Here is a 144179-nt window from a genome sequence, read left to right as displayed (position 1 = left end):
TCCTGATCCAATTTCGAGTTCTCTAGTTTTCCGCCTTAGTTTCTTTTCTATCTCGAGGCCAAGGAGTCTTAGGTTTAAGCGAGCATTCTCTAACGAAATGTCCTTTCTTACCACAGTAGAGGCATAGACCATTCTTCCGCCGGTTTTCTTTTTCTTCGAAAGTCAAGGGCTTCCTCAAACTTCCTATTTCCATTGGTTCTGCAGATTCTTGGGCACTGGGAAGGGCCCTATCCTTAGCTCTAGAAAAGATTCTGACTTCTGTTCTTTTTTTATCTCCTTTGCGGTCAGCAACTCGGTGGTCAAGACGTAGACTGAGCGCAATCAGATCTGCACATGTTCGAGGTTGGGGATCGATTGGTGCTATAAGGTCTTTCAGCTCATCTCGTAACCCTTGATAATAAAGAGCTGCCCTCTTGGCCTCTGGCCAGTCAGTCTCTGCAATTAGACGATTAAATTGAGTTAGATAGTGTACTAGTTCCTTGTTTCCCTGTCTTAATTCTAGTAGTTCTCTATCGGCTGATCCAGTAATGGTTCGTCTATCAAAAATTCTCTCGAACTCTCGTTTAAACTGCAGCCAGTTAGACAAAATTGGGTCATCTGATTGGACCAGGGGAACCGCCCACATGGCTGCGTCACCACTCAAGAAAGAAATCAGAAAGGCAACTCGCGACTGAGAGTTCGGGAAAGAAGCTGGTTTAACCATGAAATGCAACTGCACCTGCGTTAGGAAAGTTTGGAATTTACTCGGTTCCCCACTAAATCTCTCAGGCTGGGCCAGTGGAACAGTAGAAGGAACAGTAACTGAAACAGTGGGCGATGAACCTGACACATTTGTTTGATGTAGACCTGCAGACGAAGTGGAGTCCAAACGTGATTGCAAATGAACAACCTTATTAGCTAAGGTTGCTGTTTCAGTTCTGCTAACAGTCAATTCAGTTTGTAAGCTCCCAATCATTGCACACAGATCTTCCATGGAGACATCCATTTGGTTTGGCTCGGGAGAAACAGAATTCGTGGGCGGATTATTCTGTCAGGGCCTCGATTGCTTAGCCCCCCCCTTTCCTGAGTTTCTCAGGAGCCTTACCCTAAAGCCTGCTAAACTCTGAATACTGGGATTCCCAGTTTACCTTGACCAAGGAATAAAACAAACCATAGAAGAACAAAAAACAAGAGTTGCTTTCCACCATGTATTCTTTATATTCAGGGTAATGAAATGGGATAAGTTGACCCAGGCAGAAAGCAATTACATTCATAACACATTACTCTCTAAGATTCATTAAAGGTTTCAACATCAGAATCAAGGTTACAGTTCTCAGCATAATACGTATTTATATTCTCAAGAACACTGTTCAATTCACAGCAATAATAGGATACTAGACATTTCTTATACTAGAGAACAAATAGGAAATCCCAAGGTAATTTGAGACTCAGCCTTCCTCTGAGAAATGCGTTTCTAAGCTTAAGACGGAACCAGAAACTAAAGCCAGTTAGCCAATATCACTACGAAGACCTTAGTCCCATAAATCAGAGTTCAGTAAAGAAATGTCCAAAGAATGACAGAGGAAACGCCCTTCGCGTTCCCCCTCTACGAGCCTCTTGAAACTGTCACCAGCCGGTAAACAGAAGTTGGATAAATCCTACCTGCGTTTTCAGCAAGCGGATTTTCGCGGTAGACTACTACCATTCAAGCAGGAAGCTGGATAGCTGGAAGCCTCTTCGAAGTCCTCCGTTGACTGGAATGAAGAGCAGACCGAAGCAGGAAACCTCCGATCTCCGGAACCAGGAAGGAATAATCCGCGCGGTGTTTTGGGGCGTGGCCGCTTTATAGTCCAGGCCTGACACGTACGGAGGCTGCGGAGGAAGAAAAGACCTCGGCAGCAAACTCGAAATGGGAACCCAAAGACAGGGCGTGAACAAGCATTGGCAAAACGTTACCATACGAGGCAAAGGCGAAGAGCCGCAGCAACAGGCATTGGCACAGTAACTAGAAGCAGTAACACAGGAGCATTATAGGCACAACGAGCATTAACGCATCAGCATTAACAGGCAAAGATAATCGGCACAATGAGCATAGAAATCGGCACAATGAGCATTTAACAAGCATAGGCACTTCACATAATAATGAGCATAATGGCACAAAGAGCATTGAAACGGCACATGCGCAAACCAAGGCGCCAGAACAACGTTCAGAGAGCAAGGATCCTGACACATATGCAATCAAAGATTTATCGATTTAGGGAAGATAAAGAAAAGGACACATAGAAATATAATAACAATACCCACACAGATTTATATTTACCTAGAATGGTGTGAAGACCAACCCTGGCCACGGGTCAGTTAAGGACAGAAACCCCAAAAGTTGCAGTTGCCAGTAGGCCAGCAGGTGCAGATCAGAATCACATGTAGGTGCTTTGCACATTACATTGTTAAGGGGTTGTACAGGTCACCCCTTTTCCTGGTAGCACCACTCCAATACAAGTATTATTCAGACCATACCAAATACCCGGTGGTGCGCATAGTTCCCCTTTAGCTAAGTACCTGGACCACTGTTTGGAGCAGATCAGAATCAGGACAGGATAAACCAGATTTGGATCAGGACCGGACCACCAAAGGTTAAGACCAGCACCCACAGTTCAATTGCAACGCCTGCGCTACTCCCTCTCTGCGAATAACAGTCAGAACCCCGATTGGGTTATCAATTTCACCGACAAAGTGCTTCGCCAGCACCTCAGTTTCCCGGACCCCGATTGGGTCAGCGAATCTTCTGACAGAGTGCTCCGCAGCACTTCTGCTCTTGATCACCTATTGAATGTGTTGGGTCAGTGACAGGTCAGCTATTTGGACAAGTCGGACAATTCCTCTAGCTAAACCTACGCTAGTTATAGTATTTTCCACGTCAGTGTACCACCCCCCAATGTTGCAAGGTTAAGGATCCCCAATTTTGATTGGACAAAAGAGGAGGAGAGGTCGTCACACCACACCACACCAAATTTGAGACTTTTACCATCTCTTATTCAAATTTACGTTCCCGCCTATCAAATTCAGGTTCTCATGATGTCTTCATTCCACCTAACAATGGATGTTCTATTGGCGAATACATTGTTTTTAACATTGTATAAATTTGGGTTCAAAAGTCCATGTTCTCATGAACATCTTCTAGTCAGTCAGTTCCTTGGCCGTAGTCCAAAGGTCACTGTTCCAGAAACTTGAGATTTTCGCGCAGTCGCAGTTTCAACAAATATGGAGTACAGCGTTACGGAATTGCCAGTTTTCAAAGTACGACATGAAATGGAAAAGAAGCAGTTTTAGAACACAATAAATGAATACACTGTATACCATGCATTTCTACCCATTATCTTAATTTTAACTATAGCATTAGGATTAGGCAAAAAAAACAGCTTGGCGAAAGCAGCAGGGCAAGCTTCTCGCATGTGAGAACATAGAGCAGCCATATTAACACTAGTGCGCAGAAGCGGCAGCTTCCCTCCAAAATAACGAATACGTCATGTCACGTGAGTATGACAGACACATGCGCAATAGAAACCCTCGCGTAGCAGCAGTCATATTAGATGCAAGTGTATTAGAATTAGTAAACACATAAGCAAGCTTCACTCGGACACCCCATGTTGATGTAAAATAAGCAAAATTAGTAAAAACAAACATGTTGGTTACTTTATTAACTTTATTCGAGGTTCATGAATACGAGCAAGTCGCTTTACGTGCGAATCCTTGCTCCATCAATCCCCTCTTTGATGATATTTTATATCATCACTAATTAATTAAACAGATGCCAACTTTTCACATTTCACCCAACTCAATCTCTTCAAACTTTCTATTTTGCTTCTTTTTATTATTACCATGAGAATTTTTCATTTTCTTGTATATTTTATTATTCATCTCTTCTAATTCAAGTTCATCAATATTTCTTTTTGCTCCTCGCCTATTTACGAAGTATTTCTTTTTATATTTTCGACATTTGCAAAAAATTATGATACCTAGAACTAGTAGGCCTAGTCCCACCATTGGCATCAGTATTCTACCTACAATACTCTTTCCTACATTAGACAGCCATCTACCTACAGAGGAGCGACCATCAGTGAGACTCTTCCATGCACTATCAACCTCCAGTGGTTTAAGCTCTTTTTTCAAATGGGTAATATTTCCCACATACCTCTTAATTTCAACACTTTTGTCTGGTATGTAAGTGCAACAATGTTGCGCCTTCAACATTCTACAGACTCCGCCCTCTTTTGCCAATAATGTATCAAGAGCAAGTCTATTTTGTAAAACCATTGATCTGATCGCAACCAATTCGGTATTGACCATTAAGAAACCTCCAGCAGTGTCAGTTGACAAACGATCAACTACTGTTGACAATTTGCAGATTCTGTGTGTATTCAGAGCCACTCCCACTGTAGGTATCAATGCATTAAATATATCACCTACAATTTCACCAAAACTAGCTCTTTTACTACGTACTAATCCATTAGTTTCTTCATTGTTTCCAGTGATTTTATCCACATGATATATCTTTGGGAAGACTATTCCGAAATAACAACTCCCATATCAGTGATCTGGCAATTTGTAATAAGCCTTGTTTCCACATATATAATAAATTCCAGGAAACAAAGGTTCAGTTCCATCTTTGAAACCCCAACCCCCAATTACCTTATAATTGTGTTCACACTCACTGGAACCAATGAATATATTGTTATAATAACTAGTTTTTTCTCTGTGGAGACCGAGTTTCCCCTTCTTTTCAAAATCCAGCAACATAGCAGCATTAGCCCCACCATTTGAGGTGTTCCCTATACTTTCAGCCCATTTAGGAATTTTATGATTCTTATCATTTGCTTTTCTTTGGAAACTCTCTCTTCTTTTCTCTACCATATTCAAAAATATTTTCTCTTTTTCTTGTAATAAACATGTTAGATTATTCTTGTGTGCGTCAGCTATATCTATTGTACCTATAGTTAGAAAATATTCACTCATGTAGCATGCTACATTTCTAGTAGTATGTACAAGGGTTAGGTTTCTACGTATAGGAAGTTCAGAAAATATCACGTCTAAATTAGAATAATAATACTGTAAAGGTCCTTTCTTATAGAATAAACTAGCTAAAACACTACAGGAAAATCCATATGTTAGTGGCAAATGGTGATAGGTTACACCTTCAGCTACTGAAGTAGGCAGTTTCATACAAACCTAGCAATCTTCTATTTCCATAGCTTCTACATAGTGTACTAATAAGTTTGCAAATACATTCAAATGTGTCTTATTTTTGATTCTCGTGTAATGCAGTCCTTCCTCATCTGGTGTTTCTAAGTCTTCCTTCTGTTGTCTAATACTAAGTGCTCTTTCTTGTGTATCTACTCTTTTCGGTGTATCTTTTGTTTGTAACTCTTCTGTATCTAGTGGCAGTTGTTCATTAGTGTTAACTTTTGTCTCTTTACTCATCATGTAAGGAATAGCTAGTGTTAGTCCTATCCAAACTATAAGTACTATTGCTATACTACATAAACATATTTTACAGCATGTCTTTAAACAATTTCTTTTCGGTCTTCCATTAACAGTATAATCGGCCATTTCTGACTAAAGGAGATTCAACCCCTCTTTGTAACTTTTACACAGTTTCTTTACCCTGTGTGAATTTCAGGTTGGTCTCACTTCTTCGTCAGTTTGATCAGTAATCAATTCTTCATCACTTTCGTCACTTATTTCCAAGTTTTCAAAATCTTCCAAAACAATGTAGGTCCACTCAGGGCCTTTGTATTTATTATTCAGTCTTTTTATTCGTGGACTTCTGCTTCTTGGTTGTATTACAGGTTGATCAGCTTGACTTGAGATTTCATTAACTTGTTCAGGTTCTTCATCAATTGTTTTTAACTGCAGTCTCAGTCTTTTGACAAATTTAGGCCACTTGTCTCCTTTTCTGAGTTTTTTAGCTGGCACTGTGCTTTGGCCCTCTTCGAATGTTCTTTTATTTTCATTCAGTTGTGGCACATCTATTTCAATGCTGTCTTCTGTTTCCTTCACTGACTGGCTAAGTCCAGGTCTTATTTCTGTTTCTTCTGCCTGGTCACTAAGCTGCCCTCGTTCAGGTATTTGCTGAATTAGGCTTTTGTTTGTTTCATCTTCTTGAACACAATTTTCTACTCCTGTCTGGTCCTGCTCAAGCTCTTCGAACCCTTGATTTTCTTCTGCTTGAGCCTCCGCCCTAATTTCTATCTGTCCCGGGGCGCTAGAGGGCGCACGGCAAGATGGCCGCACTCATGTGAGGCTCCGCCAGACTGAGCCTATATCCGATATATATCCGCCACATCCAGCGTCTACCTGTTGTAATTTTGATGGTCATCGCTGCTCAACGACCTGAGGAGCTCATTCCAGCCACTCCTGCGAGGTGAAGCCCACTAACAGCGTGTCTGGGAGTTCTGCCGCTGCCACTGTATCTCTAGCCGCGTGGCGTCCGGGATCGCCCTGGGTCTGCTGCAGCCTGATCGGCGCCTGGTGCAGGTTAAACGGCTCGCTCTCTGATGGTGCTGCGCCCGGGCGGTGAGGAGCTTGCTGGCCCACTGTGGAGGAGACGGACGGAGTCACGATCAGCGGGCGGAGGCTTAAAGATCCGAACTGTTCCGACTGGCTGAGCTGGGCCTACGCTCCTGCCTGAGCTACTAGCGGTGAGTGGGGCTGGGATCTACGGGAGGCCGGGGCTGCGGAGGCGGCGTGCGGCCGACCTGGGCCTGGCTGTGCAAGCTGCGTGTGGCGGGGCGGAGCGGGGGCCGGAGAGATCTGCCTGTAGCTGCCGAATAGCAGTGGGGGCTCGTAGAGGGGCGGGCCCTCCGTGCCCCACTGCCCCGGAGAGGACTATTGGCTGCAAGGGCCTACCTGGCTCATCGATACTGCTGGGGGCCTGCCTGCTCCTGAGATTGGTTAAGGCTAGGGAATTGATTGCATGGTGTACGACCTGGGTTCCCCAAATTGCACGGAAACGCTGCTATATCTGGATAGTGGTAGCTGGCCCTGGCACGCGGTAACTGCGTCTTTCAACAGCGTTCAGCTCCGGAGGGACGGGCTCTTTGGCCAGGACATTGTGATTGATTCTTGTAACCTCCTCTGGTGGTGACATGGGTAGGCCGGAGCGAAATCAACCCAAACTTAATTTTGACGCGCGCAAAACCGCGCCATCATCGACTCAGGTCCCCACTGAGACTATAGGAGCGTCGGGTGGGCCGCCGACATTGGAGGCCACACTAGTGGCAATGCAACGGACACTGCAATCGATAGAAGGAACCATGGAAGCGGTGAATCACAGGCTTGACCATATGTCCACGCAATTGGACAGACAAAATGTGAGAATGGGTAAGGTGGAGCAGAGAGTATCAGCTGCAGAAGATGGACTTACAACAGTCACGGATAAGGTATTCAGCATTGAGAGGGTGCTTGCAGTGATCCAAGAACGAGGAATTAGAAGGGCGGTACCGGCGCAATAATATCCGCGTCACGGGGCTGCCGGAATCCACGAATGTGGGCAAGATGGAGGACTTTATGGAGCGTATGTTCGTGGATATCTTTGGCTCTGACCAACTTTCCCGCATGTTTATAGTGGAACGTGCGCACCGCTCGCTGGCCAAGAGACCGGTGGCAGGGGCACCACCGCGCCCAATCATTGCTCGCATTCTCAACTATAGGGATAGAGACGTGTTGCTGCGGTTGGCGCGGGAAAAAGGTACTATTGAGTATCAGGGAAGCAAGCTGGAGTTCTTCCCTGATTTTACTTTGGCTGTCCAAAGTCTCTGCGACCTGTTTCGGCCTCCTAAGGATGGTTAAAAAAATCCTCCCACTTCTTCCCTTTGAGGCCAGACAGATAGTCATACAAGGCTTAATTCAATCTCGCCTTGATTTTAACAATGCTCTGTACCTTGGGGCGCCGGAGTACACTATACAAAAACTGCAGCGCACCCAAAATTGTGCAGCTCGCACATTGCACCTTACCGCTCCATCTTAGAGCAGACTCTAACCTGCTGAGCTTTCGCAAGCAGCTTAAAACATTCCTTTTTAATCAATAGGATCCCCCCTTCTCCTGTCTTCTCAGAGTACTGATGGTAGTTTTAGCGCCTGGACGCCTCAGGGCAGCTGTTGGCGCTTAATAAAAACGATTTTCATTTCAAACGGCGCGGAAGGAATTTAATGGTGTGAAACAGCTCCTTCGTACAGAGGACATTCCGTATGCCATGTTATACCCTGCTGGGCTGCGGATAGGTGCGCCGTCGGACCATAAAATCTTTACTTCACCGAAGGCTGCCATGGAATACGCCAGAAAATAGAAGAAGCGAAAGCGCGCTTCTGCAGCAGCACAGGACGAGGATGGCGATGAGACTGCTGAAAGCTAAAAACACTACAAAGTCCAGTGTGTTGAATATGGTTGTTTCCCGAGGTTCATGGACCGATTGTCATGCTGTGATTGCCCTCCTGGTCAGAAATGGTATCTATATTTTTCTGGGACGATGTCCAATGAATGTACGCTTAAAAAACATGCCATTGGGGATGCATAATGCGAGCTAATGATATACTGCAGGAAATGTTTTGATATACACGGGGCGTTAGGCCCCATCCACTATGAGGCATGGGTATTGCTGGAAATCTGGGCTGCGGCCCTTTGGAAGTAGACGTTGGATGCTCAACATTGGGGCTTAGTCACTTCCCGTTTTTACACACTCGGGAATTTTGTGCCTCTACGCCCCCACTGATGGGAGTACCCCAAACCTTTTTTATGGATGAGGAGGGGGGGGGGAGTTTAAGGGGTGGGCTACGGCTTTGGCAGGTTGGGGGAGCTGAAGTGGGTGGGAGATCAGAAGGGGTGGATTATGGGGTTTCAGCTTATTGGTTGATATGTTTTTTGGTTTACAAGGGGATCCATGGGTGTGACTACTGGATATGTAATTGGGAGTATGGCTGTAGGGTATGGAGGGCGACTGATATGCTTATTTGTCGCCAGCCGGGCAGTGGGCGGTTAACTGGATTTTTTCATATTAGAATAGACCGAATGCATAAGGGAGGTAAGGTTTCTTGGATATCCTGGAATGTGCGGGGACTAAACAAACCACAAAAGACAAGACAGGTGCTAGCATATTTAAATCGACATGATGTGCATATAGCCTTCTTGCAGGAGACACATCTCATGGGGCGGGCGGCGGAAACGGTGGCGAGACAATGGGTGGGAACTAGACTAGCAACTGCATATTCCTTGTATGCTCGGGGAGTCATGATATTGATTAAAAAGAACATACCGTTCGTGAGTTACCTTGAGGATGTTGATAAAGAGGGTCGCTATATTATTCTACATGGTAAATTGTGTGGGACACTTATCACACTGGTCAATGTATATGGACCGAATATTGACGATCCCGAGTTTTATGTCACTCTCTGAAATAAGGTGCTTGCCCTACCCCCCTCTGCTCTTGTCTGTGGTGGTGATCTGAATGTGACATTGGATGGTAATTTAGATAGGCAGGGGGATCGGCACAGCTCGACTAAAAAGGCAGTCGGAGCGGTTAGGGACATAATGAGTGAGCTTGGCGGATGTGTGGCGCCTTGGCCATCCGGGAGCGAAAAAGGGTACATGTTATACGTCTGCGCATGATACGTGGTCACGATTGGATTATTGGCTTGTGACTAAATATGTTAGCGGTTGGGTGACGAGGGCCGAACATCTGCCTCGCACACTGTCGGACCACGCCCCTGTCCTTATGGAGACGTGGCTACCGTCACATGCGGCAGCGCCATTTTCGTGGTGATTCCCACCTGGCGCTCTGTCAGATCTGATGTTTAAAGAGAGCTTGAGAGAGGTTATTGAGGATTTCTTTGTTAGAAATGTTGGTTCAGTGGATAGCATGTGTATTGTCTGGGAGGCATTTAAGGTGACGGTGAGGGGTGCGTGTATTAGCCTCCATGCTGGGGTGCTCCGGTCGCTGAGGGACTCCATGGCTAGACTGGAACGTGAGTTGCTGGGACTTGAACGGCAATATGAGATAGCGCCGTCGGCCGCCCTTCTGGCTGATATATGGTCGAAGGTCACTGAGTATAATGAACTGGCGGACCAGGAGGTCACTTATTTATCTAAACGCACCAGGGCACGGTATTATGGAGAGGGTGGTTGTCCAGGCCGTGGGCTAGCAGATAGAATTAAAGAACCGTGGGCAAGCACTGTGGAGTACAAGAAATTAAAGATGGGGATAAGATGGGGATAACACAGTTACGGATGTGGATGGCATACTGAATTGCTTTACGCGATATTACGCGGGGATGTATGAGCATAGGGAAACAGCTAGCGAGGACGAGATAGCGCAATATTTGGAGGATGTAGCATTGGCTTGGCTGTCGAAGGGTCAGCAGGATTTTTTAATGCACCACATAATGGAGAGAGAACTGAGGGATGCGATTGCGGAACCTGCCCAACGGCAAGGCTGCTGGCACTGACGGCCTACCGTCTGAGTTTTATAAAGAATATGTCGACCTGCTTCTGCCCCACTTGGCAGAAGTCCTGGAGGAAGCGCTTGAACAGGGGCAGTTACCAGTAATGATGAGAGAGGCCCTTCTTGTGGCTCTTCCGAAGCCGGGTAAGCCACAGGACCAGTGTGACTCCTACCGTCCCCTCTCCCTGATAAATACCGATGTAAAGATACTTGCCAAGGTACTGGCGACTCGTCTACGTATGTTGTTGCCTGTTATGATATTGCCGGACCAATCTGGCTTTGTTCCCCTGCGCTCTACGTCTCACAACTTGAGAACTTTATTTGCGGTCCTTCATCTGCTTAAACCGGATCTTGCGGCGGTGGCGGTCCTATTGGACGCTGCCAAAGCTACCTCGTTTTTTGTATTTTTTTGTTAATATTCTCTTGGTACTGACCTTTCACTTTTTTGCTATGCTCCAATCGTTATTAATCACCTTAGCCTGGGGTGGTAAGAAACCCCGGGTGAAATGGGATATCCTGATCAAGCCGTATGAACTGGGAGGGTTTGCTGTACCGGATATACGTTTGTACTATCTGTGTGCTCGGGCACATTTTGCCTCATATTGGATTTCGGCTCCGCCATACACTCCCCATGTGGCGATTGAGGCGGACGCAGTATATCCCTTGCCCTTACAGGCGATGGTAGTGAATCCACATTCGGTATATGAGAAGGGGGAGGTAGACACGGTGCAAAGTACTGCCAGCGCTTGGAGGGAATTAGGGAAACGATCAAATCGACTGCCACTACATGCGCCGGCCATGCCTTTATTGCATCATGCTAACATCTCAGTGTCATGTGAGGTGGGAGCCCTCCAGTTGTTATGAGGTGCTGGGATCCAGACCATGAGTGATGTCTTTCCGGCGGGTCGTTTTCTACCACTACAGAGCTTCTTGGAGCATGAGATTAACAGTACCATGGCTACCTTTACTTATGTTAGGTTGCGTGCAGCGGTACGTGATTTGTATCCATCTTTCCCTGCGGAACCACCGGTGCTGGGCGCATTACAGATGTTCTACACTGTGAATACTCGTGTGAAGTTGGTTTCAAGGCTGTATAAAGCATCACAGGAGGATGAAGGAGAAACGAATGTGGCTGCTAAGACTAAATGGGATGCTTGTTTGCCGGAACCCCTGACGGATGATGACTGGTTGGAATGCTGTGCTATGACTGGCAATTTTGCAGCTAATGGTAACTTCAGGCTTATACACTATAAATTTTTACAGCAATGGTATTACACACCTGCCCAGCTAGCTAGTTATGGATTACGAGACTCAGCTGTATGCGTGCGTCGTGGGATGGATGGGGCTGATTTTATGCACTTAGCTTGGGTGTGCCCCCGGGTGTCTGCGTTTTGGACGGATGTGATGGCGACACTGTCCGAAATGATGGCGGTGACGATTGTTCCAGATCCGCGTGTCTGTTTGCTTGGCATTGTGTCTACTATACCAGCTGGTGTGCGGCGATTGGTGGTTCTAGCATTACAGCTGGCCAAGCGCAGAGTGGCGGCCTGCTGGGGGGGGACGTGCGCCTGATGTGAAAACTTGGCTGCAGGAGCTGACGTATTGTCGTGACCAGCTGACGTGCTACTATGAGGAACTACCTACTGCCTCTCATCCAAAAGATATCTGGGGCCCGTACACGACATATATGCTGTCCAAGCTTTCCGATGACTGAGTTGCTTAGGGTTTCCTGCCACGCACCACTGCAATGATACTCTTACGATTATGGCCCAGTGTATTGATGGTAGCCCTGTTAAGGTGGTGGTCCTGCACAGATATGTATTAGCAGGCGCTCTGGCACCGTTCGTTGGCGCACCATGTCTTATACCTCCGAGACTTTAGATGTCTAGCGTTGAGCCCGACCTTATCTGGTCAATGGTGCTTCTCTTGGGAAGCAGTTCATATAACGAGGGAAATGCGCAAGGTACAGATACTGCCCGGATATGCAGATAGTATGCTCCGACTCCATTATACACTCTACTCTGCTTGACAGAAGGTTAACACTCTATTGAGACCCAAGGATGGTTGGGGGGGAGGGGAGGGGTTGTATTACAGTTATGTTTGTTCCCTGTCTAAATAAAAAGACTGATGATTGTTCTGCCTTTAAATTGATTATTTTGAGCGCTACAAATTTTACATTGTTCCGCCGCCGGACCTATGGTTGTCGGCTGATGGGCTGTGTCACTTCCATTGCCACTAGTGCATATTTGTAAACTGCGACCGGCCCTCTTAGGGTTGTGGGTCAAATGCTGTGTATTTGCATAATTGAACAATAAAGGTCTTTTCATATAAAAAAAAATAATTCTATCTGTCCCTTTTCAGGCTCAGGAGTTCTTGGTGGAGTATCGATTATCTGGTCTTTCCCTATCTGGTCCTCCTCAGAATCACTTTTGACTTGGATTTCTATGATCTGAGTACCTTCTTCTACACCTGTCTCGTCCTCACTATCACTCTGTTTATCTAGATATGTTTGGCTTCTTGTCCTCACATATTCTGCAGGTATGTTGATTACTGGATTCCAATCATCTTGACTGGTGCTCGGTTGTTCCTCTTCAGCTACTTCAGGATCGATATATTGAGACTCCTCAGCTGCACAACCTTCAGCCTCAGTTTCATCAGGTTCAGTCACCTTTTTCGTATGACTGGCATGAATCCAGTGTGGAACCCCTGCACACTTTACAGCTGTGGTGGTAACCAAAATTACTTGACGTGGTTTTCTCCACCTCGGTGCAAGACAACATTTTCGAGTATGTTTCTTTAACACTACCCAATCCCCTGGGTTCAGGTCATGTGCTGGAGTTGCTGGTCTGGCAACAGCGTCTTCCCCAACCTGGTGAGAGATAGAATGCACTTGGTCAGCCAGTTCTTTGCAGTACTCCAGTACTAAATCATCAGATATGCTTAGCAGTTTGTGTCCTGGCACCCATGCTTGCCGCATTGCTCTTCCCATCAGTATTTCATGGGGACTCAAGCCTGTGTTCCGATCTGGAATACTTCTAAGTCCCATCAGAACAAGTGGCAAAGCATCTGGCCACTCCAATCGAGTTGACTCATACATCTTTCCCAATCTTGACTTGATAGTGCTATTCAATTGTTCTACCACTCCAGAAGCCTCTGGGCGATATGCACAGTGCAGTTTTTGCTTAATTTTGAATGCTTCACAAATTAGACCAATTATTTAATTATTAAAATGGCAGCCTCTGTCTGATTCAATTGTTACTGGAAAGCTGAAACGTGGTATAAGCTCTCTAAGTAAAAGCTTAGCTACAGTGATGCTATCGTTCCTGCGTGTGGGGTAAGCTTCCACCCATTTTGAAAACAGGCAGACAATGACAAGTATGTATTTTAGTCCTCGACAAGGGGGTAACTGAATGAAATCAATCTGTAATCGAATAAAAGGACCTTCTGCATTCCCAATTTTACATGGTAATACTACTGTTTTCTTCCCTGGGTTCATTTGTTGGCAAATCAAACACCTCTGTTCCTGAATTTCGCATTAAACCATGACTGTCGGAACAGACGTATCATAGCATCTCTTCCCAAATGGGAATCTCCATGAATCAACCTAGCCATAGGAGCAAGCAAACAGTCGGGTAACACTGCTGTTTCATCAAGATAAACAATGACACCATCCTCAGCCCTTTTCTGACAACCTATTTTCCTCCATTGTTCCTTTTCTTTTGGTTCTGCTGCATTCTGCAAATCTCTTCATTGTCAAAGTCACCAGCTTTTGCAAGAGGGGTTACCTGGGTTTTTGGCCCCGTGCTAGACGGCCATCGAGGGAAACCTACCAAACTCACACATTTCTGAAAAGTAGACACCTGGGGGCTTCCAAGGAGGTATGGCTTGCGTGGATCCTTCAACGTTCCTTTACCCAGAATCCCTTGCAAACCTCAATTTTAGCTGAAAAAATAAGTTTTTACAAACTTTTTTGTGTGGGAAAGCGTGGCATTACTGGGCTCACACAAATGACCTCCCACCCAGCGTTCCTCCCAGGTCTCCCGATAAAAATGGTACCTCCCTTGCGTGGGTAGGCATAGTGGCTGCAACAGGAAAAGGCCCAATTCATACGGTGGAGACTTAAAAATTACCTTTAGTAAAACTATCTTATTTTTTGGGGGGGTCACCTGAGCTTTTGGCCCGGGGCTTGACGGGCATCTTTGGAAACTACCAAACCCAAACAGTTCTGAAAAACTAGACACCCGGGAGAGTCCAGGGAGGTATGGCATGCGTGGGTCCCCCAATGTTTTCCTACCCAGAAATCCCTGCAAACCTTAAATTTAGGTTAAAAAACCCACTTTTCCATACATTTTTGGGTGGGATCTCCCTGCCGGCACAAATGTCCTACCACCCAGCGTTCCCATTGTTCTCCCGAGTAAAATGATACCTCACTTGTGTGGGTGGGCCAAAGGCCTGTGACTAAGGTGGGGTGCTTAATTTGTCAAACCTAAATACTACATTTTTTTTAAATTCATGTTTAGCCTGTTCTGCTTTGGGGCACCCACACAAGTGAGGTATCATTTTACTCGGGAGAACAAGGGGAACGCTGGGTGGTAGGACATTTTTGCCAGCACGGAGATCCCACGCAAAAAAGTTTGGAAAAGTGATATTTTTACCTAATTTTAAGGTTTGCAACGAATTCTGGGTAGGAAAACATTGGGGGACCCACGCATGCCATACCTCCCTGGACTCCCCCGGGTGTCTACTTTTCAGAAATGTGTGGGTTTGGTAGGTTTCCCTAGATGGCCGCCTAGCACGGGGCCAAAAACCCAGGTAACCCCTCTTGCAAAAGCTGGTGGTTTTGACATTGTCACCATTGTCAAAATCACCAGCTTTTGCAAGAGGGGTTACCTGGGTTTTTGGCCCCGTGCTAGACGGCCATCTAGGGAAACATACCAAACCCACACATTTCTGAAAAGTAGACACCCGGGGGCTTCCAAGGAGGTATGGCTTGCGTGGATCCTCCAACGTTCCTTTACCCAGTATCCCTTGCAAACCTCAATTTTAGCTGAAACAATCAGTTTTTTCACACTTTTTTGTGTGGGAAAGCGTGGCATCACTGGGCTCACACAAATTACCTCCCACCCAGCGTTCCCCCAGGTCTCCCGATACAAATGGTACCTCCCTTGCGTGGGTAGGCATAGTGGCTGCAACAGGAAAAGGCCCAATTCGTACAGTGGAGACTTAAAAATTACCTTTAGTAAAACTATCTTATTTTTTGAGGGGGTCACCTGAGCTTTTGGCCCGGGGCTTGGCGGGCATCTTTGGAAACTACCAAACCCAAACAGTTCTGAAAAACTAGACACCCGGGGGAGTCCAGGGAGGTATGGCATGCGTGGGTCCCCCAATGTTTTCCTACCCAGAAATCCCTGCAAACCTTAAATTTAGGTTAAAAAAACCCACTTTTCCATACATTTTTGGGTGGGATCTCCCTGACGGCACAAATGTCCTACCACCCAGCGTTCCCCTTGTTCTCTCGAGTAAAATGATACCTCACTTATGTGGGTGGGCCAAAGGCCTGTGACTAAGGTGGGGTGCTTAATTTGTCAAACCTAAATACTACATTTTTTTTAAATTCATGTTTAGCCTGTTCTGCTTTGGGGCACCCACACAAGTGAGGTATCATTTTACTCGGGAGAACAAGGGGAACGCTGGGTGGTAGGACATTTTTGCCAGCATGGAGATCCCACGCAAAAAAGTTTGGAAAAGTGATATTTTTACCTAATTTTAAGGTTTGCAAGGAATTCTGGGTAGGAAAACATTGGGGGACCCACGCATGCCATACCTCCCTGGACTCACTCGGGTGTCTAGTTTTCAGAACTGTTTGGGTTTGGTAGTTTCCAAAGATGGCCGCCGAGCCCCGGGCCAAAAACTCAGGTGCCCCCCCAAAAAAATCAAGGTAGTTTTGCTATAGGGTATTTTAAATTCACCACCGTACGATTTGGACCTTTTCCTGTTGCAGCCACTATGCCTACCCACGCAAGTGAGGTACCATTTTTTTCAGGAGACCTGGGGGAACGTTGGGTGGGTACAAATTTGTTGATCCACGCAGATTCCAGAACTTTCCACCACAGAAACGTGAGGAAAATGCATTTGTTTCACACTTTTTTAGCTTTGCAGGGGATTCTGGGTAACAGAACCTGGTGGTAGGCAGTCGAGTCACCCCATCCTGAATTCCCCTGGGTGTCTAGTTTTCAAAAATGTATAGGTTTGCTAGGTTTCCCTAGGTGCCGGCAGACCTAGGGTTAAAAAACAAAAGGTAGTCTCTTTGCCCAAAAAGGGGACGATTTCACTGCGAAATTGAGGTGCGACCACGTTGCGTTTTGCGCTGTTTCCTGTCGCAGCCACTAGGCAGACCCAGGCAAGTGAGGTACCATTTTTTTCGGGAGACCCGGGGGAACGCTGGGTGGGTGGAAACTTGTTGATCCACGCAGATTCCGGAACTTTCCACCACGAAAATGTGAGGAAAATGTTTTTTTTTGTCAATTTCTTAGCTTTGCAAGGGATTCTGGGTAACAGAACCTTGTGGTAGGCAGTCGAGTCACCCCATCCTGAATTCCCCTGGGTGTATAGTTTTTAAAAATGTATAGGTTTGCTATGTTTCCCTAGATGCCGGCAGAGCTAGGGTTCAAAAACAAAAGGTAGTCTCTTTGCCCAAAAAGGGCACGATTTCACTGTGAAATTGAGGTCCGACCACGTTGGGATTTGCGCTGTTTCCTGTCGCAGGCACTAGGCAGACCCAGGCCAGTGAGGTACCATTATTTTTGGGAGACCCGGGGGAACGCTGGGTGGGTGGAAATTTGTTGATCCACGCAGATTCCAGAACTTCCCACCACAGAAATGTGAGGAAAATGCTTTTGTTTTGTCAATTTCTTAGCTTTGCAAGGGATTCTGGGTAACAGAACTGGGTGGTAGGCAGTCGAGTCACCCCATCCTGACTTCCCCTGGGTGTCTAGTTTTTAAAAATGTATAGGTTTGCTAGGTTTCCCTAGGTGCCGGCAGAGCTAGGGTACAAAACCTACAGCTAGGCACTTTGCAATAAAAGGGTCAATTTTTAACTGCAAAATTGAGGTGTGACCACGTTGCATTTTGCGCCGTTTCCTGTACCAGGCACAAGGCCGACCCACACAAGTGAGGTACTGTTTTTATAGGCAGACTTAGGGTAATTCAGATTTGTAAATCAACTGTTATTACCAATTGAGTTGTCCTGCTTTTCTCCCTTCCCAATGAAAGACATTGTGTAAAAAACAAATCTTTTTCAAAAATGACCAATAATTCTCATGCTAGTATGAGTATTCCCAATTTTGAAAATGTGCAATTACATACTGTTTCTAAACTCTATAATGTGTACCCAATTCAGAAATACATAGGTGTCTTTCATACAGATTTTTCCATGCATACATTTTACAAGAAAAAGTGCTCTATATCCAGTAAATAAAAAAATACCATTGCAAGTTGCTGCTCAGTTTTTGGATCTGGGTTCGTTGGGTTCTTGGTGAAACTACAAGTCCTATATATTCCCACAACCAGTAAGTTCTAACGGATGTAACGGTATATTGCTTTCCAAGAGCTGTCAAAATTACACGAAGTTAAAGGTGAAAACGTTGAGACAAAAGGCTGTTTTTTTCAACAAATTTTCAATTATTCCAATATTTAACTATTAGTTTCTATAAAGAAACCTACATGGATTTAGACAAATGACCCCTTTCTGAATTCAGAATTGTCTACTTTTCGAAAATGTATAGCTTTCCAGGATCCATTATTGCTTTCAAACTCATTTCTACCATTAACTGGAAGGAGGTGGAAAGCTCTAAAAATAGCAAAAATAGGCTCTGTCCCAGAAAAATGCCAAAACTGTGTGAAAAATGTTGGTTCTCTGACAAAAGACTGTCATTCCCTAAAAGCTGAGAAAATTGAGATTTCAGCCCCACAAACCCTATTTTGATAACATTTGCAGGGAAAACCCAGAGTCTTTCATTTGCAGCCCGTTTTTCCCATTTTTCTAAAAAAAAAAACATTTCACTATATTTTGGTTAATATCTGGGACCCCTCCAAGGGAATCCACAAACCCTGGGCACCTTTAGAATCCACATGATGTTGGAAGAAAAGGACGCAAATTTGGCATGGATACCTTATGTGGTCAAAAAGTTACAGGGGCCTAAGCGCGCACTACCCCAAATCGCCAAAAAAAGGCTTAGCACAGGAGGGGAAAAGGCCTAGCAGCGAAGGGGTTAATGGCTCTTCTCTTTTGCCTGGTCGTGGTTTTGTACTGTACTCAGTCAGATCAATACAGTCATGTTCAACTTCTCCCTTCACTTCTGCAGTATGTGAATTAGGTAGCAGTGTTGCTGGGTTCAAAATTTTACACCTAGCAATGGTTACATTTCCTGCACCTACAAGTATTCTCTCGTACTTAGTCAGCCAACTAGGTGTGAGATACTGGGTCTTAGTTCTTGTTAGCAAAATTACAACTGCATGTGGAACATACACAGTTACAGGATGTCCCATAATAATGGATTCACTCTGCTCAAGGCTCATGCAAGTTGCAGCTACTGCTTTTAGACATCCAGGTAATGCAGCTGCCACTGGGTCCAATGTGGAAGAAAAATATGCCACAGGACGTATCACTAAGCCATGAATTTGAGTCAAAACTGAAAGTGCACAATTATCTCGGGTGTCACAGAAAAGTGCAAAATCTTTTGAATAGTCAGGCATCCCTAATGCTGGAGCTGTACACAGACATTCCCATAATTTTACAAAAGCAGACATGTTTTCGTCATCTTACTCTACTGGGTCCTTAGCTCCTTTCTTTGTCATTTGTATCAATGGCTTGGCTAGTACTGCAAATCCCACAATCCATTGCCTGCAGTATCCTACAACTCCAAGAAACATCCTGATCTCTTTCTGGGTATTTGGCAAGTCCATGTTTTTAATTATTCTAATTCTTTCTGGGGTAACTCTTCTGACACCCTTTTCTATCTGGTGCCCCAGATATTTCACTGACGTGGTGCAGAATTGCAATTTGTCTGGTGACACTTTATGTCCTCCTTCACCTAAATGATTCAGTAAGGCGATAGTATCAACAACACAGTCATTCCGGGTTCTAGACGCCACCAATAGGTCGTCTATATACTGGACCAAGACTGACTGTCCAGGCAGCACTAATGACTCAAGGCACTTTTTCAAAATCTGATTAAAAATTGAGGGACATTCTGTGTACCCCTGAGGGACACGATTCCAAACATAAACATGACTGTCGAATTCAAATGAGAAAAGAAACTTGCTGTCTGGGTGTAATGGAATCGAGAAAAATGCGTGACACAGGTCAATGAAAGTAAACCATCCAGCCTCCCACGGTATCTGATACAGAATCACTGCAGGATTTGGCACGACTGGACAGCATGGGACAACAATCTTATTATTCTTTCTCAGGTCCTGTACGATATTGTACTTTCCACTCGTTTCTTTATACCAATTATGGGAGAGTTACAGGGACTGCTCATTATCTATACTACTATTATAAAGGAAGAACTTTGAGGCTTTGAGGCGGGTAAACTCAGGAACCACAGCGCCAATCCACACACCCGATACATCGTTTTAATCCTCAGGGTGTGCAGATGGACATAGGCTATATAAATTCAAAATAAATACGTAATTTAAAAAATATAAGTTTAAAAAAAAGTAGTCCCTTCAAAGTAGCGCCGGCTGCGACGTGCGTGATGACATCAGGAGCGGCGTACACAAGCGCGAAGAGCGGCGGAGATCAGCGCGGGGAGGAGCAGTGACGAGCGGAGGAGCAGCGGACATGAGCAGGGAACAGGCGGTGAGGATCGGCGGGCAGGCAGTGAGGAGCGGCAGCAGGGAGGAGCGGTGAGCGGCAGATGAGGTAGGGCGCCAAGCAGTGAGCAAAGCAAACGTGAGGGAGGAGCGGTGACCGGCGCTGAAATGACTATCGTGAGAGGTGCGTTACAAAAGTGACAATCGTCAGCCAGAGGTAGTAGACGGGGCATTACAGGAGACGTGTGCAGGTTACAAAAGCGTACAATATAGAAAAGCAAACGTGAGCGTCACAAGTGAGCAAAATACCAAAGCAAACGTGAGGGAGGAACGGCGGCGGGGAGGAGCGGTGACATTACAGGAGTAAAAAGCTTACAAAGTAACTGCAATATAGAGAAAAGCCAACGTGAGCGCCACAAGTGAGCAAAATACCAAAGCAAACGTGAGGGAGGAGCGGCGGCGGGGAGGAGCGGTGACCGGCGCTAAAATGACAATCGTGAGAGGTGCGTTAAAAAGCTAAAATAACAATCGTGAGAGGTGCATAAAGCTAAAATGACAATCGTGAGAGGTGCGTTACAAAAGTCACAATCGTCAGCCAGAGGTAGCAGACGGGGCATTACAGGAGGAAAAAGTGATGTGTGCAGGTTAAAAAAGCGTACAAAGTAACTGCAATATATGGAGGAAGGCTCCGGGGGACCGACAGACAACGTCAGGGCGGGCGGGGGCCCTAAAGCATAATTGCTCCCGGACAACGTCGGGACGGGCTGCTAATTTCTTTTCTTTCTTTTTTTTTTCTTTTTTTTTTTTATCCTCATTTGCGTGCATGGCTCCAATCTATCACAACTGAGAACTGCCACAGAGCAAAAGATTAGGTAGTGTTTGTGTGCTGTCTCAGCGTATAACTGGCAGGAAATTCATTAGAGGGGGGGGAGACCAGTTCCCAGCAGCACATTCACACAGGCCATGCGAGATCTTGCTTAGGGCTGTTAGTTGGTAGATAGTGCCCGAGATACCGAGGCCCCTATGGCGCCATGGCGATTTGTCATGGATACAAGGGTAGGCAATGCCCGCATTAATCATAGGACCTGGGGGAAAAAAAAAAAAACCCCAGGCTCATCACTACTACCCTAGCATGGACCAAAAAACTCTCCTACTAGGATTCCCTCCCCTGGCCAGGTCGAGTTTGGAAATCTGAAGAAGCGATGACCGCCATTCATGCATGGTGGGCGGTTGAGCATCTTTCCAGTGCCTGCATATCTCCCTACGTGCCGCCAGGATGGAATAAAATAGCAAATTAGAAGCAGCATTACGGGCTTTGCTTCTCAGGCCGAAGATGACAAGAACAAGGTCTATGGAGATGTGTTCGCCCAAGGACAGGGATAATTTGTTACCAATAGAGTCCCAGAAAGTAGATATGATTGGACATTCGTAAAACATATGGATGTCAGATGCTGCGGCGAACCCGCACCTTGGGCATAAGACCGGGCCCGTTAGAGAAAACTTTGTCAGCCTCTGTGGGGAATAGTATGCCCTATGTATTGTAAAAAGATGGTTCCTGCGGAGCCACGCAGGTTTAACTAGGTCCCAAAGTACTACACAAGAGGCTGACCAGAGCTCCTCCACGTCTATACCTGGCATTGAGTCAGCCCATAATGATGTCGGTAGGCAAAAGTTACTATCCATTTCCTCGATGATCTTATTGTACCAGAGTGATATTTCTTTGTTTGCCGTGGGGCTATCCGACAGGCACGTCACTAATTCACTATTACCGCCTATAGGTAAACTACTAATCCGGGTTGGCTGCTCATTATATTTCTGTGACCAGCTTGAGATTTGGATGTATTTGAATCTCGACAGGCTTGGCCCGACATTGTTGGTTAAGTAATCCCATGGAAGCAGAGATCCGTCCATAAACAGGTCTTCCCAAGTGCTGATTCCGGCCTCTCTTAGTGGATGTGTAAGTGCATCTGCTGTCCATGCAGGGGGGACGGGTAGGTCCCATATAGGAGCCTTCCCTGAGTAATACCCCACTTTGATCGCTTGCCTCACTCTATACCACGTGGATGCAATCCCCTGTAAAACCTTCAATTTTATTTTTTGAAAGAATTTAGGGTCTCCAAATTTAAACAAAAAACCGACCTGTCCTACTCCTTCACAGTCCAGTAAGGTAGAGAACATGCGGCCCACCCCTGTCGCTACTGGTGTTTTTAGTAGCATGCGTGTATGCGAGAGCTGGAACGCCCATTCGTAGACCTGAAGATCAGGTCCAGCTAGTCCTCCCTTCTCTCTGCGGCGTCTTATTTTTTTCCAAGAAATTCTTGGGCTCTTATTATTCCAAATAAAACTAGTAATCGTGCTCTGTAGCTTTGAAATTAACTTAGGATAAAAAAAAAAGTGGAATTGAGTTGAACAAAAAAGAGATCTTTGGCAAAATACACATCTTAACCAAGTTAACCTTGCCTAGAATAGTAAGCGGTAGGTGTGACCAGTCTCTCATAAGTTTTCGGCACTCTGCTGCTGTTTTGGCAAAATTTAATGAAGCAATCGAGTTAATGTCTTTAACTATATTTATCCCCAGATAACGTAGTTGAGGTTTTGATGTTTCATTATTAACAATTGAATTGATGTTCCAGGACATTGACTCTGTCTTAGAGGCATTTACCTCGTAGCCTGAGATTTTTCCAAATTTGAAAGCCAGGTCAATGACCTCTGGATATGCTTTGTCAAAGTTTGTCGTGAAAATCATAATATCATCAGCATAAAGTGCCACCTTTTTATCCCAGCCACCAAAAGCAAAGGATTTGTAGTATGCTGTCTCTTAAAGTTTGGGCGAAGGGTTCAATGTATACATCGAAAAGAAGGGGAGATAGGGGACAACCCTGCCTGGTTCCTCTCGTTACCCTAAATGGCTCCGTTAGGCCCCCATTTATCAGGATTGAAGCAGAAGGACTTCGATATAGCAGGTTTATCGCTCTTTGAAATCTATCCCCAACATTAAACTTTCTCGAGGCCTCCGACAGGTACAGCCAATTCACCCTGTCGAAGGCCTTGGTAGCATCCAACGTGAGGACAGACAGAGGCAAAACCTCTTTTATAGCCATATCTATGGAACCTATTAGTTCATAAGTAAGCTCACATAGCTGTCTCCCTTTTATAAAGCCTTTTTGATTGGAATATATTATATCAGGCGCTACATGGCCAAGCCGTTTGGCCAGTATTGTGGCAAAAATTTTATAATCGGCATTTAAGATGGAAATAGGCCGATATCAGCCACAATCCGAGGGAGGTTTTCCTGGCTTCAAAATAAGGGTTATAGAGGCATTGTCCCAGGATGCAGGTGGCAATACTCCATCCCTCAAGATTTGGTTAAATAAGGTTGCTAAAATTGGGGACACCTCTGATATCAATTTTTTATATATTTCGCTCGGTAGACCATCAGTGCCTGCCGCCTTACCCCCTTTTGCTCCCCTTATAGCCTTCTCTACTTCAGCAATGCTTATTTCCTCTTCCAGGAAGCGACTCTGTTCTAGTGATAAAGATGGTAGGGAGATATCCTCTAACCAACTCATGATGTCATTATGCGTGACATTTAGGTCTTCATGATATATAGATTGAAAGAATGTTTTAAAGGTTTCTCTGATTTCTACATCACTAGAAAAGGTGCCCCTCTCTGATGTGACGGAGGCTATGTTGTTTCGGACCCGATCTGATTTAATTTTCCAGGCCAGTAATTTTCCTGCCCCTTCTCCATACTGGAAATGAGAGAGTTTGCTTGCCTCCCATTTCTGTAAGACACGCTTCTCTAGGATTGATGATAGGCTGTTCTTTAATCTATGAGTAATCAACAAAGACCACCAAGCTGGGCGAAGGGTACAGAGGGTCCAATCAACCCCCACACCTCAGTGCTTCCTCCTTCGTCAGTGGCTTCCGTGATTATCACGGAAGCCACTGACGAAGGAGGAAGCACTGAGGTGTGGGGGTTGATTGGACCCTCTGTACCCTTCGCCCAGCTTGGCTCATGGGGCATTGCCTCCCCATTTCAAAAGCTTATATCATCAGTATTTCTGACCTAGCTTTTTCACGTGTATTTATTAAGTCTATCTATACACATTGATAATACATAACACTCTCCATCTGTGGGAGCACATTAGTGAGTGACAGGGGGATCTATATACCCGGTCCTGACGAAGGGGCATGTCGCCCCGAAACATGTTGACCCACACAGGAGAGCAAGACTAGTAACCCGCTCTTGCCCTCCGCCTCACCCCCTTTTAACGATACCAGCCAGTGCCTATTAAACAGTTTTTTCTAACACCAGGCCAGGTATCTTTTAAACTCACCTATATCACTCCTGACCCCACTGACACTCACCTCATTATCACTCACATAGCACTCACATCTAAAAGGTGCTCCGGCGTAGCCGCTTGTCGCAGCACTGCCCCGTCCCGCAGCGGGGGCGGGAAGACCCCGATGATGAAGCATGACACCAAGGGCCCTTTTGGTGTGTGAGGGGTATTTTAACACACTGAGTGTATTCCAACAACATCGGAATATCTACTGATTTATTTTCAGGTGGTCTTTGTTGATTACTCATACTTTCATAAGACGAGGATTAGCCCACCGCGGTGCCGAGTTGCACCACCTCTTCACTCCCTTTTTTGATATCCCTTTGTTCTTTAATCTATCCATCTCTGCAAGTTTTAGAGATAAGTCATGGTTATCTACTAATGTATCCTTATCGATGTCAGTCTGAACAGCTGAGATGCTATTCTCAATAGCAGATACTTCATCCATATACTGCCTTCTTCTATAGGCCACCCTGTTCTTCACGATGCCTCTTAATGTGCACTTAAATGCGTCCCATACAGTGCCTGCTGGGGCTGTGCCCATATTAGTAATGAAGAAATCACGTGCTTCTGATTGAAGAAATTCTATATCCTCAGTTGATGTGAGTAGTGATCTATCAAAGGACCACAATCTAGTGGGAGGCATGTCGCCCAATTTTAATTCAAGCTTCATTGCGGAATGATCAGAAAGGTGTGACGGGATATAGTTTACTGAGATGATATCATCAACCAGAACTCTACTGGTAAGGATAAAATCTATTCTAGATCTATGTCTATACTTGAAATTTCTAAATGAGAAGTCCTGCCTCAGGCCCTCTCTAAGTCTCCAAATATCGACATACCCATATTGGTTCATTAAACCTATAAGGCAATTTCTAGATTTAGAGGGAATTTTCTGTCTACTATTAGGAGATTTATCCAATAGTGGGTTCAGAGTAATGTTAAAATCCCCAGCTTTAATCACTGGGTCTGGGAATCTCAACAGATGTTGAAATAGGGATTCTAATGCTGAAGGATCATCAACATTAGGTCCGTAGTAGCCTACTAATGTTATTTTCATTCCTCCTATCTCTATTGCTACAATAGCCCATCTTCCTCCAGAGTCTACTTTCTGCTGTATTATTTTCAGACTGATGGATTTCTTAAAGAGAATAGAAACCCCCGCGTATTTAATGTTTGAGATGTTGAGATCGAGGAATCTATCCACCTATTCCTTTTAACTATCTCGAGCATTTCGCTTTCGATTAAATGCGTCTCCTGGAGGATAATGATCCCGGCATCGGCGTCTCGGAGGTATTGCATGATTTTATTAGCACGAGGCCTGGTGCGGAAACCATTAACATTCCAGGATAACATCTTGAGCCTACTCATAGTGCTGAGAGTATGAATTACTTTGTGAGACTGTCAATTTATGTGGATTCATGTTTTTTTGCCGGCAGTGAATGAAAACACTTAAAGTCAAGAACTTACAAAAGTGAAACGATTGGAGCTCATTCAGGAGTATATATTTTTTCCTATTTTTATTGTGCCCCTCCACCCCCCCCGTGTCCTCCAAAACCCCCCCCCCTCCCCTGGGAAACCCTTGTACTCACTAACCGGAAGTTTCCGGAAGTAAGTGCCCCTAGCTCTTCCCCGACCCCCCCTCATGTGCCTCTTGACCTTACGCAATAGCTCGCCTTTCAAATATTATTGCATGATGTGTAGGTGTATTTTATGTAAGTCTATTTATGTGTACATATATATATATATATTTTTTTCCCGGTTTCCTTGTCTCTCATTTTATGTTCCCTCATTAATAGATTCTCATTTGTTATTTCCTCCTCTTATCTTCACTTGGCAAAAAGAAAAAAAAAGAAAACTTTTTATTATTAATTTATTTATGTTTTGCCCCTTATTGTGAGTGTTTTAGTTATGTGTATGTATTTTGTTGTGATTTTAATTAGTTTTTTCTCCTTATGTATATAATTTTTTTTTCCTTCTCTTCCCCCCTTCCCCCTTGTCTAAGCCTAAGCCTATAACAGTAGCCTATAACAGTAGGAGATTACAACTAGAAAGAGGTTTTGATAGGTTGAAGAGTAAGTATATTTTACAACTTCTCTACTCAGCTTGCCCCCCTCTCTTTCCTACTGCCGAAAGACAATAAAAGTTCATCTGCGGCCTGCACTGATCTAATGTTGTACATTTTATTGTCCAGCATTATCTTGAGGGATGCGGGGAAACCCATCTGGACCGTTGCACCCATTTTGCGAAAGGCATCCATTCTTCGGCCTAGCTCCCACTGTTTATCTAGGGTAAATCTGGACAGATCTGAGCGAATTTGGAAGTTAAGGCCTTTGCATGTTAATGAATTTTGCTTTAACGCTAACTTTAGGATATACTCCTTCAAGGAGTAAGTGTGAAAATTTACGAGAATTTTTCTGGGTTTAGCCCGCTGTGGGTTACGCCTGAATGGATCTCTGTGGATACGTTGAATATCAGTCGCTAACTCTTCATTGGAATGCTTGAGATTTAGAGATTCTTTTAGTAAGGCGATAATGAAACTCTTGATGTCAGTGCCTTCACTGCCTTCGGGAACATTCAAAATGCGTATATTACTACGCCTTGCATTGTTTTCTAAAACCTCCATTCTCTCCGATAAGGCCTGCTCTTCCTTTTTTAATTTCAAGATGTCATCCTGGGTGCCCTCGGCCCGCATAGAGATTTGACCCACCGTTTCCTCCAAGGCTTGGGTTCTCTCCGACAGGCTACCTATTCTTTCATCAAGAGACTCGCAAAAGCTCCTTATTTCTCTCTGATTAGAGGCTGACTCAGCAAAACCTTGCTTTATCTCCGCCGATAGTGCTGCAAACATCTGTTGTAGCGAGGCTACTGAGATAGGTGCTGAGTTAGGACCTAAGATGCCATTTACTTCCAGGCCGGGGACAAGGTTATCGCCCACAAAGTTAGAGGCAGGTTTGGCGATCAAAAGGGGTTCAGAAAATATTCCAGCTTCAAAGTTGTCTTCTATATTGTCCGTAATGGTTATACTGAGAGGATCATTGCAGCTGACTTCTGAAACTGAGGGGAGAATTGCTTCCTCTACTCTCAGCGCGGTGTCTTCTATGACTGGACCTGCTAGATTTTTGGAAGGATCTCCACCCCCCTCCAAACGCTGGTTTTCTACAGGCTGCGGTGTGTGAGTGGAGCCAAGAACTGCCTGTTGAACCTGGGTGTCTAAAGGGTTAACCGGTGCTGTAGCTGAGGCCGAGCCTTGATCGAGTGTAGTCATATCTCCAGACCCTGGATTAAGCTCAATGATGGAGCTACCCCTCTGCTGATGTTCTTTACCAATTTTACCAATTTTCAGGACTTGAGGAATAACCTTGAAGTATGAGCGCAGAGACGGGGTAATCTTAGGGATAGAGGTAGGAAGAGGTTTCGCCTTTCCGCGCTTTCTCCCCCTTTTTGCTTTAACTTCAGTGGAGAGGTAAGATGAAGTTTCCTGATCTGAATATGACTTTACAGAGTTTTGGGGGCTCTCTTTAGGCTCAGATACCTCCTTTCCAACTTTCTCCTCTGTGGTTTGCAGCGCGCCTTTACCCCTCCTTTTGCGTGATGTATTGACTCCCACCAAGCCCTTAGCTGCGCTCTTACCTTTTTGTTTCCTATCAGGTTCTACAGCGTTCATGTGAGCCGGGGGTAGGTTAGTGATTGCAGGCTCTCGATCGCCACTGCTGACCTTCACCTTTTTGGCGCAGCTATCACCACCGCTGGCTGCTTCCTCGTCCTCGAATAAGGCTCCTGCGGGCTGCCAGGGGGGGAAAACGACTGAAGAAATTGACGGTAGTGCGCTAAAAGCAAACACTTCTTTATCGCCGTGGCTTGCACTGCCCAAGTGGGAGTCCCCGCGGAGGCTCCGAATCCGCCTGCTCCTGCGGAGCTCCAGGGCGGCTTGTTTCCAGCGTAGCAGCTCAGGTGTGGGCTTCTTGCAGAAAGGGCGTTCACCGCTGTTGTTACTGATCTCGGTCTTGCTGTTCGCCTCCCCGGCTCCGTGGTATACGCCCTCCTGGGCTCCGCGGTGCACGTCCTTCTCAATGCACATTGGGCTGCGGCTTCGGCTGTGCGGTCTTAAACCCTCGGTTCACAATTTTATGGTAAGTGTCCGGAATTCACTCGTAAGCACATTTAAATGCGCATAATATCCTTAGACAAACACGCTCATACTAGCGAGCTGCACACGGATGATTTTTGGCACTCGAGAGCAGGAGACGGAGCGGAGCACTGCAGCAGTCAGCCGACTGCCGCCATGTTTCCCCCAATGACTACTGTCCTCCGGGCTGCTAGTTTCTTATAAAATGCCTGCTTCAACCAAACGTTTTATTTCCACTGCAACACCTGCTTTTATTTCTGCACTCATTTTATACTGTCGAGTATTTGGGTAGACTGCATCTTCTCATATTGTCACTTTTATTGGGTCAACATTTGCCATTAATCCTACATCTTTTCCAGTAAAATCCCATACATCTGGTTGTACCGTCTGTTGCAGTTCTTCTGGTAAGTCTTTTATTGTCAGTCTTTTAATTTCTGTCTGTTGTTTCGCTAACATTAATTTGTAAATTCCATCTTCGTCTGGGGTTTGAATTTCAACACCACTTGGGGTACAGAAAATGATGCAATTCATTTTGCACAACAAGTCTCGTCCTAATAAATTTACAGGACTTGAATCACAGACAACAAATCTATGCATTTCTTTAAAGTTGCCTATTCTAACTTCCATAGGTTCTGTAACTGGGGTACTAATTTGTTTATTAGAAACGCCCACTACTTGGATCTCTTCTCCCGAGAGGGGTAGGTTTGGAACGTCTGCTGTTCTTACAGTAGAACGGGTAGCACCAGTGTCCAACAGAAAGGTGACATCATTTCCTTTAACCTTTCCTTCAATGTATGGCCCTGACTGGTCTACCGGCAAGGAGGCGCCAAGCACGCACTCCTCATCCTCCCCCCCCCTCAGGCACCATCAGTAAGATCCTTCACTGAAAAATGTATCACTCAGAAGAAATTGTGAGGTTGCTGTATCTCTTCTTTCACTTCCCTCCCAATTTGTGGTATCTTCTCTCTGTTGTGCTTTGCTCCTGTAATTAGGCATAGGTGCAGGGGGTAACTGATTCTGTATTACTTGCGGCTGTGTCTTCCGTAGCACCTCATTCTGCGTCTGTGGATTCAAATCATTATTTTGCACATTACCACTCTGTACAGCCTTACACTCGTTCTTCCAGTGCCCCAACTTGCCACACCCATGCCAAGGGAATTTCCGTTTGGCTTCCTCTCTATTGAATTTTCCCCTTGGCCTTCCTCTATTTCCATCACCCTGATTCTGGTTACTAGCTATCTGGTTCAGCTGATGTTCTTGTTGCTCTGCTAGTTTTACTTGTGCCCACATAACCTTTTCCTTTAACTCTTTTCGTTTATTGTCTAGCTCATCTTCACAATATTTGGCATATTTAAGGATCTCGTCGATTGGCTTGGCCTGCCAACAAATTTTATGATCTTTAATCCATTGTGAAATTTCTGGTCTTAATCCTGACACAAACCGGTAAATGAAATGCATCATATCCTTCATGTCTATGTTATCTAGTCTGCTGTATTGTTTGAATACCTGCAATAGACGTTCATAATATGCATGCACAGATTCATCTTTATTCAGAGTGGTTCTATCTATTCTAGTCCAATCTGTCTCTTTTGCAGGCACCTTCCCTTTGAGGTAAAGTATTACCTGGTTGTATTTTTTCATAACATCTTCAGAAGGTGCCCCTGTCTTTGGGTCTCTAGGGTACTCCTCACTAGGCCAATCAACTGCAATTTTACATTCTGTCCATAAATCTACTGGAACTAAAATGTCAAATAATCCATCTAAATCTTTCAAAAGACACTTCGAAACTTTTACAAACCTCTCGACTTGTCTGTACCATTCTACAGGTTTTTCGCGAAGTTTTGGGAAATCATTTGTAAATGACAAAATATCCTGTCGGGACCATGGAACATGCACATAACCTCCACCTGGTACTTCTCGCATAGGACATAATCTTTTCACTTTTTCTGTTTCTTTTAAAACATATTCTGAAGTCATTTGTTTTGATCGAACCTCTTCCTTTTTCTTTGCCCACCTGGCTTTCCATTTTTCTAATTCTCCCCATTTTTGTAACAATGCTAGTAGCTCTCTTATCTGTACTTTTCTTCCGGACACATTAATATTTTCTAAATCCTTGTCAGAAAATTCTGCTCAATATGGTTTCTGTAATACTTTAGATTTACCAATGTCAATTCCCATGCTAGCCGCGGTGTCCATTAATTTCTCATGAAACACCCTTGTATTTCTAGTAATACTTTTACAAATAAATAATAGTTCATCTTCACTAAGAGTATTTAGTCTGTCCAATCCCGCGTTTCCAGCCATCAGTTCCTCCAATTCAATTCTCAATTTGTATATATCCAATGGTTTCTGCTGTGTCTTTGGTTTCACTATTTCTCGTGTCCATCTATCTATTTCTTCAGGAGTTACTACAATTGCACTTCTGTTACCTGAGGATGTCTCCATCTGTACTTCTCTTAAATTTAAAGGAGTGGTTTTTCTAATCAAACTACTCTCTGGTTCTCTTATTGGTAAATCCATTAAGGAAATTACTGACTCGCATTCACTTGCCTGAACATCTACTATCAAGGTTTTTTTTCTTGGCTGTACTACCGATGTAGTTATAACTGGAGCTTTTGGACTAGCTTGTTTATCTCCCTACAAAGGAACAATTGGGCCAATAGTTACTGGAATTGTCAGAGCTTCGGGACTTGTATTTAATTGAGAGATTTTCTGAATCAATTCACTTCTCTGTTTATTTAATGCTTCTCTTTCTCTTTCTTGTAATACCCTCTCGATTGAGTTCTCATGTGCCACTTGCGGAATTAAAAGTGATTTTAAAAAAGGGGCGTTTGGATTACTGCACTCGGTTCCTCATTGTAAGGTGGTGGATTTTTCATTAACAAATCCTCCATATAATCATCGTCTGAATCCCCACTAGTCATTAAATGTTTTGTTTTCTCCGTTCTTTTACTTCCAGTGGGCTCTTCTAAAGTTAATACAGGATATAATCCCTCCACTACCATGTTCTGTCTCCATTGTTTCATTTGTTTATCTCTGGTTTCTCGTGGGAATTTTGGGTAGAACTTACTCAATCCTCTGTCAGTTCTGGGTCTGTCTCGCTCGAAAGCCTCGATTTCCCATTCTTCTAGTGCCTCATATTGCGTTAGTCTAGGTCTAGGATGTAAATCATTCATTCGTGTCCTTAAATTGAACAAAATTCTGCCATTAAACGTGCCATCTAAGGGAAATGCCAAAATTCCGCCATCTTTAGTGTATTCCACCCAATTCTCTAACCATACACAAGTGTGGTAACCCCTGTCAAACATCATAAAGGATGCGGGAGTATTTGGCGAGACAGCACATGCATGCTACTAATGCCAGGCGAGACCTAAAAAAGTATGTAGGACCGAAACCTAAGGTGTTTAAAATGCTATGGCAGCTTATCTTAGATCATGGATTGATAGATGTGTGACCAACTCTAAATGGTGTGGATCCGGGGTATACTTTTTATTCGCACCTGCATCATAAGTTAGTAGGACTTGACTATGTTTTTATGTCAAGACGCTATATGGCGTGGGCAAAAATGCAGATATGGCCCAGGATTACGGCGTATCACGGCCCAATGTTATTAGATGTCAATTTAGGTGTTAAAAGGAGGGTGGGCAGACCCTTTATGTTTAATAGGAAGCTATTGCTGGATAGGCTTTTTATTGACCTTATGAAAGCTTGGTGCTCACAATTTTTAGAAATTAATAGAGGATCAGCCTCAATAGCTGTGATATGGGATGCAATGAAAGCTGGACTACGAGGAGAGACATTTATTTATGTATGGGGGAAGAGGAAGCTACAGCAGGATATGATGCAGGGACTTTTGGATGATTTAAGAAGGGCAGAACAGGAACTTATCCAGGAATTAAGGAAGGGGGCTGAGGATAAGGGAATACAAACAAAGATTGACTGCTGTAAGGCTAAAATTATTCAGGCTTGGAGTAAGGATATTGCTTCCAAATATAAGACAATAAAGAAGAAAGATATGAATTTTGTGAAGCCACAGGGCGATGCCTGGTGCAGAGACTACGGGTTAAACACTCTTCAAAGAAAATCAAATCATTGGAGGACTTAGCTGGGAATCTGGTAGAGATTATGGAGGGCACATTGGGAATTGTTCATGTGTTCTATAAAGAGTTATATTCTCATGAGGAAAGGAATGAGCAAGCAATACAGGACTTCCTGCAGAAAAAAGACTTATTAAAATTAGGAAAAGAGGAGCAGAAAATACTTGACACCATGATAACAATGGAAGAGTTCGAGGAGGCAGTGGGATCGCTGGCCTGATGGATTTAGGCCCAGATGTCTGTACTGGGGTGAATGTATGACATTGTTCTGTGTGACCCTTTCTAGGTGATATCACACTAAAAGTTTTGCTAGCGAACTCTTTGCTATCATTTATTCATACATTCATACAGAAAAATCCCTAAATAGTGCTTCCGGTTTTACCTAACAATGCACTAACTTCCTGAGAGTAAGTGACCTCACTGCGATGTGGCTTCCATTTACCACCTGCGATTCTGCCCCCGGGGATTCCAAACAAAACATATAACAGGTACGAACGATTTTGGTTAATACATAAAATTCATACAGCATCAACAGAATCAATAAAACGTTAAAACATTTAAAATAATATCACATTTGATTGATCAATCAAAATAATGTTCTCATAACCAACTAACTAGTCACCTACCTATCTTAACTAAACCCTAACCTTTCCTCTGCTACCAAAGAAATATACTGCTAGAGCGCGCAGGTCACCCGACTAGGAATTTACCAAATTTACCATACTCACTTGGGCCCATAATCATTTACACATTTCTTATATCAGGTAACCTATGCTCTAACTACCAGATATTTTACCTACTAGGTCCTATACCATTGACTTACCAATCCTTGTCCCTGGTACCTGTAACCTATTGGATCAGAGAGTTAGAATAATAGGATAGTAACTTTTGCACTCATATAATAACTACAGACTCGGGAAAGTTTTAAACTCTTTATCTAAATATCATCATAAGTCATGATCCAAAGATTAAAAGCAATAAGACTATCAATAACCAAAATTAGAAATAGTGTATAACCATGCAAAAGATATATTATGCCAATCATTTAGAAATTTAAAGGGAAGGTAAGAACAAGGAACATGCTATTGAATGTTGACACAGACTTGCAAAATTTGTCTAAGGGTAGGTAAAGAGAAGGAACATGCTAAATAACACAACTTTAAGCAATTATCAAAGGGTGGGTAAGAAGAGGGAACATAATATGCAATCACGAAATAATAGGAGCATATAACTATAGGGAAGGTAAAAAAATGGAACACACTATTAAATCAAATGACAAATTTGATCATTGCAAAGGAAAGGGTAAAAAAGGAACATATGCAATCAAAGCTTTATCGATTTAGGGAAGATAAAGAAAAGGACACATTGAAATATAATAACGATACCCACACAGATTTATATTTACCTAGAATGGTGTGAAGACCAACCCTGGCCACGGTTCAGTTAAGGACAGAAACCCCAAAAGTTGCAGTTGGCCAGCAGGAGCAGATCAGAATCAGGACAGGATAAACCAGATTTGGATCAGGACCGGACCGCCAAAGGTTAAGACCAGCACCCGCAGTTCAGTTGCAACGCCTGCGATACTCCCTCTCTGCGACTAACAGTCAGAACCCCGATTGGGTTATCGATTTCACCGACAAAGTGCTTCGCCAGCACCTCAGCTTCCCGGACAGCGATTGGGTCAGCGAATCTTCTGACAGAGTGCTCCGCAGCACCTCTGCTCTCGATCACCTATTGAGTGCGTTGGGTCAGTGACAGGTCAGCTATTCGGACAAGTCGGACAATTTCTCTTGCTAAACCTATGCTAGTTATACTATTTTCCAGGTCAGTGTACCACCCCCCAATGTTGCAAGTGTAAGGATCCCCAATTTCGAGGAGGAGAGGTCGTCACAGCACACCAAATTTGAGACTTTTACCATCTCCTATTTAAATTTACGTTCCCGCCCATCAAATTCAGGCTCTCATGATGTCTTCATTCCACCTAACAATGGATGTTCTATTGGCGAATACATTGTTTTTAACATTGTATAAATTTGGGTTCAAAAGTCCATGTTCTCATGAACATCTTCTAGTCAGTCAGTTGCTTGGCAATAGTCCAAAGGTCACTGTTCCAGAGACTTGAGATTTTCGCGCAGGCGCAGTTTCAACAAATATGGAGTACAGCGTTACAAGACAGTCCAGTTTCCAAAGTACGACATGAAATGGAAAAGAAACAGTTTTAGAACACAGAATAAATGAATACACTGTATACCATGTATTTCTACTCTATACCCATTATCTTACTTTTAACTATAGGATTAGGCAAAACAAACAGCTTGGCGAAATCAGCAGGGCAAGCTTCTCGCATGTGAGAACATAGAGCAGCCATATTAACACTAGTGCGCAGAAGCTGCAGCTTCCCTCCAAAATAACGAATACGTCATGTCACGTGAGTATGACAGATGCATGCGCAATAGAAACCCTTGCGTAGCAGCAGCCATATTAGATGCAAGCGTATTAGGATTAGTAAACACATAAGCAAGCTTCACTCAGACACCCCATGTTGATGTAAAATAAGCAAAATTAGTAAAACGAACATGTTGGTTACTTTATTAACGTTATTCGAGGTTCATGAATACGAGCAAGTCGCTTTACGTGTGAATCCTTGCTCCATCACCACTAATTCAAAATGGCAGCCTGAGACCTTTGCAAGAGGAGGAATTCGGGCAATGGTCACAAATTCAAGGTTTGTTTGACAGCGTCATTCAGATTACTCCAACCATGATAAATTCCTTGCAATGGTAAATACAGAGCACAAGCTTATCCAAAATGTTAGTATTCCTACCTCAGATCCCCAAATTTTTAATCCCAACAAACCCGTCCCTGGAGGGATGGGGCGCTCATCTCCAGGATTTAAACATCAGTGGAAAAAGGAACTACTTCCGGAAGAAAATGCACATAAATGTGAGCCATGCCATTGGATCCTTTCTCATTTCTTCACAGAATAGCAAGGTCATCGGTGCTAATTCGCACATATAACACCACCAGCATGCATTATATTAACAAACAGGAGGGTACAAGAATAGAAGCCCTATCACAGAAACCACAGGAAATTTGGAAATGGGCTATGGAACATCTAATAGCACTCAAGGCAGGAAATGTCCCGGGATCAACTGATGTCCTAACAGACTCACTGAGCAGAACAAACGCTCACGAATGGGAGCTCAACCAACAGTTCTGGATGACATTCTCGATTGTTGGGGCACACCAAACCTAGCCTGTTTGCGACAAGGGAGAATTGGAAATGCCAGTTCTATGCAACCTGGCACCCATGTCATTGGGGGTATGTGCTTCTGATCAGATTGTCCGAGAACTCTGCATACGCTTTCCCCCTAATCCCATTAATCTCGAAGTTTCAAAAAACTGGGGAAGAGGGATCCTTGTAGGGTAATCCTGATTGCTCCCAGGTGACCCAGACAATTCTGGTTCACCAAGCCCCTGCTACTTTCAGAATGGACCTACATTCACTTGAGCCGATACCAATGTTACTGACCAGAACCTACGGCCAGGTGCTTCATCTGAATTGGACATCGTTACACTTGTCAGTCTGGCCCCTGAATTCAATAAGATTGCAACTTTGAATATTCCTAAAGATTGTAGAGAGATTCTTGCAAAGGCCAGAGCTGATGTTACTAATAAAACGTAAACTGAAGTGTTTCTGTTGGTGGTGTCAGGGCTCAAATGTTCATCCTATTTCCTCACTACGGGAGCAACTTCTCCTATATCTGCTCCAGTCAGTGGTCAAAGTGTGTGGGGGGGAGGAGGAGAGGAGGGGAACTGTGTGTGGCGCATCAGTGGACGGGAATAACCTGAGGATTGGGTCAGTGGGTGAAGTCAGAGGTGTGGCCAGAATGAGCAAAGCACCCCTATTTATGGTATTTGGTTGGCATTTCGCTGACCAGTTACAGCTTATTACATTTAATTCAACCAATGGATACACATTTTTATTTAAGGTTTAATATGAGTTATTGACCTTAAAATACATTCACAAAGTGGGATATGTTTCCAATCACAGAATGTCCCAAATACGCTTTAAAGTGGAATCCCAAGCATGCAGTCTGTCATCGGAACTTCTCCCTTTTTCCACAAGAGCAGTTCAAACAGGTATGGCAAAATATACTAGTTTGCAAATGTTTTCCACATAATTATGGCTCAGTCGTATTTGCCACATAATATATCATCTGCTGCATAAGCTGATGATTGTAGCAAAAAAAATGTTTGTAGCTCAAACGGATCAAAAGTAACTAATAAATGTAATCTTTATTGCTGCAAAGTGGAGGGCCCTTTGCAGAGGTTGACTGGTCACCTTTCTCACTGCTGCACTTGCATAATACACTGGTACTAATGAGGTATAATCTTTGCAGAGACTGTTGGTATGTGTAAAAGTCTCAAAATAATAAAGTATCAGAAAATCTACAGCATTACGCTGCAGCCTTTTTTTGTGGCATAATTTAGTCAACACTGTAATATAATTTTGCCCTCCCTTACTGCAGAATTCCAGTGGCCACATAGCAGGCAGCACATATTAAATGTTTTTGTGAATGAAGCAGAGAGACCTTCAAATTTGCTAACTTAGTTTGGTGTGTGGGGAAATCCGGCATTGCCAAACCCTGGTGAGTTGCACTACTACTGCTGAAACCAGCCCAATGGAGGTACCAATGGGGGAGGTGGACTGGCCTCAAGGGTCCTGTGACCTCAGTGACAGTCACTGTCGCTCCTGGTTGTACTGCTTCGTAGGCCTGCCCACAAGAGGTGAACCTACAAAATCCGAAATCTCAGATAAAGAACATAGCAGGAGAAAATGACTGTCCCTCAATTGTAGGCGAAAAAAATTGTGCTGCTAAGAAGGAAAAAAATGTCCTTTCTTGAGTCCCTTAACTCACCAGGGTTTCCCCACGGTGACGTGCTACATCATAGGGGCCATCTCAACCCGCTGCTGGTTGAGGTGTGCTACGACTTGCGGAAATACGTAGGAGCACTTTTTTTGTGGAACTATGTGTGGTGCAGTGGTGTGTATGGAGTGGAGTGAGTTAAAAATATCTAACTAGTGGGCGTGATAACTTTATTCTTGCTCCTAGTCGATATGTTAAAAATGGGGTGGGTCTCTAGGGGGCCTGGTTTTAATGAGTCAGGTGTCCCTAGTAAACGTCAACATGTTTCGAGCTTTCCCAAAGCTCTTCTTCAGGACAGACACAGGGTCCAGCCCTGTGTCTACCACTCCTCAAGTTACCTAAATTAAGGAAAAATGGATCATGCTGCAAATAATAGGCATGCACAGGTTAATGCATACGATTTACTAACGTAGTATTGGTTATAAAGCACTAATGTGCTTCATGGTCTTGAAGGGGCTGGGAGGTTCTCGAGCGTTATGGGAGAAATCTTTTCTGGCATGTTCACCTGATATGTCCCTCGAGACCGCATATTACAAGAGGTGAACTTCAGTATTGATTGTTGTAGGAAAGTAGGATCTGCTTTTATAGTTACCCCTACTTTTTGCCTGGTGCTAAGCGGTTATTGACTAGTCTCACTGGGATCCAGCTTATCAGGACCCCCGTCTATCTGCTGTTCAGTACTTAGGAACATCCCAGATTGGATACTGGGGTACCCTTATCGGTCCCTAGTTTATGGTCCTAAGATACCCAGGGCATAGGTACCCCAGAGGCCCCCCATGGGCTGAAGCATGCATTATGCCACCCATGGGAAACCATTCAAAATGGAACTACCGACCGGCCGTGCAGGGGCAAAATGGCATCCACTGTATGGACGTGTGAGTGAGGAGCTCCGGATTGCTCCCCCCTCCCCAGGAATATTTTGCGGCCGATAGATCGAGAAAACTGTACAAAGGGTGGAGATTTTCAGAAAAAGTACTAATATAAGGCATGAATATAACATTTGAAAGGACAAACTACTGGATAAGCATGGAAAAGCTGTGAGAACAACTCAGCAGGAGAGCCTAGTGAATGCTTTCTCGGTAAGACACGCTCTCCTTCTGCGCACACCTGTGGAGCTGGAGTGTCCGGCAGTTGGAGCAGCATCGGCAGGGTGGCCGGAGTGTGTTACAGGCAGCGAGGAACTGGAAAGCAGAAAGGCTGGTGGCTCGAAAAGCCTTTGCTGTAAGGACAGCTGGGCGGGGGCTGTTGAAGCGGCAGCGAGGAGACGGTAAGCGCCGCATACGCCTGCAGTCTGTGGACTGCGGACCTGGAGGAAGAAATTGAAAACCGGTGTTGTTACTGGCAGTGAGAGAGGAATAACGGCAGTGGTGTTTAAAAGCGGGGACATTTTTGGCTTTAACAAAAAGAATAACTAAGGGATTTCTACGTCTGGGGCCAGTGTCAACAGCTATTGAAGCGCTGCTGCGAGTTAGCATGCCTCCCAAATGGCCTGCGGGGGAACTCAAAGCTGTGACTGAAGCTGTGAGCAGGGCGGAACTTGCTGGGCGTTCTGTTAAGGGAGCGCTAGAGGGAGCGGAAGGGCTCATGGAGAACCCACTGCAAGGTGGTGAACAAGGGGCAGTGAGCAAAAAAGTACCACAAATATTCCTAGCAGGAAATGGGAAAAAACTGCCAAACCCGCATGTACCTAAGGTTGTAACAGAGGAAGAGAAAGATTGAGGAATTGGCAATATCGACAATGGTATTGAACAGGGAAAACGGCTGGAAAAGGAGGCTCTAGAGCAACAAGGGGTCGTAGATACTGGCCTAGACTTGGGAGAATCTATAGCAGTGACTGAATTAAGTATGATGACAAGGGGACTTCAAGATGAGAGCAGGCCATCAGAAGGTGAGATTGGGCTAAATGCTGAAGCTACTAGCAGGGAGAGCGATTCAGGGGAGAAGTTTTTTTCTTTGTCAGATCCTTCGGACGTAGGTCTCAAATCCGGTTCTCTGGAGGGATCTGTAATGAGCATTGGTAGTGATTTGAATAGTACGAATCTGGAAGATGAAAATTTGGAGATAACTTTGGTGCGTAAACATATGTCAAACAAGGAGAAGGGGGATTGTCCAGACACAAATAATAATTTGGAGTGGGATCTCTCCTCCTCAGCTGAAATGACCCCTGAAGTTGCTAAAGATGCTAAAGTTGATGACCTATCTGAGGCAGAAAAACTAGACTATGAGATTTCCCTGGAGTCTATTTATAGATGTATATCGGTTCATAGATGGGAGTCTCGCATGGAGAATGCAAAAACCCACACAGCATGTTGCAAACCTCAGACCACAGTCAGAAGGATTGCTAAAACGTGCAATGAATTTACAGAGAGGATGAATGAGGCTGAGGCAAGAATCTCTACACTAGAGGATGAAATGGTGGCACAGAAGGCAATCACAGAAGATTTAAGTCTACATAGAGATAATATACAAACTAAGCTTGTGGACTTGGAGAATAGACTGCAGAGGAATAATCATAGAATTTTAGGGGTGCCCGAGGAGATTGAGGGACAGGATGTCCGTACGTTTGTGGTGGAGTTATTTGCAGAGGCTTTTCCAGAGTTGATCAGGTGGAACTGGGCTAATGAAGTACAAAGGGTGCACAGGTTCCCATTTAAACAGCAGGCCGTGAAAGCTGGTCAATCTGATCTAAGACAACGGGCGATTTTGATTTGTTTGAACCATTTTTTGGTGTGCCAAGCCATATATGATCTTGCACGCCCTGATAGGAAGAGGTATAATGAGAGTGGGTAACCCAATAAACCCTTGCGAGCTTGGGCTGAGATATAGTATAGGCAAAATTGCTTACAAGGGAATTTTTTTTATCAGAAAAGTTTTTGGGGAAATTTTTAGTGAAACAGGAGGTTGATCAATCTTCACTGAACGAAACTTAGGACCAACATAAACCAATTAAAACCTGTTTCTCAAACAGTTCAACATTTGATTAGTCAATAAAGTGGTGATAACTCACTATGGAAAAATGCTACACGGGAAGTAGTTTTTATGAAAGAAAGTTTTTATGTATCAAAATTTCATGGGGTACAATTTCTTAAAAGAACAGTGAAAAAAATCAACATTAAACAAGTGGATAAGACATAGATTTGTTGTTCTTTGGAGTCCACTTGCGTTATAGTCCACTCTTTCAGGTAGTATCACAACGAAACTTGTTCAATGTCACCAAAAATAACGTTGTGCAAAATTAATCTGACGAACAAGAAGAGATGTGGACTGATGTGTCGACGTTTCGGCCTTATTATTGACAAATCCTCAAGGCCATCCTCAGGACTGCCAATCTTTTTACATAATACGACCCCCTGAGTCTCCAATTGACCGCTTCAAATATATGTTTAATACGGGACCTTTGGGTCAACCGTCCCTTAGTTGTTGAAGCTTGTATTAGATAATGGTTTTGTGGCGTCTTTTATCCGCTTCCGTAGTACAGGTTTCTACTTTCTGCAGAACTTCATACGGCGTGGCTCAGTCTCACGGGAAACTGAGCCACGCCGTATGAAGTTCTGCAGAAAGTAATACAACCTAAAAGAGTGAACTATAACGCAAGTGGACTCCAAAGAACAACTAATCTATGTCTTATCCACTTGTTTAATGTTGATTTTTTTCACTGTTCTTTTAAGAAATTGTACCCCATGAAATTTTGATACATAAAAACTTTGTTTCATAAAAACTACTTCCCGTGTAGCATTTTTCCATAGTGAGTTATCACCACTTTATTGACTAATCAAATGTTGAACTGTTTGAGAAACAGGTTTTAATTGGTTTAGGTTGGTCCTAAGTTTCTTTCAGTGAAGATTGATCAACCTCCTGTTTCACTAAAAAGTTCCCCAAAAACTTTTCTGATAAAAAAATTCCCTTGTAAGCAATTTTGCCTAGACTGATAGGAATAGGGCAGGGAAGTGCACGCAATTTTTCGTAAGACCCGATTATTGTCATCAAACGGTGGAGAAAAGGTGGCAGCTGCGCCAGTTAATTGCTCCTTTTCAAGGAAAGGGGACACAAGCTTTTCTGTTAACCCCTGCCACACTTAAAGTAATATCTAATGGTCAAACGCGCGTCTTCATTTCAGAGGTACAGACTAAAGAATATTTGTTGTCTATTTAAGTGGGCCTCCGGCTGTGTAATGAGCTCTTTTATTATTTTCTTTCTGGCTTTGAAGAAATGGTACAGGGGGCCATAGGTAGATGTATAAGAATGTAGTATTATAGGGTAAGCAATCTATGTCTCCATGTGATGTAGCAAATGTTTGACTTGGATTATAATCAAAGCCATGAACGAGTTGGGAGGATGGGGGAAGACAGGGTCGCAAACTCACTTTCCATCAAAAGGGCCATTAGCCCTATTGCCTATGTATTGGGGAGAGGGTGGAGTGGGGGAGGGCTAAGTTGGGGTAAGTGGGTGATACTGAGTGATGGGTGTGGGCTGGGGCATGGGGAACGGGGTGGGGAAAGGGGGGTAGAAATTCAATCCATGATGAGAAAAAGATGACATTTTCTAGCTATTTGTTTGATATCCAGATTATGATGTATATATTGGTAGGCTACTGTGTGAGACATGGCAGATAAAATAAGGGATTATGGGCTACATGTCTGTTTGTTTAATGTTTGTGGCCTGAATAATATTAGTAAAAGAAAGAGGGTTTCAGCTGATTTGCGGTTAATGAAACCTGAAATAGTATGTATACAGGAAACACACACACGCTGGGGTAGACGAATAGTGATGAAAGAATTGGCATTTAGTCTAGTAGTGGCATCCCAGCAATCTGTTATGAATAGGGGTGTGGCTATATATGGATTAGGTGTGACTGGGAAGATCAAGGCAGATATGTTTGGGAGATGGGCTATTGCAGAATGTGTAATAAATTAAATGAAGATTGTTATATGTACAGTATATGGGTCAAACCTTGATGAAGCAGAAATATTAGCAGGATTGAATGTTGAGTAAGCGATGTGGGACACTCTGTTGATTCTATGCGGAGACTTTAATAAACATGTGGAAGGGCAAGAATGGGATTCTAATGAGACAAGCATTGGCATAGCCAATAGGTCTCGCCTTTGGGACCTTATAAGTATTAAAGTGTTTAATTATCCAGCACAATATCCTTGGTGCAACAATATCAACTGTTGCATGGCTAAACACTTATAAGGTCCCAAAGGCGAGACCTATTGGCTATGCCAATGCTTGTTAAGTGTACGTTGTGTTTCCAACTGAAGTGCCTCAAAGGGTTGGATTTTAATTGTGGAGGCAAACAAACCAATAATGCTCATTTACAAGGACTCTCATAAAACATGAAATCCTTGGCACAATAAAAGTCAAATGAGCTCCCCAAGTTCAATCAAGGAATGCACCAGCAAAAGTTGCACAAGTTCTCTCTTGTTGGGCCAGCAAACAAAACTTGCAAAAGAATTTGCCATCAAAACCACGCGATTCATAGTTCTGACAACGTGTTTCTGCTTTCAATGAGTGATTTTCACTGTTTGTAGAATAACTTCCGTACAAGCATCTTTGTCTTTGCTCACTGTGAGAAGTGGGAAATATGTGAAGTTATCACCCTGCACTACCCAGAAACGCTGCAAGTTAATGCCCCTCTCTGCTGTCTGGGAAGAGTTTTTTTAATTATCTTGGGTTAGATGTGTGCTGGAAATATTCAAACCCTACACGCCATCGAGGAGTGCATTATTGCAATATTTTGGCCCAAAAACACATGGCGCATCTAAGTAGCAGGAACTGTCAGTAAGTCTGCACACAAAAAAACCTTCCACATGCAAGGAGCATGGCCTATCAGACTGGTGGCATAAAAACACATGTCACTTGTAAGTAGCGTTGTGTATATGGTGGTAGCTCAGAGACACATAGCGCGTGTATCACTGCCTGTCAATAAGGCACCCACATTACACATGTAAGCAGCACAGTACAGCTTGTGAGTATGGAGGCCCAAAAACACATGGGCATGTAAGCGGCATGGTCTGTCAATACGGCGGCCCAGAAACACAATACAAATGTAAATAGCATGGCCTGCCCAACTATGTGAAACAAGAGCCCTCTCCCAGAGGACGTCCCAGGACCAACTACATCAGGTAAAAACTCAAAGACCATGAAACGTCCAGCACCAGACAAGGAGGGTAGGGCACATTGTTTACTATTGACAAGGCAGGCACCAGAGAAGAGGAACTCAGTAAGCAACCAACTGTGGCCAAGAGCTGAGGACATCGATGCGAGAGGGGCACTCAACTGCCTCTGGCGCCTCTGGAACCAGCTTGAGTGGCCCAATCTGGTAGATTTGGAAGGATGTCCTGACCTCATGGCAGCTGGGAGACTTGGCCATGCCCACTCAGGGCAACAGCACCACCAGAAGAAGAGGTGTTCCTGACCCTAAAAGCAGTGTCAGCGGTCAACGAGGTCGGGGGGCACCCTCCTTGGAACTCTAACCACAGCACCCATCAGCTGGCCTTGCGGCGGGCCCCGATGCCTGGGTACCATCTTCAATTGAGGGAGGGGTAATTATGGAATGGAGGGGAGAGCGAGCAGGTGCAGGGGGTAAAGTTCGAACAGGGTTTAAGTAAGACAGTGACACCTAGAGCAGGGGTGCGGGATGGAAGTACACTTGAGACGGGAAAGAGTAGGCAAGATCTTGACCCCCGGGTATGGGAGGAAACAGGGGGGTACTCTAGGTGCGGAAAGGTCAGATATAAAAAGTCTCAGAGAAATAGGGAGGGGCAGGGAGTACCCCAGATGAGGTATCCCTGGGTCTAGGAGAGCTGGGCAGGGCTAGTATTGGGGTCATAGGACAGGGGCAGGGGACTCATCTGAGGCTATGAAGGTAACGGGGACTCCTGGGAGGGGTGGGGAGCGCATGATGCAGGTTGTATCCTGGTAAAAGAGGTCAGAAGCTGGGAGAAGGGGTATTTCTTAGGACGGGGGCGAGGGAGTCAGGACAGGGAGGGGAGGGAGGGAGAAAATCGCCAGAGGACCAGGGGTGAAGAAACGTGAGATCTCCAGGACATAAAATAACAAGCGCGGCTGCGCAAAAGTGAAAGTGATCGCTCTAAGGCCACGCTAATTTAAAGCACGCCGCCATGCACGCGCATGTGCGTCGGGAAGACCCGAGAAGCGTGGCGACGTGGTGTCCCTTAGGATGAGGGCGAGGGAGTCATGACAGGGAGGGAAGAGAGGGAGGAAATCACCAGAAGACCAGGGGTGAGGAAACATGAGATCTCCGGGACAGAAAATAACAAGCGCGGCCGCGCGAAAGTGAAAGCGATTGCGCTAAGGCCACGCTAATGAAAAGCACGCTGCTATGGGCACGCGTGTGCGACGGGAAGACCCAAGCTGCTTAGAACAGCAGCTGACATAACAAGCGCGCAAAACAAGATGGCATCGAACTGTCCACTGTCCATACATAGGCATGTATGTTTTGCTTGGTCTCAATGGCGAGAGCAGCCATGTTTGTCCATCCGCACGCATGCATGTTCAGCTTTGGCTGAATCGATCGCAAAAGGCCCTCGCATGGCGAGACAGCACATGCATGCTACTAATGCCAGGCGAGACCTAAAAAAGTATGTAGGACCGAAACCTAAGGTGTTTAAAATGCTATGGCAGCTTATCTTAGATCATGGATTGATAGATGTGTGACCAACTCTAAATGGTGTGGATCCGGGGTATACTTTTTATTCGCACCTGCATCATAAGTTAGTAGGACTTGACTATGTTTTTATGTCAAGACGCTATATGGCGTGGGCAAAAATGCAGATATGGCCCAGGATTACGGCGTATCACGGCCTATTGTTATTAGATGTCAATTTAGGTGTTAAAAGGAGGGTGGGCAGACCCTTTATGTTTAATAGGAAGCTATTGCTGGATAGGCTTTTTATTGACCTTATGAAAGCTTGGTGCTCACAATTTTTAGAAATTAATAGAGGATCAGCCTCAATAGCTGTGATATGGGATGCAATGAAAGCTTGACTACGAGGAGAGACATTTATTTATGTATGGGGGAAGAGGAAGCTACAGCAGGATATGATGCAGGGACATTTGGATGATTTAAGAAGGGCAGAACAGGAACTTATCCAGGAATTAAGGAAGGGGGCTGAGGATAAGGGAATACAAACAAAGATTGACTGCTGTAAGGCTAAAATTATTCAGGCTTGGAGTAAGGATATTGCTTCCAAATATAAGACAATAAAGAAGAAAGATATGAATTTTGTGAAGCCACAGGGCGATGCCTGGCGCAGAGACTACGGGTTAAACACTCTTCAAAGAAAATCAAATCATTGGAGGACTTAGCTGGGAATCTGGTAGAGATTATGGAGGGCACATTGGGAATTGTTCATGTGTTCTATAAAGAGTTATATTCTCATGAGGAAAGGAATGAGCAAGCAATACAGGACTTCCTGCAGAAAAAAGACTTATTAAAATTAGGAAAAGAGGAGCAGAAAATACTTGACACCATGATAACAATGGAAGAGTTCGAGGAGGCAGTGGGATCGCTGGCCTGATGGATTTAGGCCCAGATGTCTGTACTAGGGTGAATGTATGACATTGTTCTGCATTCTGTCCATCAACTGTTGTTTTTGCATTTGTCACCCGAGTTGGACGGGTATGCTCAGACAGGAGTCCCGTGCTCTCCATGCCACTGGAATCAAGCTATCCTGGCTGATGAGGGCTGAAAGCCCGAAAAAGGACCTAGGATGCTTGTTTCCAGTCCAGGGAGGACCTGGCTTGGAAGTTTGGGCTGGACTGTTCCCATGGGGCACTGGGTCAAGACTGATTTGCATATGGCTGGATTCAAACTGGAATGGCATGGTGAGCAAAAAAACGATGGATTTAGGCCCAGATCTCTGTACTGGGGTGAATGTATGACATTGTTCTGCATTCTGTCCATCAACTGTTGTTTTTGCATTTGTCACCCGAATGGGATGGGTATGCTCAGACGTGAGTCCCGTGCTCTCCATGCCACTGAAATCAAGCTATCCTGGCTGATGACGGCTGAAAGCCCAAAACCGGTCCTAGGATGCTTGTTTCCAGTCCAGAGAGGACCTGGCTTGGCAGTTCGGGCTGGACTGTTCCCATGGGGCACAGGGTCAAGACTGATTTGCATATGGCTGGGTTCAAACTGGACTGACATGGTGAGCAAAAAACGATGAATTTAGGCCCAGATCTCTGTACTGGGGTGAATGTATGACATTGTTCTGCATTCTGTCCATCAACTGTTGTTTTTGCACTTGTCACCCCGAGTGGGACGGGTATGCTCAGACGTGAGTCCTGTGCTCTCCATGCCACTGGAATCAAGCTATCCTGGCTGATGACGGCTGAAAGCCCGAAAACGGTCCTAGGATGCTTGTTTACAGTCCAGGGAGGACCTGGCGTGGCAGTTCGGGCTGGACTGTTCCCATGGGGCACAGGGTCAAGACTGATTTGCATATGGCTGGGTTCAAACTGGAATGGCATGGTGAGCAAAAAAACGATGGATTTAGGTCCAGATCTCTGCACTGGGATGAATGTATGACATTGTTCTGCATTCTGTCCATCAACTGTTGTTTTTGCATTTGTCACCCGAGGGAAAGCAGCAGGGCCAGCTACATTACCATTTGAGCTATATCAAATGTTATTTCAAGAATTAAAGAAGGATATGTTGGCTGTCATGCAAGAAGCACAGGCTGGGAAATCACCGCCCTCATGGGATGAGACCAACATAGTCGTATTTATAAAAAAAAGATAAACCACTAGAATTACCAGGGTCTTATAGGCCCATATTCCTGTTAAACTCGGATGGTAAAATACATGCTAAAATTTTAGCAACGAGGTTGGTGAGGGTGATTACCCCTTTGGTTTCCATACATCAGCATGGGTTTATACCTGCCAGGAGCACTGTCAACCATATAAATAGAGTAGTTGCATTGATGGACTATGCAAATGTATATCAAGCTAAGCTGGGATTGATATTTCTTGATGCGGAGAAGGCGTTTGACTGTGTCGCGGCCTTTTTTGTGGGCAGTTTTATATAAGATGGGGTTTGGCCCACAATATATTTGAGCTATTCAAACCATGTATACGTCACTGAAAGCGAGAATATGGGTAATGGGTAAGGATTCGGAGCCGGTGTTTATAACAAGGGGAACAAGGCAGGGATGTCCTTGCTCCACGCTGTTATTTGCATTATATGTTAACCCGTTGTTATGTATGCTTGAAAGTAGTAACAGGATTAGGCCTATGACCTGTGGACAATACTCAGTTCGAGTATTAGCTTACACAGATGATATCGCAATAGCAACATCGGATCCTCTGCATACGGTTGAGGAGATAGAAAGACTTGCGCAAGGTTTTGGGAAAGTGTCCGGATATAAACAAAATCTGGCAAAAACTCAAATTGTGTCTACAGAGGGGGGATGTCCTGGGGACCCTCGGGCAGTAGTAGAGGCTACATAACTAGGTATTAAAATTAGAATGAATCTGCAGCAGTTAATAGATGTGAATTGGAGAAATATAGTTGTTAACAGGGAAGGAAGTGGAAACATTGGCAGAAGCACCATCAATTTTACAGTTGTTGCTGGGGTCAGAGGTGAGATACTGCTTATTTAAATTTTTGGCGTTAAGCTATTATAAAAGAACGCGATTCAAGGTGGTAATTGCGGCATTCAAAGTTTGGAAGCTGCTTAGAAAGAGAATTGGAGTAACAGGGATTTGTTATTTTACCCCCATAAATACCACCTTAATGCTGCCACCTATATGTTGGGACTTCAGAATAGAGAAATGGAGAGCAAACAGGATTAGGCAACTAGGGGACTTTTTTGAGAAGGATGAATTTGTTTTATTTCAAACGTTATCAGACAGATTTGGGTTGCATAAGAATGAGTTTTTTAAATATTTGCAAATACAAGATTATTTATTGAAGCAGAAGGCGATGAAAACGTGCCCTCTTGTGGAGGCAGTTAGGCGGGGAGCTAAAATAGATGTATTGTATCAAATATTGATGGACACACAGCAAGATGACTTGGAGATGCAAGACAGGTACTGGTGCACCCGGCTACATCAAGATGGATTACATGTGCAGGACTCAATAGATGTTGGGGGGAAAATATTGCTTTCAGCTAATTTGAAAGACCAAAATTTTAAATCATTATTTAACTTATATCACACACCTTTGAAGATGATGAAATGGGGAGGTACAAATGATGGGAGATGTTTTCGGTGCACGATGGAGAAGGCGGATATCACTCATATCTTTTTGGGGTGTGTGCAGTAAATCTATGGAAGATACATATCAAGGGCTTTTTATTATAAATTACGGGGGTCAATGTACAGATAGCGATGGACATATTGCTACAGGAATAGGGGAATCCCTCAAACCAGGGAAAGTGTGAAATCCATTTAGATATTTGATATTCATAGCAGTGGCGGTAGCTAGGTTATGTGTGGCGTCACTGTGGCTGCAACAGGAAGCTGCATCTTTTGAAATGTGGCGGGCCAAATTGTATAATATCTTTAATTTGGAATATAGTTTATATTCTTTGAAATCAAGGAAAAAACAAAAGGTGGTTATTCAGATATGGGAGTCGATGATAGAGCATATAACATAGGCAAGTTCTATAAGGGACATATCATGTACTTCTATGCTTGGTTTGCTTATTTATTGTCGTATGGATGTGTATACACGGTATAGAGCTTATGTATTTATGAAATTGACTTTGATTATTTCTCATGGATTGAATAAAAATGAATAAGTAAAAATAAAAAATAAATAAAAAAGGAACTACAGGCCTGCCATTGCAGCCTGTGTAAGCTGGTGCTAGCACCACTTACTAAAGACATAGGTTTCCTATATCTAGGGTCACTGCACTTGAAACCTATGTCACCCCTATACCAGGCCTTATCAATCCTGAATTGCAAAAAACACAGTTGATGGACAGAATGTAGAACAATGTCATACATTCACCCCAGTACAAGGATTGGGCCTAAATCCATCGTTTTTTTGCACTCCACACCACCCTGGGTTAGACACTGTCTACATGCAAATCAGCTCTGACCCTGTGCCTCATGGGAACAGTCCAGTCTGAATTACCAAGCCATGTCTTTCCCAGACCGGAATCAAGCATCCAAGGACCGGTTTCTGGCTATCAGCCTTCATTCAGCCTGGATAGCTTGACTCCAGTGGTGTGGAGAGCCTGGGACTCACGTCTGAGCATACCCAGCCCACTCGGGGTGAAAATTGCAAAAAACACAGTTGATGGACAGAATGTAGAACAATGTCATACATTCACCCCAGTACAAGGATCTGGGCCTAAATCCATCGTTTTTTTGCACTCCACACCACCCTGGGTTAGACACTGGCTACATGCAAATCAGCTCTGACCCTGTGCCTCATGGGAACAGTCCAGTCCGAATTACCAAGCCATGTCTTTCCCAGACCGGAATCAAGCATCCAAGGACCGGTTTCTGGCTATCAGCCTTCATTCAGCCTGGATAGCTTGACTCCAGTGGTGTGGAGAGCCTGGGACTCACGTCTGAGCATACCCAGCCCACTCGGGGTAAAAATTGCAAAAAACACAGTTGATGGACAGAATGTAGAACAATGTCATACATTCACCCCAGTACAAGGATCTGGGCCTAAATCCATCGTTTTTTTGCACGAGGCACAGGGTCAGACTGATTTGCATATAGCCATGTCTGAGCTGGGGTGGCAGAGTGGGCTAAAGAACGGTGATGGATTAAACCCAGATCTTTTGACTGGGTGTGAGTGTTTGATTGGTTCAGATGCTCCGTCCATCACCACCCCCTTTTGTACCGCTTTGGCCGACATAAGTGTGGCAGGGTATGCTCAGACGTGAGTCCCTTGCTCACTTTGCCACTGGATTCAAGCAAGCCGGGCTGAAGAAGGCTGTAATGCCAGAAATCGGTCCTCGGAAGCTTGTTTCCAGTCCAGGGAAGACATGGCTTGGCAGTTCGGGCTGGACTGTTCCCATGAGGCACAGGGTCGGACTGATTTGCATATAGCCATGTCTGAACTGGGGTGGCAGAGTGGGCTAAAGAACGGTGATGGATTAAACCCAGATCTTTTGACTGGGTGTGAGTGTTTGATTGATTCAGATGCTCCGTCCATCACCACCCCCTTTTGTACCGCTTTGGCCGCCATAAGTGTGGCAGGGTATGCTCAGACGTGAGTCCCTTGCTCACTTTGCCACTGGATTCAAGCAAGCCGGGCTGAAGAAGGCTGTAATGCCAGAAACCGGTCCTCGGAAGCTTGTTTCCGGTCCAGGGAAGACATGGCTTGGCAGTTCGGGCTGGACTGTTCCCATGAGGCACAGGGTCGGACTGATTTGCATATAGCCATGTCTGAACTGGGGTGGCAGAGTGGACTAAAGAACGGTGATGGATTAAACCCAGATTTTTTGACTGGGTGTGAGTGTTTGATTGGTTCAGATGCTCCGTCCATCACCACCCCCTTTTGTACTTATCAATCCTGAAGGCAGGGTGCTTGGTTCTAAATGTGAGGGTGCCCCTGCATGAGCAGGACACCCCTACAGCCTACGGAGTCTATTCTCCCGAGTTGTAATATACTATATAGAGGGTTACCGCATAATTACTCGATGACCATCTTGAAACTGGCTGCAACGAATCCTATCATGTTTGGTATCAAACATGTTGCATTCATACCCCCACACTGTAAACTGTGTAGGAGTACCAGTCTTCTAGACCCAGACAGCACAAAATGGTTGCTGCTGACCAGAGACCCGATTCTGCCCTCCTGATGCTGAGCCAAGCTTGAGTAGGGGAAGGCTGAACAATAGGCATCCTGTGACAGAGAGGTGTGACTACCTCCCAGACAGGATTTTAGTGTAGTGGGGCCGGGTGGGTGCGCTTCCCAGGACCACTCAGTCTGCATGAGGGGCACATGCATAGTCCCATTCAAACCAGCTCTGGGAGCTGTTGGCTCCCACTCTGGCGTGAAACTGGACAAAGGACATGGGAGTAACCTGCCCCTGTCCAGATCCTCCCCTGGGAGGGTCTCCTGAATAATCCCAACCCTTTCCTTGGGGTACTTAAGGGCTTGCCTGTGGGGGGTCCCTAGATTTGTGGTGAGACAAGGTTCAGATTAGACACCACTTTTTTTTCTACTGTCTGTGCACTCTGGACTCTGGAAGGGAGACGAAGTCGAGCCCAAAGGGTCTGCTGCACCCTCTGTGAATGTGCACCATACAGGAACCTTCCAAGGCCTGTGTGCATCAAAGACACCTGAAGAAATCTCCCTTAGAGTGAAGGAGTGACTTCTCTGCGTTTGCAGGCACCGGACTGAAGTAAGCCGGCTGCTGATCCTGAGCTCCTCCTGGCTCCGAAATGTTCTGCAACACAAGTGGTGGTTCTTCACAGCTCTTGAGGCCTGCCCTGCCCTCTTACTAAGTATGAGGCCAGAATCCCTCATGGGGGCTGCAATAACTATACCCATGTGCACCACGTCAACTTGCAGTTGCAAAGGCTTGTTGGCTTCCTTCTGAGAAGATCTTTGGGCTCCAAATAACCCCAACCTCGAGCATCTCCAGTGACCAGAATCTTCGGCCACACCACATTGTTTTGCATCGTGGCCTGCATATTTTGGTGAGCTGCTTGAGGTCCTCTCGCAACTCCAGTGCCTCGAGCCTGTGGGTCCATGTGAGGGTCACCTTTGTTGCTTTTGGGCTCCCCTGATTGCTCTGGCCTGCTTGTATTCCCCTGCTTGTGGTGAGGCCCCTGGACCTTACTGGTCCCGACATTGCATTTGAAGATTGCATTGCATTAGATTTGAAGATAAGCATTGTAGCATCGTAGTGCTGGCTCGAACCTGTTGTTATTGTAAGAGACCTAGTGGTAGCATTTCTTACTGTGCTTTTCCAGAAACTGTAATCCTTTTCATTTCACGCCGAACCTTTGGGCTTTTAACTTTGAAGTAACTGCACTTGTGACATTGTACCTGACATTGCGCCAGCATTTCATTGTGGTAAAGCTTTCGTTTAAATAGAACTCTGTACAACTTTGACATTGCATAATTTGACACTTACCTAGACTGTGGGGTTAAGCATTATCCCGACAGGAGTGTAACAGCACCTCGGCATCCTGGAGTCTCCCCGGTCCACCGCCAGTCATTAGCGGACTGTTTGTTGTGGAGGGAGCCCCGGGAAATAGCACATACCTCGAGGTGACTCACTTCCTGCCAGGGCCACTCAGAACTGCCATTTTGGTGAGATTAGCGGTCTAGCTTTTCCGCTGTCAACCAGGTCGGGCACTATAAGGGGAGGAAATGGCACGAGCGCGCAGCGGACGCATGCAGTGGGCGCGCCAAAGGCAAGCTCGTCTGCACCCGTCTGTGCCCGTCCACGCCCCGGCCGGGCCCAGAGCCTGTCCCCCTGGCCCCCTAATATCTACAATAGGTAAAAACTTAGTATCCTACACAAGCTCCCCCCTTATGGACTTTAATAATATGACTACCACTCATCACTGCCCCAAATCCAGCATGGTCGCTCTAACCAATAAACCATCACCCAGTTGTCTCAATTGTGCGTTCAAGCTAGTTACACCTAGCCTGTCCCTACCCCCCAGTGCTCACCCCTCTCATGCCAAACCTGAATTCATCTATTCTGCCCTCATAAACGCACGTTCCCTTTCCAAGCATAAATTTGAAATTCACGAATTATTAACCAATCATAATATAGACCTGTTATTCATAACTGAAACGTGGGGCGATTCCTCTTCTGGACCCGATTTTTGAGCATCCACCCCGATGTATACTGCGTTCTCAGACAGGACAGACCTTTAAAGAAGGGTGGGGGTTTGGCGATTATTTACTGAGACAAATATTTAATTAAAACAGATACAATTGACTCAACTGTCTGTGAAGCAATGACCTTCTCCATCACGCTTTCAAATACCCAGTCGTTTAGAGGAACCCTTCTTTACCGTCCACCAGACTCTCGAGCTGACTTTTTCACAGCTTTAGATAGCTTGATAGAGCCAATGGCAGGAGCTCCCGACTATACCATCCTGGGAGATTTTAATTTTCACTTAGACTCCCCAGATGATAAGGACTCCTCTGCCCTTATAACTGATCTCCTATCAGCGGGTCTACAACAGCTGATTACAAAACCCACTCATAGGACGGGCCACACGCTTGATGGTCTCTTCTCTAATAATCGCAACATTTCCCTATCTTTTTTCATACCCCTGACCTGGACTGACCACTCTGCAGTAATCTTTACCACTCAGATTAGAAAGACTAGCAATAGGTCCACGGGCCCCGGCGCTCCTAAACAACTCCGAGCATGGAGGAACATTGATACCCATCTTCTACAAACAACTCTGTCTTCTACCGAGCATGACCGTACAGCAGACCCCGAGCTAGTGTCTAACAATTACTCACATTGGCTACACAATACCTTTAGTACCTTAGTCCCACTAAGAATTTTTCCACTAATCGAACTGCCCCTTCCGCCCCTTGGTTCTCCAAGGTGTTTAGACTTGAGAAACAACGCTGCAGAAACCTAGAAAGACGTTGGTGTATACATTATGATAACAATGATAAAATATTATATAAGGACGCATTGACCAAATATAAACATCTCATCGTCTCAGAGAAGAGCAAATATTACCTTATACGAATAGAGTTGGCTCAAAACTCCACCAAACAGTTATTCCAGGTGGTAACCAAACTATCTAGCCCACCTCCTAGCTTAGCCATAGATCCCTCTCCGGTCCTTTGTAACTCTCTCGCCAATTTCTTTGAAGATAAGGTCAATCAGATTTACTCTAACTTCTCAGTTCAAGTCAACCCAGGCCTCCCCAAGTCATTCACTTCAACCAATGTCCCAGCCACGGAGTTCCCAGAATTCAGTCAGGTCCTACCTGAGCAGATAAGAGAGCTCATTCTCTTCACCAAATCAGGATCCCCTCTTGATCCTTGCCCCCCTTCAATTTTAAAACTCATTCCTGACCTCATAGCTCCCATCCTCACCAATATTTGCAACTCAATGTTCCACACAGGCTCCTATCCTTCTTTTTGGAAAAAGGCCATCATCAAGCCCTTACTCAAAAAATCGAAACTTGATCCTTCTGAACCGAAAAATTATAGACCCATTGCATGCCTCCCCTTTCCATAAAAATTTTTGAAAAAGTAATGAACACCGAATTAGCTCAATTCATCGACCATACCAATCCTCTGGATGACACCCAATTTGGATTTAGGAAGGGCCACAAAACAGAGACAGCCCTCATTAAGGCATCTGATGAGATCAGGATGATCCTAGACAAAGGCGGTGCGGCAGTCCTGATCCTATTGGATCTATCCGCGGCCTTTGACACGGTCGATCATTCCATCTTGATCGACCGTGTCTCCTCCATCGGCATCCAGCACAAGGCCAGAGCCCTTTTAACCTCATTCCTTGTCAACCGTACCCAGTCAGTCAAACTCAGCGATTTCTACTCCCCTGTATTTACCCTTCCATGTGGTGTGCCCCAAGGATCCTCCCTAAGTCCGACCTTATTTAACATCTATGTGTCGGACTTGGCCAGGGTCATTAAAGCTCATGGGATGAGGTTAACATCTTACGCCGACGACACCCAACTGGTGCTGCCAGTACACAATAATGGAGTAGAAGTGGCTGCTAGCTTCCAGGAGGGAATGTTAGCTATTAGCTCCTGGATGACGCTCAACTGCCTAAAGTTAAACTCCGAAAAAACTGAGGAAATGATTTTCGGCAGCCTATCACCTAGTTGGTCCCCCACGTGGTGGCCAACCGATCTGGGACCTCCTCCACGACCTGTGACTAAGGTCAGGAACTTCGGCGTGGTGTTCGATGACAAGCTCCAGTTCATCTACCACACGAACTCTGTAGTTTCATCCTCCTTCTACGCCCTTAAAATGATAAGGAAACTTCTTCCCTTTCTGCCCCCCAGTGCTGGTAAAACTCTGATGTGCACATTGGTTTCGTCAAAGATCGACTATTGCAACGGACTCCTCCTAAAGGCTCAGGAGAAAGTTATGAATAAAGTACAATTAGTTCAAAATTCAGTAGCCAGAGTACTGTCTGGAACCCCTAAGTTTAAATCTATCTCCCCAGTCATACGTCAACTTCACTGGCTGCCTATCAGAAGCCGAACTAAATTTAAGGCTCTCTGCATCGCATACAAAGCAATTAATAATTGTGGACCCGACTTCCTAAAAAAAGTACTTTGCCCGTACACCCTATCAGATCCTTGCGTTCATCTTCTGCTCACCTTCTCACCATTCCACGCACAAAGAAATCCTCATGGGGTGATCGACGCTTTGCAGTGGCTACTGCAAAACTATGGAACACCCTCCCTCTTCGCTTCAAGGCCAGCCCCACCCTCTTAATGTTTAGGAAGCTAGTAAAGACATGGCTCTTCAACCAGTAACTACTCATCTCTGATGCTTTTCTATCATTCACAGCGCCGAGACACCCCAGGGTATTTGTGGGATATATAAAATTCATAAATATAAAATAAATTGCATCTTCTTTGACTTCTGTATTGGTTGCATTTGCCAAGGCTTGTTGATGTTCTCGCTGGAAACTGACCCCTCAGCACTCGACATGGGACAGCTTGTGCATAGCTCCTGGTCTTCCTCAGCATCGCCTGGTCCTCACAGCTGGAGAGGCAATGTCCTTGTCAACTCTCCCTACAACTCCCGACATTGGTGGGCATTTGTTTTCCAGATCTCCTGCTCACTCCTGAGTGACATAGACTCTGTCCCCTCTGCTTGTAGGAACCTCTCAACTAGAATCCACCTTTGGATTCCACTGGGCACTTTCTCCTTCTTTAGCAGCAGCACTTTCCTGAAGTCCTCCATTGGGTTCGAAGGCGGTTTCCGACACCACTTCACAACTATGCACCTGCCTTATCTGTTGTAGATAACATTGGTATTAGCGTATCCATGGGTGGGGTGGCTCTGCAACCTTCTGTCTTCCACTGGGTTTCTTCAGGGTCCACTGGGAAGGCTCCTTAATTTTTAAATATCCAACCGCGACTTACACGTTGAGTTGTAAGGAGAATGCAGGCGTGTTCCCACACTGCACACGCTCTCCGTGGGATCCCTATCTACTAACCTTGGGTGGTTCCTTGGGTCCCCAACACTTCTACGTCCTCTCAACCTTGTCTTGACTGAGTCGTGGTTCTAATTCCACTTTCTTAATATATGGTTGGACCGCACACGAGAGTTTCAGGTGGACGACCAACTCTTCATGGGGTATGTTGGTGCAAAGAAGGATAGGCGGTACAGAAACTAACCATTTCATGCTGGATCGTTCTCTGTATGAAAATCTGATATGCACTGGCCTAGAAGCCCCTGAGGTCCCTAAGGGCTCATTCCATCAGAGTTAAAGCTGTGACCACTACATTAGCACGAGGAGACCTAGTCCTGGACATCTGCCAGGCAGCAACGAGGGCGTCCCTGTACATGTTCACTAAATATTACTGCCCGACAGTCAGATCAGCAGGGATAGGCATTTTGCCTGTTCATTCCTGCAGGACTTTCTAGCTTAGAATTTGTCCACACCTCACCACCGGGGACGGTATTTCTTGCGTACCTATTCAAAGGTAAGGAATCTGAGGATAGATGCCTCTGTCAGATGAATAAGTTGCTTACCTTTGATAACACATTATCTGGTAGAGACAATATCTAGACGTAGATTCCTTACCAACCCACCCATCCTCCCCACTCTGCAGACCGATTTCTAGGGTTAGGGATAATCTCTTTCAGGGCCATATATTGGACACACCAGCATTCTGCACTTCTGGCATGGAAAGTCATGAAAAGTAACTAACATCAGTGGACCGAGGTGGTGCCTATATGGGTGACGCGGATGTCACTTCTGGCGCAGATGATGCTGCGAGAAGTCGACTGACGCCTACTGGTGCACAGGTTACTGCCCACGCAAAAATCTACTGGATCCAGTCTGATGCCTGGGAATTCAAAGGTAAGGAATCTGCGGCTAGATATTGACCCTATCAATGCGTTACTGAAGGTTAGTAACTTGTTCTTTAGAAAAATACTCTTTCCGTGTCAGAAGCTGCTGAAAGCTAATTTGCATTAGGCTGCCAACGCATGCTTGACTTTGAGGTGTGAAAACTGCTCTCAGAGCAGGGCAATTGCTTAGGGGTGAAGACCGTATGAACTCGTTGTGGGTCATTGATCACTATAAAGCCAGAAAGGGCAGTTGTGGTGGACATAGGAACCTGAAAACGTCAGAGATGAGGCCTGCCCGTTTATAGTTTGTTAGGAGAGACTTTATCCTCAAGGGCAAGGCCCATGCTAGCCAGGGTGGCTGTGAACCCAGTGGGAGGGAAGCTACCTCCATAAATGGTTTGGAGTGAACACAGTACAGGAGACTTTTCATTTCCCTGGCTACACCTCTGGGTGGAAACCAGAGCTTTGCACAAAGGAGCAAGGTTTCCACCATCCTCTGTTTTAGAGTCAGGGTCACTGTGCGATTGCAAAAAGGCAAAAAGGATGTGCTGCAAAGCAAACAGGTAGTAACTGTGTGCTAATTGAAATAAAAGATGCCTTTTCCTTGTGACAAACATCCCGTGAACAAGCCTTTTGTGAAGACGAAATGTGTTGGGCATGGCGAGACCTTGATAATAAAGCCGCTTTAATTCTTGTCTACAAGTGAGTGCGTCTCACATTTTTTGCCTCGAGGCAGAATACAGCTTTTTTTGCCCGCGTGGCCCTGCCGGTTGAAACGCACTGCCTCATCAAAGAGCGCCGGCGTCTAAACGCCTTGGGCTACACTCTGGCAAGATTTTTCAAAGATTCGAGGAAGAACATTTCCAAACACGTGGAAAGAACGGAGAAGGCAAAACGGAACTAACAACGCTACAGATGAGCGGGATTGTGAAATCCGAAACCCGTAACAGTGCTACACTGCGGAGACCTCAACCGGAGGGGAGAGAACTTCGCCTGAAGCCGTCAGCGGGTAAGAAGTAACCGCCGAGTCTGAATGTTAGTCCGTGTAACCTTTCAGAAAACCGCGTGTGGGAGTAAATAGAAAGAGTCATTAGCCCCTGAACGATTTACATAATATCAGAAATTCCTCTCTCCGCTGATAAAGGAAACAGACCGTCAAAGCATGAATCAATCACTACATTGCACTGAATAGAAGTGTATTACAAAGGATATAGACATTAGACATGTCTAGAAATGGTGCAATCGAGTATTTCAGGACAGCAATATATCAAGGGGAGGGGGACTTGTAGTAAACAAAGCGGCTTTATTTAAGAGTCAAAAGTCAGAATTTCGCCATGGAAAAACAAGAGGCAAAACGCAATGCAGAAATGTCTGACTTATTTGTAACTGCAGCCACACAACGAGTGGAGAGAGGACAAATAACAACAATGAGCAATACTAAAGACAAACTAAGGTACTGGGAGAGACTTTCCAAAAAGGAAATGAACAAGTGGTGGGAACTGATAACATTGCAGAAATATGTGGAAGTAAAAAGAATTCCAAGGGGCCTACGCCTAATGCTTATGCCAAGCCACCAAGACACAAGTGGGGGAACTACTACAGGAATGAGGAGAACATTTACTGGAATCATCCATGGGCCTAATTCTAATCTTAATAAAGCATCTAGAAATAACCCTAAAAGAAATACGAAGGGAATTAAAAGATCAAGAAGAAGAAATAGATAAAATGAAACTATCAGAAGAGATGGAAAAACTCAAATCTAACATTCTAAAAAACTTAGAAAAACATGAAGATAGAGTGAAAAAACGTAAACAACATAAAATCCAACGAGACAAAAAAGGTTTTTAAGAGGGCAGGATTTTTACCTTTGGAAGACAGTATGAAGCACGCAAAGGTAAAGCCCAATTGGAAACAACAAATAAAGAATTCTCAAGTTATGATTCACTCACCAGCACAGATGCCAGTGAAAATGAAGGCACCCCACAAGTGGCATTGGAAATCAGAAAAAATACCAACTTTTTAACCCAGATGAGGATGGCATTAGAACAACAGAGCAAAAACAATCCTACACAAAGAGGTGGTGGCAGAGGCCGTGGAAGAGGAACAAGAGGAAGACAAGAAGAGGGCAGAGAGGCAAGAGAAGAACCGCAACTGGATACATGGACCAAAGATCGCCTGAGACAACCCAGGAAACAGAAATAGAAGATCCAAATACTCAAGAATTGAACGTCCTCAATCTTTCAGGCAAAATTCTAACTGATATCGAAAATGAAGTCCTCAAAAAAAGGTTTGCATTTCTGCCCAACCTCCCATATAGACATTGCCCAAACCAGAATCGACTTGTATAAATATACAAGAAGGCTCAAACTAGCGAAAATATACGCAGAAAAAACATCTATAAAACAAACTGCAAGAACAATACCATCAAATAGTACTCTTTTAGCTGAAGATGTACAAGGTTTGAAAACTTTATTAACAATGGGGGCAGTAACGTCATCACAAGAAAAAGCTGCACTGACAGAACTACATGAGGTACTACCATTAAGTAGGGCAGGGGAAGAGTTGTCTTAAACCCAAATCAAAATACAACCCAATTTTATCATCAGGGAATAAGGTAGATCTGTTTCATGAAGCTATAATAGAAGAACTCTACAATATCAGAAATAGAAACTTGAAAGATAATCTATCGAAACAGCAAAGAGAAGCCTTAAACAAATTACAAGACCAGTCAATTGAAATAAAACCCGCGGACAAGGGTGGCAACATCATCATTCTTGGCAAAAGAGATTATTTTGCTGAAGCAAGGAGACAGTTGACAGATTTGGAATGTTATAATGAACTACAAACGAACCCCACCAAGAAACTCAAGAACATCTAGCCCTGAAACTACAAAATTGGCTTGAAAAAGGATTGATAGACGAGGAAGAACAAAGTCCAGTCATCCAACTTTAGCAACATTTTATTGCTTGCCCAAGATTCATAAAAGTAAAGAACATCCCCGTGAAGACCAATCGTGCCTGCAAACAATTCCTTACTAGAACCAATTTCCAACTACATTGATCACTTCCTAGCACCGCTTGTTAAGGATCTCAGCTCTTATCTCAGAGATACCACAGATCTCTTACAAAAATTGGAGGGAATAACATGGCAGCCTACCTTTAAACTCATTACCATGGATGTGATTTCGTTATACACGAATATTGAACACTCCATTGGGACAAAGGCATGTAAATATTTTCTAGGGAAAAGGAATAGCAAGTACCAACAACATAACAGCATGCTAAATGAAATGATTTCCCTATGCCTCAAAAACAACATCTTTTTATTCAATAAACAACTATACAAACAAATAAAAGGATGTGCAATGGGCGTTTCATTCTCCCCCAATTATGCAAATCTGACTATGGGATGGTTTGAACAAAAATTGGCATGGGCACTAGAAAATGAAGAGTTCCTAGAAAAGATCGTTCTATGGCTGCGTTTCATAGATGACCTCCTGGTCATCTGGAATGGCACAGAACAAGAATTTGAAAGCTACTTTGTCAAATTAAACAACAATGTGTCAAAACTACAATTCATGTATGAAATCAGTAGGACACAGGTGACATTCCTGGATACAAACATCTATGTTCAAAACAATTCCCTACATACAACATTGCATCGCAAAAAAACAGTCACAAATGCGATACTGCATGGAGAAAGCTTCCATAATCAATCGTTAAAATGGAGCATCCCATATGGGGAATTTTTAAGATTACGAAGGAATTGCTTGGCTGAAACAGAGTTCGCCAAACATAGTAAGGAAACAAGCAAGAGATTCCAGAAACGTAAATACCCCAAGAAAGTAATAGAAAAAAGTTTACAAAGAGCTTCAAACCAACAAAGAGGAGAATTACTCGAGAACAAAGAAAAACCAAAAGAATTAGAAGAATAAACAACAATAAGACTGATAACAACATACAGAGCAGAAAATAGAGGTCTGATAAGAATCATAAAAAAAATTGGGGCATTTTACAATTGGATCTAACCTTGATAGAAATAATTGGTGACCATCGAAATATAACATATCGTCGAGCAAGAAATATAGGAGACAAAATTGTCCATAGCTGTTTCTAACAAACACCCGCAATTACATGGCTACAAAGCGAAGTCTTCTGGCCGTGCAAACATTGCAAGGTGTGCAAAATCGCAAAACACAAACGAGGGATTGATATCAGAGAGGGCACCAAATGAAAAATTAAGCAACATCTTACCTGCAAAAGTATATTTGTAATTGACATGATAGAGTGCCCTTGCAAATTGCGATATATAGGAAGCACGATCTTCGAAGTAAAGAACAGAATTCTCGAACACATCAGGGCCACAAATCATAAGGATCGCACAAATGCCATAGCAAAACACATGGAAACACTCCATGATGGCAAATGGGAATCTTTAAAATACTGGGCCTTAGAACAAATCCCATTGACGGAGAGAGGTGGAGACCGTAAGAGAATCCTGAGACAAAGAGAATCAAAACACATGCTCTCATTCAGAACCTTAGACCTGAGGGGTCTTAATCAAAATGAAGAACTTTACGTACACCTCTAAGACATCACTCATGAATAGTAGCAGTATTTTTTTTTCCCAAAGAAACATTCACCAGAGAGAAAAAATAATTCGGAGAGAAAATGCGGAAAGAAGAGCTGCAATACAAACCATTACTAGGAATGGTGAACAAGCATTGAAAATGCAATAGGTCTCGCAATAGAAGAGTTTAACTTTTTTCGTTTTGCAAATGGATGAGTGGCGTTGCGTGGATGAGTGGCGTTGCGTGGATGAGTGGCGTTGCGTGGATGAGTGGCGTTGCGTGGATGAGTGGCGTGTGAGAGTGGCGTTGCGTGTGTGAGTGGCGTTGCGTGTGTGAGTGGCGTTGCGTGTGTGAGTGGCGTTGCGTGTGTGAGTGGCGTTGCGTGGGTGAGTGGGGTTGGAATGCAATAGGTTTCGCATTAGAAAAGTTGTAGTTATTGGTCTTGTAAATGACATAATTTATTTATTTTTTCGTTGTTAAAATTGCTAAATTGATGGCTTTGTCATTTACAATGCCAATAGTTATAACTTTTGCGAATGTGACACCTATAGCATTTGGAATGCAACATGTTTTGTATTTACGTGACTTATATGGCAGCTCTGGTCGTTATGCTACATCTCTAGATAGTTTTATCTTTCGCAAATGTGACACCTATTGTAACACAATATGTGTTGTGAGGGTGAGTGAGGGTGAGGGGTTGAGGGTGAGGGGTTGAGGGTGAGGGGTTGAGGGTGAGTGAGGGTGAGGGGTTGAGGGTGAGTGAGGGTGAGGTGTTGAGGGTGAGTGAGGGGTTGAGTGAGGGTGAGGGGTTGAGGGTGAGTGAGGGTGAGGGGTTGAGGGTGAGTGAGGGTGAGGGGTTGAGGGTGAGGGGTTGAGGGTGAGTGAGGGTGAGGGTGGGTGAGGGTGGGTGAGGGTGAGTGAGGGTGAGTGAGGGTGAGGGTGAGTGAGGGTGAGGGTGAGTGAGGGTGAGGGGTTGAGGGTGAGTGAGGGTGGGTGAGGGTGAGGGGTTGATGGTGAGTGAGGGTGAGGGTGAGTGAGGGTGAGTGAGGGTGAGTGAGGGTGAGGGTGAGTGAGGGTGAGGGTGAGTGAGTGTGAGGGGTTGAGGGTGAGTGAGGGTGAGGGGTTGAGGGTGAGTGAGGGTGAGGCTCAGGGGTTGAGGGTGAGTGAGGGTGAGTGAGAGTGAGGGTGAGTGGTGGGTTGAGGGTGAAGGGTTGAGGGTGGGTGAGGGTGAGGGGTTGAGGGTGAGTGAGGGTGAGGGGTTGAGGGTGAGTGAGGGTGAGGCGTTGAGGGTGAGTGAGGGTGAGGGTGAGTGTGGGTGAGGGTGAGTGAGGGTGAGGGTGAGTGAGGGTGAGTGAGGGTGAGGGTGAGTGAGGGTGAGGGTGAGTGAGGGTGAGTGAGGAAAGCATGTTAATAAAAATAAAATAAAATACGGGTGGTAGTGAGTGGGAAGCGGTATACAAACGAGGGAGCAAGAAAGCAAATGGTCTCCGACGAAGTGCTGAGAAAAAATTGATATAGAGTAAACACTTGTATAAAATTCAAAATAAGCTATATATAGATTTGTCACAACTACACAAAAACTATAGTTCATCAAAATGTGCTCCAAGTCGCAGCACAGTGCAAGTGAACAAGTATTAGGTGCATGGAGAAAGTTAATTAAAAAGAGAAACAACGTCTCTTTTTTGGCTTCTACAATAAATTATTTGCAAGGGCACAGACTTCACCCAATGTGAAGGCTGCAATGCATAGAATTATTTGCAAACGGTATCAGTGGAAGCATAAGCGTTTTGACCCCTTGCAACACCTTTTCATGTGTCTTCATCAAGACAAACTAAATGTAGCATACTACAATATAAAAAGGTATAGTTATGGGCCCTACCAATGGCAGCTAGAAGACTATGAACTGCTGAGGTAGCTACACATCTTACCTCTACTACAGCAGTCCAACAGTATCCAGAAGATTAAATAAGAAATATGTTTCATAATACACACAAAATGCAAGTGTTAATGATTAAGTGCCAACGGTCACACCAGTAGACTCCTGCTGAAATTAAGCCCCCAGCCCAAGAACGCGCTCATTCTGGGCGCTGCCTACAAAGGTTCTAAGTAGAAGCAGCGCTTACAAACATTATTGTATCTATTAGTTTGAACAGTTCCACCTGTGCCCGTTAAAGGTTTGTTTAGATAAATGAAAACAACTTTTAAATTCAGAAACGTGAAAACAGAAAATGAATTTACATCCTTCACATTTACAGGTAACCCGCAATCCACCAGGTGCCAATGTTAATTATTTACAGAGGCAAAAAAAAAGAAGGCCAGAGAGACGTGGAAGTGTGCCTTTGTCACAGTGTGTATCGCAGTTTGTCAAAAGGGAAGTAGTTATAACAACGTGCTCAGCTCACTGTGATACATGTTGGAGTGTTGGATATTTCTATTGCCACCCAATTATTAAAGTAAGTCAGTTATTGCGACCTGCACAGTGAGGGGTACCGAATGTGCTTTATGAATTACACTTTATTATGCGTGAATGTGAGGAGCACAGATAGGCATGAAATTCACCAGTAAAAGAAGCGCGGACACAAAAGTGAAAGCGACCTCGACTGCACTGTGTTAATTAGTGGTAAAATCTTCAACAACAGGGGAGGAATGCAGCTGTGTGCCACTGCTCTCTCCCGAGATCCAAACGCCATGGGAAGGAATGTTTAGAGAGGAGTGAAGGGGGCGGGTGAGGAGCCAGTGAACGGAGATAGATTGCAGTGATAAGAAGCAGTACACAGACTGTTTACTGTAGAGCTGTTTGTTAGAAGTATGGGAGAGGTGCTGGGTCTGCCTCCTATTACAGTGAGGGGGCTGGTGTGCTTCCTGTGTGGGCAGCACAAGAGCACAAATGTTGCCGTGACCCAGACACCTAGGATGAATAACATAATAAGCAGAACACAGATAACTTACACTTTTGGGTGTTAAAAAACGGAAACAGCATATTCCTTAAGTAATATGTATTACAACATGCCCAGAGTAAGCGCCAGGAATTAAACGCCAATGTGCGCACCGGTAAACCCCGGCTGAAATTAAGCCCTAGCACAAGAACACGCTCAGTATAGGCCCTGTCTACAAAGGTTCGAACTAGAAGCAGCGCTTGCAAACATGATTGTATCCACAGTGAGAACAGTTACAACTGTGCCAGTAAAAGGTTTGTTCAGATAAATGAAACCAAACTTTTAAATTCAGAAACGTCAAATCAGAAACTAAAATTAGATCGCTTCACATTTACAGGTAACCCGCAATACCTCAGATGCTAAATTTTCATTATTTACAGAGACAAATTAAGACGAGGCCAGAGAAAGGTGGGAGCGCGCAATGTACCTTGGACTAGCACTACCCTTCCCTAAGAAATATAATCATAATACGCCCACAATGCAAAAGTAAATGACAAGCTGCGAACAAAGCATCCGAAAGCAGCCTAAAGGGGAGAAAGGAGGGGTGAGTGTAAGCCGAGGTGACAATAAGGGCCGCTGTGGAGGGGGAGGGGCGAGCCAGCAATGCGGAGGAAGATATAACAAACAAGGAAGAGAAAATAAACAAGAGATGTTACCACTGTTGCTGACTGTGTTTATACAGCACGCACTGCCCGTGCAATGGAGGGCGGGGAGGGGGTGCGTGCTGTGAGCGCACGACAACCCCGAAGCCTCAAAACGTGCTTGAAAAGGGAAACGCTGCAGGCTCTCATCTATAGTTCATTTGTTTGTATTTTGGAGGATCAAAATATGAATGGGGAAATGCAATTGCCCTTTCCATTTCTTCCTCACATTTAAACAACGTGCTTCTCTGTAAAAGGGAAGAGAAGTCTGACTACACATGAGGCCAAATGACGGGGAAGAAGCGCAAACAAGGTTGTGCTGGGAGAGAGAGAGTGGGGAGGAGAGTAGGTGGAGGAGGGGGGAGGAGAGTAGGAGGAGGAGGAGGAGGGGGAGGAGAGTAGGGGAGGCACGGCGAAGTGAAGAGACAAGACGGAGGGAAGGCAGAGAAGGGGAGGGGGGAGGAGAAATGCGACACGGCGGGCAGGGGAGGGGGCGGAGCGGGGAGGGGGTGTGAAAACAGCAGGGGCCTGGAGTGCGGCTGAGGGAACTGATGTGCACGCGCTTTTAAGCTCAATGCACATGCGCATTGAGCTTAAAAGTCACGGGCACTGCAAGGAATCGCCACGATTCCTTGCTTCTTAGTTAAACGTTGTTTAAGCCGCAATAGGCTCGCAAGCTCGATGCGCATGCGCATCGACAGGCGAGACCTAAAAATGACGAAGAACTGTAAGAAAGCTCACCAGAGAGCATTAAAATAATGAGGACATTTAGGACAAAAAGCATATATTGCCTCTTAAAGGATATACTAAAAAATGTTTTTAAATCACAGAGAAACGAACACATTGTAATCACTAAGCAACTTGGAGTTACAAGTTATGTGGGAAGAATTACCTACACTGACCACAATGCACTGCAAAGCAAACAGGAAGTAACTGTGTGCTAATTGAAATAAAAGATGCCTTTTCTTTGTGACAAACATCCCGTGAACAAGCCTTATGTGAAGGCGAAACGCGTTGGGCATTGCGAGACCTTGATAATAAAGCCGCTTTAATTCCTGTCTACAAGTGATTGCATTTCAAATTTTTAAATACAGCCTTTGATATATATATATATATATATATATATATATATATATATATATATATATATACATATATATACATATATATACATATATATATATATATACATATATATATATATATATTCACTGAAAAAACCATAGGTTTCACACCAGTTATAGTTAGGAATTAGCATTTAAAAAACCTATTAAATTCACTGAAAAAACCATAGGTTTCACACCAATTATAGTTAGCTGGAAATTTTACTCGCATAAAACCATTGAAATTCCCACGTTATAGTTAGTTGGACTCACTATAACTTGCGCGTGCAATGCACTGCTGATGACGTCACATATTACATCACTCATGACATGGTCAGTGACATCACTCATGACATCACTGATGACACCATCCAGTGAATGTGTGTCTTTCTGAAAAATAAATATGTGTTATATATGTATATGTAAAAGTTGATGGAAGAATAAATGTTTAAATAAGTGTTTACATGGATGTTTAAAAAAAAAAATTGATTGGTTAACTGGTTTATTAAGTGTATCTTAGTGAATACATATATTAGAGAGTAATGTTTAAATATTTAAATATATGTATTAGTGTTTCACTTTGTGTATAAGTGGCTGCATGGGTTGGTGAGTAGCTACATGTATATGTATATGGGTTATTAGATGCTTTTCTTAGTATCAGTATGAGTGTTTGTATGGTTTGGTGGGGGTATTACTTAGCACATACATGCATGAATGACTGACTCTCTCTTTGTATGTGTTTTGAAGACAGCATATGTGCAGGACTGTATGGTTGGATGAGTGTGTATATGTGTGTGTTAGTGAGTGAATGACTGTCTCACTAGTGTCTTTATCAGTAACTACATATGTTTTAATCTAGTATATGTGAATATTGATGTATATAAGTGAGTATATGTGAGAGTGAGGGATTGTAAGAGTTCCTGTTTAAATTAGTATGTGTTTCTATTAGTGATTGTGTAAAAGAGTAAGTATGTGTAAGTTTCCTTAGAAGTAAAGGGGTAGGGTGTGTATAGCTGTAAATGCAAATAAATGGATGTTCAATAGTTTATTTACATGTGTGAGTATGTGTGAGAGTATCTTTTGGATGACTGTCGGTGTGTAAGAGGATGTTTAGGTGTATCACTACATATGATGAGTGAGTATATGTATGAGTGACTATATAGAACTGTTGGTGAATGAGTGGATGTGTATATAGATGGTGGAATTATTGAATTGGTTGTTGTAACTGGTATGGGTATCTCCATTTTTTTGAACATTTTAGTTTCTATTTTTGAATATGTGTTTCAAGGGTTACATTACAGTGAAAGGAGGTCTGTCACTCTGTCACAAGGATGGTGTCATCAGTGATGTCATGAGTGATGTCACTGACCATGTCATGAGTGATGCAATATGTGACCTCATCAGCAGTGCATTGCACGCGCAAGTTATAGTGAGTCCAACTAACTATAACGTGGGAATTTCAATGGTTTTATGTGAGTAAAATTTCCAGCTAACTATAACTGGTGTGAAACCTATGGTTTTTTCAGTGAATTTAATAGGTTTTTTAAATGCTAATTCCTAACTATAACTGGTGTGAAACCTATGGTTTTTTCAGTGAATTTCATAGGTTTTTTAAATGCTAATTCCTAACTATATATTGGGCCTCAAACCTATGTTTTTTTCAGTGAATTTTTAAGTTTTTTTAAGAGCAAATCTCTATAGCTATGAAATATAATACTTTTTAATAATGAATTTTATATTGTATATTTATGTAATACTATTTTTTATGTATATTTTTCCCTTTTTTTGTTTTTTTTGTTTTTGCACTGGAGCGCTCCCGGTGCGCTTACCGGTGAGCGCACGGGTAAGCGCAGTGTTACGGGGCGTTCCCGGTGCACGTACCGGTGAGCGTCCCGTTAGCGCTATTGCCGCGAACAAAAACAATATCGTGACGTATCGCGTAGCCGCGACGCAGTGCGTCATAAGACGTATCGCGTAGCCGCGAGATGCGTCTTATGACGCACGGCATAAGCGCACCCGGAAGCGCCCGAGCGCATACGATCGCGCAACGTAAGCGCCCCGACGCGCTTACGCTATGCGCCCCGGGACGCGCCCCCGGGCGCATAGCGTAAGCGCGTCAAGCCATGTGACTTTAAAATAACACTTTTCATTGGTTCAGAACATTTATTTTTCCAAATATTGAGAAACCCACCCATTTCTCTCACTATTGCTTTGTACTTGGAAAGAGCAAGAGGTGTTCTGTGCATTATCTGCTTCTCAAAGTTTCCTGATCTACAGCAATGGCTGCAAGGGAGTCATCCAGCAGTGATTCTGATGGTTTTTTGCCTGAGGACCCTCCTCACCACAAAACAAAGGACCATTTCATTTGAAAAATTTCTGACATCCCTGAAGGAAAAAAAAAGGTTAATGCTGCTAAGGTAACCTGCAAGATATGTGGCAGTATTTTATCCAGAGGCAATCCTAATAGGAAATATAGCTTTGGAAACGCCACTTTAATTAGGCATGTCCAGAGAAAACACCCAAATAACTATGCCAGGGAGAGTGTCAGGGACCTGGCACGGAATTTACCAAGAGATGGCGGCAGCACCTCCACTGGTGGAGCAACACCTTCAAGAACACCACGTGGAAGAATGGTCCCTAACGTGCAGTCTATGCGTGGACTGTGATGAACTGCTCTGTTACGGGGAGCAGAGCGTTATACTCATTGCTATAAAGAGACAGGAACACCGCTGCCCTCCCCGTCCCTAATATTTCACAATTTTTTGCTCCTGTTGAGCAGTTTTGGAATCCCTGTTTTTGTTTTTCCCCTGAAAAAAATCCCCAAAAAAATAAAATCATTCTAAAAAAGTATAAAAAAATATAAAACAACAAAAAGAATAAAAAAAAAGTTCTTTTCAGAACTACCTCCAATTTATAAAAAAATGCTACATTTTTTAAAAACTGTCATTCTTCTTTCTCCATGGTACGCTCCCCGGTACGCTCCCCGGTGCGCGTACCGGGCGCTCCCCCCGCGAAAATCGAAAAAAAAAAAATCTTTTTGCCCCGCGGGGCCCTTTTATGGCCCCCACATCGAACCTAGGGGGTCAGGGGTGGTCTACCCTGCCCCCTTTTGGTCATTTCCCCCTTTGTTTTTGCCACCTCTTGTGTCCCGATCCTACCGAGACACAAGATGGCGGCCGCTCCGGACTGTTTGGAATGTTAACAGACACCCGAGAGCCAATCAGCTTTCTGCTCGCGTACTCGCGTAGCGCGCTGGTACGCGCCCCGGTGCGCGTACCGGGGCGCGCATATAGATATATATATTTTTTTGAAACTAAATTACTCAAAATCCTCTGGAGCACATATCTTGAGACATAGCAAAGGCACATCGGGCTACTAGTCCCTACAATTTTGCCAAGTTTGGTGGGAATCCATTCAGCCGTTCGGGCTAAAACTGAGTCCAACCGCCCCATGGAAATTAACATGGAGAAAACACGTTTTGGGACCCCCCCTTTTATCTCGGCCCCCGCATGACGAATCCCCCCCAAACTTTCAGGGAAGGAGCGGAGCGGAGCTGGCCACCTAATTTGAGAAATTCGCGAAAATTCATCCACCGGCGCCAAAGTTATTCCCAATAGAATGTTGCAGATTTCCTATGGAAACTAGGTCCTAACTATAACTACCTACTGGCGACCGCCAGTAGGTAATATATATATATATATATATATATATATATCCAAAACCAGTCCAAACTCTCATTCAAAAGAAGGCGCTGACTCCATGAATAAGCTTCAAAGTAAGATTCCTTTATTCCGATACACCGATCTAGACGCGTTTTGACGGTATTCACCGCCTTGCTCACTACATCTGGTCTCACAATGCTGTCAACTATATACTTTCAAGGTTGACAAGTTGAAACTGGCTGGTTGTCATGGCAACCATGTTACACCACATCAAACAACATAGAAGAGTTATCTCTTTGAGTCACATCCTGTCAATTCTCCCAACATAATGCATTGGATCAAAAGAGCAGAGACAAAAGACATGAGCACCCAAGCATTGGTAATCGTTACTCCACAATTACACAATACCCAGCAAAATTGTTATATGACTTAGTGTGACTTAACGTGTTTCTAAATTTGAAAACTTGCGGGTGATATCACCAAACAAATGGGAAATAAATCTGTGTGCTTGTGTGTTACCCATGTCATCTTACAATCAAATCAATAAGGCAGAGGTTTAGATCGCGTTACATTGACCCAAATGTTCCTTGTTAATGTGAAACGTGCATGCACATAGGAATGCCAGCAGTTTAAATTGCTTCTCCCTGTGTGGTTTATCGATGTGCCTCGCAAGTTTTAGTAAACATCCCTGACTCACGTCAGTACTTACTTAGCTAGTGCTGTGCTGGACCCTATAGAAGAATATTTACCAAATTATACTTCAGTGGTTGTCTTCGCTGTTTATTGAACCAGAAGGCTGCTCAATCAAACCCAAGTGGGTTGGCGGCTAACTAAGGTATAAGTGCCCCAGGCTTGCAATTTTGGTTGTAGGCGCGCACTTGTATGATTTGATCGTAGTGACCAAGTGTGAAATATTTGTACAGTGAGTTAAAAGTGTTACATGTGTTGTTTGAAAAGAAATTATGAGAACGCTGTCAATAACAATTCTTATAAAATTAGAGTAGGTGAGATCTAGATGTTACGGAGGGGTTAAAGTTTCGCAGGCCAAGCGGCTGAGGACTAGAGGTGCACATTTAGAGGCTCATCCACGTTCAACCAGTTGGGGATTTTTGAGTCTAGAAGGATTATATATCTTGACTCAAGTCTTCTGAGTGCCAGTTGTCGATTGCCACTGCTGATGTTTTTGGGTATGCTATCAATTACAAAAAAGGTCAGGTCTTGTGCGTTACCTGTGTGATGCATGTTGATGTGTCTCACCACAGGGTATGCCTGGGCGTCATTTGCAATTGCCCTTAGGTGGTGTAGTACTCTCACATGTGCCTGGTGAATGGTGCTGCCTACGTATCTCTTGCCACATGTGCATTCGAGTACTTAGACAGCAAAGTCTATCTTACATGTGTAAATCCTACTGATGCTATATTCGGTGTGTCTAAATAGAAGCCTGACTGAGGTAGTGTTAATTCCATGTCTGCAGGCATTACACTTAAAACACCTCCTCAATCCCTTTTGGGCTTGAAGCCACGTGGAGCTTTTAACGTTTGTAGGGGAATTGCACACTAGTTCATTTCTCATAGATTTTGCTTTCCTAAATGTGACTGATGGATATTTATCACATGAAGGGCCCAAACCCGGGTCATTCTGTACCAACGGCCAGTGCCTGTTAAGAATCTTCCGGAGGTTGGCGTGATACGTATTGTAGCCTGTAATAAGTCTAGGGGTGTTGTTTGAGACTTTCTCATTGGTGTGTACGGAATTGTCCTTTACTGGAAATAGGAGATCCTTCCTGTTCCTCCTGGCACTCTTCTTCTCTGCATTAGCTAGTGTTTGGTTGTTGTATCCCTTGTTTCTAAGTCTCATAAAGAGTTCCTCTCTTGAATTCTTGAGATCCCCCTCCCTGCTGCAGTTGCGTGTCATCCTAAGGCATTCTGCATAAGGTATGGATTCTTTGTGTTTAGTCGGGTGGAAGCTATGGGCGTGCAATATTGCGTTACTAGCTGTGGGCTTTCTGTCTGTGCGGGTTTGTATTCTGTTGTTAGCCACAAAGAGTTCTAGGTCTAAGAAATGGATAGATGTTGTGCTTGTTGTACAGGTGAATGAGAGGTTTAAACTGTTGTTATTTATTTCAGATGCAAATCTCGTAGCACTTTCACTTGAGCCTCGCCATTGAATAAATATATCATCTATGAATCTTTTGTATATCACCACATTTTCTGTCATTGCCTGCTGTTGTGTTACCCCGAGTACTTGTTCCTTCCACCAGCCCATATGCAAATTTGCTTAGCTGGGGGAGAAGAAAGTTCCCCACTTTTGGTCTAAGGTTAGATCAAAAGTCTAACTTTACTACTACTAAAGTTAGACTTTTGGTCTAGGTTAGACTTTTGGTCTAAACTTAAACCAAAAGTCTAACTTTAGTAGTAGTAAAGTTAGACATTAGGTCTAATTTGACCTATGTGAATTAGGCCCTGCATTATTTTGGGCCTCCATCAACACCAGTCAAGCAAGAGTGGGTCCTTTGGAGGAGAGACTGTAATCAATGTGTTGATCTCTCAGGAAAGCTTCCCACCCCACAGTGAGGACAGTGTCATCTCTCCTTGGCTTGATGGCTTCATGTATCTTTCTAACTCCGAATGCCCATCTCCACATGCGTCCTCTTCAGGAATGTCTTGACGCTCAGTGGGACCAACTCACAGGCAATTGAGAGGACAGTGTCACACTCCCCTCCACTCCCCTGCTCGTTACCATGCAACAAAGCTTCTGGATGATGGTGCTTGCTGACAAATCTGCTTCAAGGGATGCCATTTTATCAAGATGTCCCTCCATAGTAACAGATGCTTCGACACAGGGATGGGGAGCACACATGGATCATCTCCCAATACATGGAGTATGGTCTCCGAGAGAGACGACCTACCACGTCAATCTCCTCGAGCTCCACACCGTTCATCTGTCATTGAAAGCTTTCCTCCGGTCCTTCAAGGCTCACTCTCTGCTTGTTCAGACAGACAAAATAACAACCAGGTACTACCTCAACAAGCTAGGACAAACAAGGTCCAGACCTTTGCGCCAGAAGGTCCTGACAATTTGGAAGTGGCTGACAGCCAGTGACCTGCAGATCACTGCAACTCTTCTCCCAGGTGTTCAAAATGTTCAAGCAGACTCCCTAAGCAAAGTTCTGCAGGAAAACCATGAATAGGTCCTTCACAACGACAGTATGCAAAACATTTTCAGACTGTGGGGCACTCCATACATTGACTTGATCACCACCACAGAAAAGAGAAAATGCCCAGGCTTTGCCTCAAGGTTCTTCCAACCAGAAACGCTGGGGAATGTCCTATGGATTGACTTGTCTGGCAAATTTTTCTACACCTTTTTTCTAATCTCTCTGATCCCATTGGTCCTCATGAAACTATCTTCCTCGAGAGCCAGAATGATCTTGATTACTCCGCAGTGGCCACGTCAATGGTGGCTTACAGACATTCTTCACCTACCAGAGCATCTACATCTCAAGCTGCCGTGCAGACCAGATCTTCTCACGAAGTTCAGAGGTCAGATGGTTCACCCTAATTGCCCCAACTTAAATTTGGCAGCATGGATCCTGAGATACTTCAATATGGACACCTAAACCTTCCGGAACAATACATGAACATTCTCAAGGAGGCTAAACGACCATCAACTTGTTTAGCCTGCTCATTCAAATAGAAGAGATTTTGTATTTGGTGTTCTAACAAGAATGTGGACCCAACAACCTGCCAAGAAGATGCCATTCTTCTATACTTACTTAATTTGGCAAAATCTGGCTTACAATTGTCTTCCATAAAAGTTAATTTGGCAGCTCTTACTGTCTATGTGTTATGTTATGGATTCTTGTATAGCGCATGACTCACCCGGGGGCATCTCAGCGCTTACCAAGGGGATACCAGGAGGGGAGCAGAGACATTGATTCTGCAAAAAACAGATTTAGAACAAAAAAGTTTTTAATTGTTTCCTGTAAGACATATAGGAGGTGGATTTTCGCAGGGCCGCTGGAAGCGAATTCCAGTATTTGGGGGCAATATAAGAGAAAGCTCTGCCACCTGTGCGAGTTAACCGGATACGTGGGACCTTCAAGAGAGCTAAAACATTTGATCTAAGATTGCATTCAGATTTTTGTTTGAAAAGTTTGTTTTGGAGGTAGCGTGGTCCCCAGCCTTTAAGTGCTTTAAAGGAGAGACAGCAGACCTTACAGAATGATCTTTTTTTCACTGGTAGCCAGTGCAGTTGTCTGAGTAAAGGGAGGGATGGGGATCCTGGGATCTTCTTGCGGCAGTATTCTGTATTACCTGAAGTTTTGCTAAGGTGGTAACACCTCCTTCAGCCAACAGGGCGTTACCGTATTCGATCCGACTAATGATCATTGCCTGGACTACAGTTCTGCAATGTTCAAGTGGAAGATAGGGAAGTATTCTACGTAGTAGGCGCAGGCTATAATAGCAAGACCCTGAGATGTTCTTAACGTTGTCTTACATGGTGCGTTTTGAGTCCAACTGGATTCCCAGACTCTTCACTGAGGAAGACGAAGTTGGGGCTTCACCCAGTTGGGGAGGCCACCAGTCAGATGTCCAAGAGGGGGCATCTTTGCCTAAGATCATAAGCTCTGTTTTTCCCAGATAGAGCTGGAGGCAGCGCTCCCTCATCCAGTCCGCAATAGCTAACATTCCACCAGAGAAACGTAGTTTCTCATCAGTGGTATTTAAGCCTATTGGGAACAGCAGCTGTGTATCATTGGCATACGATATTATCTCGAAGCCTATCTTCGCCAGGGGGGCCAAGTACATGTTAAAGAGGGTGGCACTTAGGCATGAACCCTGAGGCACCCCTTTGTCCAACAAGAACTTTTTATGGGAGACAAACTGGCCTAGTGTGGTGGTTTGCCATCTGTCTGTTAGAAAATTTCTCAGCCACTGTAAGGCTGTACCCCCGATACCACACTCAAGCAATCTCTCCGCTAGTGGTTGATGAGATATAGTGTCAAATGCCGCGGAGAGATCTAGGAGGATCAAGGTCGTGGATCCTCCGGCATCGAGGGTAAGTCTCAGCGAGTCAGTTACTGCCAAAATGGCCGTTTCTGTGCTAAAGCCTGGGTGAAAGCCCGACTGGGATGGATCAAGAATATCATTGGATTCCAGATACTGACTAAGTTGTGTATTTATTGCGGATTCCAACATTTTTCCTAGTAGGGGTAACAGAGATATTGGTCTGTAATTGCTGAGCCCATGGGGATCCGCTGATGGCTTTTTTAGGATGGGACGGATATAGGCCTCTTTCCAAGTGCTCGGGATAAGGCCGGTAAGAATGGAAGCATTGAGAATTTTTTTAATTATAGGGGCGCAGGTTGGAGAGAGAAGGGCCAAAATGCTAGGCGGGCATAAGTCAGCTGGTGAGCCTGATTTTGCTGCTAGCAGTAGATTATTTGTATCGGCAAGTGAAATAGTCTCAAACTGATTAAGAGTACATATGGTAGCTGTGGGGGAATTTTCTAGATTTGCTTTTATTCTGGGGTTATTAATACAGGTGGCCGGGAAATTGGCATAGATTTTGGAAATTTTTTCATGGAAAAAATTTGCTATAGAGTTGCATAGTATTTGGGATTCAAGCGGTGCTTGTTTGCATGCTGGGGGGGAGGAGAATTCCTTGACAATGTCAAATAAGGCTTTAGAGGAGTTTCTGGATTGTTCGATTTGGTTATGAAGGTATGAGCATCTGGCGACTTTTATTGATTGATGGTAGTGGGCTAATGACGCTTTATAGGCTATCTTATCTTCAGATAGTTTTGTCCTTCTCCATCTGCTCTCAAGAACTTTACACGTGGATTTAATGTTTTTCAATTCGCCAGAATACCAGGGGGCAGAAGGCCGCCTCGAAGAGGGTTTGATGGTTTTTAGAGGAATGACCACGTCAAATGTTTTATTTAAGGCAGAAATAAAGCTGGATAACATGGCTGTAGGATCTTGGCCACTTTGCTCAGAATCAGTGAAGAATTGAGTAAATGTCTCATTGAAGGTATCCAGTGTTAATTTATGCCATGGCCTTTTTTTGTTACTTTTTTTGCATACAATGAGTCCTGTGTGTTGGCCCCAATTGGAGCCTAAGGGAGAATTGGATCATGCAGTGGTCTGACCAGATGAGGGGGAGCGGCTGGAATACTTTTAGCTGTTCTGAGTTAGTGAAAATAAGATCCAGGGGATGGCCTGCCTTGTGAGTAGGACCTTTCACCTTCTGTGATAGTCCGATGTCGCTCAAGTTGGAAATGAGCGTCATTACTTCTGGGTTTATCACATCTTCTCCATGGAAGTTAAAATCTCCCAGAAGGATGAAATTGCTAGAAGCCAGAACCTGCATGGCAATGAATTCTGTCAGGGCAGTAGAGAAGTTGGTTTTGGGACTGGGTGGTCGGTAGAGCAATGCCCCGTCCCAGGACACTGACAGGGACACAGACACTTTAAAATGCCTAGTTCCATTAAGTTATTGCAGGTGGAAGAGATCCATTGCACTTTGAGATGACTTTTAAAGGCAGTTCGTATACCACCCCCTAATTTCCCAGTTCTATCTAGATGAATGAATTTATAGTCCGCTGGTATTGCATAAAATGTCCTTCACAAACCTCTTTTTTCAAAATTCCTGTTATTAAGGATTTTGTAGATGGGTTAAAAAAAGATCTTCGCTCCCATTAGGCATCCTTATCTGCCGTGGGAGCTGAATATCGTTCTCTCATGCAGGACAATTTTGAACCCAGTCACAAATCGTCCTTGGTACATCTCTCATGGAAAACTGCTTTCCTTGAAGCAATCACATCAGCACATATGGTTTGTGAAATCCATGCTTTGTGTTCTCATGAACCATACATCGTTTTTCACTTCAACAAGGTAGTGATGAGGACTCCCCCAAAATTCCTTCTTAAGTCATTTCGAATTCTCACGTCAATCAGATGACTTCCTTACCAACTGTATTTCAGCATCCTTCCACACCTGCTGAAAGAACTCTCCATCATTCCTTAGACGTTAGGCAAGTCTTAAAGTTTTATTTGGACAAAACAAGAGACATACATAAATCGGATCAATTGTTTGTAAACTTTGATCTGGTCCATAAAGGTATAGTCACTTTCAAAAAATCCATCTCCCAATAGATAGTATCTTGCATCCTATTATGCTACCAAAAAGCTAATACAAATTTGCCCACTGCACTTAAATCTCATTCTACTAGGGAGAAAGTGGCTACTGCCGCTTTGATGAGAAATGCCCCTAAAGCTGAAATTTGCAAAGTAGCTACATGGAGTTTTGTTCACACGTTTACCAAACATTATTGTTTGGACTTGGATGCTGAACAGGTGCTCAAGTAGGACAGGCCTCCCTTAGAAATGTTTTTGCTTAAGTTGGTTGATTGATTTGTCCTCTGTCTTTTCCAACACTCTTGGTGGGGAAGGGATGGAAGAGGGGGGATTAAGATTATTCTTAAAAACAGGTAAAGAAAGCCATATGTATATATATTTAAAGCCAAATGCTTTTTTACAAGTAGAGAGATGAAGGATAGAAGAACAGTGTAGCCTTATAGGTTGCCATTATGTGAGTGTAAAAATAGCATCTGTGCCTTTAAGGACCCAGAGACCACCAGTATCCCATCATGTTCAAGAGGTGGCAGTTGCTTCAGTTCCTTTTTTTTTTACAAAATCTGGCAGTGATCGATAGGACCAATAATCACCTCTGTCCACTCCACTGGAGGGCCCAGAGGGTTGTTTATGACTTCAGTGGAGATTCCCCTGAGAGAGAACTGGAATTACAGGTAAGAAGCCATTCCTTTTCTCTCAGGGCTGCGCCCCTTTTACAACCCCACTACTTTTTTAGTTACGCGTAAAGTCCTGGCCATGTTGATCCAATTTACGGATGAATTTCTGGAGCGGCTTATTTCTGAGAGAACTCTCGATTCCAGGCTCCATGAAGCCACCAATGAACATGTTTGCGCTATGTTTGCTGCCCCTCGTCAGGGGTACTAAGTGCTATATATATTCAAAGGTTTGTGCTAACAGGATAGATGTGCCACATATAGAAGGTGGGACAAAATCTCCAGAGATGAATTTTAGAAAGCTCTTGATTACTCTCTAGTAAAAGAATGTAGCGGTCAGGTACAGACAGCAGAAGATTTTCCCAGATGGTTGAGTTCAGTGATTGATGAGGTAGTCCCCATTATTACCAAAATCAAGGGTAGAAGATTGGCCCCCTGGGTTTTCAGAAAGTTTGAAAGAACTCCAACGGCAATGCCGCAAGCAAGAATACAAGTGGAGATTGTTGCATAGTCCAGAAGAAAAGGACAAACACAAAGAGACAATTCTAAAATAAGAAGGCCAAGAGGCAAAATCTGCATATTGTACTCAAAATAAGATCTGCAATTGGTATATCTAAGGAACTGTTTAAGGTGGTTCGAGATCCTACATCGCTGCCAGCTCAAGAGGAGCTGGAAAATTCTTTAGATTTTACCTATAGGGTGGCCTGGTTTTTTAAGGATAAGATTTTGAAGATACTTTCTGAATTTCAGGCTTCTGGAGGATGGCCTAGTGCCCACATCTATGAAAGATGACCTCTCAGGACGGTTCGGTATTAAGGGTGAATTGTCTTCCTTCTCCAGTCTGCAGCAGCAAATATTTAAATTATTCTAGGACAAATTACGGGAAACATCCTTTACAACAAAACTTTTACAACGCACTACCATTACGACGCAACTTTTACAACGCAAACTATTACAACGCATAGCGCTTGGGGGAGCTCTAGGATAGGGAATAGGTTAATTTACTATCCAATAACCTTCCCTAGTGTCCACGGGGACTGGAGTTGGAATAGTAAATTAGACTATTCACTAGCCAGCGCCCAAAAGCATTATGCGTTGTAATGGTATGCGTTGTAAAACTTGCGATGTAAAGGTAGGCGTTGTAAAAGTATGCGTTGTAACGTCAGACATCCACAAATTACATCAGGTCCCCCTGATGATCCTTGCCCACGTATGGTGATGCAACTCGCGCCAGATCTAATTGCTACTTTTCTGGTGAAGGTGAATGCCCAGGTTTTAGAATCTGGAGTGTATCCCCGGTACTGGAAAGAAGCAATTGCCATTCTTCTAAAAAAGAAAAAGTAATGGGGAACCAGGAGTTCTGAGAAATGTTCATCCTGTTTCCCTGTTACCCTTACCAGCCAAAATCCTTCAGAGCACATAAATCAGAACGCAGTTTTTTTTTTACAGACTCTGAGTTTTCTAGAGCCCGGCTTTATTAGGAACCAAAGCACAGAACCTGCACTTATCACAGCAGCAGACTCTGTTCACCGCAAGGTAGATCAGGGAGGCATGGCTATTCTAGTCATTCTAGATTTATCCTCAGCTTTTGATACCAGCTCTTCCATGTGACTGGTGCAAATACTGCGCCAGGGTGGACTGAGAGGTACTGCCTCAATCTTCTAGAATCTTTTGTGACAAATAGGACCCAAAAAGTGAGCTCCAGTGACTTTAGAGCTAAAGCATTCCAGCTCCCTTGTGGTGTCCCCCGTGGGGCCTCCCTCAGTACCACATTGTTTAACTTCTATGTGGCCCTTCTGGCTAAACTGGTTTGTTCCTTCGGCTTTTAGGTGTTGTCCTATGCGGAGGATACACAAATCGTTCTTTCAATACCAGGTGACTGGGAATGTGTAGCTGATACGTAAAGGCTGTGCATGAGGCAAGTCAACACCTGGATGCAAGAAAACTGGCTCAAGTTGAATGCGGATAAGACTGAGATCATGATCTTCTGGGCAGAGAACTCTGTTTGCTCTCAACGCTGGTAGATCGAGACCTGTGGCTCACTACCAGTTCCTAGAACCTCTGCTAAAAATATGGCAGTGCTTTTCGATAACACTCTGAAATTTGACCTCCAGGTTAAGAGGACCTTGAGCTCTTGTTTTAGGATCATCAAGTGTTTGAAAAACGATCTTTCCCTTCCTCCCCGAAGAGCTAAGAGTGTCAGTGGTCAGTGCGCTAATATTATCTCACCTTGATTAATGTAACACTCTGTATTTGAACGCTAAACCAGTATTACCTTAATGGAATTCAGGTTATTCATAATGCGGCAGCGCTACTGGATTTGGTCGTTCCTAAATGGTGAGGAAAGGGCTGAGGGCTCTTCATTGACTTCCAGTGTCTGGTTTTCAAGGCCTTTAACCAGCAGGGCTCTTATTATCTAAAAACCGTCTTTAACTGGTATCATCCCAGTAGACAGTTGAGATCTTCTGGCCTGAAGAAAGTGATGGTCCCCTGCTTTAGGAAGGCAAGATGGGGTGAGCGTGCATTGTCAGTAGCAGCTGCTAGGTTATGGAACACTCTCCCAATGCATATTGCTAGTATTTCTTCACATTCTACATTTCACAAGAATGTGAAAACTTGGCTTTTTTCACAGATATAATTGCCTTGTTTGTCTCCCTTGTATGCTACTGCTGGTTACAGCGCTTTGATGCCTATGATTTAATGCTGGTTTACAAATCTACATTTACATTGTTTGAATGACAATGAACAGTTTGGTATATACAGGGATAAAAGTTCGCCGGATCCGTTCGAGTCTCAGACCCAGTAGTAATGAAATATAGACTCTGAAATGGGTGCCTATTGGGCCCTATGATAATGTCTTAACCTTACCACCAGAAACGCTGCTCGGATTCTAAACAATGAATGTAAAAACATGTTAAGGTAATCCATGTAAACCAATTCTTTTCTGATTATATTTAATGTGTTTAACTCTTTTAGGGAATGCAAGATTATGTACGCTTGTAAGAGGCTGGCTCAGTATATGATTTACACTTATGTAAGTGGACACCTTGCACTGATACTGACAACCCTTATGGTGATTTTAGTGGTCTTAGACAACCTTAGAAAGCTCTCTAAGTGGTAGCTGTGGAGAGCTTTAAGGCTTCGTCCAGAAGTAGTGCAAAGCAGCTTGTTTTACCAGAACATAATCTTATATGTATAGATTAAGTTTAAAAGAACCACACCGTGTAGTTATAAAAATATGTATGTTGGAAAAATATGTATTTATTATAAGACACTCACTAACACATACAGATATCTTCTAGCCAGAGATACACACAATACTTTGCTACAGAAACAGGTAAGTAGCATAAAAATACATATTGGTCACCAGGGGAAGACCAAACCATATACTAAAATAGTGGTATGCAAACCACGAGACTTGAGTCAAGACAATACTCAGAGGACGTAGAAGTGCCGGCACCCAAGGAAGCACCCAAGGTAAGTATCTAGGAGCCCCACGTAGGTCGTTTGCAGTGTAGGAACACAACCGCGTTCTCCGTACAAATCAATGTGTAAGTCGCAGTTACAATTTTAAAGAAGGAGGGCCCTTCCCAGTGGACCCTGAAGAACTCCAGTGGAAAACAAAAGGTTGGAGAGCCACCCCACCTATGGATAGCGTTGGAACAAGGTTACCTTCACCAGAGAACCCGGGTGCATACAGTGTTTAATTTGTCAAATATTAAGTGCCAGAGCTCTGACCAGGAGGCTACTGCAGCTTGCACCACCCATCGCCCTTTTCATCGCTGCTAAAACAACTACTAACCATTTCTTTCCCATGTAAATGCGACCGTTCAGATTATTCCAGGTCCCCAAAGCTAAAGGAATGGCTGGGGAGGCAGGTATTAGCAATTTTAATTTAAACTGTATTCCTAAACTCCTGTTGTTCTGCTCCTCTCTAAATAACATGAGCAGTGCCACCATGTGGAGGACGGTTAGGTGCCAGTGCTTAGCACCGGAAAGTCCCGGCTCAAATTAAGCACTGGGTGCATAGGTGTGATGTGGCGTCGGAAGCCGCCGTAGAACTCCATGGGAGGCTTCAGGACGATGCCGCTGCTGGAGAAGGTGAAAGTGTCCAGTGGAACCCAAAGGTGGATTCAAGATGTGAAGAACCTGCAAGCAGAGGGGACAGAGTCTATGCCACTCAGGAGGGACCAGGAGGCACGGAAGACAAATGCCCACCGATGTCTGGTGTTGCTGGAGAGCTGACCTTGGAACTGCAGCTGTGTGGACCAGGTGATGCTGTGGAAGACCAGAAGCGTACACGAGCTGTTTCATGTTCGATGTCGAGAGTTGAGGGGTCGGTGTCTGGCGGGAGCACCAACAAGCCTTGGCAACTGCAACCAATGTGGCAGTTGAAAAAGATGCAATGTCAGGACCAACAAGGTCCAGGAGAATCCCCAGAAGCAGGGGAGTCAGGGCAGGCCTCGAGCAATCAGGGAAGCCCAAAGAATTAAAATGTGATCCCGGCCAGGACCCAGGTGCGGGAGGCAAGAGGACCGCGAGCAGCTTACAAAGAAGCAATATGGTGTGGTCGAAGATTCTGGGCAATGGTTATGCTTGAGGTTGGGGCTACTTGGAGCCCGAAGATATGGACGGAAGGAAGCCAACAAGCCTTTGCAACGACAAGTTGATGCGGTGCACAGGGGTTCGGTTCCTGCGTTTCCGATGAGGGATACTGGTCTCAAACTTGGTTAGAGGACAGGGCTGGCCTCGAGGGATGTGAAGAACTACCTCCTGTGTTGCTGAGCCTTTTGTAGTCCATGGGAGCCTAGGATCAGCGGACCGGTCAGCTTAGTTTTGGTGTCTGCAGATGCAAGGAAGTGACTCTTTCACTTCAAGGGTGATTCCTTCAGGTGTCTTGGATGCTCACATGCCTTAGAAGATTTCCTGTATGGGGCACAGGCACAGACATTGCAGCACACAAGCAAGGCGAAGAGATCAGGAGCAGCTGTAGTCTGTCCGGTTGCATCCTTGATACCCAGAGTGAAGTCCAGAGTGCCCAGACGGTTAAAGTTGAGGTGGTGTTTTAACTGGATAGAGTCCCACAACGAATCTAGGGACCCACCCTCAGGTAAGCCCTAAAGTACTCTAAGGAATGAGTTGGGATGATTCAGGGTTCCCGCCCAGGGGAGGGGTTGGACAGTGGGGCGGATACTCCCATGTCCCAGTTTCGCACCAGAGCGGGAGCCAATAGCTCCCTGAGCTGGTTTGAACTGGACTATGGAAGGAGGGCACCAAATGTGCCCCTCAAGCAGACTGAGTGGTGCTGGCAAGCACTCCTACCCGGCCCCAATAAACTAAGTCCTGTCTAAGATTTATTGTTCTGACCTTCCCCAGCTCCAGCTTGGCTCAGCAGCAGGAGGGCAGAATCGTGTCTCTGGTCAGCAGCAGCCATGTTGTGCTGTCCGGGTCTAGAAGACTGGTACTGGGTGTACTGAGGACCTAACGGAGGACCTTTGCAGTGCTTGGAATTATACCTCCCACACTTTTTACGGTGTGGGAGGTATGATTCCAACATGTTTGATACCAAACACGATAGGGTTTGTTACAGCCAGTTTCTACATGGTCATTGTGTAATGACGCGGTGTCCCTCTATATGTCATATGGCTGTCTCACAACCCGGGAGAATGGACTCCGAAGGCTGTAGGGGTGTCCTGCTCATGCAGGGGCACCCTCACACTTAGAAGCGAGCACCCTGCCTTCAAGATTGGAAAGGCCTACTGTAGGGGTGACTTATCGGTTTTAAGTGCAGTGACCCTAAATATAGGGAAACCTATATCTTTCATAAGTGGTGCAAGCACCTGCTTACGCAGGCAGCAATGGCAGGCCTGTTGTGATAGTTTGAATAGTCTCCCATAGGTGGCATAATACATGCTTCAGCCTATGGGGGACCTCTGGGGTACCTATGCCCTGGGTACCTTAGTACCATATACTAGGGACTTACAGGGGTAACCCGTATCCAATCTGGGATGTACCTAAGTACTTACCATAACAATTTAGGGGAGAAGGCAGAGAGACTGGGGTCCTGATTAGCAGAATCCCATTCAGACTAGTCAGAAACAGCATAGCACCAGTCAAAAGTGGGGGTAAGCATTCCAGGATGTTGTGTTTCTACTATTGTATAGTAAATGCTTTGAACTAGTTCACCTTCAGGTGTTTATAATGGGCCACAATTGCCCTGGAGTTGAGGCTTTAGAGAATGGTCAGTTTCTTTATCACAGTGCCTGTCAGTGGTTCAGAAAAAGCTGTTCCATATACTTGGTCATGCGGTCTTTGGCTTTTCTGCAGATCTCACAGAGCAGTAATCACTTATTCCAGTTGCTATTGTCATTCTGTGCACATGTCTGTGAAGAAGGTTCATAGTTGTTGAAACATTGAGAAGGTGAAAGTAAAAGCAAGTGCAGTACTTACAAGTGAGTGGGTGCAGTGTGTGTTTGAGGGAGTGAAGTGAAGGAGATCGGTGGAACTGCATTCAGGTGAGAGCAAGTAGAGGGTGCTGAAGAGGACAGAGATGAAGAGTAAGATATGCAGATGGGAGAGATGAGGAGAGTACATGTCTAACAGAATGACCATAACAGGAGTTAATGAGACACTCTGAAGTCCACTATCCCCTCCTCAGGCCACAGTAATGTTTATAGAGATAACTTTACTGACAAGATGGCCGCCTGGTAGGAGCTCCTGTGAAGAGCTCCCAGTGCTTGGGATCCCGCTTCTGGCTTTATCTCGGTTAGCACCCACCAGAAGCAGAAAAAAGTAACTGGAATAGTCAACAAGTAACTGGATTACTACAAGTAACTGGATTGCTGACCTGATCGACGGATGGACGGAGCTTGGAGCCTGGGGAGCACCGCGACCTGCCACTGGACACATCGCGTCGCCGAGACTGGACGGCTGGGGCGCCGGGAGACTGCAGAGCCAGAGCGGGCTGACGAGTCAGGCTGTTTGGCGGAGGTTGGTGTCTGCAAAGCACCTCGACCTGCCTCTGGACTTTACCCCGTCGCGTCGCCGGGACTGGGCGGTTGGGGCTCTGGGAAACTGCTAAGGGCACCGTGCTACCTGCACCGTGGATTGTCCGGTGATCGGCCCGCACCACGGCAGAAAACTCGCAGCGGCACTAGGGAGCCGAGTGAGGCCCCCCTCCCCCCGAACGCTCCAAGGCAGAGGCGCGAGTTGGTGCGCCGGCTGCTGTGACCGGCGGGGGCCTGGCAGAGAGGAGCCGCCCGCACCACAACATAATAATTGCGGCGCCCTCGGAGGACCGGGAGACCCCCACCCCCCGCCCGCTCCGTGGCAGTGACGTGGGCTGTTGTGCCAGTGGAGCAGGGATCACTGGTGAAGCATTCAAGCAGTGCCGCCGGCTCAACAGCGGGGGAAGCGTGGCGGCATTGAGGGCTGGGAGAGGGCTCCCACCCCCCCCTCGCGCGTTCCTCGGCAGAAGGGGGCTGGTGCATCGGGGCTGCGATCAGCCCGCACCTCAGACCTCGGACGCGGCACACCAACGGGACCAGGAGGGATCAGCAGGGACGCCTGATGAGTGGAGCCTGACATTGGAGGCTGGAGTGACAGAGACACCGGAGGGCTGAGAGAGAGACCCCCCTCCAGCCCTGTATACAATTTGGGTAAACACTGCAATAGCAACTGGACAATCTCGGCTGGCAAACTCAACATACACACGGTGCAGCTGGTATATAAGGTATTTATTTCACCCCACCCGCCTGCTCACATCTCAAACTATCTCCTTTGTTCAAAATGGCTGGGGCCATAAAACTGTAGTAATAAATCCCACCGATGCCCCTGATGTCCACGAGGCTCTCCAGCTCAGCTCAACTCCTCCACACAAGTCCACCAGAAGTAGAGATAAGCCTCCCTCTCAGCATGCTCTGAGCAGTGCTTGCTCTAACGGAAAGTGAAACTGCCCTTCCCTGTGCTCAAAGTAATAGAAGTAGACAGAGGACTAATTTCTCTATCTCCCCTAGCGGTTCGGCCATCTTGGACTGTCTATCCTTGGCGACCATCATGGACTAGTCATCCCTCACGATTAAATGTCTGCCTTACTACAGTGGTACTTTATGTATATGCCTATTTGTATCTTGCACACCTCACTTTTTAGTCAACTGTAATGCACCGACGCTACCTCAGATATTCGCATCATATGCCTACACGCAAGATTATGATAGGGTGTCTGCCTTTTACGGTGGTATCATTTGTCTATATTCCTAATGATAGGGTGTCTGCCTTTTACGGTGGTATTATGTCTTTTTTCCTAATGATATACTGCACATCCCACTTTTTCTGCACCTCTATGCACCAACTGCTACCTCATATATTTTGGTCGCTCACTAGTGTCACTTTAGATCTCATATAATTTTTAGGTTGCAATTGTATTTTGCTACTGATTCATATACCTCATTTATTTTTGACTACTCACTATTGTTATATAGCACATAACTTTTGTTGCAACTCTATCTTGCTACTGATTCATGTACCTCATTTATTTTGAAACACCCATCTTCGACTTTTCACTATTGTCTCCTTTGATTCAGGCATTTTACTATCTGCATCGGTATTTCAGTCCAACATATCATCAGTATTATACCTATATTTTATGCTGTACATGTGTGTAACCCACTATGACCTCACTGTAATGCTCCGAATAATTGCTCATATTGACCTGCTACACTTATGTAACCTGCTTCCATTTCAAGTTTCATTCCTTTAGACACCAATTACTACCTCATATACTCTGGCTGCTCATTAATGTCACTGTTGTTATATGCAATTGGGTCTTAGTGTATGTGTTTGTATTCTGCTCCCGTATATCATTATTGTGCATCCTACACCTGTGCAATTGCTCATATTGACCTGCTACACTTATGTAACCTGCTCCCATTTCAAGTTTCATTCCTTTAGACACCAATTACTACCTCATATACTCTGGCTGCTCATTAATGTCACTGTTGTTATATGCAATTGGGTACTAGTGTATGTGTTTGTATTCTGCTCCCGTATATCATTATTGTGCATCCTACACCTGTGCAACCCGCACTCACTACAGATCTTATCCCTATTTGCATTGACTACTACAGCATACACTTTAGCTGCCCACTAGTGTCACATTCATTCCATGCAACCGGCGATTACTGGGCACCCTCCCACACCTACCGACTACATCACCCCAACATGGAGCTCATCGGCAAGCACACATACAGAATCAACTACCCACCCGCACTCACCAAAAAAGCAGCTAAACGCTTTAAACACAACTTACTGAGGTCTCACCCTGAAACACCCTTTGCAGACACCTACTACTCACCGGTCAATGGTGACGTAAACATTGATATCATCTTCCACACCGCACGCAGAGCTCAATGGAGAAAAACGTTCCTCTCTCTACTCACCGTATCCAATTCCAGGAAATCCGCCCATGGCCAAACACTCTCCATCACACCATCCCTACTCTTCCCAGGCAGAACCTCCATCACTATCTATAACAACGGGATTGTCCTAATCCAATCCACAGACAGGAACCTGGAACTACTAGACAACCTGTTCCCCACTTTCGTACAGCACCTCTCCAATCCACGGACCCCACTCAGTCCGATCACCCTTGACCTCGCAGCCCCCAACCATTACGATGCCAACACAACTCAGTCCCTAAACGACACGCACCTCTCCTCCACCACCGGCACCGCCGTCATCCACCCACCTACTGCAACCACTTCACACTCCTCAATCACAGACTCAGATCTCTCCCCGACATACACCAGCCGCACCCCCTCCCGTCCCACCAACACCCTGACCTCCATTCATACCACTCCCATTCCTCTCTTCCCTGACAACACAGCCCCCAACCACAATGCCTCTAACCTACCTCAGCCCCAAAAGAACACGCACCTCTCCTCTACCACCGGCACCTTAGTCATACACCCACCTGCGGTTGATACCTCACACCCCTCAATCACAGACACAGTTATGTCACCCACACACACCAACACATGTCACCCACACACACCAACACCCACACACACAGACACAGTTATGTCACCCACACACACCAACCGTCCCCCTCCCCCCTTTCACCAGCCCACATTCCCATTCTTCTCACCCACAACACCACAGCTCCCACTCACAATCCGCCGAACCAAGTTCAGCACCAGACCGACACGCACACAGACAAACCCCACCCCTTACTCCTCCCCACTCTCAGCCCCCACTTCCACCCATTAACCATCCACACTGAGCACGCCTCTATCAATTCAACTTCGACTCCACAAAAAAGAACAACATACAATCACACTTCCCCTCCCATTCTCACCCCCCATTACCCTACAGGCGTCCCCATCACCACTAACACACGCCCATCCTCCACCATGCACTCTCCACCTACCACCAATACCCTCCTCCATACTATGTCATCCTCCCACAACCCTCCAATACCCACTACCAACACAAATACCACACTAGACTACGTTATGGCCTCCCTCCTCCAGCTCAAAGAAGACATTCACATCATCAAACAACTACTCTGCACGCATTCCAGTCACTCCTCACCCACCACTCTCCTCAAGCTCAAACAAGACATTCACATCATCAAACAATTACTCGGCACACATCCCAGACACCTCGCACCCGCCTTCACCAGCTCCACCCGTCCTAACAGGACCACCACTTGGTTGGCTGACTCGCGCACTCAACGCCCCCCGCACTGGACCTCAATCCCTGTTCGCAATCGGGAAAACCGTCCGCATCGCTCCTGCAACACACTATCGGACCTCGACACAGTTACCCTCCTCCGCTCCTACGACCCAGCTCCCCTCACCAACATACCCTCCACACTCCGCGCCATTCCAACGATTCATCCAAATCCCCTTAGACCCCCCACGCAAAACAACAGAATCTCTATCCTAAGTAACCTGAGAAAAGTCCCCCTCTCTCTAGAACACCCTTCCACCCTCGACACACCCCGTCTCAAATGCACCCTCCTCAACTGCAGATCGGCCTCTAGGCACTCCTCTGCAATCGCTGATCTCATCTTATCACTGGACCTTGACCTTATCATCATGACTGAAACCTGGCTAACTGAATCTTCTACACCCATATTGGACATACTGGTTCCCCCCAACTACCACATCACCAGACTAGACAGGGTTGGTCAAAAAGGTGGGGGGATAGCATGTATACACAGGAGTAACCTCTCTGTCTTGAAAGTAACCTCTCCTTCCCTACCCTCCCCAACCTCCTGTGAATACATTTGCCTCGATATTATCAGTGAGGGCAAACCGATATGCTCTCTTCACGGCATCTACCACCCACCAGGGGACAACTCTATCTTCTCGCAACAAATCATGGATTTGATCACAACCAATTCAGGGCGACAACTCACACAAATATACCTTGGTGACTTCAACCTTCGCTGGAACGATCATAATGACGCGGTGGTAAATAGTCTTAAAAACTTCCTCGACGCCCTTGACCTCACCCAAATTTGCAACAGCCCGACCCACGAGAAAGGCTCCATCCATCGACCTTATCATCTCCAAAGAGGACTCTATCCAACTCAAATCTATCCAACCCTGTGACTGGTCTGATCATCACATTGTCACGTTCTTCATCAACGAAAAAGTCAAATTTAACCCGGTTCAATCCTTAAAGCCCAAAGTCTGGAAAAGAGACCTGAAAAAACTCAACCCAAACCTTCTACCCCCAAACAGCTGCAATATATTACTTCCTCCCAAGGGCGTTACGGATGTACAATCCTTGACGGATCACTATCTCAACGCTATGACCTCTATAGTTAACGAAGCTGCACCTATGCAGCTAAAAAGAGCATCCACAAAAATGTCCAATCCTTGGTACGACGGGAGTCTCAATGATGATAGACGGGCCATGCGAATGGCAGAGCGCAACTGGAGATCAGCGCCCTCCGCACTGCATTTAAAAACGCTGAAGAAAAAGAGAAATGCCTACTTCAGGAAAATAAAACGCTCAAAATCAGATTTCTTCAGCCGTCAGCTTGACCAAGCCAAAAATCGTCCGAGAAAGCTGTTTGAGCTAATCAGAACACAATCCACGGAACAACCCCAACCACTCAGCACTCTGGGCGAAGCACCCTCCGGTGAAGACTTCGCTTCTTTCTTTATCCAAAAAACAGACAACATAAAGAACGATCTCCTCATTGATGTAAGTCTCTACCCCAAACCCCTCTGCACAGCACCCACTGAACCAAAAAACAATGCTACATGGTCATCCTTTGCCACCTACTCGGAAGAAGAAATTGGTAGACTGCTCAGCCCTGTGAAACCAGCCAACCACCTCACGGACCCCCTTCCTGCCAATGCTGTCAAAGACCTTACCCCGTCGCTCCTCCCACTCTGGACTAAAATTATCAACAGCTCACTTCAACAAGGGACCATCCCCGACTCCCTCAAAGTTGGACAAGTCACACCACTACTAAAGAAACCTACAGCCGACCCCTCTGATCTAAATAATTACCGTCCCATTACCAATATTCCGACCCTTGCCAAACTGCTGGAAAAATGCGCACAAACTCAATTGACTAGACACATTAATCAGTTTGATCTACTCAACCCTCATCAATCAGGCTTCAGAGCGGGCCACAGTACAGAAACTGCTATGATTCACATAATTGACGACGCCCTCCAAATCCTGGATCAAAACGATACCTGCCTCCTTATCCTTCTTGATCTCTCTTCTGCATTCGACACCGTCAAACATGAGAACTTACTCGAGCTCTTAAACACAAGAATGGGTTTATCTGGAACTGTGCTCAAGTGGTTCACGTCCTTTCTACACAACAGAACGCAGAAATTCAAGAGTAACAACTTGATGTCTTCTCCTATACCGGTATCGCTAGGCGTCCCACAAGGATCCTCCCTATCCCCAACTTTGTTTAACTTAGTTATGGAACCTCTCACCACCTTGCTACAAGCATCCAATGTTCAATTCCACATGTACGCCGATGACACCCACCTTTATCTCAAAGTACAATCACCCAAAGACATTATGCTCCTGAATGCGATGATCAGAAGCACCCAATCATGGTTGGCCGCTAATCATCTCAAACTAAATGCTCTTAAAACAGAGTTCCTCTTGATCTCACCTCCTGCGAAGACCACTACCACTCAAATCTGGCTTAAACACCTAACCGCACTCAATGTTCATCCCACCATCATGGACTCAGCAAAATCTCTAGTCATAGCACTTGACACCAACCTCAACATGCAGGAACACATCAACAAAGCAACTAAGGGGGCGAACTACCAGATCAATACCTTAAGGAAACTCAAACCCTTCCTTCCAGCCAAAGATTTCCAAACTGCGGTACAAGCTCTAGTCATCCCCCGTATAGATTACGGCAGCATCGCCCTCTGCGGTCTCCCACTAACTACCACGGCACCTGTTGGACCCGGTCCTTTGGGCAGGTTCACCCCGTGACTTTTTGCTTTTTCCTAGCCTGTTTTTGGAACCTGGAGTTGTGGAAAAGTAAATTTTGCCATGTTCTGTGTCCCTACGTGTCATCCATCATATGTTATGTGTGCATGATTGAATATGCATATGTATTCCCCACGTCCGATTAATGACGCAATTACAGTTGTGTCCACCTCTAGTATGCCAGTTTCCAGTCCTCGTGAATACTACGAATATCAGGCCTATGTAAAGCTACGTTGCCACGTTTCTCAGTGTGCACGTTATTCTATTATAAAGTCCCCGTTTCTAGGCCTCAAAAGGGCCTGGACACCAGATTCAGCTCCTGTCTCCTGAAGCCTCGCTGAGGAGCGATACAGCCCCCGCCTGTATCCTCGACCCTTCACTTACTTCCTGCCTTGCAGTGCCCGGCCCAGCCTGGCTCAGCCTCTGAGTCTGCCAAAAGTATGTTATAGTTCCAGTTATCAGTTCAGTCCTCCTTCTCTGCATTCCTAAGCTACTGAACTGCATCAATAGTTTCCGTCATTGTCTAGCCTTCACGTCTCCACGTTAGAGAAATACTGCATTTAATGGTCATTTAATATTCTTCATCACGCACTACATGTAGAATAATGCATGGTCCAGTCTTAGAATCAAGTTAGCCTTTCCCCTCCTAACTTCTAGTTTATATCAACATGTTCTCTAAACATCAGATACTAGATAGGGTTTAGGTACATGTCGCTCCGACTTTCCAGACTTCAGTCTCTGCTCCTAGCACAGAGTTCATAGCCCCCAGCTTCTCCTAGTGATACGTCATTGCTAGTTTGCGCGCACCATCAGGTTAGAGGTCCCGGCTCCTTAGGTAGCCCCCTCCATGGTTTCCGCCCCAATCATGACATATTCTGTTACGTCTGCACCACATGTCTATGTATACGCCCAGTTACACCTACTTTCGCCCTTATCTTTCGCGACTGCTACGCGTCACACCTTCTGCTCCACCCACTGCTACGCCTACTGCAATGTAATGCTATGTGTTCACATTATGTATATATGCTCATGTATTGTTATTAAAGACCAGCGCGCTCATCCCAGATCCAGCCCCAGCAGCTGCTGGGCCCTGTCATCCTATTCCTATGCAGGTTGTCCTGTTCCTGTCCTTATGCTGTATTAAACCTGCGAAACTCCTACTACCTCGAATCTTGACTCTTATTTATTGAGCTATCTGTTATGATATATATCTAGTCAAAAAGAGAGGTATTATTTATTTATTTACCACATAATGGCGCCCGAACAGGGACTTGCCCTTTCCCCACGCGTCGGTGAAGCCACGCCGACCCCCTGACCCTCTGCAGTCGTGACGGAACTCTTCTGTGCACCGGCAGATATTTCTGCTTCAAGTATCCCTCAGGCCCACGGAGGAGACGGAGGAGGCGGTCCAGCATCCAAACGAGACGGTGGAGGAACGCGGCGAGTCCCGACCAGAGCCCAAGCCAAGAGTCCAAGGTCCGAGGTATCCGGAGGTCCACCCGTAACTGAAGTCCGAAGTTCGTCGTCCGTCGTCGTAGCAGTCCAGTCCGATCCGAGGCTTTCCGTTCTTGCTGCCCGGTGAGTACCATTACTGGGGTAGTATCTAGACAGGGTCAATCTAAATTGACTCTGGTCCGTGGGTTGGTGGTACACAGACTCACAAACGAAGTGTTCACCTAGGTGGATACGGGTCTTGATGCGTCCCTTTATGGGACCGGTATGTTCCGTACTGTTTCAGCAGTGCATCCAGTAACTCTAGTCTGTTCCGTTCTCGAGAAATTCTTGTGTTTCTGTTCTCAGTATTCCAGGTAATATTCTGTCCGAACTGTTATGTTATGATGTTGTTCAATGTATTTCCAATGTCGTGGTATGCCTGAATTGTTTTCCAAATTGTTATTGTTTCTCGTGTATTGTATTGTGTTCCGATTCAAGTTTACAATGTCTCTCTTTTCGAGATTACGTCAGCTAAAAACTAGAAAGGGTTTGTTAGAAGAAGCAGTTCCTGTTCCGCCGAGGGACAGTCCAGGTCACTTTATGTATCAGAAGCATGGCATAAGCGCCATATTGTATCTAGATTTATGGGTAGAGTATACCAAACAGTTAGAAGAAAAGTATAGATGGCCCGTATCGGGTACATGGGATGCCGAGTGCATCATGCGAGTAGAAGAAGCATTATGGAAAAAGAAAGCCAGACAGTCACAGAAAGATGCCATCGAGTTATGGCGTAAAGAATCTCATAAAAGAGCTGAAAAAGAAATCAGAAAGTCAGAATTAAGTAGAGAATCCTTAGAGCGAGCCCAAGAAAAAGAATTAATCGAGATAGGTGAACAAGTCAAAGCCGAACAGTCAGACAGACAGAGGCATGCCCTTATTAAGGGTATGTATCCTCTTCTTGCCGAGGGCTTGCCAAAAGCGACCCCGGAGGCATCCAGTAATTTCCCGCCACCACTAGTTCCGACCAAGCTACGTCACAAACCGACCGCAGCTGATATTTTTATTTCGTCCTATCTGGACGACACAGTCCCTGAATATGCAGATCCTGTTCGCGCTCCGCCAGTCCCTGTAAATCAGGCACATCCTGCTCCTCCAGACACCGGGGCACCCCATGCAGTACCTGCTACGGTACCCCCGGTCCAGCCAGCATTTCAATTTCCCGCTCCGCCACGAAAAATATCAGTCGACGATTCTAGTCTAGGGGCCGCAGGAGGAGGTCCTCCTCAAACCCCGCCGCCACGCAAGCGTTTATCAGCACTCGAATTACATGCTCAAGCATCACAGCGTACTCCCAAGAGTAATAAGTCTGTTGCAGAAATCAGGCAAGCCCTTGGCGAATGTGCCTATGACCCAGTCCCAGGCGAGAATAATATGGTTTTATATTCAGTACGCGTAAGGAGGGTGACCGAGTATCTAGTCACCCTACCCAATATGAAAGAAGATCTAGACAGAATATATCGTTTCATCCGTACAGGGGATGATCCAGAAAGTATTAGTGATGCCATGTCTCAAAGGAAAGCTGAGATCCAGCGTATGATATTAAAGTTTTTAATTAACTGTCTAATAAGAGAACAAGATTACCCGTCTAAAGATCCGGCCGAAATGAGAACCCTGACAAAGTGGAGTGATAATATAGCCGAGGGTAAGCACAATACCATTAGTGCTATGGAGAGTATGTACAAGAAAATCCGTAGAGAAATAATAAAGATACACGAACAACGTTAAGCAGCACAAGTAAGCGAGAAAGAAAGTAACTCTGATACTGAAGAGGTAGAGGACGAGAATCCCGCCAGAATAGCGTATGTAGGAAAATCTAGATTTCCAGATCGCCATTTACGCCTAGAACACAAGCCTATTTTTCATTCTCCAGCACCAGAACAAGGTTCCCTAGAACAAGTGTTTCAAGCTACCGATCACATTCTGAAATCAAGAATCGGTTACAGTGAGTTAAGTACCATGCATGAACAAGAACTAGCCCGATCAGCAGTCCGATGGATTACTGATTCTACCACTTTTCCAGACGAAATAGTGGCACAAATGTTTCTGAAATTGCCCCCAGCCGAGCAGCGACTGGCGGGTATGTATATGATTCAGCACCTCATTACTTTGTATGAGGGTCAACACTCTGATCCAGGTCCGTTACATGATATCCTGAACGAGTTACTCCAGTATAGATGGAGAGGTTTAGGTACCGATTTAATTAGTGTCATTCTAGAACAGCGCCACAAATATAGAACGTTTCTGAACCCGCATTTTGTTCATGTCTCACCCCCAGAAAGTAAACCATTTTACATGGAAAGACAGAACCCGTTACGAGAAGTGCATCCAGTTAAGACAGAGGACGGTGAAATGCAACGAGTGTTTGTATACACTCCAATAACAAAGATGGAACTCCTCGAGATGAAGAAATTAATTCCCTGTCATGACAAAGATCCAGCAGGGTTCCATAGAGAATTAAAAGACATGCTCCGTATGGGAGAATACACATACCCAGATATAATCAAAATGTTAAAGGTTCTGCTGCCCGCAGGGGTGTATGAAAAGCTCAAGGAAAAAGAATGGGAGGTGGGAGAGAAGAAGATCGATTGGGCAGTTCTAGAAGCTGAAGACAAGGCACGAGTACCAGGTACCGGTCTTGGAGATAAATGTAAAGAATTACCAGAATTATTAATACAAGTTTTACCCAGATTATTGACAACTAGAAAAGAAGACTGGGATGCAATCTCAGCCTGTAAACAGAAGCAAGATGAGGATATTAGTGATTTTTATTCTAGATTTGAAAAATGTTTCAGTATCAACAGTGGCCTCAAGACAAGTAGTGAGTCATACCCTCACCTTTTTGTTACTAAATTAGTCGAGAATTCAAGTCCACAAATTAAAAATCGAGTTTTGAAAGTCGAAAGCACCTGGCAAGCTAATACTCCGTCCCAGATGCTCCAGATGCTCCAGTACCACCAGAATAGAATCAGGGAAGAGCAAGAACACGAGAGAAAACGTATGAAAGACACGAAAATGAAAGTACTAGTTGCACAATCTGTTCCTCAAGACAGTCAGAAGAGGGGTCCGAATCAAGCCAGTCATCCTGCAGCTCCCGTTAAAGGGAATTGCAATTATTGTAAACAGCCAGGTCATTTTATAAATGAGTGTGCAGTTCTGAAACACAACATAGCTACTGGTAAGACTAAAGAAAGACCACGTCCGCCTAGACAAGAACAAGTTTCACAGACTCCTCAGCCACAGAATGCACAACAGACAGTTACAGCACCGCAGCCTATTGCTGCAACACAGCATGTTACATCGCAGATGTACCAGTATGCACAGTCTGAGTATCCAGAGTACCAGCAGTATTCATGAAACAGCCTAGAGAGGGAGGTAGGCTTGCCTCTCATCGAGATACCTGTAGATCAAGAAGGTCCCTATGTTCACAGTCAAGTATTAGGGAAAGACAGAAAGTTTTTGATTGATACAGGGGCAAGTAGGACCACAATTAGTCACGCCGAAGTTCCAGGGGCTCCGCTCTCAGGCTCAAGAAATGTTTCCCTTGGATTTTCAGGAAAACCTATCGTAAATGAGATTTCAAAGCCAGTTACTCTAGAAGTAGGTCCATTGTCCCGCACTACTGATCTGTTACTTACTAAATCATGTCCAGAAAATTTATTAGGCATTAAAACACTGAAAGAGTTAGGTGCAGTTATATGCTGTTCCCCAGAGGGAATACGATTGTTCCTACGTGACTTTAAGGGTCACTATGTATTACGAGATTTTGATTCAAGACTGTCTAATGTACCGCAGCACTTATGGGCGCAAGGTCCAACTGATGTAGGTTATATGCAAATCACACCCTATCGTGTGACTCTCAAGCCAGGTGTAGTGTTACCACGAATCAGACAGTACAGATTGCCACCTGAGGCTGTAGCAGCCTTATCCAAAATTATTGACGAGCTCATGGCTCAAGGAGTGGTTGTAGAAACTGACTCCAATGTATGTAATTCTCCGATCATTCCAGTCATGAAACGTACTGATCCAAATGCACCCCCAGTATATCGATTAGTGATTGACCTACGAGAGCTTAATAAATGTATTATTCCTCAGTACCCAGTTGTCCCAGACATCTCTTCCCTATTAACGGCCATTGATTCCGAAGCCACGTTCTTCACTGTCATAGACCTCAAGAACGCATTTTTCAGTGTTCCTATTCATCCAGACAGCCAGTTTCTTTTCGGATTTTGTTTAAATGGAAGGAGCTATATGTTTACACGAGCTCCTCAAGGTTTCACAGAAAGTCCTAGTATTTACAGTCAAGCACTTAAAAGACAGCTAGACAACATTCACATGCCAACTGACACTGCCCTGCTCCAGTATGTCGATGACCTACTGATCACAGCCCGTTCTGAACGTGATTGCGAGCGAGCGTCACTAACGGTTCTGTATTTCCTGGCCGAGATGGGGCACAAGGTGTCCCCTTCTAAGCTTCAATTCTGTGTCCAGCAAGTGGTCTACTTAGGACACTTACTGTCCAAGAGGGGTAGGCAGTTGACACCAGACCGTATTCAGTTAATAGCGAGTCTTCCTCAGCCCAAGACCCAGAAGGAGGTACGTGCTTTTATCGGCCTTACTTCTTACTGCAGACAATGGATTCCTCAGTATGCATTTCTAGCCAAGCCACTGATACAGTTAACGACACAGGAGGCAGCTGCACCGACTGTCCTCCCTTGGACATCTGAACATACACTTAGTTTCAACGAGTTAAAGAAAGCCCTATGTCAAGCTCCAGTTCTAGCCACACCGAACTACAGTAAGCCTTTTACACATTTTGTCACTGAACGTGAAGGTACAGCATTATCTGTTCTCACACAAGATCAAGCAGGACAATACAAGCCCTGTGCTTATTTTTCGAGCACATTAGATCCTGTAGCCCAGGCCCTGCCTGCGTGCCTCAAGTCAGTTGCAGCCACAGCACTAGCCATCAGACAAAGTGATTCCATAGTCTTAGGACATACCTTGACAGTACAAGTTCCACATTCCGTGGAAGTTCTTTTAAACCGAACACAAACTCAGCACTTGACAATTGCACGTTTAACAGGTTATGAATTGACACTGTTCCAGCCACACATAGAAATCAGACGCTGCAACATTTTAAATCCTGCTACACTGTTACCATCAGTTAATTCAAATCCTGACCCACATGATTGCGTGGAAGTAGTTAACATTACGACAAAGCCAAGACAAGATCTGACAGATACTCCGTTACCAGACCCCGACCTGACACTTTATGTGGATGGTTCATGTATGAGAACAAGTACAGGAGAACTAGTCGCCGCGTATGCAGTGACTACTGACACTGAAGTTATTGAGACACACCGCATCGACACCCTGTCCGCTCAAGCAGCAGAGCTAGTTGCTCTGACACAAGCCTGCATACACGCCAAGAACCTGAAAGTTAATGTTTACACAGATTCACGCTACGCATTTGGAGTTGTACACGACTTTGGAGTGCTCTGGCAGGAGAGAGGTTTCATGACTTCTCATGGAACCAAGATTCAGTATGGTCTCCTTATTCAAGCTCTGTTAGATGCCATACACTTACCGACATCTATTGCTATCATGAAGTGCAAAGCCCATACGAAAGTTACTGACATTATTTCTCAAGGTAATGATCTAGCAGATCGCACAGCCAAGCTTACAGCACAGACTCCAGACATTCAAGTTAATCCGACACAGACACATGCCCCAGATCCGATTACATGTATGACAGTTAAGGACCCTACACAAGATGTCATAGATATCCAGTTACATGCTACTCCTGAAGAAATCAAGAAATGGTCCGAACAAGGAGGGGTCCAGACAGATCAAGGATGGTTAACGAAGGGTAGAGCCACATGGTTTCTCCCCGACTCTATGGTTCAAGTCATTATTAATACCGCACATAGTCCAGCACATTTAGGGGAAAAAGCTATGTTAGACAGTATCCAGAACATTTGGTTCAACAAGCATTTACGAGCTGCAGCTAAGCAGAAAGTCCGTACCTGTATGATATGTTGTCAGTTTAATCCAGGTAAAAGTGTCCCGGTGGAACAAGGTGGTTTCCAGCCCCCTGACCACCCTTTTGAAGTCCTCCAGATGGATTATATTCAGATGGAGCGATGTCGAGGTTTCAAGTATGTCCTTGTAGTTGTATGCGCTTTGTCCAGGTGGACAGAAGCATATCCAGTCCCAGATTACACAGCCGCGACCACTGCCAAGCAGTTGGTTCGTGAGTTCTTCCCTCGTTATGGACTCCCTAGAGTCGTATATTCTGACAACGGCCAGCCATTCTCATCTGAACTCATGAAGCATGTTTCCCTTTTGCTAGGGTACCAGTGGAAGTTCCATTGTGTACGCCATCCTGAAGCAGCCGGTCTTGTTGAGAGACATAACCAGACTCTGAAAGTCCGAGTCGCCAAAATATGTAAAGAAAAAGGTGTGGACTGGCTAGTAGCTCTGCCAGTCGCTTTATTTTATATGCGCATGGTCGCACATTCCAGATCAGGTCTGTCCCCGTACGAGGTCGTTTTCGGCCGCCCCCCTAACATGTGGGGTACTCCCAGACCCCGAAGTATTACCGATGTTTCAAGTAATATGCTGACAGATTACCTAGCTTCCTTGATGTCTGCCCTCAACTCATGTCGTTCACAGGTTGCTGCCGCATTTCCAGACAATACCGAGGTGGCACCGCATGAAATCGTTCCAGGATCCATGGTGATGGTCCGCAACTTTGACAGATCAAGTCCGCTGGAGCCTCGTTGGAAAGAGCCCCGACAGGTCCTCCTCACCACCCGTACAGCCGTGAAGTTGGAAGGACGCAAAGGCTGGGTGCACCTTTCTCATATTAAACTTTTTAATGGACTGAAACCCGTCTTAAAGAACATTTCCCAGGATTTGAAGGATTGCCAAAGCATTGTTCTCAAGGACTGTCCCGCAAATGACATTGTTACAACCCCTCCCCTGTTAGAGAAAACTCCACAGCAGGAGTATAAACAGAAACTACGGTCTAGTAAATTAAGTCAGCCAGTTTGATTGTCTAAGTCCTCCCCTAGGTGAAACGGTTAGACTGTTTCTGACATGTATAAAATAGACCCCCATAGTGAGAGAGTTAGTCAAAACTCAATCCGATGTATCGTTTTTCTATGTTTCATATTATTTCTCAGCATTATGATTTCCTGCACCAGTTATGCATTTTTCTTGTACTTCCCAGTACTTCATGTAAATAAGTCTGCTAATGCTACAGTAGAGCACACGTTTAGTGATCTGCCTCCTCATGAACTCTCTTACCGCCTCGCTATGCGAAATAACTCATTTATCCGCATGTTACATTACTCACACCAGACCAGCAATGCCACTAATTGTTGGGTGTGTGGTCGACTCCCCCCTTTCCAGACACAGAAGGGAGTTCTGCCACTCTTTCCTTATCCATTTTCACATAATGGTTCGTGTGGAGCATGGTCCACGTTAACGTCATCCTCAACAGATATGTCTTTTCTTAACAGTACATGTTTCCCAGGCAAGCAAGGTCTCCCTCACCGAACAGGTTTAGATCTAGAAAATGAAGTGTATAATTTAGGTAATTATTCGTCGAATTTCATGGTCTTGAATGTTCAGTCTGATACTACTCCAGACTTACCTGCTATTTCAATACTACCAGTCAAAGGCAAATTATGTGTCCGAAATTATGGTTCTGTACATGTAGGACATAGTGAATGTACTACTATTGTCAAGTATAGTGACAGTGGGAAATCTATTTTTAAAGCTTCACGTCATTCTTATTTTATTTGTGGTCAAACCGCATATGTTCGTCTGCCCCTCGATTGGGAGGGAACCTGTTACATTGCCTTCCTACTGCCACCAGTTTTTCTAGCCCCACCTGATTATCATAGAAATACACATCTAGTACACGTTAGACATAGAAGGGAGTCCCCAATTGTCGATTATACTGAAACTGCTCTAGAACAGTATACAGATTTCAACAGAGGGTTCTTCTTCTTTATAGGACCTATCCAGAATAGTAAACTGATCCGTAGGTTAACCAGAACCCTCGAAGCTGTAGTAAATGAGACTGCCTCTGCTCTAGGTAACTTAACCGAAGAGCAATCTGCTATGAGATTTGTCGTTTTACAGAATCGTCTCGTCCTTGACGTCATACTGGCCGATAGGGGCGGGGCCTGTAGAGTCATCGGATCTAGTTGCTGCATTTTCATTCCAAATAACGCGCCGTCTGTTTATTCAGCTATAACCAGACTCCATAAAATTGCCCATCTGATACACCAAGATCCAGGCACCTGGACATGGTCCGGTTGGTTCTGGAATATAATTTCCGCATGGGGATGGAAAATATTGTCCTTTCTAGGTATTGCAGTAGCGATCATATTCAGCTGCTGCCTCTGTATACAATGTGGCCCTGCGATTTGCGGCATTTGTGCTACCTCTTGTATTCCTAGTCCCAAGCCCCGTTCTAAATCCCGTTCCAGGATAATTCGAGACGAGCAAATGATACTGTATGAAATGATAGACGGTATCATGAAAATTGATGTTTCCTGATGGAAACGTAGTGACAAGGAGGGAATGTGGAAAAGTAAATTTTGCCATGTTCTGTGTCCCTACGTGTCATCCATCATATGTTATGTGTGCATGATTGAATATGCATATGTATTCCCCACGTCCGATTAATGACGCAATTACAGTTGTGTCCACCTCTAGTATGCCAGTTTCCAGTCCTCGTGAATACTACGAATATCAGGCCTATGTAAAGCTACGTTGCCACGTTTCTCAGTGTGCACGTTATTCTATTATAAAGTCCCCGTTTCTAGGCCTCAAAAGGGCCTGGACACCAGATTCAGCTCCTGTCTCCTGAAGCCTCGCTGAGGAGCGATACAGCCCCCGCCTGTATCCTCGACCCTTCACTTACTTCCTGCCTTGCAGTGCCCGGCCCAGCCTGGCTCAGCCTCTGAGTCTGCCAAAAGTATGTTATAGTTCCAGTTATCAGTTCAGTCCTCCTTCTCTGCATTCCTAAGCTACTGAACTGCATCAATAGTTTCCGTCATTGTCTAGCCTTCACGTCTCCACGTTAGAGAAATACTGCATTTAATGGTCATTTAATATTCTTCATCACGCACTACATGTAGAATAATGCATGGTCCAGTCTTAGAATCAAGTTAGCCTTTCCCCTCCTAACTTCTAGTTTATATCAACATGTTCTCTAAACATCAGATACTAGATAGGGTTTAGGTACATGTCGCTCCGACTTTCCAGACTTCAGTCTCTGCTCCTAGCACAGAGTTCATAGCCCCCAGCTTCTCCTAGTGATACGTCATTGCTAGTTTGCGCGCACCATCAGGTTAGAGGTCCCGGCTCCTTAGGTAGCCCCCTCCATGGTTTCCGCCCCAATCATGACATATTCTGTTACGTCTGCACAACATGTCTATGTATACGCCCAGTTACACCTACTTTCGCCCTTATCTTTCGCGACTGCTACGCGTCACACCTTCTGCTCCACCCACTGCTACGCCTACTGCAATGTAATGCTATGTGTTCACATTATGTATATATGCTCATGTATTGTTATTAAAGACCAGCGCGCTCATCCCAGATCCAGCCCCAGCAGCTGCTGGGCCCTGTCATCCTATTCCTATGCAGGTTGTCCTGTTCCTGTCCTTATGCTGTATTAAACCTGCGAAACTCCTACTACCTCGAATCTTGACTCTTATTTATTGAGCTATCTGTTATGATATATATCTAGTCAAAAAGAGAGGTATTATTTATTTATTTACCACAGAGTGGTGATTTTAGGCCTCAGTGCACTTTTTCACTGTGGTACAGTGTAAAGTGCGTGTGCTCTCTGTGTATGGGTGGTGAGCGACCTGCCCTCCCATAGGAATGAATGAGGAATATGTATGCCCATGGTAGATTCCTGATGCGTGGGGAGTGCAGGGGCGAGTTTGATATGTGTGAACTCGTGAGACTGAATGCTGCATAATGGTATATGCGGCATGGCTGTGTCTAGTCCAGAAGCGCCACTTTTAGAAGTTGGCATAATTGTGTAGTGAGTCTGCTGGCACGTGATTGGCTGATGGGCCTGGGCCTGCTGGTGGATGGACTGTCTGTTTTGAGTAGGACGGGGTCTGCAGGGCCCCGGAGGAGGGGGTCTGAGTCAGCCGTAGATGAAAGGCCCCATCTGCTGTTAGGGAGGGGAGGAAAGAGCGTCTGGTGGAACCAGGCTGTGCCTGTCGGCCCACCCCTGATGCCTCTCCCTCCTGATGACCCACTGTCACCTCTGACCTGAGGCTGACAGGAGAGGGAAACCAGATACACCCAGGGCTTAGGGCTAGCTGACACAAAGACTTCAAAAGACTTCAAAGCCTTTTCTGTGTATAAGAAGGGGCTGTGTTCCCTTCCAATTTGTTCTTGTTTTCAACTTGAATCTGCCAGGGGCTGCTGCTGCTTGGGCTCAGGGAAATCCCTGGGCTCTGCCCAGCCCCTGGGCACCTGATGGACCTTTCCCTGGTTCTTAGGAGCTGCTTGCTCCATCTCTGGATGATCCTGGACTTTGGGAGGGGCTCTAGCGCTGGGGAGCGCTTATTCTGGCCATTAGCGCTGGGAGCGCTTTATTTGCCCTAGCGAGTACCCACCTCGCTTATTTTTAATTTTATTTAACTTCGGCTGCCCACGCCGTGATTGCCGCGGCCCGGGGCTTGCATCTGCCTGGGAAATCACCGCCGCAGCTCCAAAGCCGCGAAGATTGCACCGAAGGGACTGCCTGCTGATTGGCGGCTGTTCCGGGAAGGCCGCGCACGGATTGGGCCTTAGCGGAGGGCTCGACGAGAAAGTCGCGTCCTGATTGGCCCAGGAAGGGCTGACGTCAGCGGAGGCTCGCCGCAGGGCCACGCTGGGATTGGCCCAGCACCCGAAGCAAGACTCCGCTCCCGAGAAGCCGCCGCGGGAGCTCCGAGGCATCTGACCGTGCCCCGGTGAGTGGAGGAGCCGCCGAGAGCCGTGATGGAGGTGCATCTCGGCAAGGAGTGAGGAGAGAGTGAGCAGAGAGGAGGGAGCGCGAGGCACATGGTCGGTGCCTGCCCCCACCGCAGCCGGCGAGATTGAGCCGCCGCCCAGCAGAGAAGCCGCCACCCGGGGGAGCCCGCCCAAGAGAGCCCGGTGAGTCGGAAGGGCTGGGGAGGGCTCCGTGCAGCTGCTGTCGGTGCCGGAGAGCGGCACCTGGGCGGGAGTGGAGGTAGGGCGGCCCCAGCTGACAGTGGGCCGCCCCCAGGTTTCAACGGAGCCTGAGGCTCCAAAGCCCATCTTTATTTTGAGAGCCCCGGGAGGCGCAGGGGGGCATGGCGTAATCCTGAGTCCCCCGAGTGGGACTCCAACGGAGTGGGTGACGCCCCTACGAGCCCTGAGAGGCTCCAACGCAGGCCATATTTGTTTAAGGAGTCTAGATGGCTCCTGGGACACCTTGGGGCATATTGTCGATGCCCGTCCCCTCCTGGGCTTGTGTAGTTCTGGTGCCAGTGAAAGCACCATGGTTGTTTAAGAGCCCCAGAAGGCTCCCGCGTTCGGCGCAGCGTGGTGGCAGAGCCTGGGTGGCTCCAACGTTGCGCAGTGGCATGCCAGAGCCTGGGTGGCTCCAACGTGGACCTAGCTGTTTGTAGAGCCTGTGGGGCTCCAGCGTGGCGCAGTTTGCGCCTGAGGGCCAGTGAGGGCCCTGGCGCAGTTTTGATGATTCTCCAGCTGCCCAGCAATTAGTGGGCAGCTGCACCGTTTAGGCGCAATTTCTGGAGAGAGTCCCTGTGTGGGACAGCGAGGGCACAGGGGTGCCCGGCCTACCCAGCTGCGCAGCACTTAGTGCCAGCTGCAGCGTTTAGGCCCTTGTGAGTGTTCCCAGGGGCCCAGCAAGTAGTGGGCCCCTGCATCGTTTAGGTCCTGACATTGAGACTCAGGGCATTCTAGCCCCAACAAGGCCAGTTGGCCTAGGGACTGCCACAGGTGGTGGCTTATGTAGGTTTTGCGCAATTGTATGGTTCTTGCACCTCTGAATGTGATTTCTTGCATCATGTCTTATTCCTGCACCTCTGAATGTTTTTAGACATCATGTGACTATTGCGCTACTGTATTATTCTGGTACCTCTGAATGTAATTTTATTGCATCATGTGCTTTATTCTTAACACCGCTGAATGTGTAGGTTTATACATTATGTGTTTTTCTTTACTACTCCTCTGAATGTATATTTATGCATCATGGGTAATGTGTTCTTTCTTAGACCCCTAAATGCTGTGTGATACTTAGGGGGTTGTTCTTTTTAGTACAGGTGGTCCTAGTGAGGTCCTGGTCCCCTGCGTGACAGTCTCCTAAGGGTTTAGGGTTGCGTAGGTGGTACTTACCTGTTCCCAGTAGTTACTGGATGTGATCTATAACTGTTACTTTGTGTTACAGTGAAGTTTATATACTTTTATTCTAATTTCTGACAAATATTTCTATTTCTAAAAGTGCTGATTATGACAGCGGCCCATGTGGCCCTGTCCTGTGTAAATAATCCCTTGTGAATATTGCCGTGCCAGTGGGCACAATGTACATGTGTGATTTCTATCTGATATGTTTTGACAATACAAAAGTTATTTTAATATAACCTTGTGTGGAGTCTCTTTTGTGGTGTGCCTAGTATGTTGTTGCTGTTGTGCGCTGACGCAAATGCTTTACACATCGCCTCCGAGTTTAGCCTAGACTGCTCGTGCCAAGCTACCTAGAGGGTGAGCAGGGGTTATCTTGGCGTGTGACTTCCTTGCCCTGACTAGAATGGTGGTTTCTGCCTGGCTTGGGCATCAGCCTTAGCCTACCACAAATAGCCGGTTCTAACATTGGTGGGTCAGCGGTGCGGATTTGGACGTGTGTTTGCGCAGTGCCATAGCAACAACTGGCTACATTACAAAACTCTGCATTTTTCAGATAGTCACATGTTTGGGATTATTGTTTTTGATTTTGTTTTTCCTCAAGAGTGTCATTTTCAGACGGTGTATCTGCGCTTTATGTTTAGTGACAGATGAGAGAAAATGACAGGGCGGGACGCCAGTAGAGAGGGGAGGTTCCCATAGATTAGGAATCCCTTGCTGGGTCCAGTGTCCAATTCCTGTTCCTGTCCCTGTGTGGGTAGATGGAAGAGAGGGAGGGTGGAGGAAAAACTGCTTGCTCAGGAGGGTGGTTATTCCCTGAGTGTAGTGTGTGTGTCTGGGTTCCCCAGTATGGTAGGACCCAGTGGTGGCAGCTTAAATGTGTCCAGTGCGTGAATTCCCATTCCCAGTCCCAGAGTATGGTGCCTGGTGCTCAGTAAGAGGGTGACAGGTTGAGAGTCAGAGGCAGTGAGGAACTGTCTCACCAGTCTGGAGGGGGAGTGTGTGGATGAGTGGTGTCTTGAACTGGAGGGGTTCGTGTGAGGTTTTTTTTAAGGAGCTTGCACGTGAGGTGTACCTCTGGTGGTGTGCAGGAGGTCCTGCAGAGGCATTTGGACAAGAAGGTGGATGTCTGGCGGTGTGCTGGATGTCTTACAGAGACATTAGGGAGTGATTCTAAAAGTAGTGGCTTGTGTATCTGATGATCCTGTGTGGGTGAAGAGGTTCATGTGTAGCCCAGCTAGGTCCCATTAGTATGGTAGGGGTGTAGGGGCTCGCGTCCTGTCTCAGTGGAGGCGGAGTGAGTGTGGGACGGTGTGTCCCACGGTGGCCCGAAACCCTGTCTCAGGGCCTGGAGGGTTCCCTAAGGGAGCGCCAGGTCAGGGGCCTAGGCTGTACTTACAAGTCATTTGAAGAGGATCTTCCTGTGTCTAGAGGACGGGGAGTGTCTGTAAACAGAACTCCGGCGGTCCTAGTGTTGGGCGGTACCGCTCCTAAGTGGAGGGTGCAGAAGTCCTGGTTCGCTGGGCATTTGACCGTCTAGAGTGCTTGACCATTTTTTTTGGGGCCTCTGGAGGTCGTTCCCCGAGGAGGGGGGAGGCCAGGTTCAGGTTCAGCCTGACCTGGAGGGAAGGGCATCTGGAGTCAGTGTCCTGACCGGTTGTTGGCTTCCAGGGGTACCGCTCCCAGGTGGGAGGGTGCAGAACTCTGGAGGGGGGTGCAGAGGGACGGTGTCCTTACTTCTGACACCGGTGGGAGGAGAGTGTGTCGCTTCTACGCCGCTGGCGTGTGCTCTGTCTAGCCTGAGACATACTGGGCCTGTAATAGTGGAACTGGAAGGGGGTGCAGAAGGACGGTGTACTTCTGACCCCGGTGCAACTTGAGGGTTTAAATCCTAGGTTGGGAAATTAGGAAGCTTCCAGGTCAAGAGGAATCTCTACCCAAGTAGATCAGCTGAAGAGACTGAAGGGGCTGCCCTTGCTGTGTGTTCTGGGGCCCACCTGCAGTTTGTTGTTTCCACTAAGGTGGAGGAAAGGGGGCTTTGCTGTGTGCTGTGCCCCCCACCTGCTTGAAGAGGGACTGTGCTGTGTGCTTTGTACCTCAGAAGTGGAATAGTTTCCAGGTGATAGACCAGTGACGGAGTGAGGTCCTGATCTGGTAGGAGAGTTGTGTTCTGGTGAATGCTTCCCTGTGAGGGTTATTCCTTCACCCTGACTGGAAGCAAGGGTCCCTACTTGGTCTAAGGTACTTACCTCTGCCAACTAGAGACCCCCAGTTCTAACATTGGTAGAATAGAGTTAGGGTGGGGCATTCGTGCCGTGACCTCTGGTCAACCTGAGGGTGTGGTCCCTAGGTTGAAGGGTCAGTGGTAGTTGTAGCTACCCTGAGAGAGAGAGTGGAGATTGGCTATGGTGTGCCAGGGGCTTCTGCCCCCACTCTGTGGATTGGTTAGGACCTGTGATATTTGGATGGCCTAGGGCCTGGTCCTGGCTGTGGATGACTAGTGTGTACCAGTGGGGTATCCTAGTTGTGCCAGAGAGCTGTTGTTGAGGGAAATATATGTGGGTTCAGAGTGGCGAAAAAACTGGAAGGTGGCCCTGCCGTGCAGGCCCGTGTCCGTGGTTTTTGTCGCCCAAAGCAGTGAAGGCCATCAGTGTAGTGATTGGTCTACCCTGCGTTTTGGCTGGAAGGGGGATGTGTTGAACCCGGTCCTTTGGGCAGGTTCACCCCGTGACTTTTTGCTTTTTCCTAGCCTGTTTTTGGAGCCTGGAGTGGTGATTTTAGGCCTCTGCGCACTTTTTCACTGTGGTACAGTGTAAAGTGCGTGTGCTCTCTGTGTATGGGTGGTGAGCGACCTGCCCTCCCATAGGAATGAATGAGGAATATGTATGCCCATGGTAGATTCCTGATGCGTGGGGAGTGCAGGGGCGAGTTTGATATGTGTGAATTCGTGAGACTGAATGCTGCATAATGGTATATGCGGCATGGCTGTGTCTAGTCCAGAAGCGCCACTTTTAGAAGTTGGCATAATTGTGTAGTGAGTCTGCTGGCACGTGATTGGCTGATGGGCCTGGGCCTGCTGGTGGATGGACTGTCTGTTTTGAGTAGGACGGGGTCTGCAGGGCCCCGGAGGAGGGGGTCTGAGTCAGCCGTAGATGAAAGGCCCCATCTGCTGTTAGGGAGGGGAGGAAAGAGCGTCTGGTGGAACCAGGCTGTGCCTGTCGGCCCACCCCTGATGCCTCTCCCTCCTGATGACCCACTGTCACCTCTGACCTGAGGCTGACAGGAGAGGGAAACCAGATACACCCAGGGCTTAGGGCTCGCTGACACAAAGACTTCAAAAGACTTCAAAGCCTTTTCTGTGTATAAGAAGGGGCTGTGTTCCCTTCCAATTTGTTCTTGTTTTCAACTTGAATCTGCCAGGGGCTGCTGCTGCTTGGGCTCAGGGAAATCCCTGGGCTCTGCCCAGCCCCTGGGCACCTGATGGACCTTTCCCTGGTTCTTAGGAGCTGCTTGCTCCATCTCTGGATGATCCTGGACTTTGGGAGGGGCTCTAGCGCTGGGGAGCGCTTATTCTGGCCATTAGCGCTGGGAGCGCTTTATTTGCCCTAGCGAGTGCCCACCTCGCTTATTTTTAATTTTATTTAACTTCGGCTGCCCACGCCGTGATTGCCGCGGCCCGGGGCTTGCATCTGCCTGGGAAATCACCGCCGCAGCTCCAAAGCCGCGAAGATTGCACCGAAGGGACTGCCTGCTGATTGGCGGCTGTTCCGGGAAGGCCGCGCACGGATTGGGCCTTAGCGGAGGGCTCGACGAGAAAGTCGCGTCCTGATTGGCCCAGGAAGCGCTGACGTCAGCGGAGGCTCGCCGCAGGGCCGTGCTGGGATTGGCCCAGCACCCGAAGCAAGACTCCGCTCCCGAGAAGCCGCCGCGGGAGCTCCGAGGCATCTGACCGTGCCCCGGTGAGTGGAGGAGCCGCCGAGAGCCGTGATGGAGGTGCATCTCGGCAAGGAGTGAGGAGAGAGTGAGCAGAGCGGAGGGAGCGCGAGGCACATGGTCGGTGCCTGCCCCCACCGCAGCCGGCGAGATTGAGCCGCCGCCCAGCAGAGAAGCCGCCGCCCGGGGGAGCCCGCCCAAGAGAGCCCGGTGAGTCGGAAGGGCTGGGGAGGGCTCCGTGCAGCTGCTGTCGGTGCCGGAGAGCGGCACCTGGGCGGGAGTGGAGGTAGGGCGGCCCCAGCTGACAGTGGGCCGCCCCCAGGTTTCAACGGAGCCTGAGGCTCCAAAGCCCATCTTTATTTTGAGAGCCCCGGGAGGCGCAGGGGGGCATGGCGTAATCCTGAGTCCCCCGAGTGGGACTCCAACGGAGTGGGTGACGCCCCTACGAGCCCTGAGAGGCTCCAACGCAGGCCATATTTGTTTAAGGAGTCTAGATGGCTCCTGGGACACCTCGGGGCATATTGTCGATGCCCGTCCCCTCCTGGGCTTGTGTAGTTCTGGTGCCAGTGAAAGCACCATGGTTGTTTAAGAGCCCCAGAAGGCTCCCGCGTTCGCCGCGCAGTGGCATGCCAGAGCCTGGGTGGCTCCAACGTGGACCTAGCTGTTTGTAGAGCCTGTGGGGCTCCAGCGTGGCGCAGTTTGCGCCTGAGGGCCAGTGAGGGCCCTGGCGCAGTTTTGATGATTCTCCAGCTGCCCAGCAATTAGTGGGCAGCTGCACCGTTTAGGCGCAATTTCTGGAGAGAGTCCCTGTGTGGGACAGCGAGGGCACAGGGGTGCCCGGCCTACCCAGCTGCGCAGCACTTAGTGCCAGCTGCAGCGTTTAGGCCCTTGTGAGTGTTCCCAGGGGCCCAGCAAGTAGTGGGCCCCTGCATCGGTTAGGTCCTGACATTGAGACTCAGGGCATTCTAGCCCCAACAAGGCCAGTTGGCCTAGGGACTGCCACAGGTGGTGGCTTATGTAGGTTTTGCGCAATTGTATGGTTCTTGCATCTCTGAATGTGATTTCTTGCATCATGTCTTATTCCTGCACCTCTGAATGTTTTTAGACATCATGTGACTATTGCGCTACTGTATTATTCTGGTACCTCTGAATGTAATTTTATTGCATCATGTGCTTTATTCTTAACACCGCTGAATGTGTAGGTTTATACATTATGTGTTTTTCTTTACTACTCCTCTGAATGTATATTTATGCATCATGGGTAATGTGTTCTTTCTTAGACCCCTAAATGCTGTGTGATACTTAGGGGGTTGTTCTTTTTAGTACAGGTGGTCCTAGTGAGGTCCTGGTCCCCTGCGTGACAGTCTCCTAAGGGTTTAGGGTTGCGTAGGTGGTACTTACCTGTTCCCAGTAGTTACTGGATGTGATCTATAACTGTTACTTTGTGTTACAGTGAAGTTTATATACTTTTATTCTAATTTCTGACAAATATTTCTATTTCTAAAAGTGCTGATTATGACAGCGGCCCATGTGGCCCTGTCCTGTGTAAATAATCCCTTGTGAATATTGCCGTGCCAGTGGGCACAATGTACATGTGTGATTTCTATCTGATATGTTTTGACAATACAAAAGTTATTTTAATATAACCTTGTGTGGAGTCTCTTTTGTGGTGTGCCTAGTATGTTGTTGCTGTTGTGCGCTGACGCAAATGCTTTACACATCGCCTCCGAGTTTAGCCTAGACTGCTCGTGCCAAGCTACCTAGAGGGTGAGCAGGGGTTATCTTGGCGTGTGACTTCCTTGCCCTGACTAGAATGGTGGTTTCTGCCTGGCTTGGGCATCAGCCTTAGCCTACCAGAAATAGCCGGTTCTAACAGCACCCATAAGAGCTTCTTTAAACGCCGCAGCGAGACTCATCACCGGATCAAAAAAACACTCACACATTTCCCCTGACCTGAGAGCCCTGAACTGGCTGCCTTTTGAAGCCAGAATACATCTGAAAATCGCCTGCATCACGCACAAGGCTGTCCACCTGAGTTCACCCGGATATCTCGCCCAGAAGCTGACGATCTCCGGAGGCTCTAGAAAGACCAGAGGCACAAACAATCTCCTGCTAAAGCCCCAAAGATTCCGCAAGGAAAAAACGTATAAACGCTCCTTCTCAGGAATGGCACCCAGGATCTGGAACTCACTCCCCCCTGAAATCAGGCTCATCTCCTCTACCATACTTTTTAAGAAAGAAGTAAAAGCTATCCTCATGGCTAAATACACTTGAATTATTATTGGGGATGATTTTACAGACGTTGTACCATTCAGTTATACTGATCTTTTATGCTTTTTTGTATGACTCGTATTATTGACATGCCTGATTGTTTACGCTATCAATTATTTGTACCTGTTACATTAGTGATGTATCTGGCTGACTATGTTCCCACATGTACCTTCCCCACCCCAATTGTTATTTACTAACACGCTGTTTCCTTTCGTCTGTAAAGCGCTCTGATATCTGCAAAGATCTTGTTCTCGCTATATAAAACTTTCAAAATAAATAAATAAATTCACAGACTCAATTTCAGAATAGAAACATTTTCAATATCATCAGCCCTGCCAAGTAGCATGCATCAAGGGTTCCACTAACGCATTTTTAGTGCTGGTGTCTACATCACTGCACTAAAATGAATCAGTCACACATTTACAGCTTTTCTGAATTGAATGGGATTGGAGGAGGTGTTGTAGAATAATTAACAACAAAAGCGCATCAGGCGCTTGCATTGCTACTGTCTGCCCAGGTTCAGAGCTGGAGGCCTCAAGGGGAATCTTTACTATGGTGACTAATCAACTGTAACTGTGGTATATTGTTTTTGCAGTGGTGCAGGGCTGAAACAAAAAACAAGTCTGCTGTGGCCACGAAATGCCTCAGGCTCCAGGACACGTCGATCTGATCTATCTCATCCTGAGGCAGAGACAGAACTCTCTGTAACAGACAGGACCAAGCACTGGCTAGGCCCCGCGCAAGTGGAGTCGGCTGCACCTTTTGTTATTTCCAGGTACACAGTGCACTCCACTGTTGATGGTCCACGCAGTAGCTCCAGCCTGGATTCGATTTTTTTTTCTCACGTTCAGCCAGATGCTGCATCTGCCCAGAAAAGTGGAGCATTGTGCACCCAGGGTGGTCAGAATGGATATTGCCTGTGCTGCTTCTTTAAATCACTTGGAATACTTGGTCATCAAGTCTTTGGCCTCTCTGCAGAGCTCACAGAGGGTGCACTGTGTGTTTGAAGGAGTGAAGTAAGGGAGATCCGAGGAACTGCATTCAGGAGAGAGAGAGTAGGGGGTGCTGAAGAGGAAAGAGATGAAGTGTAAGATATGCAGATGGGAGAGATGTGAAGGAAAAAGTGGTGTACATGTCTAACAGAGTGAACATAACAGGAGTGAATGACTCGGAATTCCACTACCCCTCACACAGGCCACAGTAATGTTTAAATCACAGTCTCAATTTCAGAATAGAAACATTTTCAATATCATCAGCCCTGGCAAGTAGCACGCATTAAGGGGAACACTAACCCATATGTAGTGCTGGTGTCCGCATCACTGCACTAAAATGCATCAGTCACGCACTTACAGCTACTCTGAATTGAATGTGATTTGAGGCACTATATAATGATTAACAACAGAAATGACTTGAGCGCTTGCTATGCCACTGTCTGCCCAGGCAATTTGTGTTTGACAGTCAGAGCTTCCAGCATCAGTGGAATCTTTACTATGGTGACTAATCAACTGTAACTGTGGTACATTGTTTTTGCTACGGTGCAGGGCTTAAACAAAAATCAAGTCTGCTGTGGCCATAAAAAGCCTCTTCCTCTGAGACAAGTCAGTCTGATCTATCTCATATGGAGGCAGAGACAGAACTCTGTAACATACAGGAGAAAGCACGGGCTAGGCCCAGTGCAAGTGGAGTCCTCTACACCTTCTGTTATTTCCAGGCATACAGTGCACTCCACAGTTGATGGTCCACGTAGAAGCTCCAACCTGGATTCATTTTTTGGGTTGAGCTTAGGCAGCTCTTGCGCTGACCCTACGAGACCTGTTGTATCCGGGTCTGTGGGGGTTTAACTCTGCCTTTGCTCTCTATATGCTACTTCGATTGCTCTTCAAAATGTTTTGGTTTCTACTGGTTCATTACCCCTCCTTACACCTCCTTTCTCTATTTAGTTACCGCCCTTAGAGCAGTGCTAAACTACTCAGTAGGCTTACACTGGAGTGCTTATCGGTTAGTTCAAGCACACTCTTTTTGTTTTACTTTCCTTCTTGTGTCACTTAATGCAGCTTCAGCACAGCTTGCTTCCTTCCCCAAGCGAGTATCACACAAGAGATTCAGAGCGTGTGATTGCTGAGCTGTTCATTTCCCGGCCCCTCCCCTTCAGTTAGCGCTGCATCCTCTTGCCTCCTGAGGGCAACACCATCACCTCTTCGCCAGTGCAGGGCTCAGTCTCAAGCTCCGTACGATGAGCGAAGGGGACTTGATTCAAGTAGTGAGGATAGTCTCCTTAAATGGGTTAATATTAGCTGGAAGGAAAAGGCGGGTAAATGTTTCATTTGGGTCGCTTGCCTAATCTGTTTTTTTAGGTCTCGCCTGCTAATGCGCTTGCGCATTGCTGGTGAGAGATAGAGGGGCACCAGAAAATCCTACCAATAGGGCCATGGAATGCGGATTATGGCCAGTGCATGTGCGACGGGCGCGCGCTCGCCATTTGCTCCCCCGCCCCCCCATCAGACTTGAAAGGAAGCCGCTCGCACACCACCATTTGTCTGAGCCTCGGCATCAGACTTCAAAGGAATGCGCTCCCCCGCTCCCCCCCCCCCCCATCAGTCTTCAAAGGAATGCGCTCCCGAACTTGCTGGCCTCGCTCTCGCTCTATGTTCTCCTTCGTTTCCTCCCACACACCGTCTTCCTTACTGCCATTCTTTGCCTTCCCTATTATACACTTTTATTGTTGTGAATTGACCCCCAAATTTTCAATTCTGCCCCCGACACACACACATATCGAGAATCGCGTATACCTAGCTGAACAAGTAATGTTGCCTATTGGTGTGACCCTTCCCCCAACAGAGAGAATGTCCCCTAAGCATCTCCTGTGTTTTGATTTGTTTCTCGTTTCCATTGAGGGATGGATGTCACACACTACAGTTACCGAAGAGCTCGGTTTCAGCTCCGTCCGGGTGGGCCTGTGCTGTGACAGGTTCATGCTCAGATCGAGCGTGCGCTGCATCTTTCCCCGGGGCACAAGCAGGGACCTCTTTACTGGCACCTCCTGTGTCCTTTGTTGACTGTCTGGTGCCCTCAGGACAAAGCTGGCGTCCACTGTGTGCCCTTCTAGTGCAGATTCCCCGAGACCGGTGTTCACGTCTACTTACAGATTAATTTGCTGTGTTTAAAGTGTTTGTCTTTTATTTTTTCACACAGCTTCTAATCCGGAAATGCCCGCTCGCTCTAAAGATACACTAATCTCCTTTCTTTTCTGCGAAAGGAACATTGCAAAATCCATGAATCGTAGAAACTTCATGGCAGTTGTAACAAGCACACAGATTTACAAATAGAATATAAATACTCATCTAGCATGGCCAAGTCCTAAAGTGAATGCTTAGCATCATTAGGTTTAGAGACGTCACAGATTTTGGACTGCTTTCAACTCAATATCAAAATGTATTTTTTCCTTCACCAGAGAGAGTCAATGTTGCACATGTTACAGTTAATTTAATCTCGAGTCTCTGCTATGTTTGAAAAGAGCCTGGCAAACGTCTGCTGGGCCCAGTTCTGCTTACTATACAGCCCATTACATGTAAAAACGTTAGTTTGGAATGAAATGAAGCTGAAGTGATTTTGTGTCAATTACACATATTGTGCTTGCACGGGCGGGAATGAATCTCCCTTGGAGGAATGTGGTAGGTCTCGCACTAGTTACCTGCAAGTGCCTCGAGGTCTTTACCAGGCACACAACAGACCAGCATGCTGCTGACTTTGCATCTCATCAGACCGACGACGCCTCAAACCGCCTTGGCACTGCTTAATTTATACCAATGGTGGTCTGGATGAAATACGTCTTATTTTTCAGCACACTCTGAACCACTGCTCTTTCGAAACGCAGCCACTCAGAAGGCCAGATACTGGCATGCTATTAATTGCAGGCGCACATGTGCAAAATTAAAAAAAATGTAACACAATAGTAATGTTATTGTAATGCTGCCTATATTTTCTCTGAAAATACTTTACCTTTTTTTCTCCTGAAAAGAGTGTTATATTTCGGATTACATTTATGCCAGAATTCCAGTGCTCAGTCTGAGAATACAGCGAATGACACGGGTGGCTCGGAATGCAGTCTACTTGGCTACCAGTTTTCTGCTGCGTTACTCCTGCCTGCACCCACTGCACCGTGATTTATGTTGAAGGCTCTTTGGTGAGATTTAAGGACTGTATTTAATGTGAGGGGAATGAAAAACACGTGGAACCAGCAAAAGGCAGATGTTTTCGCCTTGCAGCTCTGCAGATAAATATTTTTTGTGAACATAAATGGATGATAAACATATGTGGCTACCGAATGATTTATTTTCAGACATTTGAGTGTAGTTAAATCTGTCTTCTCTTTTGAATTATAATTTAAATTAAACTCAATCCTACCTTAGAAGAGAAAGTGTTTTTGAAATATGGAATCGTTAACAAAGTGTATACAGAGGAAACGAAGATTAGTTTCTTCTCAAAATGGTTACCATTTCTGAGCTGGCTGCACTCTTACTTGCACCAAAGTAAAACTCATATTTCACATCCGTGGGAGTTTGGCAAAAAGAGAACAGGACAAGCCAATTTCCCCTATATCTTTATACTGCCCTCTAACTCTTCGCAGCCATTCAACAGAGGAAAGGTCTCTCAAGCCCACACTCCTTTTAACTATTAAGTCTTTGCCATTAATAAAATATTTACCACCTATTTTATTTGGCTATTCTGTTCTTTCACTCTGCGGTGTGTAACGCCAGATGAAAAACCCATCCCTCTTTGATTTGCAACCAGTTCATCATTTTACTTAGATGAGTAGATTGATGTTCTAGTTTGCCTTTCCATAGCCTGTTTTTTTGACCATTGATGTTGGTGTATTCATGTGCATGCCACACAATATAAACATCATATTTTCTCTTTGATTTGCAACCCGTTCATCATTTTACTTAGCTGAGTAGATTGATGTCCAAGTTTGCCTTTCCATAACCTGATTATTTTTAACCATTTTTGTTGATGTTTTCATGTGCATGTCACACAATATAAACATCATATTCATTAGGTTACATCTGAGTTGTCTGGCCAGCATTGTGCATCATAACCTTCCAGTCTCATATATGTACTAGTTTATCTTTAATAAGAATTACATTTTTTTGCAGATACAATAATGTTGGTTGTTTTGTGGTCTAGGTGCAAACACCTACCTTGCATTCAGCGATTTCCGTAGTGGTCTCTGTCTGCCACTAATGCGTCTGGTAACCTATGAGTCAAGTAACCCATTACTTGTACCAAGTTGAATTCTTAAATTAATTAGAGGGCCTGAGGAAGTGTACCATATTTTCCTTGCAGTCATCCGTGCAACAAATGAAGTAACTGATCTTTTTCATAAGCTATTCAGAATTCTTATTCCTCAGACTTCTTCCCTGTGCAAGGGCAGGCTCTCGCACCTAGCCCATCGCTGGACTGGTTTATCCAGAACATTTGGACTTCTCTAGTAATAGCATACCAAATCAGCCATTTCCTAACCCGGTAACATTAACAGGAGCACAGTAAAGAGGACTTCAGACCAAGTCTCATACGAGATGAGCCCAGCATTGACACTAGACCATATTTTTGGATAACCACTTCATAAATGAATTTCCTTGAATTCCTTGTATCACAGTGTTCTTAATAATGATATGTTGACAATCTGGAGTGGTGGTGTACCTGGGAGCAGAGCTGGTTGTTACATTCTGGTTATGTTATGTTTTAGTCAGCATACTACCCATCATTTAACATTACTGGTATCTTTTATTATACTTGGTACGTTCCACCTTGCCCTAACCAGCAGTCCGGTTGGTACCTCCCAGAGACTCTGAAGGCTACCTTAGAATGTTCATGTGAGGGACCTGTACTGGTGGAGAGAGGAGCTGTTAAGAATAAAGGCTGTTTTATCTTCCATCCAGGTTGCAATCTTTTTATCAGTGGCGACGATCTGTGTAAGGGGACAGATGTTTCCTGCTCCTCCCCTTCTGCTTGAACTCCACCAGCAACGCAGTTTATTCGTGGCAATCCGCCAAATTCCTGCTTGAACTTCACCTACAGCCATTCTTATGCGTGGCAGTTCTTCAGTGATTCTCAACATGTGTGCCTATTCAACGAACTGAACTTGCGAGGTCTTGTTTACCTTTGTTAACACTGCTCCATTTAAAGAATTTGTCGACAAATGCCAAGCGAGCCTATACCTTTCTTTAAAAGCTCTGGGAAACAACATTAAACATTAACTAGTAACCATCTAACCGGCATTTTATTAAGTGAGCAGCGTATTTGCCTTTTGCCTTGACTCACGAACTGTTTCTCTACTCAACATTGCCCAGATCACTAAGGCATTCGGTATCTTCTAGTGGCATATTTGTGTCTGAAAGTTCAGCGACACCCAAGTATTAGTGTATTCTACACTATAAATTCAACTGCGCAGGACTGCGGCGTTTCAGTTGTCATAAGCAGAGTTGGCGGATCAAACCTCAACTTTCTATCCACATGTTATTTGGTGAACTTTCAATCTGAGGATTAAACTTGTGTTTCCCGTTTTGCCCAATACGTAAAACTGACTTTACGCGGCTCTGTCACCCCAGCGGCTTCTACTCAGGGGCTGCTTTCACTTACCTGGAACGCGTAGCGGCTCGGACCACAAGCCTCCTCTGTGGCTCCATAAGCTTGCCGCGCGGTGTCTCTTCAGCTACAGCGGCGCATGTTCTCCAATCTCCTCAGTGGCTTCGGCTCTGGTCACGCAGGGTCTTTTCAGCGGCTGTGTTTGGAGCTACTCTGTCCCCACCAGGGCGAAACAAAATCCCCACAGTGAACCCAATCATCGAGTTCACTCGAAGGTTGCTCACGCTCCGGAACATTCAGCGGCTGCGCAGGACGGTTCCAGTCAGGAAAGGCCTCCTGTGCCCCACCCTTCTTGGAGCCGTCTTTTATGACGCAAACCGACGCAGCTAAACTAGAGGGCCGGTTGTTCACGCTGCCTGCCTCACATTCTTCGAGGCATTCATCGGAGATACGCACTCCTATTCGTGTCAGTAGTCATTGCTGTGGGGGCTTGGAGATTACTCGCGGTGACACGCACACCATATATTCGGCATTACTTTCACCTCAGCAAGCGGAGACACGCACTCCTATGTGTGTCAAAATAAAATAATTCATTACAGTCTGGTGATTAACTCGGTGACACACACACCAATAACTTCGGAGATACGCACTCCTCAGCGTGACAAATCTAGTTCTATTCATAGCACGGTTATCAGAGTCTCTCCAGTTACCTTTTGTGATTTACACTATTGATACCTCTTATTATTAATCAACTTATTGTACGCAGTTCCACACGAATAGAAAGAATTAAGAATCAAGATGTCCTTATAAGCATTTCATTAATAATAATTCTAGAAGTATTGTCATATTGTGAACCATTTTACTTGCCATTGTGTGCTGTCCTTTTATAGTTTATTGTGGACCAGTGTTATTCCGTGATGTTTTCTATATCTCTAGACAAATTTAATTTCTTCAAAAGCGCATCTCTCATTCTGTGTATATCATTATGGCAGCTGCCAGCATGTCACAACCAGCTCCTTTCCTAAATGAATTTGGGGAACCCAGTATCCCATGGGAGGATTGGGAAAAGATATTTGAGTCCTATCTTGTGGCAATTGGAGGGGAGAAATTCATTGAGTTCAGGAAACAGCATATTTTATTGCACAATTTAGGTTCCAAAAGAATTACATTGTTTGAATCACTCCCAGAACCGGAAATAGATGATGATGATGATGTGTACAACATCACGCTGATAAAGTTACGTACTCATTTTGGAGACTAGGTAAACATAGTTTTAGAGAGACATAAATTCTTCAGTCGTACTCAGGGAAAACAAGAAATGTTGCAATTCTCAGGGGTCTCAGCAAGTTGTGTGATTTCCAGGACTTAAATGATTCTTTAATCAGAGACCAGTTAGTACGCTGCACAAATAACAAAGAAATTCAGAAGAAGTTGTTACAAAAGCAACCAGATCTCCAGGAAGCTATTAAAATCACTAAGTCCATTGGACACACTGACATTTGTATCAAAGAAAAAAACACCAACCCTGACAACAAAGTGGCAGAGATAATCAACATAGAAGAGTCAGAAGTATGTAAAATCAGAAATGATACTTACAAAATCAAGAAGAATAATGGACAAAACCACGCTGGGGATCTGGAAAATTCAAAATTCAAGTGTTTGAAGTGTTTTCGCTGTGGAAGTAAGAACCACTTAGCCAATGATCCCAATTGTCAGGCAAGATCTGCTTGGTGCAGGAAATGTAATAAGAAAGGGCACCTGGCAAGGGTATGTGGATGCTTCCCAAAGAAAACATGGAGCAACAAACCGAGTGAGGATAAAGCTCAAGTAAAGAAAATAATTCTTCAGGTTAACGAAGTGGGGGCAGAAAAACAGAAATATCCTGAATGTGAAGTCTACATCGATGGAAGAAATCTTAAAATGTTTGCAGATTCTTGTTCCCCATTCACCCTGGTGAATTACTCGGATTTCAAATCCATTATAGGTCAAGATCAAAGTAAACTTTCAAAAGCAGATATAGCCCCCAGTGGTTATAATAAGGACACCATTCCCATGAAGGGAATGTTCAAGTCTATCATTTCCTTCAAAGACCGTTCCACTGTTGGCAAAGTATATGTTGTAGAAAATGGTTCCAACTTGTTGGGGTGGCAGCACCAAAAAGAGTTGGGAATTAAATTAGACCCCAATGACCCAGAGCAAGTATTGTTCACTAGCCCGGCAAACAACTGTGAGCACATTACCAAGGAATTTACTGACGTTTTTTTCGGAAAAGTTAGGATGACTCAAAAACTTTCAACATAGAATTCAATTGAAACACAACGCTAGTCCTGTAGTTCACAAAACTAGACCAATTCCCCACCTGATGTGGGAATCATTAAGAAAAGAGTTAACCAGACTGGAAGAGTTAAACATCATTCAGCCAGTAGATTGCTCGGAATGGGTGGCCCCCATTGTTATCGCCAAGAAGAACCATAGTCAGGACATCAGGATGTGCATTGATTTACGGGACTTAAACAACAGCATTTTAGTAGAAAGACATCCCTTACCCCGTATCCATGAGATGCTGAGCACTATGGGGAAGGCTACTCATTTCAGCGTTCTGGATCTCTCCATGGCCTATCATCAAGTGGAGCTACATCCAGACTCCAGAAGACTCACGGCGTTTACCACTCCCTTGGGAACCTTCATGTTCTGTCGCATGCCGTTTGGGCTAGCATCGGCGGCAGCCGTATTTCAGAAAATTATGCAGCGCATTCTTGAGGGAGTACCTAAAACGCTATGCTTCCAGGATGATGTCCTAATTTACGGTGCCAGTGTCGGGGAACATGACAATATCTTGAGACAAGTTCTTGTGAAATTCAAGGATGCAGGTCTTACACTGAAAAAGGAAAAGTGCCAACTGGGGGTGGAGTTGGTGGAGTATCTGGGACATTGCATTTCCAGAGATGGGTTTAAACCAAAATTCTGCCTAGTCGAGGCAGTGAAAGAGGCTCCAGCGCCCACCAATAAAGAAGAACTTAAATCCTTCCTGGGATTGGCTGAATATATGGCAAAACACGTCAATCATTTTGCTGAGCTCACTGCCAATCTCAGAGATCTCACAAAAAAAAATTCCATTTCAATGGTTAGAGGAACACCAAAATACCTTTTCTAAAGTAAAAGAAAGCATACTTTCTGCTCCATATCTGTGTAATTTTGAACATATAAGGAAAACTATCCTCAACACAGATGTGAGTGGGTCAGGTTTCGGGGCGACCCTATCACAAATGATTGATGGCAAAGAAAGGATCGTGGCATTTGCCTCACGATCTTGGACTAGGGCAGAGTTGGATTATTCGGTGGTGGAAAAGGAAGCCTTGGCTTGTTTTTGGGGGGTGAAACATTTCACGTTTTTTCTTTGGGAGTTACAATTTTGTATACGCACTGATCAAAAACCTTTGGTTTTTATGTTCAATCCAAAACGCAATTCTTGTAACCCCCCCCCCCCCCCCCCCGCATAGCCAAATGGATACTGGGGTTGGAAGGTTTCTGTTTTAAAGTTGAGTATGTGCCAGGGGTACAAATGCTGCAGCAGATTTCCTTTCCAGAAGCCCTCTCCATAAAGAATAGGTGAATACCCTATCTTTCAAATTAATCTTTCTACAATCCCTTCCCAAGAATGGTTAAGTTGCATGAACACTGACAGCACCATGACACAACTCATATCGTACACTTTACATGGGTGGCTTGATTCTCAAGACCAGATGAACACTGACATAAAGAAGTTCTGGGTAGTACGCCATGAACTTAATATAGACAAGGGTATTTTGTTTAGGAAGGACAAAATAATTCCACCCGAGGATATCAGAAGCAAGATAATTGATCTTGTTCACGAAGGTCACTTAGGTAGAAGCTTGACCAAGGCAAGACTACGTGAATGGTACTGGTTCCCTAACATGGATTCATTGGTAGAAGACAAGGTAAAGCATTGCCTTACATGCGCAAACAGCGATTACTCTAAGATACCTAGAAAAACTCCCATTTTTCCGGTCTCTGTACCAAACAAACCTTGGGAGAAAATTGCTCTAGACATAATGGGCCCAATTAATCTTCCAAGATTAAGCAGTTTGCATTAGTCCTAGTAGACTATCATCCACATTAGACCATTGTTAAAATGGTTAAACAAATAACTACTGTGACTGTCATTCAATTTCTGAGAGATACTTTTGCTACGGAAGGCATTCCAGCCTCCATTGTCACTGACAACGGGGTCCAATTAGTATCTCATACCATGACAGATTTTCTCAGCATGCTTAACATAACACATATAAGATCACCACTTTACTGTCCCAGGGAAAATGGTCTGGTAGAGAGAATGAACCGGATGGTTAAAGGGTGCATTCAGTTAGCTAGTAGCAACCACATTCCCACTGACCAAGCCCTTCAGGAAATGTGGGCCTATCACACCACCCCTAATCAAGTCACTGGAGTCTCCCCTTTTTCAGACTTAAAAGGAAGAAAACCCTGTACCAAGTTCTTTCCCAACTGGCTAGGCGGGGGATCCCACATCACTATGGACATGCAAGGATTTAATGACAAAATCCACATTCACCAAAGCAAATACAAAGATCATTATGACTCCAAACATGGTACCAAGATTCCTCAATGGAAAATAGGAGACTGGGTTTGTATCAAAAATCCCAGAAGACAAGGAGGAGCTACGCGCGGATCCAAGATGGACGCGTGAGCAGAGGGTTCCCGAGACCCCTTCCGCCACCCTCATCTATCCTGCCACACATCCTGATTTGGACGACGGGTATTTCTTGTTGATGCCCTGCTGATATTTGAAGCTTTTTCCAGAAATTGATTTGGCCGCCGGGAACTGGACTTACTGCACCCCGTATTCTGAGGCCTACGGCAGTGACCATCCAGGGTCTTGAGTTGCCGGGGTGCCCAGGTGGCAATTGAACAACAACGGCTGGAGAGACGCCTCCGCTGCCTCTGTGGTACTTTCGGTTTCGATTTCGGTCATTGTTGATGCCGACTCATTGCTGATTGCCACTGCTGCCCTGGTTTAGTCGCCTACTCTCCTCTGGCTGTCGTTCCTTGACCTCTCGACTTAACAAGCTTGCCATAGAGGAAATCATTTTGCCCAGATCTCGGAGGACCCTTCGGAGCTCGTCGACCATCATGGCGGGCAGGACGGACCCTGAGAGGCGTAACACCAGAGGCCCGAATCGAGGGGGAGCCGTTCAGACCCAGACTATAGAACGCTTCACTCGCCCGAAGGTCTCCCCGGGTGGATCGGGCAAGTCCCTCGGAGAGTCTGGTGACGGTACTCCTGCGAATGAGGAGCTGATTTTGGCGGATGTCATGGGCGCCATTGCCAATATCCAGACTGCGATGGGTCAGCAATATGAAACTCTTGCCACTAAGTTAGATACGGTTGCGATTGAGGTCAACCTTATCAGGACGGACCTGGGGAAAACCAACGAACGGGTCAAATCTCTGGATGTTAAGACGGCAAGCCTAATTACAGATGTTTCGGATCTTCAAACCGAGGTCTGCGATCTTCGCATGGCCAGAGACTCGTTTGCCCGTCGGCTGGATGATTTCGAGAGCCGGGCCAGACGAAATAATGTTCGCATTGTTGGCGTTCCGGAGAATTCTACGGAGGTACCAACGGATCTTTTGGTAGAGGACCTTATCCAGAACTATCTGTCACCGAAGGGCCTTAGTAATCTTTTTGCGGTGGAGCGTGCTCATAGGATTCCAGGTGGGAAGCCCAAGCTTGGGGCAGCTCCGAGGCCTATCATAGCCAGGATTTTTAATTTCCGGGACAGAGACGCTATCCTGCAGGCCTCCCGCATTAATGGTCCCACTAAGTTTGAAAATGTATCGATCAGCTTTTATCCGGACTTCACTCAGGCGGTACAGAAGCAACGTATGGCCTTTACGGGGGTGAAACGACGCCTCAGGGACATGGAACTGAAGTATGCCATCCTTTTTCCGGCTCGCCTGAGGATTGAGCATAACGAACGTACATTTTTCTTTGATCGCCCTGAGGTGGCCAGTGACTGGCTGGATAGCTTGCCGACACAGCGTACCAGCCCGGAGAGTTCGAGAGGTGCCGAAGGCGGCCTGGAAGAACAGGAGTAGTGAGTCAGTGCCGATGAGCCATTCTTGGACGCTTTGCAGTGGCTCTGTGATAGCGATGTTTATACGCTGTGGATACCCGGGGGTGGGGGGATTCGGGACTCTTCCTCCTCAGGGGACACTTTTCTCTCTCTTTTTGTAGGTTAGTTTAATGGGGCGACAGGCACACTGCAAGTTGGGGTGGCTTTTTGGTCTACCGCAGGGGTGCAGGGTGGGGGGTTTGTGTTGAGGGTTCTTTGGGGGGAGGCGGGGGGGTCTTTTCTTGTTTGCTTGTTTCGAGGCTCTGATTTGGTCGCTATTTTATCCTTTGTGCCTGCTTTGTGGCGGGGGGGACTGTTGGTTTTTGTCTGGGATGGGGGGTAGGGGGCTGAGAGTGTTGAGCTGGAACGTAAATGGTCTCGGGGATAGAATAAAACGGGGAATAGTTTTACAGTATTTGAAGCGACACTCCCCGGATATTGTTCTGCTACAGGAAACGCACTTGGTAGGAAATACGTGCCGCGCACTGAATAGAAGGGGATACCGTTTGGTGGCCCACTCTGGTTTTATCACTGGGTCGAGAGGGGCGGGTATCTTGGTTAGGAACTCCCTCCCCCTTGAGATAGATGAAGAGGTGTTGGATGATAGGGGTCGTTATGCTGCTGTTGTAGGTCGATGGGAGGGGAAGACGATCTCCATTTTGTCTGTGTACGTTCCCCCTGGTCTACAGGCTACCACGTTTTCTGATTTGGGTGGTGTGGTCCTGGGACTCCCCGATGGCTTGCTGGTGGTGGGTGGGGATTTCAATTCGGTTGTCAGGGGAGAAGAAGATCGTAGCCCTCGTAGAACCCTCCCCCCGTCGCAGCTATGGTTGGGAAATTTCATGGATACACTGGGATTAGCAGATTGCTGGAGACAACTTCACCCTGGACAGCTCCAGTACACCTTCTATTCGGGGGCCCATGGAAGTCTCTCGAGACTTGATTACATTTTTATACCAGCGGCGCAGATGGTCTCCGTGAGAGAAATCAGGCATTTGGCGAGGGGGATCTCAGATCACTCCCCACTGTGGCTCACTATTGATGTGCGGCTGGAGTCCGGGGGTCGTGTTGCTCCTATTAATCCGTGGCATCTTCGTAACCCCAACATTAGTAAGGAAGTGGTTAAATGTATGGATTATTACTTTGCTGAGAATGAAGGGTCAGTATCCTCCCCTGTTATTTTATGGGAGGCGTGTAAAACTGTGATCCGGGGTCAGACTCTCTCTTTGATTGCCAGTGAAAGGGGGCGCAGAACTGCAGAAGTGGTACGACTTGAAAACGATATCTCTGAGTTGGAGGAATGTATGGAATCTGTGATTACGCCTGATAGCCTGCACTCCTTGGCGCTCAAACAGTTTGACTATAGAGCTCTGGTGACTGATGCGGCTAAGGCGATGAACCGTGAACAGCAGGGTCGCCTGTATGATGTGGGTGACAAGGCTGGGAAGTTGCTTGCTTGGCTTGACAAACGTGATAGAGTGAATCGTGTGGTGCCTGTTATTGAACGTGCGGATGGTGTGCGGGTTGTGCAATCGGTCGAGATAGTTGAGGTCTTTGCCCAGCACTTTCGGGAGGTGTACTCGCCGGTCTCGGACAGACCTGTGGAGGACTCGCATCTGTTGCTCCGAGATATCACATTGCCTGGTCTGTCGGACCCGGACAGGGAGCTTATGGAGGCGGATTTTTCTACCGATGAAGTAGCGCTCGCTGTCCGTGCACTTCGCTCTGGTAAGGCTTCGGGCCCGAACGGTTTGCCGGTCGAGCTGTATAAATTGTGTCCCGACAAAATGGCGCTGTATCTTTGTCGATCATTTTTGGCGTCACGTGATCTCGGGCTTCTTCCCCGAGATCAGAGACTGACGTCCATTGTGGTCATCCACAAGGATGGAAAACCCCGGGAACACTGTTCGTCATATCGGCCGATCTCGCTTTTAAATGTGGAGCCCAAGGTTCTTGCTAAAATCTTGGCGAGCCGCATGATCACGGTGATCGGTGATTTGGTACACCCTGATCAGCCCGGGTTTATCCCCCACCGTAATACTGCACTCAATCTCCGTCGCCTCCATGGTGTCTTGGCGAGGGTGGGGTCTCTTGCGGAACCGGCCATTTTGGTTTCCCTTGACGCCTCGATGGCTTTCGACACGGTGGAGTGGCCTTATTTGTGGGCTGCTCTCGCTAAATTTGGGTTTGGTCCTAAGTTTATTGGGTGGGTTAAACTTCTATATGAACAACCGCTTGCACAGGTGGTGGTTAATGGCCGGGCCTCGGATCCTTTTGTCCTTGGGCGTGGCACGAGACAGGGCTGACCTTTGTCGCCTCTCCTTTTTGCGCTGGCTCTTGAACCCCTTGCCGCGTGGCTCCGATGGGAGCCCTCGCTTAAGGGAATACGGTGGTCTCCTACCTTCGAGGATCGGGTATCTCTTTATGCTGATGATATATTGTTGTAACTCACTTCTCCCCGTAAGTCATTGGGTGTCCTGTTTGATGTCCTGTGTTCTTTCGGGAAGAACTCTGGTTTGGTTATCAACTGGACTAAATCCTGTATTTACCCACTTACGAGTGGACAGCCTTCTCTGCCTCGCTACTGCCCTATACCTGTTTCCAGTGTTGGTTTCAAGTACTTGGGGATCTATATTTCTTTGGACCCCAAGGTCCGATTCGAGCGGAATCTACTGCCTCCACTTGCCCGACTTCGGTCGGATGTGGCGGCTTGGTGTGGGTTGCCTCTTTCCCCTTTGGGGAGGGCGGCTTTGTTTAAAATGATGTCCCTTCCCCGGTTCTTGTACGCCGTCCAGAACACGCTGGATCTGGTTCCAGCTGGTTACTTTCGAGACATCGAGATCCTCCAGAGGAAATTGGTTTGGGGCGGGCGGCCGCGCATAGCGCTTGCGAAGTTGACTTTGCCCTGGTATGACGGTGGTATAGCTTTACCGGATGTCAGGCGCTATTATTGGTCGTTCCAGTTAAGTGCTATTAACCATGCCATGTATGGACCTGTTCCTAGTCCCGCTTATGATATGGATAGGTGGCAACTGCCCGGGGGTGATTATAATCAAGCGCTTTATTCCAAGATCGACAGGAGGTATTTGACGGGCCCCACTGCGGTGGCCATACGTGTGTGGGATAGTGCAACATCGGCCACGGGCTGGACTGATAAACTTACTAGGGCGACTCCTTTATATGCAGCTGAGAGATTGGGTGGTCTGTGGTCTTCGAAGGGGTTCGACAGATGGGACCTTATTGGTATCAGCAAAGTGGGTGATCTTTGGACCACCGATAGAGTCAAAACTTTTGACGAGTTAAAACGGGAATATAAGCTGAGTGACAGAGAATATTTTCGATACCTTCAAATCCGCCATGCACTCGATTCAGTCTTCCCTGCTGGTATCTCGATTCCTGAGTCTTCTCCCTTGGAGGATAGAGTGCTGGATAGACATGTCCCCGACAGCACTATCTCCCTCATATATAAAAAACTTATTAATACCCGTTCGGACCTTCTCCTACAGCTACGTGAGGCATGGACTGGTGACGGGCTGGAGTTAGATGATGAGGACTGGCAGGCTGCAGTGTCCTCTCCGAAAGAAGTCGCTATTCCGGCGCGTCTCCGACTGGTGCAGCTCAAGATTCTTTATCGTGTCTACGTCACGGGTCCACGATTGATGCATATGGGCTATTCTGTGGATGGGTTATGTCGGCGTGGATGTGGTTTGCTTGCTACTTTCCTCCATATTATATGGGAATGCCCGGCGGTAGTGGTTTTTTGGAATCGAGTGCATGCGGTGATGGGAGAAGTGACAGGCGTCGGGGCTACTTCCTGAGGCCCGACGCTGTTTGCTGAATGTTTGGGAACCGAATGATTGCACCGTTGCTCAGACTCAATGGATCACACTGGGCAACATTATTGCAAAGAGAGACATTGCTCAGCTTTGGGGGTCTCATAGGGCACCGCTGGTCTCAGCCTGGAAGGAGAACATGGACTGGTGCATGTTTCGAGAAAAAATTGTATACATCTCCCGAGGTAGGCCCAAAAAGTGGGATAGGATTTGGGGTCAGTGGAACTCGTATCGTGGAGAGATTTGTGTCCCTCCCCTTGCAGAACCCCCTGATACTACAAGCTCTCCTTGACTGTTCGGTCCAGTGTTTTTGAAATTCTACTTACTGTGAGATGATGCTTACTCTTGGTCCCCGCTCCCCATTTACATGATTTCCTGCTGCTTGCTTTTCGTTGTCTCCCTCATGCCACTCGTAGCGGCCCTTTTATTGACTCCTTTGCCTCGACTCTTTCTTGTGGGGTTTCTTGTTTGTTGTTTGTATGTACTAAAATATAAGAACCTTTTATTTCTCCTCATCTGCCAGTTGCTCCGAACCACATCATGCCTCTATGCTGCCGAACCCTCGGGTTGTCGGCTGATGAGCTGTGTACTGATTTATTCTCTTTGCTTTGCATTATTGATCGGCCTTGGTGGCTGTAAATCTGTATCTGTCATCATTTTATAAAATAAAGGTTTTTAAAAAATAAAAAAAAATCCCAGAAGAGGTAATCCTGAGAGTAAGTTCTCAAAACTTATGTGTATAACGGTGGTAAGAAACAGCACTGTCATTTTAGATGATGACCAAATGTGGAGTATGGACAGGTTAGTCAAATCACAACAAGAACAAAACAGACAAGTGACCCAGGATCTTCCTAATTCATCTCACCCATCTAACCCTACCCCAACCCAAAGAACAAGCAAAACACCTGAATGGCACAAATACTTTATTATGTACAAATGAACTTCTTTGTCTCTTCATTGAGGATTTTGTGTTTTATCTGGTTGCGTTAATTTCTTAGTACGTTGCTTTTTATTTGCTTTGCTTATCCATTTAGGGTATATGATACATATGCCATAAAAACTCAGAGACTGTACTTTGACAATAGGATTTGATTGTATTTGTATTAAGGGGGTAAGATGTGTTACATTCTGGTTATGTTATGTTTTAGTCAGCATACTACCCATCATTTAACTGGTATCTTGTATTATACTTGGTACGTTCCACCTTCCCCTGACCAGCAGTCCGGTTGGTACCTCCCAGAGACTCTGAAGGCTACCTTAGAATGTTCATGTGAGGGACCTGTACTGGTGGAGAGAGGAGCTGTTAAGAATAAAGGCTGTTTTATCTTCCATCCTGGTTGCAGTCTTTTTATCACTGGTATAGGTGATATAATTTATGCTCAGCTTAATAATGAGGAGTACTGGAGAACTCTTGCATATTGGTGGTCAACATCCTTGAGAACAGTCTCCATGCTTCTTTCAAGTATAGGGTATAATACTTTCTACTTACGTGCTGCCTGTCTAAAATAGGTGTGAGGCAAAAATCTAGCAATGACTCTAGCAGTGTTTAATTGTAAAAACAAATATGTGCCATGGCTGTCATTGGAAGCCTCTGAAGCTTGCATCACCCATTGCCACGACCATTGCTGCCAGTGCCAGTACAAACACACTTATGAACATCCTACTCCTTCAAGTGTGGCACTTCAGACTGTTCCAGCCACCTAAGCTATAAGAATGGCTTGGGTGGCCGATATTAGTCATTTTAATGTATATTGAATTAATAAACAACTGCTTTTTTAGAGATGAGCACAACAACAAACAGCACCACCATATGGCAGACCCGGAAACCACCCGCTCAAAGTAAGCACTTGACTCTAGAGATGAAGCAAACATTCTTATTTCCAAAGCTTTCAGCGTGTACATTAGTGTGCAATATATTGATGTTGGGAACACAGCCTAACCAAGAGGTGGCTCATTTGGAAGAGCTTCTTTTTCTTGGTGACCATAGAAGGGTCCAACTCTTTTACTCCCCCAGCAGTGTAGTTATGCTATTTGATGTCTTTGTGGACACTAGGTTGGGAGGAGGTATACTCTTGTGGCTAAATTGCTGACTTTGGAATCAGAAGCAGGAGTTCCAATCTATATTTCAGTTCAGTTCCTCAACAAAATCAGGTGAAAGACAGAACATATGTTGTCTGAAACGCTATGATTCAGGTTGTCTCCCGTCCCTTACTCCTCCGCCCGCCCTTAAACACTGGATATTGAAAATCTGCCTCAAAGGTGGACCAAAAGAAAAACATTACATGCCTGTAACAATGGTTTTGCAGCATGAAGCACTTCTAGATCTACCTGCTGTTCATATTTCCCTCAACCCTGGAGATGGTTGGGTCATGTGAAGCCAGATCCCAGGTACAAAATCTTGACAGCCCCCTCTTTGGTCTACGGCCCTGCCCATGGCAGGAGGATGAACTCAAGAGTATGGGTCCTTGAGAAATTGTTTCACAGCTTCAGTTGTCCCCTCCTCTGACATGCAGCAGAGAGACCCCTTTGGTCCCTGTGTAGATCAATCTGAAATCGCAAAGTTTCAAAGCCGTTGGCAGCTGTAGATGAATCAAGTACACTTCTAAAACAGACATTTCAGTGCTCTGCTGCATGTGTCTTGAACACTGTGATGAGTCCCATTGAGACCTTGTCTTTTTTTTTCTTATGGGCCTGCTGCAAAGTCTTTTATCTCTTTTAGTAGAAAGTGTGAAGTTTTAGAGACAAGCATAAGCTTTAGTATCATGTCTGCATCCTAACTAGTCTGAAATACTTTTTTGTTTTTATTGGGGTCGCTACCACAACAATATGGACGCTTACAGTGAAAGCTCACCTGTTTCTATTGTGTTCGATTTAGGAGTTAGTATATATTTGTAAATTGAGATTATATGTTTAATACCATATCTGTTTTTTTCTTGTTGTGACTATTGGGTCTCCAAGCACTGTTTTATTTCATAAACATGAGCTAAAATCGGCTATCAGATACTAAACAAATCTAGGTTTCTGATCATAATACAGAGGGCCTGGGAAGACATGTTGCTTGCGGTTAAAACAAATGATAATAGTCTGTTTTGGACTAACCTGGAAAATATGAGTAAACTTCTAAAATGCGATACTACTCCTGTTATTGTTATTGCTACGAGCAAATTTTTACAGGCAGTCTGGTATAAACGCAGTAGATTGCTGATCTCTGGTGTTTAGATTCATTCTTATTTAAGTATTGTTGGATCTAAATTGTATCAATTGTAGGTGTTCTATGTATTTTATGTATCAAGTAGAAAGGTACATTTTATAATGTTATATGTTTTAAAGTGTCTTGCCGCGTAGGGCCTGCTCTTGCATTTCCTCTCAACGCGTCTTCGCGGTTGCTAGCCCGCTGGCTAGTGGCCATCTTGAAGACTCCATTTTGAAACAACGCTGCTTGCCTGGTTGCTCTGGGCTTGCTCCTGCTTTCCTGCAAAAGGGAAGCTCCACAGACCTTGCTGGTCTGTACCAGAAGCCGATCTTCATATCCTGCGTGGGTTGCCTTTGCCAAGGCTTGTTGACTCCGATCCGGAAGCCGACACCGCCAACAGCGAGAACCTTCGTGGGACAGTCCGTATCCAGCTCCTGGCCATCGCCGACGCCTCCTGGCTGCAGAGACAAGCTTCACTTCTTCACCTGATCGCAGCTCGACATCATCTGGTTTCGTCCTGGTTCCATCCTGGTTACTGGCTAGTGACCCAGACGCTGGCCCCTCGGCTTTCAGGTTCTTCACTTCTCCGATCCGCCCTTGGATCCATCCAGACATCTTCCTCCTGGTCGCCTGCAGCTCTCCATAGGAATCGACGCCGAAACCCGACACAACTTCGCACCTATGCACCCGTCTTCCCTGGGTGAGGTAACTCCAGTACTCCTGTGCTCCCGTGGGTAATAAGTATCCAAGTGTCCTAATTTAACTGGGTTTCCTCGAAGTCCACCCGGACTGCCCGAAATCAACTAGTTTCTAAACTGTACGTTCCCATTCTAAGTCTATGAGAACCCGCGTGTGTGTTTAGACACTGCACACGCATCCTGTGGGACTTCTGCTTCCTAACCTGTGGGTATTCAGTGTAGCGCCACCGATTTCCCAGGCCCTAGGCCTATTCACTATTCCTGCAGTGGTACTTATACCACTTCTTTAGTATATGGTTTACGAGGCCCCTAGGGCAGAATTGTAATTGTGCAACTTAACGTATGCTTATTAAGTTACTTGTGCTGTATCTCGAACTCTGACCTCATAAAGAGTGCAGAGGGGTTGTGTTAGAATTAAATACATATATATTTTATATATACCTTGTGTGGTGTCCTTTCATTTGATATTCAAGGGGTTATTATTGGTAAAACAATTGGCTTGACATGCTCTCTGAAGTGTTAGCCTAAGACTGCTTTGTCCATGCTACCACTAGGATAGCTGGTCTATAAGGTTGACTTTACAACCATCACCATAAGGGTTGTTTGGACTGGTGCGAATAGTGAACATCATATACCAGGCCAACTTCTCACATTGGTGTGCAGCGGTTGGAATAAGAGCTTGCTGATTGTTTTACCATAATATCTTCAGATATCATTTGAAAGATTACATTAAGGTACCTAGAGGTACATATAATCCAAGTCTTAAAATACTTAAGTTCTACTGAACTTAGTTGTTGTAGAGCAAAGGGTCTACCACACCCTGACTACAACTCCTAGAGAGGTTTAGTAGGTAACACTTAGTGTAGGTAGGTGCACACACCACACCTCACTAGATCATGTCTCTGAGAGCAGAACCAAGTGGATCTCTCCCAGTGGAGGTAGATCCTTTAAGGATACCTTCCAGATATGATACCCTAACTTTCCATGATTTAAGGCACTTGTGCACATCTAAAAAGTTAAAACAGGGTTCCAACCCTACCCTCAGGCATTTAATTGAGCTCATTGAAGAATATGATGCTCTGAATGCCTCTAGCACAGGTCTGTCAGTTAATACAGATGAGGGACAGCCCTCAACAGAGGATTCCCCTGATCCTTATCCTATTGATGAAGAGGAAGTGGAAGAGGAGGACTCTGCGGAGGATACTGATAGTCAGGTCTTAGTGGGAACACTTAGCCAGGCTAACCTAAGCCTAGATGGGGCTGGAGGGGGCATAGCCCCATACAGAGCCCCAAGCAGGCTTAACACTGAGCCCAGGAGAAGAAGATCCCTATCCAGGGAATCTCACCATTCTGGATTCTCAGTAGGGTCAGATGTTGTTAGGAGAATGACTTCCCCTGAGAGAAAGGAACATCAGGCCAGGATGAGAGAAGTCAATCTGAGGATTGAGAGGCAAGAACTTGCCATCGCCAAAGAGAGACTTGCTCTTGCAAGAGAACAAAGGTTAAGTGGGTTAGAACCCACTGGTGGCAGCATTATCCCCAAGGATAAAGATAGGTCCTATGATAATAGAAACCTAAGCAAGACTGTCCCACCCTACAAAGTTGGGGATGACATCCACAAGTGGATTACTGCTTTGGAGAGAGCTTGCAAAGTACAGCAGGTACCCCAAAGTCAGTGGGCAGCAATCTTATGGCTCTCCTTTTCAGAAAAAGGCAGAGACAAGCTCCTCATAGTTAGTGATGAGGATGCTAACAACCACACAGTCCTGAAGAGTGCTCTGATTGATGGGTTCGGCCTAAACACTGAACAGTATAGGTTGCTGTTCAGGGATACCCAGAAGACACAGACTCAGGACTGGAGTGATTATGTAGATTGTGCCACTAAGGCTCTGGTAGGCTGGTTGCTGGGCAGTAAAGTTAAGGACTATACAGGATTGTATAATTTGATCATGAGAGAGCAAATACTTAATAATTGTCAGAACCAGTTGTTGCATCAGCACCTGATTGACTCTGATCTGACCTCCCCCCAAGAATTGGGAAAGAAGGCAGACAGATGGGTCAGAACCAGGGTGAAGCAGAAAAACCAGAACCAAGGTGGTGAGCAGAAGAAGCCAGACCAAACGGGTGGGGATCAGAAAGTAAAAGACCAGAAGTCTTCAACAGGTCCCCAACAGGCTTCTACTGAGGGGGGTTCCAAGAAATCCAAAAAGAAAGATGGCCAAAGAAAACCCTGGTGCAATATCTGTAAAAGTAATACTCACTGGACCAGTGATTGCACCAAAAAGGAGACAGCTCCAACCACCATTGCCCCTAAGGCAACTGTTCCCCCTAGTTCAGCTAATACTGGTGGTTCTCAACAGAAGGGTGTAGTAGAGTTAACCCTGGGAACTGAGATGGACTCTGGCCTAGTCAGATACCAACTCAAGCTGTCCTTGTCTGTGATGTGGACATGGCTATGTCCTCTACTGTGAGCCCCAGTAACCTGGGCAAGTACAGACAGACATCTTTAATCAATGATAAAGTGGTGCAGGCCTACAGGGACACATGTGCCAGTGTCACCATGGTGACGCCTAACTTTGTGGACCCTGGACAGATCATACTAGGTGATAATTACCTAGTGACCAATACTAGCAATGTCACTACCACCCATAGAATGGCAGTTGTTAATTTCTCCTGGGGAGGGGTAACTGGCCTCAAAAGAGTTGTTGTAAGTTCAGACCTCCCTGTAGAATGTTTGTTGGGCAATGATCTAGAATCTTCAGTCTGGGCTGAAGTGGAGTATAGGACTCATGCAGAGATGCTGGGCATATCAGCACATGTCCTTGCTGTGACCAGGTCACAGGCCAAAAAGTACCAAACTGAACAGACACTGGATCCTGAAACTATGGACCAGTTGCCTACCAAGAGAAAGAGCAGTAGGGTTAAGTCAGTGCCTTCCCCCCTGCCTCAGAGTGATGATCAGCCTTCTGAGGGAGCTGATAGTGAGACCCAAGAAGGAACTGTCCTAGAAGAGCTTGAGCCTGATCAGGTTGAGTTTCTTGGGACTGGGGGACCTTCAAGGGCAGACCTGAGGCAGGCGCTGCTGGAATGCCCCTCTCTTGAACCCCTCAGACAGCAAGCTGCTGCTGGGAATGCTACAGGTACCCACAGAGTGTATTGGGATGAAGGGCTCCTTTATTCAGAGGCTAGAGCCCCCGAGCCTGGTGCTACCAGGAGGTTGGTCATACCTTTGGCATTCAGGGGTTTCCTTTTAACACTAGCCCATGATATTCCCTTAGCAGGACATCTTGGCCAGAACAAGACTTGGGACAGGCTTGTCCCTCACTTTCACTGGCCACACATGTCAGATGGCACCACAAAGGCCCCCCTTATACCACTACCTGTGGTGGGGGTACCCTTTGAAAGAGTTGGGATTGACATTGTTGGTCCAATGGATCCCCAAACAGCCTCTGGGCACAGATTTATACTGGTGGTAGTGAATCATGCCACCAGGTATCCAGAAGCTATTCCCTTGAGGACCACAACAGCTCCTGTTGTGGCAAGAGCCCTCCTTGGAGTTTTCTCCAGAGTGGGGTTCGCAAAAGAGGTTGTCTCAGATAGAGGTGAAAACTTCATGTCTGGGTATCTGACTGCTATGTGGAAGGAGTGTGGTGTCAACTATAAGTTCACCCTACCATCCACAGTGCAATGGTCTAGTTGAACGATTCAACAAGACCTTAAAGAGCATGATCAAGGGACTTCCCGAAAAGCTTAGGCGAAGATGGGATATCTTGCTGCCCTGCCTTTTGTTCGCTTATAGAGAGGTCTATACAAAAGGGGGCCGTGGGGTGCCGGTAGGAGGGGAGGGGCAGAGGATCAACAAAACAATGGAAAGAGATTACTAAGGCCTCATGTAGCATTTAATGGGTGGTCCACCGAAACCCTCACTCACCAGTTACACAGTGATCTGCCACAAAATTTAGAGTTCTCCACAATGCCAAAGGGAAGCTTTTTCTGAAAGTGGTTTTGCTGACATGAAGGGAACTCTTTTTGAGAAAATGTGCCTTTTTGCCAACACTGTGTAGCATTACGTGACATTCTTTTTGTTTTTCAGAAAGAAACCCCCAAAGAGGGAGTTTGTTTCTCAAAAACCAAATAAGAATGTTTCTTACATGTTTAAAGTTTTTTTTTTCCCCATGGTGTTTGGATATTATTGATATTTCATACCTATGCTCGCCATGGATTGCAGCATGAAAAAAATACAGTGCGACTGACACAGTTATGACTGACCTGGTTCCGGACTGTTGCGAGGTAAATAATACTGTCCTGGCAAGGCTGGCATGATATGTCAGGCAACAAATACTGTCGAAGTATGCAGGGCTACATAAAATTACAGACGTGTTGTCTTTTCAGATTGCTTCATTTTGCTTACTACTGCCACATGCTTAATCTCCTACCTACACCCTACAAGCCCTGCCGAGTTGACAGAAAACAACATGAACTGCCCAACAGCAGCCTCGTCTCTCGAGGAAAAGTACCGCAGCGAAGAGGTGATGAACTCTCCTCGCCTTTCACCCTAGGAAAAATACTGCCTTACGGTGGTGTGCACAAGATAACAAAATACAACTGCACGTGGTGGACTGACTTCAAGCAATGCATGCGGCCGCACGAGCCTACTCGGAATTACCCAGACGGCATTCCTGCACTAGTTCACTCCTACCTTGAGGCATCACTGTCCGTCTCCGGGAGGTGGGCCCCAGTGGGCTAGGCAACCTCTGCTCGATTGCGTGCAGCACTCTAGCCAGGGAGGCCGGCCTCAGCCCCGGCGTCACGTGCGCAAACTCACCCGGGGAGGCATCGGTCCCTCGGGTGAGAACTGCCGCTGAAGGGCCCCGGCTACAAAGCCAACGGATTTTCAGCTGACGTCACTAAGATCCGAGTATTTCTAGTTTAGCGCCCAGAGGGGCCAGACCTCGCTCGCCTCTGCGCTGCAAAAGTTCTAGAACAGCAAGATGCCCCTGGGTCAGCCCGGCTGGGATTTCGGGACCTCAGCACACCCGTGAGACGGGGTGATGGGAAAAAAACAGGAACCCGGCTGATAAGCAGCAGCTGAACAACTCCAATCGTGAAAAGTTCCTATTGCACGTGATGTGTGCGGGGCCGAAAATCCCTTTCTGTTTATTGCTGCGTAAAATGTTAACTGCCGAGTACCGAAGAATTTACAACGACTGAACAATTCTAAATATTGTCTCGTGATCTGTGTAAACGTCGGGAACGGGCACACGGACAGCGGGAGGGGGCGAGGGGGGCGGGTACGGGCACACGGACAGCGGGAGGGGGACTGGAACGGGCACACGGACAGCGGGAGGTGGGGAGGGGGCGGGAACGGGCACACGGACAGCGGGAGGGGGCGGGAACGGGCACACGGACAGCGGGGGGAGGGGGGCGGGAACGGGCACACGGACAGCGGGAGGGGGGCGGGAACGGGCACACGGACAGCGGGAGGGGAGGGGAGCACTCACCTGGACTTCTTCCGGCGGCGGTCCGCCTGGAGAAATGACCAAAATAAACCTTCGAAGAAAAAAAAATAAACCACCGCCCACCGCTGCATGACGATCGCAAGGGAGCGGGATGAGTAAAAATCGCGGGAACGCCCACGAATCTGCTCCGGCAATGACGGACAGATCGCTCTTCTAATGGCTAGCCTCCATTTATGGAGCTGGCCAATGGAAAGAGAGGGTGGGACAACACACACATACTGTAAACATTAGATTTCGCCTGCGCCGAAAAGCTGCGCGGTGCGCAGCTTTCGACAGGCGAAACCTAAAAAGGGATGTATGATGTTACAAGTCATACTTTTACAACGCCTACCTTTACATCGCAAGTTTTAAAACGCATACCATTACAACGCATAGTGCTTTTGGGCGCTGGATAGTGAATAGTTTAATTTACTATTCCAACTCCAGTCCCCGTGGTTAGTAGGGAAGGTGTTGGATAGTACATTAAACCTATTCCCTATCCTAGAGCGCCCCCCAGTGCTATGCGTTGTAATGGTTTGCGTTGTAAAAGTTGCATCGTAATGGTAGTGCGTTGTAAAAGTTTTGTTGTAAAGGCTGTTCACCATGAAAAGGCTACTAAAAACCTTGAGGCTATCCAGGAACTTCAAAAAGCCTGGCATGACCAAAAGGCTGTGCTGACTGTGTACCAGCCAGAACAGAAAGTGTGGGTGTTGGAGCCAGTGGCCCCAGCAGCACTCCAAGACAAATGTTTTGGACCCCACACTATTGTTGAGCAAAAGGGAGAGGTAACCTACTTGGTTGATCTTGGGACTCCCAGAAGCCCCCACAGGGTGCTTCATGTCAACAGACTGAAGGCATATGTTGACAGGGCAGACATGGGCTTGCTCATGGCTACAGATGAGGGACAGGAGGAAGAGAGTGACCCTCTCCCAGACCTGCTTTCTCAGAACCCTGATGATGGTTCAGTTGATGGAGTGGCCTTGGCAGGCAGCCTCACTGGCCAGCAGCAACAGGACTTCAGACAAGTTCTGCAGGCCTATAGGCATATGTTTTCCCTGAACCCAAGTCAGACAAACTGGTGCACCCATGAGGTGGACACTGGTGACAGTCTGCCCGTGAAGAGTAAAATCTACAGGCAACCTGACCATGTCAGATGCTGTATCAGGACAGAGGTCCAAAAGATGTTGGAACTGGGAGTTATTGAGCCCTCAGAGAGCCCCTGGGCCAGTCCAGTAGTCCTTCTGCCAAAGCCTCACACCCAAGATGGTAAGAGAGAGATGAGGTTTTGTGTGGACTACAGAGGTCTCAATGCTGTCACTAGGACAGATGCCCATCCAATACCGAGGGCAGATGAGCTCATTGACAGATTGGCTCCTGCCAGGTTTTTTAGCACATTTGACCTAACAGCAGGCTACTGGCAAATCAGGCTAGCTGATGATGCAAAAGCCAAAACAGCATTTTCAACCCCAGGAGGTCATTACCAATTTGTGGTGATGCCCTTTGGCTTGAAGAATGCACCTGCCACTTTCCAAAGGTTGGTGAACCAAGTCCTCTCAGGTCTGGATGACTTTTGTGCAGCTTATCTAGATGATATTGCTGTCTTCAGCTCCACCTAGGAAGATCACCTGATCCACCTGAAGAAGGTTTTGGAGGCCCTGCAGAAGGCAGGCCTAACTATCAAGGCTACTAAGTGCCAGATAGGGCAGAGTAAGGTTGTGTACCTGGGCCACCTTGTAGGTGGAGGTCAGGTTCAACCATTGGAGAGTAAGATCCAGACCATAAAGGACTGGGCTCCTTCAACCACCCAGACACAGTTCAGAGCTTTCTTGGGCCTGTCTGGTTATTACAGAAAGTTTGTTAAGAATTATGGGTCCATTGTGACACCACTTAATGACTTGACCTCAAAGAAAATGCCAAAGAAAGTTCAGTGGACAGTCAGCTGTCAAAAGGCATTTGATGACCTGAAGCAGGCCATGTGCTCTGCACCTATTCTGAAAAGTCCAGATTACTCCAAGGAATTCATTGTCCAAACAGATGCTTCTCAGTTGGGTGTGAGAGCTGTTCTTTCCCAATTGAATAAAGATTGTCAAGACCAGCCCATTGCTTTTATTAGCAGACGGATGACCCCTAGAGAGAAACGTTGGTCAGCCATTGAGAGGGAGGCCTTTGCTGTGGTTTGGGCCCTGAAGAAGCTGAGGCCATACTTGTTTGGTACTCACTTCAATATTCAGACAGACTGTTGGACCTGGCCCTTTTCTGGCAGGTTCACCCCGAAACTTTTTTGCTTTTAACTAGCCTGTTTCTGGAACCTGGCGTTGGTGATTTTAGGCCTTTGCGCACTTTTTCACTGTGGTACAGTGTAAAGTGCGTGAGCTCTCTGTGTATGTGTGGTGAGTGACCTGCCCTCCCATAGGAATGCATGGGAAATCTGTGTGACCATGGTAGTTCCTGATGTGTGGGGAGTGCAGGGTCGAGTTTGGTATGTGCGAACTCGTGAGATTGAATGCTGCGTAATGATGTATGCGGCATGAATGTGTCTAGTGTAGAAGTGCCACTTCTAGACATGGGTGTGCATGTGTAGTGAGTCTGCTGGCACGTGATTGGCTGGCGCCTGGCTCCAGGAGTGCCTGGGCCTGCTTGTGGATTGACTGTTTGGTTTGAGGGTGACAGGGGCTGGGGAGCCCCCATGAGGTTGTCTGAGTCAGCCCTTGGTTGAATGACTGCATCTGCAACTAGAGTGGTGGGAGGGGATAGCACCTGGGAGTGAATAGGGCTGTGCCTGCCTGCCATAATGCTGGCTCCACCTCCTGCTGGGCGGCTGTCGCCTCTGCCCCTCACACTGAAGGGAGTTCCCTATAACCAGTTCTAGCTGGTTCTCACACTGCCTGCACCCTTTAGACAAATGATTTTATGGTATAAAAAGGGGCTGTGTCCCCTTACAAAATGTTCTTGTTTTCAACTTGAATCCTGCCAGGGGCGCGCTGCTGCTTGGGCTCAGGGGAAGGCTTGCCCCCCCCTGGGCCCTGCCCAGCCCCTGGATGCTGAAGGACCCGGAAGCCTTGTCCTGCTGATGGCCTGGATGCCCTGGAGGACTTATTTTGGACTTTTGCCCTTAAAACCTTTTCCAGGACCTTTTGCCAGAGGGGAGCGCAGTACTTTTACTTTTGGTTGCTGAGGCCCCTTTGCTATGGGAGCCCTTCTTGGGGGGCTTGAGGTCTGCCTGCTCCCTAGCGCTTCGTGAGCGCTTTATTTGAGCTCTGCAGCATGGAGCTGCTCTCTGTCCTGCGTGTGAGAAGCAGGAGCCTACCCTGCATTATGGCCGTGGGTTCGCGTAGTTTTAATGATACTTTAATGGCCATGGATCGCGTCCTGCCCCTTAATGCGATCGTTTTATTTACAGGAGCTTACCCTGCATTATGCCCTCGCATCGTTTATTTAAGGAGGGAGCTCACCCCTCTTTAATGCCTGCCGAGATTCACCGCCGCAGCCGCGGGTAAAAAGGAAGTCAGGCACCGTAGTGCCTGACGGTGGGCGGGACTTCCGGTTTGTAAGGGAAGTCCCGCCTGCCGCCGCGCTGGGATTGGAGGGGAGTCCCGGGTGATGAGAGAAGGCGGGAGCGGCCGCCGAAGGCAGCGCGGGGCTCCCAGGATGGAGAGGGAAGCCCCGCGCCAGGAAAGGAGTGTTGCCGTGAGAGTCTGCCCGGGTGAAGGAGGAGTGCGGCCAGAGCAGGCGTGACTCGGAGAAGCTGGCGTCGCCGTAAGGAGAAGACCCCCTGCACTGGAGCCCGGTGAGTAAGGGCTGGGCAGGGGGCATGGCAGCATCCTCTTCTGAGCGGCTCCCGCCTTAGAGGGGGCCGCTCACACGATTCCTCTAGTTGTTAAGAGGTCCCCAAGGGGCCCGCGCACCCCTACCTATGGAGGCACAACAGCAGTGCCTTTACCAGAGCGGCCCCGATGGCAGCGGGCCGCTCCAGTGATGGCAGCCTTGATTGATTTAAAAGCCCCCAGTGCTGACTGAGTTGCCGCGGTTAGGGTGCATGTAGGGCGGCCCGGGATGGCAGCGGGCCGCCCCAACGTTCTTGATGACTCCCTAGAGCCTAGAAGGCTCCAACGATTGGGGGACATATTATTAAAGGGCCCAGTAGGGTCCCCAGGGGTCAGTGATACCCCAGTTTGGACATAGTTGCTCTCAAGAGCCCCGTGGCTCCCCCAGGGGTACCCTTGTGTAAAGCCACATGCTGGGGGCATGAGGAGTTAGGAGCCAGAGTGCTCCAATGGGCATAGTTGAGCCCAGAGCCAGAGGGCTGCAGCGTTTGGGCGCAGATTTGTCAGAGCCTGTGTGGCTCCAGCCCGCGCATATTTTCTTCAGAGCCTGTGTGGCTCCAACCCCTGCGGCGCAGTTTGTCTAAGGGCCAGTGAGAGCCCATGCCGCAGTTTTATCCCAGCTGCCCAGCAATTAGTGGGCAGCTGCACCGTTTAGGCACTTGGGATTGTCCTCAGCTGCCCAGCAATTTGTGGGCAGCTGCCACGTTTAGGTCCCTGACTTTTGGACACAGGGCGTCCTAGCCCCATCAAGGCCAGTTGGCCTAGGGACTGCCACAGGTGGTGGCTTATGTAAGTTTTGGCGTAATTGTGTGGTTTTTCCTGCACCTCTGAATGTTTTCAGGCATCATGTGTTTTTGCGCTATTGAGTTGTGTTCTGGCACCTCTGAATGTTTTTATGCATCATGTGTCTTCCTTGTTCCTACACCTCTGAATGTTTTTATGCATCATGTGTTCTTCCTTGTTCTTACACCTATGAATGTATTTATGCATCATGTGTTTTCTTTCCTTACACCTCTGAATGTGTTGTTTATACATCATGTGTTTTGTTCATGCTTATACCCCTAGAGGTATTGTGATACTTAAGTGGTTGTTTTTCTCCTATGTAGGTTTATGCTAGTGAGAGTTTATTTCACTATGTGAGTTACGCCCCTAAATGTGAATTATGCTTAGGGGGAGAGTCTAATGTGTTTAGACTAGTGAGAGATTGCCTACTGTAGTTTTTACTGGTTAGGCCCAAAAGTGAGTTATGCGTAATGTGCTATGCCATTATGCCTGTGACACCTCTGAATGTAGTTTATGCATTATGTGTCTTTCCTACACCTCTGAATGTTTTAGGCATCATGTGTTTTTCTTTCCTGCACCTCTAAATGTGTTTTTGATGCATCATGTGCCTGGTTCCCACACCGCTGAATGTATGTTTATGCATCATGTGTTTTCCTTCCTTACACCTCTGAATGTGGTGATGCATCATGTGTAATGTGTTCTTACCTATAATTGTTCTTTTGTGCTACACTTAGTCTAAGTTCTACAAAGTGCTGATTCTGACAGTGGCCCATGTGGCCCTGCCTTGTAAATAATCCCTTGTGAATATTGCCCGTGCCAGTTGGCACAATGTACATGTGTGATTTCTATCTGATGTGTTTTGACAATACAAAAGTTATTTTTATATAACCTTGCGTGGAGTTCCTTTTGTGGTGTGCCTAGGATGTTGTTGTTGTTGTGTGCTGGCGCAAATGCTTTACACATTGCCTCCGGGATAAGCCTGTCTGCTCGTGCCAAGCTACCAAGGGGGTGAGCAGGGGTTATCTTGGCGTGTGACTCCCTTGCCCTGACGAGAATGGTGGTTTCTGCCTGGCTTTGGCGTCAGCCTTAGCCTACCAGAAATCCCAGTTCTAACACAGACCATAAGCCCCTCTTCTGGCTAAATCACATGAAGGGTGAAAATCCCAAACTACTCGGGTGGTCCATTTCCCTACAGGGTATGGACTTTACAGTGGAACATAGACCTGGAACTGACCGTGGCAATGCAGATGGACTCTCCAGATATTTCCACTTAGAACATGAAGACTCAACTGGTCAAGGTTAGTTTAATGTCCCTGCGTTTGGGGGGGTTGTGTACGAGAGTAGGGTCTGCTTCCTATGTTCATCCCCACTTTTTGCTCTGATCCACTGGTTTTTCGACTCTAGTGTGGCTGTGGGCCTGCTAATCAGACCCACAGCCCAGCTGTTCTCTCTCTAAATTCATACAATGTACTTTAGGTACATATCCAATTGGGTAT

The sequence above is a fragment of the Lissotriton helveticus genome, chromosome 3_1, assembly GCF_964261635.1.
Source record: "Lissotriton helveticus chromosome 3_1, aLisHel1.1, whole genome shotgun sequence".
Lineage (NCBI taxonomy): Eukaryota > Metazoa > Chordata > Amphibia > Caudata > Salamandridae > Lissotriton > Lissotriton helveticus.
Note: the sequence above shows the minus strand (reverse complement) of the source record.